Source organism: Marmota monax, unplaced genomic scaffold (assembly GCF_021218885.2).
Source record: "Marmota monax isolate L192 unplaced genomic scaffold, Marmota_monax_Labrador192_F-V1.1 WCK01_AAM20220418_F8-fsc00062, whole genome shotgun sequence".
NCBI classification, from domain to species: Eukaryota; Metazoa; Chordata; class Mammalia; order Rodentia; family Sciuridae; genus Marmota; species Marmota monax.
In genome coordinates, this window is record NW_026695221.1 from 5,260,945 (window position 1) to 5,405,123 (window position 144,179).

The 144,179-nt window shown below is 42.9% G+C and overlaps 2 protein-coding genes across 2 annotated transcripts; one reads left to right on the forward strand and one right to left on the reverse strand.

The window, feature by feature from the left end:
- Positions 1 to 46,072: 46,072 nt before the first annotated feature.
- On the reverse strand, positions 46,073 to 72,856 carry Adamts15 (ADAM metallopeptidase with thrombospondin type 1 motif 15). Its single transcript, XM_046432799.2, has 8 exons — positions 71,528 to 72,856; positions 59,682 to 59,814; positions 59,024 to 59,191; positions 58,502 to 58,785; positions 52,873 to 53,050; positions 51,819 to 52,000; positions 51,541 to 51,716; positions 46,073 to 49,623 (listed from the first exon to the last, which is right to left on the reverse strand). Exons 1-8 carry the CDS (start codon positions 72,482 to 72,484, stop codon positions 48,849 to 48,851), a joined length of 2,853 nt encoding a protein of 950 aa, XP_046288755.1. The 5' UTR covers positions 72,485 to 72,856; the 3' UTR covers positions 46,073 to 48,848.
- An 18,940-nt stretch (positions 72,857 to 91,796) lies between these two features.
- On the forward strand, positions 91,797 to 112,787 carry Adamts8 (ADAM metallopeptidase with thrombospondin type 1 motif 8). The gene is made up of 9 exons (XM_046432612.2): positions 91,797 to 92,910; positions 101,075 to 101,314; positions 102,616 to 102,751; positions 103,293 to 103,460; positions 104,445 to 104,746; positions 106,579 to 106,762; positions 109,105 to 109,277; positions 109,388 to 109,563; positions 111,580 to 112,787. Exons 1-9 carry the CDS (start codon positions 92,143 to 92,145, stop codon positions 112,148 to 112,150), a joined length of 2,718 nt encoding a protein of 905 aa, XP_046288568.1. The 5' UTR covers positions 91,797 to 92,142; the 3' UTR covers positions 112,151 to 112,787.
- The last annotated feature ends 31,392 nt before the right edge of the window (positions 112,788 to 144,179 follow it).

Sequence of the window (144,179 nt, forward strand, 5' to 3'; positions counted from 1 at the left end):
CAGATCCTCTCAATTAGTCGGGGCCTTGTCTGGTATGTTGCATACACAGTAAATATTTGTCGTTAGAATTAATTAACTGGACTAAAGAGGCCCCAGGCCAAGGATCATTACATCCAAGCCTTTTGGTTTCCCACAGAGAAAGAGTTTATTCTTAAACCACAAGCTTTGCCCCTGCCCACCACTAAGCACCTAAAAAGTCACGTGTGAATTATGATGAGATAGGCCACCCGAGAAAGCAGATGGCTCAGGGCACATGGGTGAGTTTGAAATAACATCTTATTAAGGCTGACATATTTCCAGGAGCACTAATCGTGCAGATGTGACCACTAAAAACCAGACGTATTCCAAGATTTCTCTAGAGTAAAAAGCCACATAAGGATTATCCACTAAGCCTCCATAAGTAATTTTAATTAAGAAAACCTTGCAGGGTATGGTAGTATACACCTGTAATCCCAGCTGCATGGAAGGCTGAGGCAGGAGGATTGCAAGTTTGAAATCATCCTGGCAATTTAGAAAGACCCTATCTCAAAATTAATTTTTTGGGGGGTACCCGAGATTGAACTCAGGAGTACTTGATCACTAAGCCACATCCCCAGCCCTATTTTGTATTTTATTTAGAGACAGGGTCTCACTGAGTTGCTTAGCACCTCGCCATTGCTGAGGTTGGCTTTAAACTCATGATCCTCCTGCCTCAGCCTCCAGAGCCACTGGAATTGCAGGCATGTGCCACCACACCTGGCTCAAAATTATTTTTTTTAAACTTGCAAGGATGTAACTCAGTGACAGAGCACCCCTGAGTTCAATCCCCAGTACTGAATGAGAGAGAAAAAAAAATCTTAAGAGTTGATTATGATTATATTAAAAAAAATTAAAGCACTCAGTCCTTACTAGTCCCCAGCTAAAACCAAATGCTTTCTGCAACCTCTGCCTACAGAATGCCATCACTGTCTTGTGAATCTCTTTCCCACACCTGACCTCAGGTCACTCAGAGAATACTGATTTTCATATATGCATAGAATGGCCAAGCAGGACCAGAAGTCCAGCTCCCCAGGGTGGGCCTAGCAATTAGTCCATGGAGTGGAAGGATACAGGTAGGATGTGTGCAGAGTGAGAATAATGGAGGAGCCAGAGCAGTGGTTAAATGAGCAGGTCACTGGTCTTTGTGTTAGAAAATGGACTTTTCAGTGTTTTTCCAGTGAGGAGAAGTCTTTCCATGCCATGCACAAACCAAGACACCTTTCTGTGAGATTTCCTGGAGCTTGTGCCCAGGGAGTAACCACCTTGTCTTCTTTATCTTTTCATTGGCATAATGACATTCACAACAGACCATTTGCCATCATCTGATAGCCCTATGCAACCAGCTCATCTGCCCCCTTTGCTTCTAAAGGGGCTGAAGCCCTCCTTCTTGCTTAGAAATGTAACTTCACAGTCTCCCTAAGATACTTCTCATGTTCTCTATTTACAGTTGTTCTGCCAAAGGTAAACACACAGAAGATGCCCTTTCATAAATGAGATGTTAGTTCATCCACAAAGATCCACTTATGCACAACTTTTTATATATATATAAACCTGTTGTCTAGAGTAGTGGTTTCCATGCTATACCCCTGAAATCCTCAAGTTATGTGAAAGTATCTCAGAGGACCAAGAGAAGCTGTGTTAAACATTGTGACAAAATTAAGTGAGATAAATTAAGAAAGGAAAAGATTTAGTTTGGCTTGCAGTTTCAGAGATTTCAGCCCAAGGTCACTTGGCTATGTGCCTTTGGACCTGTGGCAGCACAGTACATCATGGCAAAAGCATGTGGGGGAAGCTGCCCATCTCACGATGGCCAGGAAGCAAAGAGAGAGAGGGAGTACAGGCCGGGGTTGCAATGTCCCCCTCAAGGACGTACCCCCAATGACGTAACTTCCTTCCACAGACCCCACCTCCTAAAGGTTTCTTGACCTCCCAGTAACATCACACGTTGGTGACCAACCCTTCAACATATTGGCCTTTGGGGACATTCAAGATCCAAACTATAACAGAAGCCTAGGTGGGACACACATGCACATGCACGCGCACACACATGCATATATCCTTTATTCTATCAGATCCGTTCAGGTTTAATCTATTTTCTATAGTTTATTATCTCATATATATTTATCATATATAACATAAAATGCACAAAAGTATGTATAATACAAAGGTGTTGTGGGGAAAAAAATAATTCTGTTGCTAAACAAAAAGCTGGAAAACCATGGCTTAACCATAGTAAGATATATTTATAACAGTGACTGTGGTTTATAAAGCTCTACCAGGTGATTGTGAGATAGACATTCAGCCACATAGGAGCTTCTCCAGTTGAAGCAAGGCCAGGGGGCTAATGACTGCACCTAGCACCACTGCCTTCCCGTCTCTTACCTTCACTCACTTGCATATTTTCCCTCCCCGCTGCCCCCCACCTTCCTCTCCAGGGAAAGTAATTTGCAGCTATTGAAATGGATGATCTGTACATCTCCTCCAAATTCTGATCAAAATATTCCTCTATTCTAAAATTTTTGAACAAGCAAAGGAATGTGCTTGTTTGTCCCCTCCAAAACACATGTCACTATTGTAACAGTATTTAAGGTGGGGCTGTTAAGAGGTGATTAGGCCATGAATGGATTAATGCCATTTTTGTGAGAGTATATTCCTTCTAAAAGGGAGCACTCAGTGCTGTGTGTGTGTGTGTGTGTGTGTGTGTACTGTGAAATTTCTGTTCATTACAAATTAGTCAGTTTGTGTAGTCTGTCATGACAACACAAACAGACTAAAAATTAACAAAAAGTAAGATAAAGAGATTGAGTAGACAAACAGAATGGCAATTTCACTCTTGGTATAAAATTTAAAGAATTCCAAAATATTGTTTCAGACCAACATTGAGAAATGGACTGTTTGGGTAAGACAAGATAATAGAATATGTTAAAATCAGATTTCAATGCAAAATTGCATAGATAAGCTTTAAATTGATTTTTCTGCTGGTTTTGTTTTGATCCATTGTGACTACCTAACCTCTTGGAAGCCAAGAGAGACTTTTCAACTTAGGATTTCAGTGAGCAGTGTTTCTAGCAAAAGAGCAGTGATGATGGAGACCCATCACCAGGGAATGGCCCAGCCTGCTCACCAGCTTGTCTTCCTAGACTCTGCCACTTTCAACACCCAAAGAAAATTCCTTGCCTCCAGCAAAAAAAAAAAAAAATTAATCAACAGCCTTAACTTTAATATCCAACATTTGAACCTTGTCTCCTATACCTGTGACCATCATTTATGCTCTTAAGATATATAAATGAAGCTTTTCCCTTGCTCTGCTCATTGACAGTGATAACAATCTTCTCTCATACTGCCCCCGATAAAAGCATTTTTAATAGAAACTTCAGATGGTTTCCTCCCAAGATTATGTAAAGTATTTCCAATTCTTGTCTTGATAAAGGCACCAAAATATCAAAATACTGAGGCTTCAAGTGGCTTTGGGGAGGAGTATGCTGAGGATTGAACGTAGGGCCTCCTGCATGCTAGGTAAGCACTCTACTACTAAGCCACATCCCCAGCCCTTGAGTGACTTTTTTAAAGTAATGGACATAAGTGGAGCTCTTGATTAAAGACTTTTTTTCTTTTCCCTTTATTGCTTGGCTCATTTTCCTCATCTATTAAACACTGCACTGTGTGAAAGACACCAGAGGGGTTCCCAGCTTGTCAAAGCTCTAGATATGAAATAAGTAAGCATGGAGCCAGCCCAATTGAAGTAGAATGGACTACTGAGAGCACTATTTGGAGACCGCTATCTGGCAATATTCTTCAGCTGTAAATTCTATGATTCAGTTGTCCCATTCAGGAACTAAAATTGGGTAAGAAAAGGAAATAAGGGTTTAAAGAACTACATGAGAAATCAAAAAGCCACACTCATTATTGGCTTTTCAAAGTACCATGCAGTTTACTTTCTCTCCCCATAGCTCAGTGTTCCATGTCTGAAAAGTATGAGGATCTGCATGATTTTTTTTGTGGCGCTTGGGGATCAAACCCAGGGCCTTGTGCATGTGAGGCAAGCACTCTACCAACTGTGCTATATCCCCAGCCCAAGTATGGGGATCTGAACAGCTAATGATATTGGTAAAAATGTGTTCCTTCTTCTCAATAGTTTTGCTGTACCTCTCACAAAGTTCTCCCCACCCCTAGTACCAAAATATATGGGGCAGAGTTACATACACAGTGAAAAAATGATAAAGTGTGATGGCAATAGAGGCAGGGTGAGTTGGGGACAGAAGACAGAATGAGATAGGAAGCAGAAATCCCAGAATTCAGTGGACAGAAGTAATGCAATGGCTCCAACCCTCTTCCCAAGCCTCAGATGTGCCAATATGATTGGACACAGTTAAGAGGGAAGAAAGAAAATGCTGTTAAAAAACCAAAGCAAAAAAAAAAAAATGAAGATAAAGAGCAGCTTTTCCAAACCAGTGGGCAAGGATCTGGGCCTACTGGCAGGGGCGGAAGCCAGCATGTCCCAGAACCACCCATGCCCACTGTGGTGGCCCTTTCCACAGAACTCAGCTGTGCTTTTTCTTCTTGATTCTACTTGAGGAAGTTTTTTTTTTTTTTTGGGGGGGGGGGGTGGAAAAATGATCATATAAATGAAAGAGAAGGGAAAAAATAAAATTATTTCTTCGGCACTGAAAAAATGTTTTCATCTTTTTAATTTATCCAGACAAAGAATTTTCAAACTCCATTCAGCCATAAAATCAGTTCCCATGCCACCCACATTTCACATGCTTCCCTTGCTCTTGTTGCAGAAATTCCACTCCTTCAGCTTCCACCCACCCTTCCCTTCCCCTAGCACTTCCCCCATTGGCCAACCCCCTGACCTCCAACCCAAGCACCTACAGGAAGCAAACACACTCCTCTCACATAAATCCCTGCGTATATGTGCACACATAACCATGTCCCTTTCTCTCTTACTAAACATTCTAACATCTCAGAGATGGCAGCCTTGACACCTGGCTTGTCCCACACCCTATTCCAGTGGAATACCCCTATGCATGGCCCTTGTTTATGGGAGGTCTTTGTAGATGACCACAATTCTGGTAAATAATTTATACCTAGTAAATCCAGCCCAATCTCAGCTGATTCCACTGTAACAAATGACCCTGAGTTTGACTGGTTGGAAGGTCAGTTGGATATGTTCATGTATCTCTAACAAATTGTAGATGAGGGCCTTGGGCAACACTTATTTCATCTTCCCTGTGGGTTGTCAGTCTTCATATAACTGGAACCATCTCACCCACACTCGGGTTGACTCTTTTATACTCCTGCCTAAACTTTTTTCTTTGAAAGAGCAAGTGCCAGAAGATAAGCTTTTGAAACAAGTCAGATTCTTTCTGGGAGCAGTGTTCCCACCAGCCTGGAGAGCTTTCACACAAATAGGTGTCCTGGACGGGGCCTGGCCTGGCTGTGGAAGGAAGTGTGATAATGAAGGAATGTGGCTCTGAGTCAGTGTCCCCCAGAGAAGAGGAGAGGGGAGGAGAAAGGAGGGGAAGCAGAACTTCAGTTCATGAATAATTACTCCTTGGTAATACCATCTGTCTGTGTTACAGTTTATTTTTTTTTTTTTAATTTTTTTTATTGGTTGTTCAAAACATTATAAAGCTCTTGACATATCATATTTCATACATTAGATTCAAGTTGGTTATGAACTCCCAATTTTACCCCAAATACAGATTGCAGAATCACATCGGTTACACATCCACATTTTTACATAATGCACATTATGTGTTACAGTTTAGATAAGAGGTTTCTTCAAAAGCTCCTGTGTCGATACAGAAATAATCAGATGTAAAATCATTGGATTATGATGACTGTAACCTACTACTCCATCCTACTTTGAATGGAGTTGATGGTAACTGTAGGCAAGTGGGGCACAGCTGGAGGAGGTGGATGACTCGGCGCGTGTTCTGGAAGGGCTCCTCTTCCCTGAGGCCCCTTCTTCTCTATCTCTGATTCCCAGCCACTGCTAGGTGAGTAGCTTTCCTCCACTGCTGCCTTTCCACCATGATGCTCTGCCTCACCCAAGGCCCAGAGCAAGGGAGTCAGCCAACCACGGACTAAACTCAAAATAAACTTTCCTACTCTAAGTTGTTCTTGTTGGGTATTTTGGTCACAGTGATAAAAAGCTAACACAGCCTGTGACACTGAAGCTACACATGGCAATAGGGATGTGAACAATGGTTTCTCCAGAACCTAACAAGTCTTGGATAGAAGATTAGCTACAGTTCTGGCTTTCCATGACCAGGAATGTCTCCTCTAATGCCACCCTGGTGATTAAGGAAGCAAATTTTACTTCTTCTATTCAATTAGCCTAGGGACTAGGGTTTGTTAAAATTTACTCTTCTCCCATCACCTATGAGGCAAGTTTGAGTCCATAAAAACCTTGGGAGCAATTTGAGACATTTAAGAAATTATTTTTTTTTTGTTGCTGAAAACAGCCATAGTTACTGCTGATGAAATCTCAGGTCCACGGGGTTTCCTGAAGACCCCATGGTCAGTCAGCCTTTGGCAAGTTTCCTGGACCTTAATGAAGAGATTACATGAAGAGGAAGAAAACTTGGAGGGCAACAGAAAAGCATGGATGATAAACTGTGCTGATTTCATTTTAACTTAGCACAGCTTTAGCCAGCTCCATGAAAAATTTTTTCTGGAGAGCTCATAAGATGTAAAGGCAATGGAACAAATTTTACCTCTTCCTTCTTTCATCTTCTAGTGGCAAAATTAGGAAGCAACGTATTGGCCAAAAATCAGGGAGAAAGAATGAGAATGAAACAAAACAAATGATCTCAGTTATGCCCTCTCAGCATCATCCCAGGACTCTAACTCATTGAGAACTCGCCCTTTTCTCAGCTTGAATTGTGGCCAGAGCCAAATTTTCTTGTTCTAGAAAATCAGTACAAGTTTCACTTTGTTTGAATTCCAAAGAGGTTCAAAGCCCACATCTCAATCCGGGTCCCCCTCCCATTGTCTCTGATTCTACAAGGTAAATCCACCAACTGGTAAGTTTCTAGGCAAGCCAAATTAGGTGCAACATAGTTTCAGGAAAGAATGGTCTATGGTATTCCTGTTTTTCAATTTGCAATTCTGGGTATATATAAAAAGTTAAATTTTCAAGATACTGTTTTATCTTGAAAAGGCAACTTCATTTTCACATTTATTGAAGCAATATTAATAATAGCCAAGGTATGGAAATAAATGTCCATTAATAGAAAAACAGATAAAGAAAATGCATTTTACACCTACAGTGGAATGATATTTAGCCTTAATAACAAAGGAAATCCAGAAATGTTTTCAAAGTATGGATGAATATAAAGGATATTATGCTAAGTGAAATATGCCAGCCACAGAGAACAAATACCACATGATCCCAATGACATAAAGTATCTAAAGAGTCAAAATCACAGAAGCAAAGAAAGAAACAGAAGTTGCCAGGGGTAAGGGGAAGGGTAAATGGGCACTTGTTGCCCAAAGTCTATGAAGTTACCATCATATAAGATTAATTAGTTCTAAGGATCTGCTGTACAGCACAGCACTTAATGTCAACAGTGCTGTATTAGGCACTTTAAAAAGGAAAGGGACACCAAAGGAGTCTGATTAAGGATCCTGGGGCTTAATCCCACATGATAGAGATTAGGGCATACTTTTTCTCTATTAGACACAGGGTTCTATTCCTAAGTCCTTGATCCATTTGAGTTGAATTTTGTGTATGGTGAGAGATAGGGGGTTTAATTTCATTTTGTTGCATATGAATTTCTGTTTTTCCAGTACCATTTGTTGAAGAAACTATCTTTTCTCCAATGCATGTTTTTGGCAACTTTGTCTAATATAAGATAATTGTAATTTTGTGGATTAATCTCTGTGTCCTCTATTCTGTACCATTTGTCTACCAGTCTGTTTTGGTGCCAATACCATGCTGTTTTTATTACTATTGCTCTGTAATATAGTTTAAGTTCTGATATAGCAATACCACCTGCTTTACTCTTCTTGCTAAGGATTGCTTTAGCTATTCTGGGTCTCTTATTTTTCCAGATGAATTTCATGATTGCTTTTTCTATTCCTAGGGAGGAATGAAATTGGGATTTTGATTGGAATTGTATTAAATCTGTATAGTGCTTTTGGTAGTATGGTCATTTTGATAATATTAATTCTGCTTATCCAAGAGCAAGGTAGATCTTTCCATCTTCTAAGGTCTTCTTTGATTTCTTTCATTAGGGTTCTGTAATTTTCATTATATCAATCTTTCACCTCTTTTATTGATTCCCAAATATTTTTTTGGGGGGGAGGGGGGCGCTAAATGGTGTAGTTTTCTCATTTCCCAATAAATGGGATGGACTCAAACTAAAAAGTTTCTTCTCAGCAAAAGAATCAATCTGTGAGGTGAATAGAGAGCCTACATCTTGGGAGCAAATCTTTACCCCTCACACATCAGATAGAGCACTAATCTCTAGGGTATATAAAGAATTCAAAAAGCTAAATAACTCAATCAATAAATGGGCCAAGGACCTGAACAGACACTTCTCAGAAGATGATATACAATCAATCAACAAATATATGAAAAAATTTTCATCATCTCTAGCAATTACAGAAATGCAAATCAAAACTAAGATTTCATCTCACTCCAGTCAGAATGGCAGCTATTATGAAGACAAACAACAATTTTTTGGTGAGGATGTGGGGGAAAAGGTACATTCTTACACTGCTGGTGGGACTGCAAACTGGTGCAGCCAATATGGAAAGCAGGATGGAGATTTCTTGGAAAATTGGAAATGTAACCAACATTTGACCCAGCTATCCCTCTCCTCAGTCTAAACCCAAAGGACTTAAAAACAGCATACTACAGGGACACAGCCACATCAATCTTTATAGTAGCACAATTTACAATAGCTAAACTGTGGAACCAACCTAGATGCCCTTCAATAGATGAATGGATAAAAAAAATGTGGCATATATACACAATAGAATATTATTCAGCAATAAAAGAGAATAAAATTATGGCATTTGCAGGTAAATGGATAGAGTTAGAGAAGATAATGCTAAGTGAAGTTAGCCAATCCCAAACAGCAAAATGACCAATGTTTTCAATGATACAAGGAGGTTGACTCATAATGAGGTAGGGAGGGGGAGCATGGAAGGAATAGATGAACTCTAGATAGGGCAGAGGGGTTGGAGGGGCATGGGGTTAGAAGTGATGGTGAAATGTGATGGACATTATTATCCAAAGAACATGTATGAATACATGTATGAAATTGTGTGAATATACTTTGTATACAACCAGGAATATGAAAAACTGTGCTCTATGTGTGTAATGAGAATTTTAATGCATTCCGCTGTCATATATAAATTTTAAAAAATATTGAAAAAAGTAAAATTTACATTTTAATTTTTTAAAAAGGAGGAGAATGCAGAAAAAAGTTTGTGAGCAATGAATTTGACTTGATTGTGGTGCTGTGTGCTCATGCCCTAACATTTGCATCAAATTGTATACATTAAATATGTGCAGCTCTAACACACCATTTATATTTTAATAAAGCTATTTTAAATACAAAAAGCAAAGAAAAAGAGAAAAGGATGGTCTAGGAGACACTGAATATTTGAACTTAAACCTTCATCAATGAAAGAGTATGACTTATGCAATTTAACAAAGCAGAGGAAAGCCAAAAAAAAATCACAGTTGAGTAGCCCCTCTTCCTCCTGCTTAACTCATTGCCTCCAATCTATGCAACATAGTACATGAAGAAGTTATGGACAGAAAGGTCAGAAAGGAATTAGGGAATCCATTTACAGTTACATAGTTATAGTTCTTTTCACTCAAAAAGAAATGATATTCAGCTGTCAGGAAAGGTCTAGAAAAGATCAAGAATTTTATTATGGTTGCTCCAAAGAGTGGTCAAGAAAGTTCCTTAGTCCCTCCAGCCTCATAATTGCTATAAAACCCAAGGCAGACAGCTTGGACAGCAAATGTCTTTGAGAGCCAGGGGTGGAAGGTCAAAGAACATAACATGGAAGTTATTTGCCATTTGGGCTACTCAGCTCTCAAACACTTGTCTACTGAGGGAAGAAATCCCCAAGTAGTTGGAAGACAGGGTGTTCTTGTTAAGAAAGCCAAAGGGGGCACATAGTTCTTCCCTTCCTCCTCGGCAGCTAAGAGGGCATGTGGCCTGACTGTAGCCACCCAGAAGCTTTCATATAGCATTAATTCTGAGTCCAGGCAGCCAAGCCAAGGATTAGTAAGCAAATACCAGGAGGCCATTCTTGTGAAGGCAAGTTTACAGGGGCAGTATTGTTTAAGGGTGTGATACCAGAAGCCACATCTGAAGCCTATAGCTCCCAGGATAGGATGTTGGATGAGCCTTGCATCCCTTGGTTTATGCCCAAGACTGGCGTACTAATTTTCCCAGATTGCAGGAGCTATCAAATACCCTTCCAATCAATTTATTTTCTGCTTCTTAGTTCAGTTTCTTTCTTTTGTTTAAGAATCAGGAACTGAATTACAATAGGAAATATATCAGAAAAGGATCCTCTGAGGGGACAATTGAACTCCTGAAGTGCCAGAAGCCCTTATCTCAGATGACACTTGCCACGTCCTCAGATAACTAAGAAAATTGTGACATCATTTTGACTATATAGGCCACATAAGACTCTGCTCCCAGCATACAACTCATCACTCTGCCCTCACTCACACACTCACACTCAACCACACAAGGCACTAGATGACCTAGTTCCACTTGGTGTCCTGCTTCCTTCTTCCCTCATCCTAATGCTTCTGCAGCAAATATGTGTTTGGGAGACCTAAGTGCTCTTCTGTAATCCACAGGAAAGGATCTGAAAAAGGAGGCAGATCTTGAAGCCTTTTACCCATTTATACCCCAACCATCTGACCAGGATCTTGCCAGTGTGATCCATTTTCTGTGCCCCATATTCAATTGTGTTGCTCTGCCTTGGAGGCTTCATGGAGTATGGGGGGTATTTCACTCTACCAATTACCTTTTCTTGCTTTTATAAACTCCTTCTCAAGATCTACTTCTTCTGTGGCATCTGTTCAGCCACCATGGAATCTAGGTGCAGATATCAGGAAGCTGTTTAGTTCTCTGAACATACCATTTTGTTTGTCTCCTTCACCAGAAATAACCAACTCACCCGCCATGGCCCCACACCCAACAACCTCCACTTACCCTGATTAGCTTCTATGCCTTTTAAAATTGATCTCAGGCACTGCTAACTCCAAGAAATATTTACTAACCCTTCAATAATGTATTAAGATTCCTCCTCTACACTCACCAAATGCCCATGCATACTTCCGTCACTGCACTTACCCCAGGGTCCTGCACCCTACTTGTGTGACTGTCTCCCCATGTAGATCCTGAGCTCCTTTATGGCTGGACTGTGTCTCACTCATCTTCATTTACTACCTCTTGACACATGGTAAGTGCTCCTAATCAATGTGTGTGAAGTCAATGAATGAATTGCTTGGTCCTGGGATCTGCTACCAGGTCCAAACTTACTCTGCTAATGAGGCCTCATCTCCCAGAAAAGAAAATAGAGAAGAATGATCACAAAGGTGATCATTTAAGTCTCCCTTCAACAGACATTATTATTACTGTGTGTATATATGTGACTGCATGACCAATGTGATTCTGCAACCTGTACACTCAGAAAAATGAGAAATTATGTCCCATCTGATTCAAATGTATGATATGTCAAGATCATTGTACTGTCATGTGTAACTAAATAAAACAAATTTTAAAAAAAGAATTCCTCTCAACAACAGTCATGGCTAACATTTATTGAATGGATTAGCAAACCAGCCACTCTGCAGAGCTGAGCATAGGAGTTATCTCTCCCAAGCCTCTCGAGCCCTACCTACTTGTTTGGTGGATGCTGGACAATAGTCAAGTGCTCAGGCTCCCAAGTGACTATGGGGTTAAAAGTGCAGAGTGACTGGAAAGGAGACAGACAAGTACAGAAGTAAGAAAGGGGCCAAGCAATTGGACATGGTTTTCCTTCGAGAAAAAAAATGAGCCAAAGAAAAAATGGGAAGTAAGGTGGCCACTGTTGATTCACCCTGAGAATCCTCACAAAACCCCAAAAGCTATTAGGTACATTATCCCCACTTTACCAATAGGAAAAATAGGGCTCAGAAAAATTAAAGAACTCATTCAAGGACCTAGTAAGTGGAGAAGTGTTCACAAACCCAGGTCTGTTTTATTCCTTTCTCTAACCCAGGAATGTAAATGTCTGACTATAGGGAAAGTCCCCCTCCCAACTCCTCAGATCATAGTGCTCAGAAGCAGGTCCAAAAGATTCCATCAAGTTTGTTCTCTTGGAGGAGGTAAGGGATCTGTAATCAATAAAATCACAGAATGAGTCAAATCTCAGCTTGCAATTTTAGAGGGTACTTCTAATGTGATCTTCTACCATGGTTGTGATCCCCCATAGGTGGGGAAAAGGGTCATATTTGGAGTCCAGAAACTTGAAGGCAAGATCCCAGTTAACACCTCATTGGCTGGTAATCTCAGGGTTTTAACAACAGTAAAGCATTAAACAAATAGTAGATACTGTCATAATGGATGAGCTGAGAATCCTGGCCTTAATATATAGCCAGATAGGATCTGGCTCCAGATGTTGATCTCTTTAAGCACATCAACAGCTTTCAAAAAGGACAGCATGTCTCAACTAAGCCTGACACAACCTCTCTAAGACTTGCCGGATTGTTTATTTGTTCTTAGCATCTGTTTGGCTAGAGAAACTCAGCCAGACCTGGGAGATCGGCATCTCCCTGCCTGAAAACCTCCCCATCAGTCGGACAGATGGGCCAGATAGCAGGGCTCCCAGGAGGAGGGATGTTAAACAAGACCCGGATAGCAGCTGACCCAAGCCATCGGACTCCACGTGCCGGGAGGTTGAGCAACATCACAGACAGCTCCTCCACCTCCCTCTCACCATGCGTGTGCTGACCCTGCTGGCAATGAGTTGATGACTGGGATGGTATCACTGCTGGGAAATAGACTGGCTCCAATCCCCCCACCTTCCTCTCCTCCTGCTTTCCTTCCCTCCCCACACTGGCTGGATTCATCACATTGTCATCATCAGGAGGGACTGGAGCCCAGATTACGGTCAGCTTTAGGAGCTTCACACGTGTCCAGGGCCATGGTCCTGCCTTCTATGATGCAATGAAAAGGTTGAAGCTGGATGGACCTGCTCTGGGATGACCTGCAATGCAGTGCCTTGTCCCCTCACATCCATGCCCTGGACAGTTCTGACACCTGCCACCCCACCCCCACACAGCTGCAGCACAATCTGGAAATGTTAGACTTTCCAAGACAACTCCTCTCTGGAGTCTTTCCTTGCTCCCTGGAACACAGTTAAATATTCTTATTTCTAACCTCCCCTTGCATTCTGTATCCACCTCTACTGAGAAACTCCATCAGGGTAATTAAGAGGCTAGGCCTAGAAGAAGACTTCCTGGCTTCAAGTCTAGTGATGCCATTTCCAATCAGAGGTTGTCACAGGAATAGATGAGTTAGTAGAGGTAAAGGACATTGGTAAGGTACTTTAAGACATCAACAGCTTCAAGTACTTGGAGATATAGTCATGCGCCACATAACAACACTTCAGTCAATGATGCACTGCATATGTGCTCCCAGAAAGCTGTAATGGAACAAAAAATTTACTATCCTCTAGGGACACTGAAGCCATCAGAATATTGTAGTACAACACATTATCCTCATGTTTGTGGTGATGCTGCTATAAGCAAACCTACTGTACTGTTAGTAGTATAAAAGTATAAAACATACAATTATGTACAATTCACAATACTTAATAAAATAAACAACTGTTACTGGTGATGTATTTACTATATTGCATTTTTTATTGTTTTACAGTGTACTCCTACTAGAACAAAATTGTTTACTGTAAAACCATATGTGGTGTGATGCCAAAAGCAGCCTCATGCATCTTGTGTTTATTGTGTCTCTTGATTGCATCAGGAGGCCACTTGGAGTGAGTGATTAATCAATATCACCAAGGTTTGTGTAAGTGCACTCTCTGATGTTTGCACAATGTCAAAATCATTTAACCATTCAATTCTTAGAATGTAGTTCTGATACATCTTAAGTGATGCATGGCTGTGTATGTGTATGAATACACACACACACACACACACATACACACACATATGTATTACAATAGATGGTTGGTAAATATACTATCTTGGTGGAAATTTTATAACATATATATGTGTTCATATATATACACACACAAATATATATATCCCAGAATAACATCAACAATTCATATGTATATATACATGCTGTTGACATTTTCTAGCATGAATTATCTCAAGACGCTATCACATTCATATCATATTCATATCCTCCACTAGACTAGGAGCTCTTTAAGAGCAGGGACCATGGCTTTTATTCTACTGGGCCTTGTGTTGCACACTATAATCCCAGAGACTCAGGAGGCTGAAGCAGGAGGATCTCAAGTTCCAGGCAAGCCTATGCAATTTAGCAAGACTCTGTCTCAAAACAAAATATATATATAAAAAATATATAAATATAAAGAACTGAAGATGTAGTTCAGTGATAGTATTGGTAGAGACCACCCCTGGTTTAATCCTCAATACCACAAAGAAAAGGAAAAAAAAAAGCCCTTAAACTAGGGCCTGGTGAGTACTCAGTAACTAACTGATGAATAAATAAATGCCAAAATGTTAGTCTTCCCAACCCAACATATACACAACCCAACATATACTGCATAACAGTCCAGCACACCACCCACTCCTCCTGACCTTTTTAATTTCTCAGCAGAATCTCAAGTGCAATGTTCCAGGAGAGGCCTGGCTTTAATTTTAAGAGATAAAGAGAGCCAAATGCTGGAGAAATGTCTTATCCCGGTTTTCAAACCCTTTTCTCCTTATTCTCCCAAGACTCCCACATCTGCCTCTCTCCCAGCCCCTCCCAGGCTACACCCGTGCAGTCCAGATCCCACCCCAGGCGGCCCTCCTTTCCCACACAGCCTGTGACACCACTGCCCACTCCCAGGGACACAGAGGAAACCAGGCACCTCAGAGGCCAGGCAGCCTGGTGCCATTCCCACAGCCATCAGCATGTCCCTTCAACACCAACCAGCTCTCCTGGAAGCTGCCCAAGAGTCTCCAATGCTGAGAGCTACTCCAAACCAGAGCCTCCATGGGCTGTGAGGCCAGAAAGACCACACACAGTAGGTTCAAACCCCCACCCAGGACCCTCCTCCCCACGCAGGCCCCCCACACACCCACATGGCCACATCTCACTCATCATGCTACACACAACAGCCCCTCTCAGAGTGTATCCTGCTGCATCCAGCTCTAAGCTAAAAACAATGCTGCTAAGTACACAGAGCCTCTTATCTGTCCCACAGTACTTCAAATGCTTTGTACTGTAGCAGAAAAATGAGCAGGCGCCTCAAGCATGAATCCAGCCTTTAGATTGCATAACCTCATAGAAAGATGTGCACTAATGTCGGCCCCATCCATGGGAGGCATTTTCTAATAGTAAAAGAGATAGTTGTATTCCTCCATTAGGGCAAGAAGAATGAGGTTTGGGGTACCAGTGTTCAGACTGTGGGCATGGTGGAGATTCCCCAGGCCTCTCCCAGCCCAGGTTCACCCAGAGCACCTGTACCTGGATTTCTTTTACATAGCGTACAAACTTCTAAGTAAACTTCACCTGGAAAGAAAGATGACACAGCTCAAAACCCATGTTCATGCAGGTCCTAGATCCCACTTCTCTCACATATTCAAACTTACAGGATAACATTTGGGACCCAGTGTCTTCCCCTCCCCTTCATTCCTAACTACACACTGTCCCTCACCCACTCGCAAATACTATTCCTCCCTAGTCCCAGCTTGCTATTCTTGGTCAGTTTGGGGCCACTTGTAAATATCAAACAAAGATAAATGACAAAGAAGGCCAGAGTAGCCACCAATCTTTGCTCTTAGACAATAATTATACTTCCAGCATCAGGCTCCCAAATGCTAAAATGCAGCTTCCTGCTGCCTCCTCAAGACCTTGGGGGCATCTCAGACTATGGGTATGTGCCACTCCGGAACTCCATGTTGGAAAACAAGGGTGGCAGGCAGCTCACATTCATTCTTGAGGATATTGTTGAGAAATAAGGGAATCTTTGGAATGAACACTCAGCTTCTCTCAAATTTGTCTTCCTACAAAACCTCAGTACTAGGGAGGAAGCTGCAGTGACATTCTGTAAGATGTCCCTAGATACCACTGCATGCCTGAACAGGCATTGGGCACCAGGAGGGGATCAAAAAGAAAGATCTCCTGTTTACAAGGTTCCAATCAGGTCCTGGAGAAAGAAGGCAATGTCTGCCCTCGGGAAGCAAACATCTGTGAGCAGCATCTGTCAGTGCCAAGTGAAGACAGGAACTCAGAGAAGCACTCGGGAAGTCTTCATGGGGAGATGGGACTCCAGTAGGATCTTAAAGTGTTTGGGCAGTGGGTGGAAAGCATGCCAGGAGACCAAAACAACTTAAAGGAAACCAGAAGTGGAAATAAGCAGGAAGTGCTTCAAGGATGCTTAGTAAAACACAGATCTACACCTAGGGTAATGAAACACACACCAGTGTACCAGGAGTAGCCATTGACCTGTTGCTCAGATCAGGCACCTTGTCATTGATTTAAATAAATAAAATCTCACTGTTTATAATCACCGTAGGAGGTAGATAGTATCCTGCCAATTGTACTAAGGAGGAAGAGAAGGCTCTGAAAGGTTAAGTCACTTGGTTCCTTCCCCCAAAGCCTTAGTTTTCTCATCTCTGAACTTTGAGCTTATTTGGGCCCAACATTTGTAATTAAAGGAATCATTTCTCCTCTATATCTGGGAAGTTCCTGAGGTCAAGCTATTCTAGATTGTTTTCCCATAGCATGAAATGCCTTTGACAAACGTTAGTGATTTCTTCATTCATTCATTCAATTAGTAAACTTGTAACCTGAAGGAAATAGATGCTAATAGCCTTGAATTTCAATTAACCACTGACATCATCAAACCATGATTTTCTAAGAAAGGGAATTAAGCCAATGGTCTTGAGCTGCAGGAATGAGAAGGTGAATAAAGGTCTCCCATGCACTATGCAAGGACTTTATTTAATTTAATCCAAATACCAGACTGCAGGGTGATTATTATCCTCCCTTTTTTAAGAAGAGCCTCTCTGGCTCACAGAAGTTACGCAACTGATATAAAATCATATAACTAGTGAAAGAGAGATCAGCTGCAAACCTGGGATTCTGTCTGACTTCAAAACCTGGGCTGCTACCACTACAGAATGTCATACTCTGTGTGAAGCCTATGTGCCTGAGCTGCCAAAGAAGCAAAGAAACCTGCTATCCAACAGTTAGCTCGTTCCCTGCCAGAGAAACCAGGGGCCGTGCTCTGCCTCCTCCAAAGGACCTACCAAAATATCTACACTCTATGGGCCTGGAGTGCTGCATATGGGAACCCCTCCTTCCTGAGGACACACACCTTTCCTCCAATGACCCCCTTGGGCCTTCTTTTCCCCCACAGTGGCCACACTCTGAAATTGGCCAAGGGAAGCAAGTGTAGCTCCTGTCATTGGGGGGGCTAAGCCTGTAAACCTTGGGAACAGTTAACATTTCTGGCAGGTGCAGGGCTCTGTGGGCCTTGGCCAGTGCCTCCCCTTAGTAGGTCAAACCCCAAAACTGGGCTCTGGGTGCTAGGGGGCATTAGAAGAGCATGAATGCAAGACAAGAATTTTCTGAAATTCCTGGGAAGCAGAGGAGTGCTGGGACAGAAGGAGTGATTTGGTTTCCCCTCCTCATTCTGGCCTCATCCTCATGGTGTGAGAGACACTGGGTGTTAGGAAAGAGATGGGGAATCCCAGAAGCCCCAGTTCCTCTGCCCTCAGCTCCCTCACTCTCCTCATCTACCCTTAAGTTCAAGTTCAGTGTTGAGCTCCTGCTTAACAAGTGGGACTGTGAAATTTGTCATCCAAACCAGCAGATTCTTGAGATTGCAAGGAGACATTGTTAATAATTATGCTAAGACAACAGATGTAATTGGAACTTGGGCAAACTAGGGCATTTGATCCTCCTGGTAGTAGGTTCAGGGCAAAGTCTTTTCAGGGTTAGCTATGAGGATTTCTCCTTTTAAGGAAAAAATCAGTTTGTTTTAGTTACAGGGAGAGATTTTCTTCCAGAGTCTTTTTTGTACCCCCTAGTGTTTTCTCACTTTGTCCTCTCTGGTTGACAGGTTTGTAGCCAATATAAGTAGGTAGGAGAGAATAAAAGACTGACTACTAACCTAGAAACTCACAAATATATTTTGGTTGTTTCGTTAATAGCTTGGCTTTGCTGAAGATGTTTCCCAGAATTTCTTTCCCTGCATGGTTCTGAATTAGAGTTGGCCAAAAGTGGGAATTGAATAGCTTTGGAGGTAGAAGCAGGGCAGAAGCCATGGCTCTGTCAAGGCTACCAAGGTACCAGGAAGGGACAGGCAGATGTAGGGGTGCCCAGGAGCTCCTGGCTTATCCTCATCCTCTTGCAGTCCTTGTCTAGCTCTTCTGAATACTGATCCAGCCCTCAAATGGGGGAGGGGGCGTCCAGGACATTACCATATGCTTGGCTTCCTGTCTACTTCCCCAGCAGCTCCCTTTCATGAGACTGCTTTGGTGAGTCAGCTTCTAAAGTTAATTACTGTCCCCACTCCACCCAGCCCCTCCCATATTGATTAAGGGTTCATTCCTACAAGAAACCTCTTATCCCATAACTCAGAGTAGATCTGCTTTCCCTCTATAAATCCCAACTATGTGCAAAGAACCAGTCTTGTAAACATCTGCACAGATATAGGCAAATTGTATGCAAAGGCATAGAGGTTCCCTGGTCCCCCTGCACGTACCAGAGACTCTAAGAAAGCCTCAGAGGACAGCACAGATGAGTCTGATAGTAGAACAAATGGAGTCCAGACTCCAGAACCCTGAATTCCTGGAATCAAATCCCAATTCAGCCAACTAATAGCTATCTTGTCTCAGTTTTCTCCCCAGTCTTTCCTCTTGCTCTGTAATGCCAAGTTTTGCCAAAGGGAAACATGCAGAACTGCATTTTAACTGATTCCCTTCTCCCCTATCTCATCCCACGAATGTCTATTCTGTCCACAAATTCCAAATCCAAGCTGGTGAAGGAAGAATCATCAGGTCAACATGCCAGGGCTAGATGGGGAGAAACAGCATTTGAAAAAGCAAAGAAGGAAGGCCAAGATAGCTGCTGAGAGGAATGGAGTGTCCTCACATGGCCTCCCCAGGCTACTTGGCCAGGAAGCTTTCAAGGATGCATTTCAGAGCACAGTGTCACTTTTCAAGATGGCCATCTCTCTCAGGGCCAACCTTCTGTGTGTGCTGTCACAATGTCAGTGAGCTGACTCACAGTCCCTGACCAAGCCTGAGCCCGCTCTGTTCCTTTAGCTCTGCTGAAAGATAAGTAACCCGCTCAGCCCAGATTTCATCTTCCCTTTGCACGAATACCAACTTCCAAATCACTGCATCATTTCTTCTGCCTCAGCCTATACTGCCTCCTACACTTTGCTAAACAGATTCTAAGACCACACCAGTTCCCCCCAGAGCTCATGATCTGAATGAGAGCCCATGCAGTTCATGCAGCAGACCCAGACACCTTTTTAAGCCCTTCGAAAGCTTGCAGATTGGATCCTGGAGCAGATAGTTTGAACCTGGGTCTTCATCACAGGTAATGATGGAGCAGCAGTGCTTCCACTCATTCTGAGGGGTGTGGTGGTGGGAGGAGATGGGAAGAAGTTGTCCAAATGCAGAGGGCTCCCCAGGAAAAGTTGGGCTGCCAACATTGGGCTCCTCAACCTCTCTAGAAAACAATCCTTCTATCAGATGGTTCAACATCTGCCATGTGGACTGTTTCTCTGAAGCTCATAGAACAGGTCACACTCATCTAAAGAAACCCAGATACATCAGGCAGGGCCATCTGCCTACAAAATCAAGTTTAGTGGTCTCTCCATTCCCCTCCCTCCATTGTAACCAGAATAGGAAGTCAGGTTTTGTAGGCAAGAGGGTCAGCCGGGCCCTGGAGGTCCTGCCACACTGTAAGCAACAGTTGAAGGTAAAGAGAAGGGCTGTTTGTGCTTGTATATGTTTGGAGGGAGCCTGACCTTCCCCAGGCAGCTGAAGTCCAGGCATCTGTCCCTCCATGAGCCTTATCTGTCTTCAGAAGAGTCTGACCACATGACCTTACAAACATCACAGTTTGCCCTACCGCAGAACAGATGTTCCTGAGAGCTGGGCCATTTTAATAGAGTTAATGGGCAGCCATAAATCCTCAGCTGGAGGCATGCGGAAGCTGCAGGGGAGACAAGGCCACTTGGCCTGAGCCCCAGCATGAGAACTAGGTGTGTGCTCCATCTGAGCCAGCATGCAGGCACCAGCCCAGATGAGGAAGGATGGGCAGGGCTCATCCCTGGGCCAGCTCCGTACTCAGGCTACAGCCAACTGTCACAACTGGAGACATCCTGAGTTAGGAGTGAGGGGACTCTTCATGGTTCCATCCAGCTGCTTTGGTGGGTAGTCTGGGGAAAAGGTGTCATGCCCACTCCTTTCTACCTCTGTCCTCTTCCCTCATAATCCACAACAAGAATCTTCTCCAGGTGAGCTCCAGTCAGTAAGAGGTGAGCAAAAAGGGAAGTCCAGACAGAAAATGGGAATGAAAACCTCAGGACCCTTGCAGGTAGCCAGCAGTCTGGAGAAGATCCTTCTCCAACATCACACCCTTGACGACCAGTTGGCAGCCTCCTCTAGTTCTGACCTGGGCCAGACACTGGGTATCTTGCCATCCTCTGTGCTAAAACCCTGCCAGGGCTTGTCACTGCCACTGCCACTGGCTACTGTTATGCTCCAAGTGCAAAGTGTTCCAACTCACCAGCTTGGCGCCACCTTGCTTCCTGCCCTCATGCCTCCTCTCATGCCAACCCAGGCTCATGGAGGGTGTCCCTTCGAGTCCAAGTCTCCATCTCTGAGCACTCCCTATGGAATCTGGAGGTCAGCACTGAAGGCCAGTGCCGTTCATTTGGGGCCAGTTCTCCAAAGTTTTTGAGAACAAGCCTCATAGAGGAATAGGTGGAATAAATACACCCAGACTTTTGTCAAGAAGGCAAAGAAGGAAGAAATTAGTCAGTAATTGGCAGTGAGGGGAGATATAACTAATAAGTAAAAGAGTTTAAATTCTTGGGCCTATTTAATATATAAAAGGATACTCAAAGTTTCAGAAGAGGAACCTGCATAAGAAAAATTAGTGCCACCTCAAATATGGAACCAATACCTATGGGTAGACCTCACACAGTGAATATTCTAGAACAAATCGCACCTCTCTGGGACCCTCCAGTTGATGAGTGTTATAGGAGGTGACAGAGGTGCAAGGAAACATTCAGGAAGAGATTTCTGTGGAGGGAGAAGTGGCTGAGATGCAAGTGCCCCTGCCAACACATGCACAAACGAAGTCTAGTGATAAGGGGTTTCTAGAGGCTTCCTAGGAAAATGTGAACAGGGTTTCTGCTGCTGGAAGACAAAGACAAGGCGTATGAGTCACTTCTGAGAAGGTAAAGTTACATGTGGCACTGAAGAGGTGACTGCATGGAAATCAAGCAAGGGGAGCATAGAACCCTCCAGGTATTGCAGCATTCGTCCTGAAGAGAAGGACAAAGCAGGACTTTTATGCAGACCATCAATATGGTTCACCTAAGGGACTGAGGGGCTACAGCCACAAGAGGACAGAGGGGATTCAGAACTACCTGGGGCTGTGCCAGCAGCTGCAAAACAACCACCCACCTGGGATAATGAGCCTGTGGACATAGCAAAGAGACACGACAAATCTTACCTACGACACACAGCATATTCAGAGACATTACACCATAACTTCCATGGACTTCCCCTCATTTTTAATGCACAGGTCAGAGTGCTGTGACAAATTTTAATAATTTGTGGTTTATGATCACAGCATTTTCCACTTTCATCTGTCACCTCTTGGTGTTTTGACTAGGAGAATTTGAGTTTTTTTTATTTTCACTGACAAACCTACATTCTGAAAGAAATAATCAGAAAGATGCAATATTTAAAACAAACAAACAAAAAAGTAGTATTGTCTGAGTTTCCTTTATAATGATATAGCCACCAGCTCAAGGGATCTACAAAAGAGAAGGTAATGGGAACCTCTAAGAACTCACCACAGAAGGAAGTGTTCTACACACACACACATACACACAGCATAAAGCCATTAGGGACCTTTCCTCTCCCTCTCCCTGTTTCTCCTTATTCCCCACCACCACCACCTCTTTCTCACTGCTGGTTCCAGGAAAATTCTACCTAAAGCTCACCTGAGCCAAGGGAGAGGAAGAGACTTAACATTGAATCTAGTTAATAATTTTTACTAGTATCTCTCACTGGTTATTGCAGTTTCTGAAATGAGGATGTTAAAATCTTGTTCTTAACACCTGCACCTGATGGGAGGATTACGGCACCCACTGAATAATTTTAAGGGTGGGAAGTTGCATTTTGATTTTGCCGTGCACTCACAGGACCTAATACAGGGGCTGTGATGATTAATTTTATATGTCAACTTGACTAGTCTAAGTGATGCCCAGATATAGCTAGTAAACCATTATTGCTGGGTGTGTTGGTGAGGGAGTACCTGGAAGAGATTAGCAATTGAGTCAGAAGAATGAGTAAAGAACATGTACCCATAATAACATGGGTGGGCATCATCCAATCCAGCAAGTACTATGGAAGAGCAGATTTGCTCTCTTTTCCAGAGCTGGAACAGACTCTCTAAACAAGAAAATATAGTCATCATATATCCAAGAGTCTCTATGTGTGCCCAGGAATACCTGTAAACAGAGGTTTCCCCTGGCTGAGTTTTCCACTCGGGAGGCCTGGCTTAAAAACAAACATCAAACATTTGTCTTGGATAGCCTATTGGTTCTATTGCCCTGATGAGTCCTAACACAAGAACTGTTTATTGGGTGCTTACTACGTACCAGGAATTTCTTCTGCATTGTCTAATGCTATCCTTAGAACAGCAATCCTGACAGCCAACTATTATTATTCTCACTTCACAACTGAGGGATCTTACACTCAAATAGGTTAAGGAACCTTCCAAATACACAATGACAAGTGGAGAAGCTGAAACTGAACTACTATATCTCTAATTCCAAAGCCTTTGCTTCCATCATGTCGAAGTCAGTGAAAGTCTTTCTGCCTGTGAGGATCCTAAAACATGAGAACTAGGGAGTATCCCATGCTTATTTGTATATGGCTAAATTTCTAAAGGACCTATCAATTCTGAACTCTATGTCTGTGGTACTAGTAGAGGGCTAAGGTATTGTGCAGGGAGAAGACTCATCCCTCAGTATCTCCTATGCCCAATCTGCCTCCAAGAAGGAAAAGGGCCCACACAGGCAACAGCACAACAGGGCATTCTCAGTTCCAGGAGGGAGAGAGAGTGAAGCATGAAAGGTACTCACTTTTTTTTTCTTTTCTTTTTTTTTTTTTGTTTGTTTTCTTTACCACATACTTAGAGTCACAACTGTACTTTCAAGAGTGTCAGATTGGTGAAGTTGGTCAATATCCAAGACAAATGTTTGATGTTTGTTTTTAAGCCAGACCTCCTGAGTGGAAAACTCAGCCAGGGGGAACCTCCTTTTACAGGTATTCCTGGGCACAGCTACAGAGACCCTTGGATATATGATATATGAAGATTATAATTTCTTGTTTAGAGAGTCCTCTAGAACTAATCTAGTTCAAATAATGGTCAAAATATTTAAATGAGTCCAGTTCCTGTGAGGCAGACAGATGGGACAGAACCCTTCTAAGGAAAATGGCTGGATTGGTTTAGCAACTGGAAAAGGGGGAGAGCTGACCCTGAGATCCTGGGTGCAACTCTAACTCGCTCAGAATTGTCCCCAAGTACTTTCTTGGGCCAGTGGGATCCTGATATGTACCCAAGCAAGTAAGCAAGTAAGATCACACCAAGTTAAGATTCTGGCCAAACCACATAACTCCATCAGTCAACAACCTACCAGTGAGCCAGCCGCCTGCCAGGCCTCCCAGACAGAAGAGCATGGTGTTTGGAATCCCAATCTTTGAATCAGGTGCAGGCTCCAAGCCCAGACCTGGCCTCACCCTCTGTATGACCCTTAGTAAACCATTCACCAAGCCCAAGTTTCCCAATATGTACATTCAGAGCAATAGCAATGTCCACACCAAGAGAGATAGTGAGGATTCAATGAGAGGACACTGGCAAAGCAGTTCACAACTTCTGCCTATTATACTGTAATATTATGTTTTAAACACATACATGTACTTAACAAAGTAAAATTTGTTAAAAAAAAAGCTTCCCTTACCCAGAATCCCAAGCTCCAATTTAAATCATTTGATGACTTTTATGAGAATTCAAGAAGAGTGCTGAGTTTCCACACTGGGAAGATGGAGTAGACATAGTTTCCCTATTCCTTCCATTAGGTTCAACTAAAACTCCTGAACATTATACACATGTTATAGTTTAGATCTAAGAATGTCCCCTGAAAAGCTCCTGTATTAGGCAACATAGCAGTGTTCAGAAGTAAAAAAGATGGGGTTATGAGAGCTGTGACCTCATCAATGGATTAATCTATTTAATGGGTTAAATTTTTTTAAAGAGAAAGAGAGAGAGAATTTTAATATTTATTTTTTAGTTTGTATGTATGTGGTGCTGAGGATCGAACCCGGGCCGCATGCATGCCAGGAGAGCGCGCTACCACTTGAGCCACATCCCCAGCCCAATGGATTAAAATTTTGAGTGGACTACTCGGTGATAACAAGACAGCTGGGTATGGCTGGAGGAAACAGGTCACTGGGGGTATGGCCTTGGACCATATCTCTCCCTGGCCCCTTCCTCCCTCTCCCCGTCTGCTTTCCAACTGCCATGAGCTGAGCAGCTTTCCTCTGTCCCACCCTCGTGCTGTGATGTTTCTGCCTCTCTCCAGGCCCAGAGCAATGGAGCCCACAGAGCATGTACTTCTAAAACTGTGAACCCACAATGAACTTATCCTCCTCTAAGTTTTTCTGTCGGTCATTTATGTCACAATGATGCAAAATTGACTAACAAAGCATAAAATAAACATAAGATGACCGAAAGATGGAGAGAAGAAGGCAGACCAGGTAGGGGACTTGGGACCCACAGATGACACAGTGGTGCAATTTCTATGCTTCTTTTTTGCCATGACTAGGCCTCTCTGGTAGCTGAAGAACACAACCAACAAGAAGACTGACCGACTCCAACAAAGGCCTACTCTCTCTAGCCAAGGAGAGGAGCAGCTGAATAAGACAGAATGCTTTTAGACAAACACTATTCAACTCCAGTCAAACATCAAAGAAAAGTGTGACCTCACCCACAAGCACAGCAGCAAAAGCCAGTGGAAGGCTTTTCTTCATCACCATCTCCAGGCTGAACCGGGGCACCACTAATACTTCCACATAGTGCTATGACAGAAGGCCAAGATGGACTCTCATCCTCAAAATGCAGTTTCAAGACACTCTTCCTGGTAATGTAGGTGGAAACCAAGGAAGACCTAGAATTCATGTCCATGTGGCAATAATAAGGTATTCTTCCTCCATTCTACAGAATTATCAGGGAGGCCATGTAGAAGGCAGTAACAAGTACCTCTCTTCAGACAAGATAAGTTGGAAATCCAACCCCAGCAATAATGAGGTTCCCCTCTTGGGTGTTTGGATGTTGAGTGGGGAGCCTGCACTTCTACTTCTACCTGGCAATAACCAGTTCCACTTCCCTTGTTGAAATGGTGGTTAAGGGGAGAAAGCTGAAACACAAGGCATAAGTAAGCCTTGTGTCTCATAACACAATGCTAACACAATACCCCACAGTGTACATTCTCAATTGAAAATCACTCATCACTCCAAAATCCATGAAAGCAATTTGAATGAAAAAAAAAAAAACTTTAAAAAAGGAAAATTTAGTGAGCATGCTTGAGACAAATGAAAAAATAGAAATTCTAAGTAAAGAAATAGAAAGTCTAAGCAAATAAATAGAAGATATAAAGAATGAACTTGAGATTTTAAAACTTAAAAATTCAGTAACTCAATAGATGGGCTCTACAGCAGAATAGAGAGGATAGAGAAAAGAACCAGTAAACCTGAAGATAAAAAAATAAAAGATACCAAATATTAACAGAGAAAATAGACTAAAAAAAGAATAAATGTTCATAAATATGTGAAATCGTAACAAAAATACTAATACTCAAGCCATCAGAATCCTGAAGGCACAAGAGAATGAAGGCAAGGTTGAAAAAGAATTGAAGAAACAATGACTAAAAACTTCCTAAATTCAGAAAAGGTATAAATATACAGAATCAAGAACCTGAGTAAACCCAAAAGGATAACCACACAGCACTCTACACCAATGCTTATCATAGAAAACCTTCTGAAAACTTAAGGAAGGAAAGGTCCCACAAGAGAGAAATGACACATTGTTCAGAGGGAGAATTTGAACAACAGTGGCTTGCTCATCAGAAACCAACAAGTCCATAAGTAAATGGAATAATATTTTTCAAGTTTTGAGAGAAAACTATTTTCAACCCAGAATGACAGATCCAACAAAAAATATCCTCATGATATGAGGGGATAATCAAGACTTCCTCTAATGAGCACTGAGTTTATCACCATAAGGCCTACCACAGAAGAACAACGAAAGAAAGTACTCTAAGCAGAAAGGAGAGCAGATGGAATAATATAAAATGCTCAATTAAAACCACAAAAGGTAGAAAAAGAGAAGATTAAAAATAGGATCAAATAAGAAAGGCAATGAATAGAAAATTGTTTCATATATGATAGATATTAATTCAACTATCTTAACAACTATTTTATTTTATTTAAAAAAAATCTTCTGTACATAGACCAATCCTATTTCTTTTTTAAAAAAGATTTATTTTTTAGGTGTAGATGGACACAGCACAATCCCTTTATTTGTATGTAGTGCTGAGGATCGAATCCGGGTCCCGCCCGTGCTAGGCCAGCACTCTACTGCTGAGCCACAATCCCAGCCCTTAACAACTGTTTTAAACAATAATGATCAAAATATACCAATCAAAAGGCAGAGGTGTCAGAGTGGAAAAACAAAAAGAAAAAACAAGACCCAGCTATATATTGTCCACAAGAAACCCATTTTAGAGACACATATAGATAAAATGTAAAAGGATGGAGAAAATTTGCATTAGTCAGCTTTTCATTGTCGTGACCAAAATACCTGACAAGAATAACTTAGAGGAGGGAAAGTTTATTTTGACCAAGTTCCAAGGGTTTAGTCTATGGTCAGCTAAGTACGCTGTTCTGGTTCTGGGTCCAAGGTGAGTCAGAACATCATGACAAAAGGGTGTGGTGTTGGAGCACTGCTCCATTCGTGGCAACCAGGAAGCAGAGAGAGGGAGGGGCAAAGGGCCACAGGAAAGATGCACCATTCCAGGGCTCACCCCCTGTGACCCACACTTCCTCCACATGCCCCACCTGCTTACAGTTGCCACCCATTCTGTCCATTTAAACCAGGATGGACTGATTAGGTTACAGCTCTCATAATCTAATCCTTTCACCTCTGAATAGTCCTACATTAACACAGGAGCTTTAGTGGAAAACCTTATATCCAAACCATAAAAAAAGATAGGTTATGCTAACACTGATCAAAAGGAAGCAGGGTAGCTATATTAATTTCAGACAAAAAACACTTCAGAGCAAAAAAAAAAAAAAAAAAAAAAAAAAAAAAAAAAAAAAAAAAATATATATATATATATATATATATATATATATATCAAGGATAAAGAAGAGTTTTACGTAGTGGAAAAGGGTCAATTCTCCAAGAAGACATTCTAATACTCACACCTAACAATTATCAAAATGTGTGAGCAAAAATCTGATAGAGCACAAGAAGAAATAGGCAGATCCACAATTATCAGAAGATTTCAATACTCCTCTATTAAAAATGGATGGATCCAGAAGACAGATAATCAGTAAGGACAGAGTTGAACTCAAAAGCACCATCAGTCAACTGGATATAACTGGTATCAAATATATATACATTCTTTTCAAGTTTGTATGAAGCTTTCATTAGATAGATTACATAAAACAAACCTTAATGATTTAAAAGAATGGAAATTATATGCTGTGAGACCACAGTGGTATTAAACTAGAAATTATCATGAGTCTGAAGAAGATCAACCAGTTCTAACTTTTTATTGTATAAAAAAATGAATATTTCTACATAGCAATATACACATGTATTTTCTTGCATATATATTCTGAATGCTTGAAGGGCATACTAATGTTGGAGGTTAATGATACTAAAATACTTTATTTCATAATTAAAAAAAATAAACTAGATATTAAAAACATAAAGAAAGCTGGAAATTTTCAAAATATTTGAAAATTAAACAACACACTTCTAAACAATACATGGGTCAAAGAAAAAACTCTCAAGAGAATTTTTTAATATTTTGAAAACTGAAAATGAAAACACAACTTATCAAAATTGTTAAATACAGTTAAAGCAATGCTTAGATGGAAATTTATAGTATTTAATGTATTTTTAAAGAAAAAAACAGTAAAAATCAATAATCTAAACTTTCACCTTAAGAAACTAGAAAGACAAAATCAAATTAAATCCAAAGTAAGCAGGAAAAAATAATAAAAATTAGAGTCAAATCAGTGAAACAGAAAACATAAAATCAATAAGCCAAAAACTGGCTCTTTGAAAAGATCAATAAAATCAATAACCTTCTAGCCATCCTAAGCTTAAGTGTGGGGGGAAATATAATTTATTTGTAACAAAAATTAAAGAGTCATCACTACATATCCCATGAACCTTAAAAAAATAATAAAAATAAAGAAATACTATGAACAACTGCATGCCCACAAATTCTCTAGATGAAATGGACAATTCCCTTAAAAACTATAATCTGCCACAACTAAAATAAGAAGAAACAGACAATTTTAATACACTACATTATAGAAATTTCAGTAACAGTGAATAGCCTTCCAAAACAGAAAGCACTTAGGTCCATCTTGAGTCAGTGGCGAATTCTACCAAAAATTTAAGAAATTATGCCACTTCTCTACAACTTCCTTCAGAAAATAGAAGCAGAAAGAATAGTCTCTAATTCTGAATTCATTCTATGAGGCCAGGTTTACCCTAACACCAAAACAGACAGACACTGAAAGAATAGTGCAGACCAACCGATCTCTTGTAAACATATAATCCAAAAATTCTCAACAAAATATTAGCAAATCCAATCCAACAAGGAAAGGGTTTGCCGTGAAGAGCTAGTCCCCAGTGCAATCATACACCATAACCAAGTGGAGTTTATTCTAGTTATGTAAGGATGGTTCAAATATTTTCAGTTCACAACTGGTTGAATCCATAGATGCAGAACCTGCAGATGCAGAAGGCCAATGGTAGTTGTCACCAAGAATAAAAATCATCCAGCCTTTAGTTACCAGAAATCCACAGAATCAACCTTCAACATGGTGAGGCAGATGGGATAATTATATTTTTATTGATTTTTTTATTTTTTTATTTTTTTTATTTTTATTGATTTTTTCCTCTGTAAAATGAGGATAATAACAGCTATATAAGATCCAGCTGTCTATACCTTCCCTCTCTTTTAAGCATCAGCTTAAATGCTAACCATCTATACAAAAATCTGTCTTCATAGCTCATTTCCAAATACTGTAATTTCTTCCTCTTTTCGGCCCCAATAAACTTTATCTAATACACTCCCACACTTTTTATCTTGTGTTACAATTAGATATGCCCTAGTAAACTATAAATTCTCTAAAGATAAGTATTTTTTTATCTTTATTGGTCTACCCATAGTGCCTAGGATGATACAAATAAAGTAGGAAATTAGTATATGTTGAAAGAATAAGTCAAGCACAAATTGACACAAAAGCCTCTTAAAAGTATAAACTATAGATTATAAAGCATAAATGTTCTGCATATATGTAAGATCTGATTATCTCCACCGTTTGCTGAGCACAGGACCATGGGCTACTACTTTAACCCCTTTAGGTCTCTACAAACAGAGCTCTATGAACGAGGTTCACATATAAGGTGCAGCTGAATTCTGTTTGCTTTTGTTTTTCATTTTCTACCACTCCTAATTTTAAAGAAATGAAAACGAGGCTTGGATACAATAAAAGCTCTGTGCCCTAGGCATATAAAGATAAAAAGGAGAAATCGGAAATCATATAGAGGAAATGTGAACAGATAAGTTAACTGAAATCATAGGTGAAATAGTCACCCTAATTGAGCTCTAAACTTAGTGCTAAGCTTCCTGGTAGCCAAGGCAAAAAGCAAAACACAATAGTGTTATAAAAAAGATCATATCAGTTATCAGGAAAGACAGACCCTTTCCCTGAGCTGCCTTCTAGAAGGAATTATGGTGTCATTTCTTTAAAAAAAAAAAAAAAACTTGGTGAATAACACTGTGGGCCACATCCTTGACTGTCTGATTACTAAATCAGCAAAGCTGCTGAAGAACCCTTAATCTACAGACACACTGCTTTTGGTGGAGGATTGGAAAGGGTTTGCCATAAAGAGCTAGTCCCCAGCTGCCATCCAATGCCAAGCAGCTGTATAAACTGGCCAGCCACATCATTATCGAATGTTGTCTGGTTGGATGTAGTAAAAGTCCTGCCTAAAACAACTATTTTCTATCTGGCATTAGGTGGGGCTGTTCTTTCTGACAATGATTTGCCATTGGATTAAGCTCTTTAGTACAACAGAACATGACTCCCGAGTATAAACCTTAAGCCTTCATAATAAGCCATGAACATAGCATTGGTTTCCTGTTTCCTGTGGCAGAGGAGCATGTGCCAAATTCATCTAAACAGTCATCAATTGTTTGTAAGTTAAAGAGAAGAGTATTGACAGAGTTGGATTGGGGGAGGAGAGCTGGGTAACTGTAGCAGCAGAAAGTTCAGGTTCTTTGGATCTGGGTAATGAGTACCTGATCAACATGACATGAGATTCCATCTCACCCCAGTTAGAAAGACTGTTATCAAACAAAACCAAAAATGACAAATGCTGCAAGAATATAGAGAAAAAGAAATTCTTATTCACTGTTTTGGGAATGTACAGCCACTATGAAGAAAAGTATAGAGATTCCTCAATAAAAACAAAAATAGACTTACTGTATGATCCAGACATCCACTTTGGGGTATATACCCAAAGAAATTGAAATCAGTACAGATACTTGACTGCCCATGTTTATTGGAACACCAATCAGAGTGGCTAAGAGACAGAATCAGCCTAGGTGTCCATCAATGGATGAATAGATAAACAAAATACAGTATATACATACACAGTGGAATATTAGCCATAAAGAATGAAATGTCATCACTTGCAGCAAAATGAATGGAACTAGAAGACATCATGGCAAATGAAATAAGCCAGATACAGAAAGATGAGTACTGTATGTTCTCAGGTATGGAAGCTAAAATATAAAGTCTACCTGAAAGTAAACAGTGATTACTAGACACTTGAAAGGCAGGGGACAAAGGGAGGGAAAGTTGGCTTTTATCAGGGCACACTCAGTGTATGGTATGAAAATACCACACTGAACCCCATGAATACTTATAATTAACACGTTAATAAAAAATAAATTAAATTAATAAAAATGTTTTTTAAGCATTTGCCGTGCAAGATTCTGGGTATGAAAAGTGATTTGAGTTCTGTAAAGCACTAGCCAGGGGCTATTGATTACTCATGGCTGCTGTGACTCAACAGCTCCGTAAGGCTCCAACTGGCTTTCCAGAGTTCACACATAGGCCTTGTCCTGCTGGTACTGGCTGAGGACACCCAGTGACCCAGAAGACTGTGAATGCTCCTAGAAGCATCTCCAACAATGAGTCAATTGTTCACATCCCAGTTCTGGGCTCAACCCTCTCAATGCCTGCCACAAGAAACTTAGACCCTCAGTAGAGGTAGGGGGAGGACAGCGGCTCTGGACCCTCCCTGGAGTGGGGGAGGGAGAATGTGGTGCTGGCCTCCTGGACTGGGAGGTGTGGGATGGGAAAAGAGAAAGAGAAGGAACAGGAATGTGGGGAGAGGAGGGATAACATGCCGGGGGCGTCAAGTCCTTTTATGTTCAGACAAGTGAGTTAGTTTTGCAGCTTGGGCTGCAGACACTACAGAATGAAAAGGGGTGGCCCAGCCAGGAGGGGCCTGAGCTGCCAGCCCAGAATGTGGGAAGGGCTGGAGGTGAAAGGTCTTGATGTGGGAGTGAGGGGAACCAAGCAAGTGGGAGAACCCAGGGCAGGTTCCCCTCCCAGAGCCAAGTTCAGAGAGACTTGCCTTATGCAGATCCCTGAGTTTGAGCCCACTGGTATAATCTAATTCCACGAGTTGGGCCGGAGAAAGGGATATTCCCAGACCAGAGGCAAAGGAGCTAAGAAGGAAACTCTGATCCGACCCCGAACTGGGCAGCCACTTCTCCCCAAGAAGCAGCCAGCCTTGTTCTTTCCCTCCCTTTGAAGAAAGCAGAAAAAGAACATGCTTTGATTTTTCTAAAACAAACACTGTACTGAGTAGAGATAAGTCCAGCGTAGGGTTGGCTCAGGCTTCCCTAGGCAGGGGAAGTCACACTTCATATTTCCAACATGAAAGTCCAAGAAGGGGCAGGCCTTGTCCACCGCAGAAACCCGGAGAGGCTGCTGGCCCGTTTTCTGCTCCAGGGAGAGGCCTGCCCAGCAAAGGGTAATCTGCTGTGGCCCAGGGACAGATGCAGTTGTGGCACATTTCTCCACCAGCTGGGCCAAGAAGACTGACATAGAAAAAGCCAGATCCCCCAGGAAAGGGACCTTGGTAACTAATGGTCAATGAGGTGCCACCTCCCATTGCTGAGGACCAGGACAAGTAACCTTGTTGAGAAAGGGACAGCCTGGTACCCAGTGTTCTGAGCACTTTTCCTAGGTTATCTCACTTAATCCCCCCAGCAAACCTATCAAGCATGTACTACCATTAACTCTGTTCACAGATAAGGAAGCCAAACACAGAGAGGAGCAAGGATCACCCAAGGTCAAATCCAGTTCACAAGGAGCCAACCTGAGCTGAGTCCCTGTGCCTCAGCCCTCTCTCACCACAGGCCAGCCCTCACTCCCTCTGCCTCTGATTACCTATTGCTTATTTGCATGCATGAGTGCTGTTCTACCTACAGGCAATGCTCCTGAGCCCCCTCTTTTCAGCTCATGCCTTGGGGTCTCCTTTTGTAACCCTTTCACCATGTTTCCCAACTCCCACAAAACCCTTAGGACAACTATTTGTGGAAGAACAAGGATTGGGTCAACTTCAGACCTCATATACAACAGTGGTCCTGTAAGATTGTAATGAAGGTGAAAATTCCCTGCGGCAGAGTAAGGTCATAGCTGTCCTAATGTCACAGTACAACACATGACTCACGTGTTGATGGTGATGCTAGTGTAAATAAAGCTACTGCAATGCCAGTTGTACAAAAGTACAGCACATACAATTGTGTACAGTACATTATGCTTGATAAAGAACTATATTACTGCTTTATGTTTTTATTATTCTATACTTTTATCATTATTCTAGAGGGTACTCCTTCTAATTATTTAACAAAAGAAAGTTCATATAAAACTGTATGCCATGCTATGCCAGCAGCAACCTCAAGCAACTGTTTACCACATCTCTTAAGTGTATCATTTTCTCCCATGATTGACTTAAAGTCATGTTCACCTTGGTCCGAGGGGAGCAATAGGCGTGTGTGTGTGTGTGTGTGTGTGTGTGTGTGTGTGACATATAACCCAAGTATGTAGAAGGCTATACTATCTAGGTCTGTGTAAGTATACTCTATGATGTGTGCAAAATGATGAAATTTCTCAATACTTTCCTCAAAGCATATGCCCATTGTTAAAGGACCCATGACTGTATATATTCCTCTTTCCTCATCTTCCTCAAGGAAAAAAATATATATATAAATCAGTTCCATATGACTTCTCCCAAAGGGAAGAATGAGAAAAAGAAAGAGGGAGTTATCCCCTATGTCTGACCCAATTACTCTTCTTACTTTTTTGTCTTGATGTCTCACAAAGCAGTCTCTTAGGATTAAGCAGTGGAGTCAGACACCAGCCACAGCACACAGTGAGCAGATGTGGTCAGGATGGATATGCACCCCAGTCACGAAGATGGAGAACCTAGGCCAGCACAGGAACCCAGGAGGCAAAACTTCAGGGACAGAACAGCATCATCTCTACTGACAAATAATGGTCACAGTGTATTTAACCAAGGATTGACTAACCAGGGCCTACAAAGCAACTATATTTCAAGACATGGGGACAAGGGACAAGAATATGCTGAAATCTTTGAGAAACAATCCACAGGACAGGAAAGGAAATGCCAAAAAGAAGGCAAATTTTTAGGTAAAGACAAGACCCTGAGAAGCTATTAATTTGTCTCTGTTGTAAAGCTGTATTTAAAGAAGTTCTTGGTCATCTGAAAGAAATATTGAAGAGGAAAGTTGTCAGATTCCATCCCTGGTATTGGGAAACAACATCCTAACCATTACATCTCAGTTACTGACTTCCCTCTGTATCTGCAGGTCCCATATCCATGGATTCAACCAACCACAGATTTTAAAAATTCAGAAAAGAAGTACATCTGAACTGAACATTTGCAGATTTTTTCCTTGTTATTATTCCCTAAACAATATTGTAAAACAACTATTTGCATAGCATTTACATCATAACTAGTTATTATAAGTAATCTAGAGATGACTTGAAATATACCAGAGGGTGTACATAAATTGTATGCAAATACCCCATTTTATAAAAGAGACTTGAGCATCATGGATTTTGGTAACTACAGTGGGTCATGGGATCAATTCCCCTCAGACACCTGGTGACGGTATTCCTTTCTGCTTCTAAAGATGTCTGGATTAAGCCAGTCTACATGGTTTAGTGATACTTCTTCTAATTTTTACTGAATTTAAACTTCCTGGGCTTCCTTATAAATTTACTTTTCCAGATAGATTTTGCTACTGAAGAGAGGAAAAATAAAAAACAACAATCATTTCCATACTTTAAATTTCTTACTAAGTGCCTTATAGATATTAAATGGTCACAATAACCCTTTGAGTTAGAGTTATTTTACAGATGAAGCTGTAGCTGCCTATTGTTAAGTTACTTACAGGCAGACCTAACTACTTCTGTTCCTCTGCAGATTTTAGCACAGTGACTGCATAGATGGAACACTCTCAATTATTTGTTCAATTAAATGGAACAGGATTTCATTGGCAACACTAGGGATTAAGAACACCATGCCTCTTGATTCAACAAATAAGGGCTTTTTTCCTTTCATCACCATGGTAATAAAAATAGCTAATATTCACTGGTCTCACTGGGTGCCAAGCTCTGTGCCTAATGTGTCCCATTCATCATCTAATCTGGCAGTCACAAAAATTTTATATCCCAATTACAAATGTGGCTCAAAGGTTTAGAGAAACCATTACCAAGGGGAGTGTGCATATGTATGGGTGTCTCTCTTACTTCTTTTAAAGCCACTAGTATTCAGTAATAAGGGCTCCACCCTGATGACCTTATCTAATACTAATCACCTCTCAAAGCCCCACCTCTAAATACCATTGTCCTATAGTCAACATGAGTTTCAGAGGGGAAAAAAAACCATAGTCAAACCATAGCTGCATTCATCTGCCCTAATATTTTTGGTATATGTTTATATGTGCTTATAAATATATATGTTACATATGTACTAATTTTTTCAAAAATGGTATCATATTGATACTGATCTGCAACATATTGACTGCTGACGATTTCAGACACCTTTCCATATGAGTATATCTACCAAAATTCATGTGTTGAAGTCTCAACCCCCATTACCTCAGAATGTGACTATATTTGGAGACAGAGTAAAGGGGATAGTTAAGTTAAAAGGGTTGGTCCTCATCCAGCATGTCTTGTATCCTTATAAAAGGATACATGGATACATGGAAGAAAGACCATGTGAAGACACAGGGAGAAAATGTGTCTTCACATCTACAAGACAAGGAGAAAGGTCTCAGGAAAAATCAACCCTGCTAACACCTCAATCTTTGACTTCTAGCCTCCAGAAATAAAAGGAAACTAATTTCTGTTGTTTCAATCACATGGTTCATGGTATTTGTTATGGCAGCTGTAACACACTAATACATAGCTTTACTGCTACACCACATTTCTTTTTAACTATCACATAGAATATTATTTTTAAAATGAAATATATATATATATATATATCTCCTTCCTTTTTTAATTTACAAACATCACTAAAATGAATATTCCTGTGGATACACTCTTGTGTATTTGTGAATGAGTGTTTCTGTTTGTAGATTCATCAGGAAGGAGCACTCATATCAAATAAGAAGCATTTTTTTTTATAAGTCAGGACATATCACCTTTGCATTTTGCGTGCACATGGTTTGTTAAAGAATTCATCCCTGTTTTTTCCCAGTACTAACTTGGCTTCCCACTTTCCCTTCTATGTTGCCTGTTTCATTTTTTGCATTGCATTTGACCTTTTTCATAGAGAGGTAGTTAAAAATAGAAAGAGGAAAAATAGTCATTCACATGTTTAAGTCCAAAAAATGACAGAACCCTCAGATCCATGGAAGTCAAAGAACATGTTCTGTCTTCAGCTTCAGTTTAGGGTTCATCATCTCTTGAATTCCCCAAGCAATGCCTTAAATTCATAGAGATCATACTAAACGAAATGGGAAACATTGCAGCCCTAGCAGTCAATATGGTTGTCATTGCTAAATATGTCATTGTTGTCATTGCTAAATCTCTCCAAGAATAGATTTGGGTGGAGACAGCCTGTGGCATGGCAAAGTTGGACTTCTCCATAGTTGGTTTCAAAGAGCTCAACACATTAACACAGACGTTCGTTTCTGGCACAAAGCATATTCCCCTCTTCTCACTTTATTTCTCTTACCTAAAAAAGTCAATACCATGTGGTTTCAGAATGCTATTCCCTTGTTTAGAAACCACACTCTCCATGACTATGGCTCAGCACAAAGCACCAACTTTCTGGGCAGAATTGAAGCTCCCCACAATCTGGTCCTGCTCTCCTCTCACCCCTCAGCTGTCAGGCACAGGGCTCTGCTCCCAGAGTCTTCCACACCACCTCCAAGGAAGCTGCAGTTGCCCCACCTCATGCCTTTGCTCAGGTCAGTTATGCGCATGTTCTCACCATTAGACTGAGCTCTTAGAGTGCAGATCCTATGCCTCAGTTCCATTCTCCAGGAACATAGTGAGACAATATTAAATATTAAAAAGAGAAAGGAGAGGGGAAAGAATAGGGAAGAACACAGCATCTGCCTCAAGGATATTACTCTCCCAAGTCACTTGCCAAATCTCTTTCTCTTCTCCAGCTATTGAGCTGAAATGGCAATACTGTACACCAGCAAATCTATTTGTCTCTGATGCCTGAGACGGAAGTTGAGACAGAAACTAGACTGTTGAGGACCTCTATGAGATAAGAGGATCAGGAAAATCATTCCCACTGTTTCTAGCCCTAAGTCCAACCAAATGTGTTCCCCCTTACCAATAAAGTCAGTTTTCTCAGCTACAAAATGGGGATAATAGAATGTACTTTATAGAGTTGCTATGAGGACAAACAACATGTTTAATTTTAAAAAAAGCTTACAGCTTATAAATATATACAACATATGGCTGCAGAAAACCCCCCTTAGCAGCAGCAGCAGTCTTATTATCCCACCTTTCAGGAGTCCAGGTTTCTCTCCCCAAAGACTCAGTACAAAGAAAATGCAGTGATGAGAGCTACCCACTGGGCGGCAGTGTAGAGTTCAAAATGGATTTTGTTTGGTAGGTATATTCATGATAAATAAGTCCAGGGAAGAAACAGAAATATTTAAGTATCATTTTCCTGGCCACTGACATATAAAATTACTTTTGAAGCTAAGAGGAACTAAGGAAATCCCAGAGGCAGTAACAAACCTATCTACTAAGATTTTTCAACTATTTATTCACCTTCAGAGGACTTCCCACAGTTGGAAAAGCTGGTAGACATGCTTTGGGCAAGGAATTTCCACATAGGAGTGGAGAAATATGGGAATTTCCAAAATTTAAAACCAAAAAGACACATCTCCTTTTGTTTCAGAAAAAGTGGTAGATAATAGCTTTTATAAATCCCTGAGAGATGAGATTTTCTATTTATGGAGTCAGTGAATCTTCACAGTTGAAAAGAAGGATCCAGTCCAAGGCCTCATCCAACAAATGAAGAAATGGGCCCCCAAAAGGACAAGTCATTTGCACAAAGTCACTTGGCTCGGTGATAACATTGCCCAGCAGAAGCCTGGGTCTCTGTCTCCCAGGGCTGTGATTGTCCAGGCCACTAGAGTCATGTCTAAATAGGTGGCTTTTGAAGCAATAAAAACAAAGTGGCTTACCAAGACATAGAGTCCTGGACTCGTGGGAACTAGGAAAACCTTTTCCATTCAGCAATTAGGTATTTATCTAATGATCTCAAAGGCAATTTATATGTGTCAAACTTTCCCAGGATGGTAGAGACAAAAAAAAGGAGCCGTCTAACCATAGGAAATCTCCGTTTTAGATAGAAACGGGACAGCAAGGAGGTTTGGCTTCAGGAAGGTTTTCTAGCACAGATATAATACATAAAATTCTCATTCAGAAAATCTTCATTTTTTTTTTCAGTCTAACTCCAATCCACTTGCCAATCTAATGCAGAGTGTGTTACACATTAAAGCCCCAGGATCCCTTATGGGTAACATATGTTGCTGAAACATGTGGAGCCATAACATCTTGTAAGCCAGTGGAATCGTCCCTAGAGTTAATAGAACTCAGTTAACATATGTTTCTGCTATTCTCATTCTGAGATATATTGAAATATATCATGCACAATGTATGGTTAATTGAAAGATACAGGGGGTATATTAAAAAATAAATCTGTTTATGTGACCTATGCTGAAATACATTTGAAATACCATCGAGTTATCTTCATACTGATGTATGTAGACTCTCTCTGTCATTTCCTCTGATCTCTCTATCCTCTTTCCTTTCAATCTCCCGTGACTTCTTGTATGTTTTGTTGGTGCCAAGCTAACCACAGAATACTAAGATTAGAGATAGGGAGGTGCAATGCCAGGAACTGAGGCAGCAAGGAAGAAGGTGTGGTAGGAAATGAGGAGCAACAGGAGAAAAGAATCAGTCGTCCCCACCCTCTGAAGCCTGGCAGAACCATATTTTAGAAACTTAATCCCAAGAGGAAATCAAGTACATCTGCTTTACCCCCTCCCCTTGTTGCATGGTCATATCCATGTGTCAAAGAATGGCCTAATTTTAACTTCTTTTGTACAGCAAGAAAGTCATTGAGATGGGAAATATTTTAGCCTGCAGTTTTCTTTGCTATTCCTCTCACTGTCAGATGCCATGCACAGCTAGCTCTCAAAACCCATCATCACCTCCTGTATTTTCCTACGATTATTGTCATTCTCTTCCATCCACTTACAATGCCCTGGTCCAGTCTACCTGTGATTTTTAAGTCTGGCTCATTGCCAGAGCCTCCTACTTAGTCTTGCTGCCAGCAGTCTTTTCCTACCCTGATCCATGGTTATAACCAGCTCACCAGAGTTGTGAGCTTCTTAAAATCCAATCTAATTTGAAAAATATGATTTTCCCATGGTTCTTTGTTGCCTACCAAACAAAGGACAAACCCCTTAACAGCATGGAAGGCCCTTCAGGATCAAACCCCAGCCCAGCCCAGCCTACAAGCCCATCACTGTATCCCAACTAGCTGGAGAAAAGGCACCCAGCACAGCAGCAGCCTAGGAATCGAGAAGAAGAACATTCTGGGTGTTCTTAGTATCTGATACTTGGTAGATGATATTTGTGGAATAAATGAAAAAAAAAAAAGAATTTAAATGGCCCATGTGAAACCCAAGACCTGAAAAGCCTTTTATAGGGATAGGAACATACCTTCCATTTCACCCTGAAATAGTCTTCAGGCTATTGAACATTCCAGAGAGAGAAATCTTGGAGTTCCGGATCCTAAATACCTTGTTATCAGGAAATGCATGCCAAAGTATTTAGGGATGCAGTGTCAGGACACAGTTTTCAAGTTGCCATCTCCTAGAAAAAATAGTTTCTCTATGCAAGAGAGGAAGCAAATACATTAAAATAACAATTTTGGACTCTAAGTGGAAGATACATGATTGTTATTCTTTCAAGACAATTCTTTCAAGTTTTGATGTCTGATATTTTTTTCATAATAAACATTTGGGAAAAGAATAAAAATTTCATTTTTTATTTTATTTTTATTTCTCCCAAAAATAGGTTAGCAACATCTAGGAAGCAGGGACCATACTGACTCCTAAAGAGCCATCTAAAAGGGAGCAGGAAGAGCCCCGGAAAAGTACAAAAAATAGGGATACCACATTTCCTATTTTTCAAAATGTCATGAAACAACCATGAGAAGAAGAACCTTAGCCCATTTACATTTTAACACAGACCCAGAAATAACAACTATGAAAATTCTTTGAGAATTCTTCAGCCCATGTAACTTACTCTTGGTCTAGAGTAATATCAAACTGGTGTTTACAGAACACTTACTACATGCCAAGCACGGTGCAAATTCAATAGTAGCCCATTGAACCCACGCAATAGCTGCATGACTTAACTACTATTATTTCCCCCTCTTATAGGCAGAATCACTAAAGCTGTGTCTCCCTACCAACAGTTTCCGGTCTGCTATGGTTTAGATATGGTTTGAGTACATTCCCCAAAGGTTTGTGTGGTGGAAGCTCGGTCCTCATGTTAGCTCTTCATCACTGTGACCAAAACACCTGAAATGAACAACTTAGAAAAGGAAAGGTTTGTTTTGGCTCATGGTTTCAGAGGTTTGGTCCATTGTTGGCTGACTCTATTGATCTGGGCCTGAGGTGAAGCAGGGCATCATGATGGAAGGACATGGTGGAGAAGCTCTGTTCTGCTTATGGCAGCCAGGAAGCAGAGAGAGAGGGAGGAAGGGGCCATCGGGAAGGTGAACCCTTCCGGGGAACACCTCTGGTGATCCACCTTGTCCAGTGACAGACACCCCTCCTTACTACACTTGCCACCCAGGCAGTCCATTCAAATTAGGATGGATTGCATTATAGTTCTCATAATCCAGTCGTTTTACTTCTGAATATTCCTGCATTAATACAGGAGCTTTGGAGGAATACCTAATATCCAAACCACAACAGTCCCCAATGTGGTGATAAGACCTTTAGAAGGTAAGGCCTAATGGGAGGTCTTTGGAGGCACTGCCCTTGGAAGAAATTAGCGTAGTTCCCATGGAACTGTGGTTAGTTTTCAAGGGAAGGTTTTTATAAAAATGTAAAACTGACAACCCTTCCCAGTTTTTTGGCTTTCTGTCCTGTCTTACCATATGATCCCTCTTGCATGTATCCTGCCATTATACCATCTTCTGTGATGTGATGTAGCCATTGGAGCCCACACTACAACCAGTGCATGCTGTTTAGAATTTCAGCCTCTAAAACTATGAGCTAAAGAAACCTCTTTTCTTTTTAAATTATTCAACCTCTAGTATTTGTTACAGCAGTGGAAAATAGACTAATGTGCTCTTGTCAAGGAGCCCTAACTATGTAGACCTTTCTAACACTGTCCTCTTAGCCATTTCTCCTCTTACCCTTCAGGTCTCTTGCCATACTAGGTACTTCTCTGTCTCATGGGGTGTTTCTAACATCTGCCTACACATTTGTAAATTGATCTTACTCCACTCTTACCTCAAGTTATCCTAAGTTAACCATGTCGTCTATTTTCTGCTAGAATTCTAGCTAGTAACAGGAGAGACAGAGACAGAGACAGAAACAGAGACTGGACAAAGTGAATCCTACCCAACAGTAAGATGCATCGGGAAGTAGAAAGGAAGCTCCTGAAAAAAAGAAAAGCATTGTGTGCAAACCCCCAGTCATAATAAAAACCAATTCAAAGGCCAATTTGGAAATAGCTAATAATAATGCTGAAAGTGCACAAACTCCATTGCCCAGAAATAGTAAATACTCTTATAAACTCTCATAGCATCCACACTAGAAAACATGTGCAAGAATTTTCAAAGCAAAATTGTGTAGCAAAATCCCAGAAAAAAAATTCCTTAATGTCCACCATTCATACCACATAGTGAAACAATATACCAGGCCACAAAACAAATCAGTTAGAACTACCTGTATCCATATAAATGACTCCCACAGACATAATTGAAGCTAAGAAAGTAATTTTTCAAAGAGTACATATAAAGTGCTACCCTGTGTAGACAGTTAAAAAACATGCCAAGCAAATTATGCACTGTTTATCAATACAAACATAGTAAAAGACTGAAGGAATGTCTCAGAATGACAAACACCAAACTGGAGATAATGATTACCTCCATAGAGAGAGAGAGGCAGAACAGGGGATGTGTCACAGGGGCCCTTAACTTTGTTGGGGTCTGATTTCTTACAGTGGTTGTTTAATACCTAAGCTTTTTTTATTATTCTTTAAACCTTCTATATGTTCTCATATTATTGTATCTTTTCATAATTATTTTAAGGAAAGGAAAAGGAAAAAAAAACACTTGTGGAAGTTTTCAAGGAAAACAAAGATCTCCAGGGTAGCAACTCCATTACCGGCATTTGACTCACTTCCCACCCTTTCTGCCCCTTTGACATTCAGAGTCACTCAAACAATTCAAGGTATCTGGGCTTCTCTGAACTTGAGGTTCATTTGGTGGCAGGGTAGTTCCAGGTGCCAAATTCCAACTCTGAAAATGTCAAAAGGAGCTTCACTGGGAAACATGCCAAGAAACCAATTAGGAGAGTACATTTCTTATTAGGAGAGATTATAGGAATTTTAGGCAAGTTCAGGTTGTGTTAATTGGTCCTTTAGGAGCTACAGAACATTGCCTCAAGAACATGCTTCTAAATTGTTATAAGAAATCTTTCCGGGGAAAAGAAAGGAACAGGTAATTGTCTCCCTGTGTCACCAAAAAACTAACAAGAACTCCTAAAGTACAGCAGAGGACAGCTGGAGGAGACCCCACAGGCCCAGCCCAAAGAAGGTGCTTGAAGAGGTCATGTCATACTGCTTGTCATGGTTTGGATCTTGAATGTCCCTCAAAGTCTCATGTGTGGAGGACTGTGTCCCCAAAGCAGCAAGACATAGGGCTTGGGTGAAGTGATTGAATCGTGACAGCTCTGACCTCCCCAGTGAATTAATCCATTAATTAAGCTGAATGGACTAATGGGCAGTGCTGAAAACTGTAGGCAGTGGGACATTATTGGAGGAAATTGGTTACTGGGGGCAAGTCCTGCAAGGTATTTCTTGTCCCTGTCTGCTCTCTTCACCTCTCTTTCCATGAGCTAAGCAGGTTTCTTCCACCACACTCTTCTGCCCTGATGCTCGGCCTCACCAATCTACCATGGATTGAAACCTTTAAAATCATGAGCGAAATAAATCTTTCCTCCTTTAAGTTATGTCAGGTATTTTGGTCACAGTGATGCAAAGCTGACTAACACACTCCTGAAAACATTTCTCCATGAACTCTCAAAGGCTCTGTTCTCAAAACATCTAGCAACAGCAAAACTACATAAGGAGCATCTTCTCCCTCATCATGGTAGAGGTGAGGCAGCCCCACCATGAGACTAGATCCCAGTGCCGTGAGGCCTGGGATTCAGATGTCTGCAGCCCATGCCCCTGTAAGCTGTCTGGGACCATGGCCTGTTTGGGGAGGGCAAGTGGGGAAGCAGGAAGAATGGGATTGTTTGTAACTACTCAGGGGTGCAGCTAATATCATCACATCAGCCTCCAACCATTCACCCTGACAGTATTTTCACCACTTTTCCAAATCTATTTTTTCATGAAGGGATCCCTTCTCTCTTCATTCCTTCTCTCTCATCTTTTCTGACAAAATTGCTCTTCTTTGGAAACAAACATTCCTGTTTCTTCATTGGAATGCCTCCTATCTCCTCCTTAACAACATTCTGGTCAGTTCTTGGAATGTGGTTTACATTACCACAGGAGAACAAAATAACACAAGGGCTTCCCAGTTGAGCACCACTGGTGGGGTTGGGCAGAATCCTCCCAGTGCCTGGAGAGGGAGGTTAGGGGTGAGCCCACAGTTTCTGGAGTGACTGTCCTCTTCTTTGGCAGAGTCTACTTGGGTGCCTTGGGCATCTCATTGCAAGTCTCTCACAGCTGCTGTGAGCTGGAGCGGGTGGGGGTGACACGGTGGCATCTGAAGAGCCTGAAGGGAGATGATTTGCTCTTGTGGGATTTGTTGCTGGGATTGAAGGCTTCGGGGCTGACTCACCCAATGAGGATTGGGCACAAGCCAAGGAGCAACTGAAAGACTCTGGGGTCACACACACTACTCTTAGCAGTGCCAGCTCAGCCTGCTGGGGGCCAGCTAGGTCTCGCCAGGCAGGCTGAGCCCCAGCCAGGGAGTCAAGACCTTTTTGCAATTATCAAGGTTTTTTCCTCTACTAGAGCAAATATGCATTCCTCTCCTGAGAATGGATTACAAAGCAAATTGTTCCTGCCTCTCTTCAAAGGCCAGTGGAGTTAGAAAACTGCTTCTTCTCCCTCCAGAAAGTTTAAAATTAAGTACAGGCAGGTTTGTGTGCTCCAGACAGCAGCTTTGGTGGAAGGTAACATACTCATCACCTTCTCCTGAGCCTTGGGGCTAGGCTTCCAGGTGGAACCCCACCTCCTCTGCTTCCTCTTTTATTTGCTAACCCCCAAACCAGTCCAAGAGTCCAAGGGAACTTTTAATTAGAAAGGTTTGAGAGGCAATTGCTACAATGGAAACCAGAAGGACAACAAAAATAAGTGCCCCAGGAATGTGACCCCATTGGGGCAATTTCACAAAGATCTTATCGCTGAGATTCAATCTAGGTATCTTCCTGAACCCCTCCAGGTCCCTTCCAGGCCTCCAGCTAGTTCATAGGGTCATACAAGCTCTTCTGGCTGGTTCCTTCTTTTCTAGAAACTTCTATCAAGTGAAGTTTGCCCAAGGCCCCCTCTCTGTTTTCCTCACACACATGCCTCCAGCAGTGTCTCTCCCATCTCATGAGAAAGTCATTCCCCATGGCCTTGCTCTGCCAGAGAGCCAAAGGGAGAAAACTCTTGAAATGGTTCTGAAACCAGATCATCAGCTGCCAAGTTCCAAACCATAAGTGTACCAAACCACTGGACAGACCCCTGAATCTACCTTTCTTATTTGCAGGTGGGAAATGAGGAGCTCGGATATGGGACCAACACAAGTTTCTGGAGTATCTTTGAAAACAAGTCTCATCTCTCCCATGCCCATGTATTCACTAAAATTGCCAGCCCAGAAAGGGGTGATTATTCTCCAAACAGAATGCTTTCCTTCAGGAAACTGGGGTTTTCGCCTCAGGCAGGCAACTAGAATTCTTGCATAATGGGCCCCCTCTGGCTTGTCCTCATGCCTTGTCCCCCACACCAAGGACAGCCACAGTGCCCTCTCTAAAGTCCCCAGCCTGGGCCCACTGCACCTCTGCTGAAAGGCTGCTACACCCTTTTAACCGAGTTTATGACTCATCCTTCAGCCTCAGGCTCATTGTCCCAGTCTTTAAGGGGCTCTGGTCACTCTACCACCTGTCCACAAACAGCCAGGCCAGATTCTCTTTCTTAGCCTCTGCTGGATTCTTCTTCCCACTTACCACAGTCTCTCGTGATTCTGTCTCTTTGCTTTTGATGTGAGCTCCCACATCCAGCTTACCAGCACAGGACCAGGATTGTGCCGGTCACAGTCACTGTTGTCTCCACAGCACCATGGCTGGCACAGGTGTGTGTTCCATAAACACAAGGAGTCAGCTCATGAATGAGATGCAGTCAGAGAGGCAGGACACGGGTTTTAAATACTATGACTTTATTAGGAGCAGGCTGTTGTCACCTCAGCAGCCAGCTCTCTTGTATACACAGTATACACGCCCAGCCAGTGCCCAGGTTCTCCCATCCTTCCTCAGTACAGGGAATGCGAAAGAACCCAGCGCGGTGGGGGCTCTATCAGTGACAGTATTTAGTGTCTTCAGGAGCTGACTCCCAGGCTTGGGGCACTCAGGACCCTCAAACTGTCCTCAGCTCCTTCCAGCCCCCCTCTCTAGAATGACAAGGTCCAGAAAAGGGTGTTTGGTTCAAACTCGTCCAATCAGTGCACATGATGGGCAAGGTAAGCTAGGGAATCCTGAGCCCAAAGTCCCACTGAGGAAGTTGCTGGAGCCCCCAGAATGTTCCTCTTCTTCCATAGGCATGAGAAAGCACCCTAATGTTTTATTCCATCACCAGAAACCTAATGCTTGAGTCTCGGCTCTACTCAGCCCTGGAGAACATGGTTGGAGTGAGGAAGTGTTCAAAGACAAAACAAATTCCCCAAGTTGTCTTGGTCATACTTCTTTGGAAAAAGAAAAGAAAAAACAAACAAACAGACACCATGACAGAAAAGATCATGGAGAGCTGGCTTGCGTCAGGAACAAGAGTGGTTATCCATCCTTGAAATGACTTGTAAAACAGCTAACGGCAAACACTGCTCTGCAAAGGGGCAGTCTCCCCCGTGACAGCACCTCCCTTCCCACCCTCCCTCTTTCTGCACAGCCCCCTGACCACCCTCTCCTCACAACAGAGAGAATGCCCTAAGCACAGGGTGCAGCGCTGTCGTCAGCTGGCAAAGCTCCCTTCTGACTAGGCCCTAGAGCCCCGGGGGGCCTTTTGCCTCTGCAACTTCACAGTGCTCACTGGTACAAGGAGGGGGATTCCTCCTCGCTCCATCCTCCCCCTCAGAGAGCTGCATGCCTTCCACCCCCTGCAGGAGTTCTATGCAATGTCTCCAATCTGGGACAGGATTAGACCATCATAAAGGTTAGGCTGGTCAGCTGATTGGTTTATGGATTTTTGACTATTTGGGAACACCACATAAAAGAACTGAACCTGTCTCCCCAAGAAGATGCAAGTTTTGATCTTACCTCATGAAGTTCTCCACTGAGGACCTAGACTAATTACCTATATTCCAAAGCAGAATATCTACCCCCTTTTCTCACTGAGGCATCTGCTTAGCCAAAAGATCTCTAACCTCAAAATATCTTCCCACATGGAGCTACAGAAAAACGCCTTGGTTTCTACACCTCTGACACATCTATAAGACAGACAGGTCTCTAGCAGTTCCCACTAGTGACTGCCAAGGGCCCCTGGGTCTCATGGATTCTTGGTGTCTCCTGAAACCAGCTCCCAAGGAATTTAAAGAGAGAGACACCACCACCACCCTGGTCTTCCTATCTGGAAGCCCAGCAGGTGGCCACTCATCACGCATTCATCTTTGTGACTGGGCAGATCAGTCTGTAAAGATGACAGCTGGGTGTGGTGGGAGCACCAATCACCTCTGTCCCTGGGGAGGGACAGGGTGGGTTCCCAGAGAGCATAATCTGAGGTAGCAAACAATGAATCCCATTTCCCAACTGGAGAGGCAAAGGCCTGGAGATGCAACATAATGTGCCCATGGCAGACAGCAGGCGCTATCAGGAAGAAGAGTAACTTGCAGGCATGTGAATGTTCAGGGCCTGGCCCTCCTGGTCATGTCCCACTAGTTGCTCAGTGGGCAAAGAACTGTGGTCACTTTGTAGTTTCTGAAACAATGTAGAACTATAGCGTCAACCATATTATATATCCACCTCATTAGGAAAAACTCATTAGACCTGGAGCCTCCTTCACCATTCTAAGGTAATATCCCCCCAAAGCCAGGCCAGCGCTCAGCACTCACCCACCTCGGCTCCAATGACAGTAAAACCCTCTAGATCTCTCCTCACATTCCCTACTTCAGCTACAGAATCTATCACCCCTTTAAAGTGTCAGCCTCTTTTTGCAATGGTCACTTTCCTCTTGACAAAAATGGCAGGCTTCCTGTGGACTTCCTCCCCGTGCCTGCAGAGTCTCAGAGGGCACCTTGGTGGCAGCCCTTCTGTTAGTCTAATGTCCTGGACATCTGGGGGAGAGGAGGCTGACTCTTTCAGGGAGGGCCAAAACGAAGATTTAAGAAACCTCCAGACTCCCTATATACATCTGTCTCTTTTCAAATGCAGGGGCTCAGGCTCCAGTTATTCCCAATCTCACTCTCCCTTCAACTACCACCCAACCCAGGCAGTGTTTATTGTTCAATCCATGTCAGTTAGAAAAGGAAAAAGGGCCATAAGCACCGTGAAAACCCTGCCTTTTTCAGAGATGGCTCAGAGTCCCTGGGGCCACCTGAGGGTGCCAAGCTGCTGGGCCACGGCTCTTCCAGCAGCCTGTGGCCTCCCTTATGGAGGCCAAGGTCCCTGAAGTTCTGCCTGGGAGGTGCCCATCCTCCAGGTCCCTTGGAAACTGGGCCTCAGCACCTTCTGCCCAGTACCTACACCCCACAGCCTCTCCCAGCAACCAGGTCCCCGAGGAGCGGAACATGAGGTAGACTGTGCATTAGTTGGCTACCCCCTGCCCAGTCCAGGGAGGAGGGAACCGCTCACCCCAACCCATGGTCCTTGTCCTGGATGCGAGTGACATCTTGGCACAGGTCCCTGGCTGCCGTCCTCTACTCCAGCCAGCCAGAACACCAGCACCACAGTGGGGCAGAGAATGGAGGGGAGAAAAGAACAGTCTCTCAGCAGGGCCTCAAGATGCAGAAATCCAGTTCCTGGGGCTTGCGTCGCAGATTGCACTGGTCCCGGGCCAGCAACTGGCCTCCATGGCCCACACACTTGAGTGGACGTCTCTTAAATCCACTCCCACAGCTCTTGGAACAGGGTGACCAAGTCCCAAGCTCCCAGGTTGGGCAAGGCTCCCCACAGGCTCGTGTCTCCACTGGCCGATGGGCTGCATCACAGGCAGATGCCCCACGCTGCCCTGGGGAGCTCCGACAGTCCACAGCCCGCTTCTGCAGGCCACTTCCACAGCTCACAGAGCAAGCCCCCCAGCTGCCTGCCACCCAGCGTGCCAGGGACCGATCTTCTGGCTGTTCCACTTGATTGGAAAGGCTAAGGACGCTGTTGTGTAGCACCGAAGGGCTCCGGGGGTCCTTGGAGTGGGAAGACTTGTCCTCCCGAGGTTCTTTGGGCAGATAGAAGGAGTAGCGAACTCGAGGTGGTGTCATCTTCCCCACAGAGAGGACCTCCACAATCAGGGGCTCCAGGATAGGCCGGGAAGCCTGCAGGCTCTCCACCGCAGTGCCCGTGCCACTGTACCGCAACAGGCTGCCCTTCACCACCAGGTCCCGCTCCACAGCCGTTACCACAAAGTTCCCATTGAGCAGGTACTTGCCTTGGCTATTCTTCAGGGCCAGGTAGTTGTCATCCCCAATCAACCCCTTGTAACCACGCTGGCGGATGTCAATGCTTGAAGCACCGGCAGGGATGGCCACTACAAAATTGTAGCCATGCCTAGGGTTAAAAAAGGGGATTGTGCATTAGACAGATGCCTGGACCTAAGGACCTCATACCCCTTTAAAGTCATAATTGATCACCATTCACAAACCCCAGAGCAGGTCACAAAGATGTTGGTAGCAGATTGCAAAGGTGAGGCTGCTCAAGCACCATCCAGGTCATGATGGAAACACACCAAGTTAAAAGGTGGTACACAGATTTCTTGATTATCTGAAACTGAATAGCTGCCCATAGAGCCTCATGATCATTTTTCTTCAGTAAATTTATCTTGTGGTGAATTCTAGAGTGGGAGTGAAAGCAGAAGTTGTAGAGGTAGAGAGAACCTCATCCTTTGCTTTGCTATTGGTCTTGAATAAGTTTTTCTCAGTTTGTCTAAACCTCTGTGTCCTCACCAGTAAAATGGAGTTCATAATCTCACATACCTCATTCAACTGTAAGGAGGGATAAAGAAGCCAAAGCATGTGAAGCATGTCACACAGTGTGTGGCACAGTGAGAACCCCATAGGTATAATCTGTGATAATGAGGAGGGGGAAAAAGGAAATAAATCTGTGGTTCTCAAGTCCAAAGCTGGGAGCTCAATGCAGTGAGACTGTACTGGCCTTGGACTTGGGTATGGAAATCCAGCTGGCTCAGATACCAATTCCCTGGTAACTTTAAACAGTTCCTCAATGTTCTGATATTCACATCTATATAATAAGTGGGTTAACCTAGATGATTTCTACAGCCCCTTCTAGCTCCAGTCATCTGTGAAAGAACACTTGTCATTTAACCAAAGTACCTCTAACTCCCCATGTGGCCCCACTGCAGGTCCCTGTGAAGGACAGCCTGGATCACCTCCACCTGCAGCACCAGTGCTCCAGAGAAGGGGCTCGGTACCCTCCCTGTCATCTCCCACCTAGAAACTCAGCAGAAGATGTCATGTCCAGAGGGTCCAATCAGACTCCAGGACAGCCATCTCATCTCTCCATCATCAGTACTTGGCCTCCCAAGTTTTCAAGGGCATTTATTCTCCCTACTCTAAACTGAGATCTCAAGTGTCCTGTTCTTCCAGAACATGGGTCAGGACCTTGGAGAAATGGGAATGAAAGGAGAAAAGAGAATGTGTTTGACCTCAGAAGGCTGGGGAGCTACAGACACTAGAGTTGGGACTAGAAGAGGCCCAGAGATGATTCTTCAGCAGATCCTAGTGCACTTTTCCTAGGAAGCAGAGGTCCCTTCAGTCCCAGCCACTTGTTCACTGTCCCTTGGCAATTTATTGCCATTCTCTCCCTCATCTGACCACCAGGGCCTGGGCCTCAGGCTCAGGGAGAGGGTAGCAGCTGTCACGCTCTGTCACCTTATTATCTTTTTGAACATGTATTGAGCATTTATTCTACACCAGGTAGTACACTAACCATTTTATTTGGACTAACTCCCTTACTCCTCACAAGAGCTCATGTGAAGTACATTAGTATTATATCCACTTTACAAATAAGAACATCTAGAACTCACTGGAGTCACTTGTCTAAGATCAGGCAGAAGAGAAATGAGATTAGAATGCAGATCATAGAATGCTAGACAGAACCTAACAAAACTGACATTTCCTTAAATATCATCTGCTTTGGTGTGTTCTTGAAGATTCATCTTCCTTTGCTAAATAAATGGATGGATTGATGGATGGATGGGTAGGTGGATGCATGGATGGATGGATGGATGGATGGATGGATGGATGGATAGATGGATGGATGGATGGATGGATGGATGGTTCAGATGATTATCAGCCCTAGAAGAGAATGAGTGGCCTCCACAGTAAGAGTATGGCCAGAATCTAATATTCACCCCAACCTAAACCAAGCTTCCAATGACTGGGACAATTCCACTCACCCTCCTCCCAACTTGCTCCCTGGATACACCTTCCAGGACCCAGAACTCACATGGGCTTGGTGAAGATTCCTGTCACCCTCTTGCAACTTTTGTTGTCTCCCCCACACACTCCACATTTGTCAAACTTCTTCTTGGAGCCCAGGTTCCCATCACAGCCAGCCTTGATGCACTTGCCTTGGACACAGACTGAGGTGGAGTCAGGAGAACACAGCGTGCCATCCACCACCTGCAGCATTCCCAGAAGGGAAAGAAGAGGAAGAGGGACAGCTCAGCCTGATGTTCCCCCAAAGCCTAATCCCTGCTCTGTCTCCTGCCCCATCTTGCTCACCTTGGGTGCCAGCACATAGAAGTAGCCAGTGCCATTCGCTCGGCAGATGAGTTTGCACTTGTCCCTGGGAGACACGCCTGAGTATTTGGGCACCCATGCAATGGCCAGGGTGAGCCGGTTGGTGCTGTGGTTGTAGCCATTGAAAGCCTCACATTGCTCTTCCCGGAAGCTCTTGCCAGAGGCTGGAGAGGGAGAAATCACATGCAGGAATTTTCAGGGAAGTACCATGGGAAGTGTAAAAGAGAATATCCCTCCCTGGGATGGCTAGCATCAAGAATCTAAACAGCCCTTTCCTACCCTCAAGAGTGTGATGCTCATCACTAGAGCCACAAGCTCCCCAACTCAAAGGATAATACAGGGCACGGATAATAATGCATCCTCAAAGGAATGTGCCACCCTCTCCAGCAATCTTGCCTTGAACTCCCTTTATAACAGGTATCTTAAATATTTTTTGGATTATGAAAGCCGTCAATAGTTTATTGAAACTATCTTCACAATAATGTTATTAAGTGCATAAATTATATAAATTTACCAAGAACACCAATTATAATAATATACAACTATCAGCATATTTTGAAACATATTTGTGATATGTATGCTTCTTTGATAATGCATTAAATAACATGATTCAATAACGAATCTAATAACTGCTGTAATTTTAAAGTAGGGATGGATAAGCATAAATGGCATTTTGAGAATTCTTCAACTGAAATATCATATAAAAATAGCAATGATTTCTATTGGTGACAGTCACAGGTATTTCTATTACTTTTCAATTTGTTGCCTAAGTGAAGGAAATATCAGAATTTAGATGAAACAATTAAAAAAGAAAAGAAAAAGAAATACTCAATTTATAATTGAAGGGAATACTAAGTTTTAGATAGAAACTTCAGTAAAAATAGAGATGCAATTTTTTCCCACCAAGTTCATGGGCCCCGAATTCCTACTTGAAAGAGAGTCTTGTCAGTACTTAATTAAGAAGACATCTAGTGCCTCATTCTCTTGAGCCATTTAGCCTCCCAGTCGAAGCAGAACACTGTTGCTTCCCCCTCACCTGAGCTGGGACAGGGCTGCAGATTGCAGGATCGGTATTTCACCCTCACTCCTTCGCAGTACTTGCCCCCGTTGGCAGGGGTGGGGTTGCTGCACTGCCTCCGAGCCAGCTGCACACCCCCACCACAGGTGCGTGAGCACGATCCATATGGTTCCCATTTGGCCCAGGAGCCATCCACCTGCGAGGAAAAGCCACTTATACTCTTGCGGAGGTCCAGGTGCCACACGCAGCCCTTTAGCCTACAGAAAAGCCACCAGTGCAATCCTCAAGTTCCCATCTGGCCCCACTGAAATGAAATTCACTTTATACCATGAGGAAAAAAAACAATATGCACATGATCTGTATGCATAGCACCCACATAACACTTCAACTGATTAATTAGCAAACACCAGCTGCTCCCAGTTATGAGACATCTTGGGCCACCGAGTGAGGCAGACAAGTTTTATCATCACCTCTGCTCTCACCACAGAGTGGGCTTGAGCCACTGGCCAATATCCTTAGGTTGTACATGCTTTACCTGCAAAAATGGAGCCAATAATACTTGGGTCTGAGGTCTGACGGAAGATTTAAAGGAGGTGACAGGTATAAAAATTCCTAGCACTGGTCCTGCCTCCATGCAAGAGTTCAAAGTTTCCCCTTGTCTGTTGTTAGTGTATTTACAAGAATCTCAGCAGTTCCAGCTAACAGCCTTGCCAATAAACAACGTTGTCATAGATACTTAAATATTTTTATTCATAAATGTTCAGAGTCTTTGCCAAACCAAATTGATCTCAACCTCAATCAGGAGCTGCATTTGAGAAAGCCTCAGTATCAGCGATGCTAATATTTACATTAAGAGGACATGTAGATAAGACACTATTAAGCAATTCTAAAACTCTATTTGGCTTTGGAGTGAATTATGCATTGGGCTTTATTTGTTTGTTTGTTTGTTGTTTAGCAGGGTAGAGAGGATAGAAAATGTATAATCTTCATTCTGTTTTTCTTAGGATGATAGTAAAATGAATTTTCACCCCTGAACACACCTTTGTTGGGCAATAAAAGAAGCAGCCCAGTTGTACATCCTGGTATTAAAACTGCCACAGTTCATCCATAAGGTAACTAACCCACATAGGCCCAATCAGAATTGCTTCCATGAAACATGAGTACTTTAACTTATGTACATATTCAGTATATTTTTTGGACTATCCTCCTCTCAGATAGTTATTGGCTCATTGTTTTAATATGTCTGGGTTTTTTATTTTTTAAAAAAAAAAAAGATAAAATACTTTCTTGTACCCCTGCTTTCTCTCAAACTAGTGCTCCATTCCAATTCCCTCCTTTCACTTCCTGAGAAAGTCATTCACCTCTTTTCCTTTCCCATCTTCACTCCTCAGAGCTTTGCTTTATGGTTTTTTCCCCCATCACACCACAGAAGTTGCTCCTTCAAAAGTGAGCAATGACCATCTGAAGAATTAATAATCTGAGCCTAGACTTTATTCTCTCCAATTTTTCTTCAATACTTAACACTGTTCCTGCAACTTCTGAGCCAACGCTCTTTGTTTTTATCTGGTGTCATTTCTTCCCAGCCACTTGTACAAAAACATGTATTGTACTCCTATCATGCACCATTCATTCATTCATTGGCCAAATATTTGCCGTGTTCCTACTATATGCCTGACACCATGCACAGCAAGTCCCAACCCTCCAGGTCATCACATCCTAGTTAAGGAAACACAGATAATTAAAATAAGCCAGTACATGTAGATTGTTGGATAGGGTTAAAAGCAGGTGTGGGTTAGGGTGAGAATGATGGGGAGGACCCTGGCAAGGTGGGCTGCTCTTTATTATGAGGAGTCAGGGAAGCCTCACTCATAGAAATTTAAGGGAAATACAGGCATGAGCCATGCATATATTTCAGGCAAAGGAAACAATGCAAAGGCCTTGAGGAAAGATGTGCCTGGAGCAGAGCAATCAAGAGAAGAGAAGCCGGAGATGAAGGCAGAAATGCATGGCCATTCTGAGTCAGGTATGGAAACCCTGAGGCTTCCAAGAAGAGAAAGGGCATAACCTAACTCACATTTTTAATGGATCCCTCTGGGCACATGTTGGGGATGGTCTCTAAGGAGTAAGATCAGAAGCAGAGAGACCAGTTGGGGAGTGACTGCTATAATCCAGGCAAGAAGAGTTGATGGCTTAGACCAGGGTGGTAGCAGGGAAAGCAGTGAGAAATAGGATTCTAGATCTCTTTCAAAGACAGGGTCAATAGAAATTTCTGAGATACAGAATGTGAAGGATGCAGGAGAAAAAGGGTTTATGTGGAGCTGACAAAGCAGGTTTAGGAGATACGATCAGGAGCTCAGTTTTACAGATGCTATGTTCAAGATGCTTATCTGGTATTCAAATGGAGATGTCATGATTCAGTTATACAAGTCTGTGACTTGGGAAAGAGACATGTGCTGGAGATACAAATATAGGAGTCTCTAACCTGTGAATGGTATTTAAAGCCACAGCCTCGATTAATCACTTAAGAAACTGAGTGTGTACAGTGAAGAAGGTAAGGACTGAGCCCTGGAGCACTCCGACATTTAGAAAATGAGAATGAGGAAGAGCCAGTGAAGGAGACAGAGGAGAAAGCCAGTTAAGGGAAGAGAAGAACCCACAAGAAGCAGAGACTGCCTCACAATAAGTGGAAACTGGGTTCTCAGGGGATAAAGTGATGGGTCATGTCAGAATCTGCATCAAATCAGGGCAAGTGAGGGATGGTGAACAACACAGATGGCTATTTGGTGACCTAAGCAAGCATTATTTTAGAGGCATGGTGGGAGTGGAAGCCTGATTGAAGTGAATTCCTGAGAAATCCAGGGAGTAAAGAAGCACATTTATACAACACTTTTAAGGAAAGTTGATGTCAAGGGAGTCAGATAAACAGATTGTGATATTTGGAGAGGATGAATGGTCATAAGAAGTGTGGTTTAAGATGGAAAAGAAAAAAAAAAGGTTTGTAGCATAATAGGAATGATTCAACCCAAGAGACAGAAGAAGTGATACTGTAGGAGAGAATGGAGAAATGACAAGTGATGCCCTTGAGTACACAAGAGGGACAGTACAAAGCACAAAGGTTGGCCTTGGGTTCAGCTTGGACAGTCCCTCCACTGGAAGTGGGGAAAGATGGGAGTATGTACAGAAGCAGTCAGACAATGGATGTAGTGCCTTGGAAATTGTCTTCTGATTGCTTGATTGCTTCTTTTCCCTTAGTAAAATAGGGGAGGAAAGGTCACTGGTTGCTATGGTTTAGATGTGGTTTATCTCCCATTAATTCATGTGTTGGAATCTTGGTCCCCAGAGTGGCAGTATTAAGGAGGGGTAGGACAACTGGGAATTAATTAGGTCATTGAGGACACTACCTTCAGAAGGAATTAAGTAGCTCTTTTGGATCCTAATTAGTCCATGAGAGTAAGGTGTTATGAAAGAGTAAGCCTGCACCTCCCACACTCTGGCTTCTCTTATCTCCATGTGATCCCTCCCTCTTGCAAGCACTCCCACCATAATGCTATGTGCCATGAGGTGAAGCAACCAGGGAGGCCCCTCACCAAAACTTACATCATGTTATTGGACTTTCAGTCTCCAAAACTGTGAACTTAATAAACTTCTTCTCATTATAAATTACCCACCGTTGGGTATTTCATTATAGTAATGGGAAATGGACTACTACACCAGTACAAGTAAAAATGAGGAAGAAGTTGGTGATGGAAGGACGGACGGAAGTGTAAAGAGTGAGAGGGCGCATAAACTATAGAAATGAAATATATATATCACTCCTGGCCAGAATTATGGGAGTTTCCAGGTTGTTAATCTAAGCTGATACCAGTGAGCATAATTGTGCATCTTTTTCCAGCCATATTCACCTATGCAGGCACATCTGAGTAGGTGAGTGAGTTGGGTTCAACCAAGGTGGTGGCTAATCCAAGTAAGCATGACAGAGAGGGATGAGATAAGGGAACCAAGAGTGTATCTAAAGGAGTCGCTTTAACAATGGACCACAGAATCTCAGCTCAATAAAGAGGAGGTAAGGGCATGTGACGGAAAGATGGAAATAATGTTGTATCCATGGACAATAGGCCCATATGGAATTGAAGAATTGTTAGAGTACAAAAAAAAAGAAGTGAGTTGGGAAGATGGCTTCAATCAAATCAGGCAGTAAGAGGACTGGAGGATGATGAGATGACATGGAGATGACATGGAGGATATAGTGGATTTTGCTGATAGAAAATTCCAGAAATCATATGGAAAGATTGTGCTTACCAAACCACATTTCCTATGTCCAATATCTTCTTGACTAGTCTATTCCTCCTTTAGATTCCTCTTCCCAAGAGAAGGAGCTGGCTATGACTCACCTGTCCTCAGAATCTTCTAGTCTGAACCCTCAGCTACCCACCCACTAGCTCACTCAGTCCCAACTCCCTGCCTTGCTGCACCTCCACCTATTGGGCACTTACTCAACCCTCAAGGCTCTCTTCAAATGTCTCCTCCTCCTCAAAGTTTTTTCAGTGCCTTCTGCTTAATCTCTCACCCCTGCTTCTCCCATAACACATTTTTATACCTCTGTTGTAACTCAGAATACTTGCTTCTCCATGTCTGTATTCTAATGACATTTCTAGGTTCCTCACAAGACTATGAGCTTTCTGGGATATGGCCTACATTTTATTTCTTTTTCTGACCAGCACAGTACCTTATTCAGTTCCCTGAAGCCAGTGCATTGCTGCCTAATAAATTATTAAAGATTTAGTTAAATACATATTCCCAGGTCACAGAACAAGATTTTAAATAATGCTCTCCCACATCCATCTGAGGTGCTTGGTGAAAATATTTCCTCTTTTCACATAAAACCCTATCCCAAGTCTTTCTCCAGCTGGGAATAGGGTAGGTAAGGGACAGTCATGTTTAGGATCTGGGAGAAGGATGGACTTCTTATTCCTGCCAGGAAAAGTACAAATCCCTTTACTACACTAACTCAAGACCTAAAGAATATACAGTTTGTATTATATTCAGAGAATCTTTAGGGTTCTGTTGTTCTGATTTGATTGCTAGTCCTATTTATTATTTATCTAGGGCAGGGGGACTTTTGTTCAATTGTATTTCAGCTAAAAAAAAAATCACAACAGACCAAAGCAGAGTTCAGGATGTGTCAAGTTACTGAAGCTTGCCCAGGGCTCTGCTTCATTGCATCTCTAATCCTTGTTCATCTGTGTGGTCCCTGGCTCCCTCGCTATAGTTGATGAGGAAAGAAAGTATGGAGCCAGCGGTAAGCCACTCCTAATGTCAACTACTCAGCTCTGGGTCCAGAGCTCCTCCCACATAGGACAAGGCACAGAACACAGGGCTGACCTCAGTCCTGTCGAAGGCTGTTTCCCACGTATCTGTAAGGCTTCACCAAGTCCTCTGACCTACCATAGCTTTTTCTCTACTCTCAGAGTCAAAAAGAGGTTACAACCATAGACAGAAATGGAGACACAGTGCAGCAACGTGAGTCAGCTGTGGTCACACAGCCAATCTGTGACAGGGCAACTTCCCAGTGGAAACCAGGTAGCAGAGGTCACAGACCTCCTCCTCTCCTTTCAGGAGTTCCCAACTCATCAGCTCCAGTACTCACCCTGTATTTGTTGAGGTTGTGCCTCTCCACACAGGCCCCCTTGAGGCAGAACTTGCCGTCACCACAGCTGGTACCATCTGCCCAGGGGAAGTGGCGGGTCTGGCACACCATCTGCCCCTTGGCCTTGCCAGTGCACCACAGCTTGCTGCAGTACTGCATGTATGGACAGGGTTTTGAGCCCACGCCAAAGGCCAGCTCACACTGCTGGCTCAGGGTATAGCTGGTGCCTGGCAGGTCCTCAGGCAGGGAGATGGGCTTGCTGGGCTGGTCCAGCAGGCAGTCACCTACAGAGAGCCAAGGACATTTATCAGGACAAGCTGGGGACAGTGGGTCTTAGCTGGCCTAAGATGTAGGGAAGGAAAGAATCAAGGGGCAACTAGGATGGACCCACATCAGGGCCCAACTTCTTGGGGCTACATGACTTGGGTACAGAGGACAGTCCAGAAAGGTAGCAAGAACCACCACATGACAGCAAAGACATCCTTGCCAAGCCACCCACTCCTCTCTGCCACCTCAGCTTACCATAGCCACTGTCCAGGAAATCGGTAATGATAGCAGCACTGCAGGCTGACCAGGGGTTGGCACGGTCAATCTGGATGAGGGTCGGGGACATCATGTGGTTGGCTTGGAGCTTCCCAAACACCTCCTCACACACTTTCACATTGTCATGAGGCATATTAAACACATGACCTATGGAATGAAATGAGGATTCAGGAGGAGAGGGCTACACAGGATAGGCATGAGGGGTTGAGGGAGGAATCAGGGCAGGGGGCAGGAGAAAGCCTGTGAAATGGTTTCCAGGCTGTTCATTTGCACCTGTCAATGAATTGTTTTGCCAATGTCCTCAAGATCATAGGCTCCTGTTTTCTGTCCCCCTCTACTAGGCTGTGAGCTTGCTGAGAACAGAAGCAGGTCTCCTGGCCTTTAATATATTCTCCCCATAGTGCCTAAACGTCAGATATTCTGCAGAGGTACTCTGACTGTATAACTGGCCAACTGGGACAATAAGAAAAAAGTGAAATAAAGCCACAGCCAAGGAGATGCTAACCCTAAGAAAGGATTCCCTGAGATTTCAGAATATGAGACCAAAGACAAATGTCTGCCCACTTCACCCACACAAAGCACCCAACACAAACCCAGTACAGTCCCAGGGGGTAACTCTCCTCCCTTCCAGTCTTACCCAGCTCATGGGCAGTGGTGAAGGCTGACGGAAGCCCATCATCCTCGATGACGGAGCAACTTCTCTTGGGATCACACATGGTGCCCACATCAGCCATGCCCAGGGTGTCACAGGTAGTGGCCCCACACAGGTCCTGCCAGGTGGAAGAGAAGCAGAACCAGCCCAAAGTTAACAGTGCCAGAAGGGATATGAAGGGGGGAAAGGGCATATCCGATGAGACATTCCAACTCACCCCACCCCAGTGCTAGTCAGGCCCAGACCTTACAGCCAGGCCCTCTGTGCTAAGGAGTGGTAGGCTATTCATGGAATCAGCCCAGACTGAGGGAGGAGGCCTCAGGAAGAAAGCTCTGTGGCTCACTGAGAAGACTGTGCTCAACCACATCCACAGGGAGGTCCTACATAAGGAAATTAGGAGGTACAAAATTAAACTACAAGGGCCACTGCTTTATATAGAGATAGCTTTCCAGACCAGAAAAAAAAAAAAAAAAAATATATATATATATATATATATATATATATATATATATATATATATATATATATATATATATTGCAACTCCAACAGTCAAGTGAGGCTCTGGTCATGACTCCCTGAAGCAGGTAGGGGTGGAAGGCAACCACATGCCCCATCCAGAGCCAGCTTTGGTCCTTGCTGAGTGACTCCTTTGGACAACTATGAATTAAGCTCATATTCTCAAACTGTTACCAGTGAAGGAGCTGCTCATGCCAGAGATTTATCTTCCCTGGACTGGGAGGAAGCAGGGTAAGGTGGGAAAGAGCTACCACCTACATACAGAATGTCTACCGAAGCTAAAGGAACCATGGGATTAAGGGCTGTTGGGAAGAAAAGACAAATAAATCATCACCTAAGCAGGAAGTTCCCTCTTTTTATACTGAAGCTTAACTTGCTGCAGAAACTAGGGCTTTCCCCACTTTTATGTATAATTATAATGTACCAACTTTAAAAAAAAATAAACAGAAGAAAAACCAATAGAGTAGAGGAAGGGGATCAGGAGGAGGGAGGAGAGAAGAGAAAGAGGAAGTACTGGGGAATTAAATGGAGCAAATTATGTTATATGCATATTTGGATATGTCACAATAAACCCTGCTAGAATATATAGAATATATAACTATAGTGCACTAACAAAAATATAATTTATTAAAAAAAGAAAAGAAACTAGGGCTTCCAGCAGCACATCTTGGTAGGAAGTATTTCCCGGGGGGATGCTGAAGGGCAAAATGGGGCTCCTGGAGTGGATAATTCAAGGAACACACCGAGCACTATAGGTCAGTGATGCAATCTAGAGGCCTTAAGAACCCAGGAGTTGGAAATAGGGTAAGACCCTCATGTCCATTCTGTTCCCCTTGAAAAGACATGTATTGAATCCGTGACATGGGCATACTCTTTATCACATGGCTGCCTGGAATATGTAGGGCATTCTATCATGTGAAGGAAAAATAACATGCATTCAATCCTCACAACAGTGCCAGGAGGCAAAGAGGTTATTATACTTCTTTGGCAAAGTAGGAATTGAGGCTCGTGATCATAGCTAATCATGTCCATGATTTACTAACTGATGACACCATGCATGCAATTTATATGCATGACCTGGTCTAATCCTCACAACATTCCACTGAAATAATGACTGATTATCACAGACCAAGAAACTGAAGCTCAGAGAGGCTCATGTCACAGAGCAGAAACATGCACTGAGTACAGAAGTTCCTCAAAAGACTGGGAATGGAAGTACCAAATGATCCAGCTATTCCACCCCTCAATATTTATTCTAAAGAATTAAAGTCAGCATACTACAATGATAAAAGCATACCCATGTTTATAGTAGCACAAGTCACAATAGCCAAATTATGGGATCTGCCTAGGTATCCAGCAACAGATGAATGGATAAGAAAAATGTGGCATTTTATATATAATGAAGTTCTATTGAGCCATAAAGAAGAACAAACTTATGTCATTTACAGGATGTGGATGCAACTTGAGAGTGTTAAGTGAAATAACCAAACTCAAGAAGTCAATGGGCTTTCCTCTTATAATTTACAAGCTAAAAAGAAAAATAAAAAAAGGAAAAAGGGGGAAGCTCATGAAAATACAAGGGAAACCAATAGGGTAGAGGCAGAGGGCCAGGGAAAGAGAGGAAGGGAAAGAAAGGGGGGATTATTGAGGAATAAAATTGACCAAATTATGTTTGTGCATGTAGGAATATGGAACAATGAATCCCACTATTGTGTATAATTACAATGCAATAATAAAAAAAGAAATAAAATTAAAAGGTCACATTTAATTCATTTTTTAAAATGCACTGAAGGTCCAGATGACTGGGAACTCATTAGCCTTTCCACCACATCACAGTTAATTGCTCAGCACTCCCGAGCATTAGCATTAGCTCAGGAGAAAGAGCTGTGTCATTCTCCTTTGGGAGCCAAGCGGGTTGGTTACATGAGCACACACACACAGTGTGGTTCTCAATTTTGTTCCTCTTGGGGGCTGTGTGTCTGTATGAGTGTGTATGTATGTGTGTGTATGCGCATGCCAGCTTGCACTCCTGCATATATATGCTGACCTGGGGGAGGTGGGGCAGCTGCAGAGTTAGCAGGGCATGGGAGGAAAAGTGGTCATAGTACAGAAAATCAGCAAAATTTAATCCAAAGCACTCAGAAGTTTATCACCTGAGCAGTCAAACTTGGCTTCCCACCGTCAGGTGATAGTCACACCTCCTAATGAGTTAACAGTTCTTCTGGCCAAAGCTCCACGAGGGTGACCAGCCTGAACCCAGTGTGTGCCAGAGTCAGCGACGGGCACCGTGCATGCCCTACCTTTGTTCAACTGCCCTTGTTTGCACAGTGCACTTCTTCCACTTCCAGGAACCCCACAGTGGACCTCAAATTCCCTTCCTTTCCTAATCCCCTTCTTCTCTTCAAAGATCCACTCTCCCAAAAGTTCTTTCCCCCCAGCGCTCTAATCCTGGAATACAATCAATGTCAAACTTGAGAAGTTTACCAGAGTAGCAGATTATGGAATGTGCTCAGGATCACAGACCAGCTGTGAAGGAAGGGAACAAGGAAAATGAGGAAGGAAAGGATGAAGACTTCACATGCCATGGCATAGTGAAGAAGGAAGAGAGTAGAAACAGGGCCATATGTCCCCACATACTAGAGCACGGGATCCCATTGTGCAAAGGTGGTCATCTCTGGATATTCTAGTGTGGTCATTTGAGCCTATAGCAGAGTTTATGACAGGTGCATCTGTGGCTTCTGGGCCACACTGCACACTCACCACTGGCTTCATGCAAGACAGAGAGCACAGGAATAAGAGCCAAGAAGCCTGGATTCCAGTCCTAGCTCCATAATTAAGTAGACTTTGGCCAAGTCTCCTCAGGGCCTCAGTTTCCAACTCTGAAGAAGGGTCAGTCTTCCATTAGAACTCACAGTGATCGGTGCCTTAGGTCTCTTCTCCTTCTCCCATTCTACAGTACTAGGTCCCTTTTGACCAGGTAGGCTATAAAAGGAACACACAGAATGATGTACTTTTACAATGGAAAGAACAATAAGGAGCCTCTTGTCTTCTGACCCATGTCAGAGTGGAAATCACTAACTCACAGAAAAGTGACAGTCGCTCCTGTCCCTGCTAGCAAGAAGAGTGCTAGCCCCTCATCCTGCTCCTCAGAAATAGCAGGCCAGAGAGAGAGAGTCCACACGGCCCTGCAGCCTGCCTCCACTGGTAGGAAGTCCTTAAAGCCAAAGTGTCCTCGCTCTCATGGAGGGCGGATTCTCTCTGAAGCAAAAACATGCAGCTGCAGGCCCTTCCCAGCCAGGAGCAACCTGTTCTTTCCATCAAGAAATCTGGGTTTTGCTGGATCAAACAAGAGTAACAGGAAAAGAGCCAAAAAAGTTCCTGTGGGTAAGAACATAGCAGAGAGCAGCTGTCAGGTAGTAATGGGTGTTTTCATGGTGGGAAGATGCACTGTTGGGGTCAGAAGATCTGCCTGTCCCTCTTTCCCCAGTCAGGGATGCAAATGAAGAACTGCTCAGCCCTAGTTCTTTGAACGCCCACAGGCTCTTGTACAGGGGCCCAGTTGTGCCTCATTTATGGCAATGAATGCCTCCACCCTTCTGGAATGAACTCTGAGGCACTCAAATTGCCTCAGCCTCTTCAGCTAGAGAACTGGTCTCCAAAAAATAGAAACTCTTCTGGTTCCTCCTGCCTGGAGGGTATAGGATATAGGCATTTCCCAGTCCAGCCCCTGTAATTTTTCTTATAGTCACAGCTCTTTTCCAAAAGACCCAAAAATCAACTTGGGCAAAAACCTAAACCTCCTGAACTATTCTTTCCTAACTGAATAATTTAGATTAGAGTCACAACTTAAATAAATAAGGATAACAATTTGCAGCAGGGTCAATCCCTATTTACCAATGTTGCTCTCTATACACCCCCTCTACAACTCCTCCCAACTCCCTTCAGGCCTCCTTCTCACATCCACTGTTTCCCATGTGTGTCCTGAGATGTTCAAAGTTTTCAGAGACATGGAGAGACACATTATAAAATCAAGCACATTAATTTTTTTAATGTGGCAGAAAATATATACATTCCATGTAATCTACTTCCTGCTGGATACAGGAAGTCAGGGCCACATTACAGCATCTAAGTATTATACTCACAGAACTTCAGAACTACATTCTCATTTTGCAGATGAAGAAACTGAGTCTCAAAGAGTTGATATCACAGGCCCAAGGCCTCGAAGCTATTAAGTGAAGAATGGGGTCTTGAATCCACACCTAAGCCAAACTAGCAACGGTTATTTGCTCTAAGTCTTACTTCACTTGTCAGGATACCATAATTACTGGTGAAAGAACCCTTGCTAGTATTAACAGTGACCCTTTAACTTGTTTCACATATGAATTTCTGCTACTTTTTGCTGTGTTTTCTTGTTCAGCCCAAGACCCATTTGTTTATAATCCCCAAGGTTGGAAAGGTTTCACTTTTCTAGAAAAATTAAATCTAGGAATTCAGTTCCTGGGCAATGTAACTCAGGCCGCCCGGTGTAGAAGAAGAAGATAGTATAGTCTAGAAGGTCATTTGCTTCTATTAGCAGAATAGGTTTCACTGGCACACAAAACCCTCCAGATGTACAAAATGGTATTATTGCAAGAGCCTGAAGTAAATAAAACAACAAGAATTACCTCAATGAGTAAGAAGAAGCAGCCAAAGCTTGCAGGAAGAATAAATTTTCTCTGGAAAGTACCACTTAAAGAAAAAGTACTTACCCCAAGTGAAGTAAACCAATCCCAAAAAAAACAAAGGCCAAATGTCCTCTCTGATAAATGGATGCTGATCCATAATGGGGGGACCTGGGGAAAATGGAGGATGGGGTGGGGAAGGGGGATGGAGTGTAGGAAAGACTTTGGAATGAGATGGACATCATTACCCTAGGTACATGTATAACTGCACATGGTGCAACACTACATTGTATACAACCATAGAAATGGAAAGTTGTGCTGCAATTGTGTACAATGAATCAAAATTCATTCTGCTGTCATATATATCTAATTAAAATAAATTTTTAAAAAATAAAAGAAAGAGTACCTACCAAATGTAAGGATGTTGGCTAACATTTATTGAGTTGCTACTTTGTGCTAGGCAGTGCTCCAAACATTTTACCTGAATTAGCTCATTTAATCTGCATAATAGCATTAGGGGGAGGTGCCATTATTAGGTCCCATTTTATAAAAAAGACAGATAAGGTAATTAGCTCTGTATACAGGGAGTCTCAGTTTAGACAGAGAAGATGGAGGCTCAGTGAGGGTTGAAATCTGGGCAATATAGCCTAGGGGCTGAGCTCTAGCCAGGACTCCTGCTTCTTCTGGTGTGCATTGATCCAAGAATGAAGGGGCTAAGGAATCTCAAGACAGAAAGACTGCCCATCTCATAGTGCCCCTCCCCAGAGCTCAAGCTTGTGCTGGAACAAGACAGGGGAGTCCTGGGTAGAGAAAAGCAGCAGGATTAAGGGCAAGCGCACTCTGCCACTGCTGCTATGGTGCTGGTTGAGCAAGCTCCTGGCTCCTTGCCCCATATCTGCATTAACACACTGACCGCATCCGTGCTGTGCACCCTGTCTGCTGACTCCAGGGTAGATTCAACATGTTCCTCTCTGGGGCCCTGCCTTTCCCCAAGACAAAACCCAATGGCTAGGAGCCAAGAAGAAATGCCAGAAGAACCAAAGACTCCTTCTCCCAACCCTGCAGCCTGACAGCCTGAAAGCTGGATTAATGAGCCCCAGGCAGGGACACAAACCACCTAGGCACCCACAACCATAGGCAGGTCCTTGCACTCTTGCCTACATAATTCTTCCATGTACACTTACTGCTCCATGAGATACAGGGATCTGTGTAAGGTCTACAGAAACATAAAAAGGTCCCTGCCTTAAATCAGCAGATTGGCAAATGCTGGCAGTCATAGTTTAGACACAGAGGAATATGCAATCAGATAAGTGTGGTGTATACTTGCAAGGGCAATGAGACAGAATGCTTTAAATCAGGGCTATCCCAAAATTACATTCTGGCAAGAGACCTGAAGGTAATAATTCAACAACAAGAAACATATCCTGAGCAACTAGCAGTGATAATAATAGCTGCCATCATTGGGTGTCTATTCTGGACTACTCAGTAATTCATCCTCGAAAGAGCCCCATGAGTTAGGTGGCGTGTCATCATCGTCTGCCTCATTCTAAGGACAAGGAAAGTGAAGTTCAAACAGCTGACTCATTCAATGTCCATTGCTAGGAAGTTCAAATGCAGAGACTCAAAAAGCTCTCCCTGACTCCAAGCCTGAGATCTTCCCACTGCACCAATGACCAAATCAAGGTGACAAGACAAGACAGGGGGGGGAGTGCCAAGAAAGGGAGGGAAAGACAAACAAACAACCACAGAGAAGTTCAAAGGAAGGTGGAGAACAAGACCTAAGAAGAAAATCTCACTTGACTTTTTAATTGAACCAGCAGTTTACAAAGAAAGAAAGAAGCCAGGCAAGGTGGCATGTTCTTGTAGTCCCTGCTACTCAGGTGGCTGAGGAAGGATAACCCTCGAGTCTAGGGACTTGAGTCTGATCTGGACAACTCCAAAAAAAAAAAGATTCCCTCCAACTCTTCTTATCTTCTGCTGTTAATATAAGGCTTACTTATTTGGTGTAGGGAAAGGATGAAGACAGTACTCACCCTACAAGACGGGAATAATCATATTCTACTCATTCCTCTCTTTTTCCCTTTCTCTCTCCCTCCCAGGAGTGATGGTGCATTTCCATGAATGCCCAAGAATGACAAATTATTAAATACCAAATCTTCAGAGGGACCTCTCTTCTAATATCTTCCAAGGCCTGACTTTTAAAAAATCCTGATGAAATCATGATTTTTTTTTCCATTTCAATTCCCAGTACTTCTTCTTTACCTCCCCTCCTTCCTCTACTGACTCCCTTCCTCCACTCTACTGGTCTTCATTCTACTTATTTGTTTATTTTTAATCGGTTTATTATAGTTATACATGAAAATGAAATTCGTTGTGATGTATCCAAACATGAACATAGCATAATTTGGTCAACTTCATTCCCCAGTTGTTCCCCTCTCCTTAACACCTTCTTCTCCCTTGGTCCCTGATTCTTCTCTACTGATCTTTTATTTCCACATGATCCCCTTTTTTACTCCTTTTTTCTCTCTAGCTTTCATGTATGAGGGAAATTTGGGCCTTGACTTTCTGAGTCTGGCTTGATTCACTAATCATGATGTTCTCCAGTTCCATACATTTACCAACAACACAATCCACAAAAGCCAAGTTTTGGAAGCAGCCTAGGTACCCATCAACAGAATGGATAAAGAAAATGAGTTATATATACACAATGGTTTTCTATTCAACCATAAAGAAAAATTAAATGTGTCATTTGCTGGATTCTTCTTTATCATCCTGCAAACCATCATTTTAGTACTCGTATTTTTTAATCTGAATTTTAAATGCCCCACCCTATTGCATGTGCCTTATTTTAAAAAGCACTGTTGGGCTGGGGTTGTGGCTCAGTGGTAGAGTTCTTATAGCACATGTGAGGCACTATGTTCAAATCTCAGCACTGTATATAAATAAATGAATAAAATAAAGGTCCATCAACAGCTGAAAAATTTTTTTTTAAAAAAAAGAAAGCTCTGACCTCTATTTTATATGAGGTTTCAGAATGCTATTCTGCTCTGCACCGTATAGAACATCCCTCTATAACACATTGGGATTTCTCAAGGCCAACACAAGATCCGTTCCAAGCTTGAGATTGTGAGGGGACTAGTCAGAGTATGAATGAAGAAACTCAGAGGAAAAGCCCTCATGATAATCTCAAAAGAGAAAGAAGGAAAGGTAAGCATAACAGAAAAAAAAAGAAATGACTGTAAGCAGGCAGAAAAACCATAAATTGCAAATCATTTTCAAAAATAAATGAAAATGACAGCCATAAAGATGAATGAAATTATGTCATTTGCAGGAAAACGGATGGAACTTGAGAGCATTATGTTAAGCAAAATAAGCCAAAATCAGAAGGCCAAAGTTCATTTGTTTTCTTTCTTATGTGGAAGCTGAAAAGGAAAAGAAGGGATGGGTGGCTCTCATGAAAATCAAAGAGGAGATCAGTAGAATAGAGAAAAGAGAATGGGGGAAAAGGAAGGGAAAGGAGAAATACTGAGAAATTATACTGGCTAAATTATATGGTTATATTGTATATGTACAAATATGCAACAACAAATCTCACTATATGTTTAATTTTAACATACCAATATAATTTTTAAAAAGAAAAAGTATTTTAAAATTTTAAATGGAAATGAAATCATCTCAAAAAAGGAAATGTCACAAATTATAGTAAAATGGATATAGAAGAGATTAGAGGGTATCCTACAACATAGAAAACAAGCTTCCTCCCAATTCCCACAACCTCCCAGTTTTGTTGCTTTTCCTGCAGCCTAGCCCCTTGAAGAGTATCCTTAGCTCATGGGTAGGAAAATGTCCCCCCATGCAGCTTCCCACAGGGAAGGCTCCATTCTCTGTCCTGGCACTTAGCACACCCTATTGTAATTAGCTGCCTCATGCCACACATTTAATTCCTGGGGGTCCTAGGCCACACCTTATTAATATGCGTGGCTCCACAACCCAGGGTAGTATCTGCTATTTGCAGATGCTCAATCAGTACTAAGAGAATGCACAAATAAATGAATGGAAACCATTATACCACAAAGGATTACCAAAATAGCAGAGCAATTGAACCTAAAGATAGAGAAGTCTCAATAGTAAATACCTGGCACCTGCTGCAGGGTATAACAAGAAGCCAAAGAAACTTCTCCTCACAGAAACAAATGAGAAAGACTCTGGCTCTAATTCTCGGCAGATCCTCGTCCCAGTCCTGGGCTGACCTCATCCCGTTGTTATGAGCCTGGAAGCTGACTGCTTTGCAAAATCAGAAGTGAGGCCTTTCTCCATGAACTTTCTCTGAATCTTTACTCCTCAAATTGTCAAAATGCTTGTTGAATGATCAGTGTACTCTCCCTTCCAGACAGTTAAGGATCCTGGAAGGAACCACATCTGCCTTAGTCTAGAAAGAGCAGCTGTATGCTCATGTTCTCATCCAATACTGTACCTATCCCTGGGGAATTCAAGAATGAGAAGTTGCTAAGACTCTGAGAATGCAGCAGGCCCTAAAGTCTGTGCTGGAGAGGAGGTGGGGAAAGATGTTTACCCAAAGCATAACACACATACCTTGATAATGGACCTGCCAACACAGTCTCCCTGCTCTCTGGCTTTGCCCTCTAGACGCCTAAGGGGAAAACAGCTTCCAAAAGTCACATGTTGCACATCACTGCTTCTGACCCAAGTGGTCATGCATCTTGTACCCATTATGCACAGACAACATAGCCCCCTGGGGGTCTGGCACACCACTGGAAAACAGAAGCTGTCATGCTGTTTGATAGCTTCTTCTTCAAAAGGCTCGATTCTTCTGATGGCATGGCCCAGATTCCCAGCAGGACTTCTCTTCCTGGGGCTGGTTCCAAAAGTCAGCTTTAATCACTAAGAGGAGATTGAGGTCTATTAATTTAGAGGCTGTGAGTGACCTCCACAGTGGCATCCTGGATAGTGGATGGGGCAACAGATGCTTTCCCCATTAAGATAGCCTGTTCTTGGCCTTTGCTTTATTTCCTCCCAAAAATCTGACTGCAGAACTGGTCTGTGTGCAGAAGCCAAAGCCATCTCCTTTGCAGTTTCCCCATGACTCAGGCAGTACTTGCAGGGGCTGGGCAGTGGCAGCTCAACAGACCTCAGTTGGAAGAATGAGCACAAGGAAACAAGACTCCAGGCCAAAGACCTCCCTAGAGAAACCAGGTGGTGGGAGGAGAAGAAGGCTGGGAAAGTAGGAAGTTCATCTCCAGGAAGGGCCTAGCTCTGCCAAATGGGTTACTGTGGAAGACTCCAGCTCCAGCCCGTGGGCGCCAGACCAGCTTTGAGTGGCCATTTGGAAACAGTAAAGAGCAAGAGCCCCAGAGGTAACCAAGGATTCTGTGCCATCGCCAGAATGCTGTGGTTATGACAATGACAAAACAAGAGCGAGGCACAGATTCAAGTTACAGCCCCCAAAATCAGAAGATGCAGGTCATTTGGTTGGCCCTTTTCCTCCCAGCCTCCTGTATTTAAGAAATTTCAATAATCCCAAAACTTTACAGTGCCCAAGCATGTCAACGCCTATGAATCTAAATGTTCACAGATTCATAGCTTCTTTGAGATAGAATATCAGGTAAAGACCTGAAAAAGGCAGAGCTGCTTTCCTGGTCTGGGTCCATATTTCTAATCCCAATACTCAGTATCTTTCCAACCCTACAGCTGGAGTCCCTTGACTAAGCTCATATCACTTCCACTGCAAAAAGGCAGAAGCTGTTAGAGTCCTGCACTCAAGTGCAGTCCTAGGAATTTTAGTGAGTTCTGAAGCTGAGTACCTGAGCGATCCTTTCTGCTCTGCTCCACAGCATCCAGCTGGGCAAATGGGTCACCCTCTGCTAATAAGCCGTTTTCCCAGCTCAGCTCCAAGTGAAACTCCAAGTGAAACACTCCCAGCCTCAAACAAGTGCCCTACTAAAATGCCTGCTCAGAATGAACTGCAAGCCCTCAACAAGGTCCAGCAGAGAAGGATATGGAAGAAGCAGCAATGAAGAAGGGATGCTCCTGGCACTACCTACTTGAGTCAGACCTTTTTCTGCAACCCATAAAATAAGCCAGTGATGCCCTTCGTCCCAATCCAGGTTTTCCTGGCCCAGGACAGAGACAGGATAACATGTTACCCGCGAGAAATGTAGCAGACGCTGACCTTGGATCATCTTCCAGTTCTACAGCCAGGGAAAGGAACCCTCTGAGGTGGTGTCGGAGAGAACTTAGATGCCCTATACAAGACTGGTGGGCTTTCCCGCCCTCTCCAGTGCCATCCTCAAAGCGCCTCCTATCGGCTTTGAAAACAAACTGCGGCTCCGGGGCGGCAACTTCCTGGGTTCCAGCCCCTCAGCGATTGATCCGGGAGACGCTGATTGGCCGCGTCAGGCCAACACCTTCGGAAAAAGCAGGCTTTCCTCCAACCGCCCTGAAGCACGAGAGGAGGACCTCTGCAGAGCCTAGGAGAGGGCTCTTCCTGGAAGTTTCAAAGTTGGAGTCGGAAGAGATAAACGGAATTCAAATTTGGGGGTACTGCACAGCACAAAGGGGATTTGGAGAGCTAAAGGCGGTAACCCTAAGAGAATAGGGCTAACTGGTTCCAAAGAGGTGACAGATTGACTCACCTGCCTGGTGAAGAGGATGGCGGTATCCCAGTACTCGGGGTGCTTGTCGCTTACTTTGTTCAGCTTCTTCTGCCAGGCGCAGAAGTTGCGCAGAGTCAGGGCTGCATTGCCGGTGACCTTGGGCCCGGTGTCACGGTCTCCAAGAAGCAGCACCTTGACTACAACGATGTTGATGGGGTTCAGAATGCTGGGATGGCGGTAGAGTCGCGCCGCGGTGGCCAGCAGCGTCATCAGATAATGCTCCAAGTCCGCGCCGTGGAACTTGACCATTGACTCGTCCGCCACAACCAGCGTCTCCACGTAGCGTGGGATAGACACGAAGCGCTTGGCGCGCCCGGACCTGCGCGGGCTGTGACTCTCCCCCAAGCCTGTCCACCGCGGCTTGTAAGGGTCCAAGGCCCGAAGGATGGCGGGGTTCCAGCCCGATGCCACCCCACAGCGAGAGGTGGGGTCTCCGGAAAGCCCGCCGGGGGCACTCCGACGCTGGAGAAGGTGTGCGCCCTGGCTGTTGCGCTGCGCCGCCGGCGCGCTGGCATTGGGCAGCGGGCTAATGACATACTCGGCCCCTCGGTAGCCGAAGGCTCCACGTAGCCCCCCGCACAGGCTAACAGCGGCAAACGAATCTGGTTCGGCGTTCACATTCCCGGAGTAGAAGCAGCGTCGCAGGTCTAGAGAGCTGCCGGTGAGCCCCTGGAGGGGGACGCCCAGATACTCAGTGGCGAACGAGGGAGCCAGAAACTGAGCATCCGGCGTCAGGTGTAGATAAAAGTCCTCCTGAAATGCTGTGATCTGAAAAATCAGTCCCTGCTCCCCGGAGTCCTCGGGGCCCGGCCGGTAGTAGTGGCGGCCGTTGATGTCCGGGTCCAGTCGGATGGGAACGACCACCTCCCGTTCTGGCTCGGAGCTGCCAGCAGGTCGCCCGGCGAAAACCAAGGTTAAGATGCCCAGCAAAAGCATGGCGCCTAGCAGCACACAGACGTACTCTAGAAAGGGGCTCGGCCCGACTTCCCCGCAGCCTGCACGGTCTCTTTGCAGCCTACACACCAAAACCACCAACGCTTCGGGACAGCCAGCAGCTCCCTGAAAGGAGAGCCAACCAAGGCAGGGAGACTCCTCCCAGAACAGCTAGGGTGCACCCGGCAGCCTGCGCCTCCTACCTGTGCCTTCCAGCAAAGAGCGCCCTGGGAGCTTAAGTACAATCGCTGTCAAGTGCAAGGACGAAAATTTGCAGCGGAGAACTGGCGGGAGGTGTCGGGCTGCTTCTCGCAACAGCAGCCACTCGCAGCGCAGCGAACCAGGCTTTGGGCGAGCCTATTAAAGGCCCCCTCCTCTCTGGACTGCCCAGTCAGCGCCCCTCCCCTCTCAACCCTCCCAGCCTCCCAGAGCTCGCAGCCCCGGGCCTCCAGGGGCCACCGAAGAACTCGGTCCCGCCTCCAGAGCCGAGAGCCATTTGGCGGGGAGGGAGTGGCGTTTAGCTGAGGCGGAGGCGTGGGCTGGCCAGGGAAACCAGTGCTGGTGTCTCGATTCGCATTTTGCCCTAGGTTATACCCCGTGCCAGTAACATCAGTTACTTCTGTCGCTGGTGGACATCTGTGCATCCTCCAATTTTAGCCTTTATAAACCTCAAGGCAGCTGGGTTTAGGAATTAAGAATGAAGACACCACTGACCTCTCTCCCAGACCCACCTCATTCCTTCTGTTTGCAAAGTCCCTGCTGTTTCTTAATTACAGAGTACCCTGAAAGACCCAGAATCCCCTTACCCGCTACACACACCCCTATAAATATCCTATTGTCAGAAGAGCAACTTCCAAGAAACAAGGAGAGCCCCTGTGGAACCCAGAGCTTCCCAGGCCCAAGGTCTGCCCTGGGGGCAGTGGTGTGCTGAATAGCTAGTACAGACCACTAAATGTTCAGGCATTTTTCTAGTCAGCTGTTAAACATGGTCATTATTAATAAAATACATAAACTTGCAATTAAATAATTTATATTTTAAAGCAAAATTGATAAATACCCCAAACCCATCACTTCCTAGTCATTTGATTATTGTCTATGGTCTTGAGCCACCCTTCCCCTAAGATTTCACAGCTCCCAGAAAAGATAACAGAGGGAGGTGGAAATAAATGGAGACACTAAATGGCCAGCTATTCTGCATCTCCCCATTCAGGAACATCACACTTGAAATTCATACTGTTGTGTAGCAAATGCTTCCAATCAAAATTGAAGAGGAGAGATTGAGGTCTTGGTAAACATTAATTAGCACCCCTGTTTGCAGAGAGGATATAGAGAGCAGTTGCTGGGGCTGCAGGGACAAGAGAAAGGGTGTCTTCCTGCCAGGGAAGGGCTCAGGGTTTGATGGACAGTAGAAAAACCAGGCAGTTCATCCTCCATAAGATTGTCCCATTTGATCCTTGACCAAGTGATAGGGCACCGGAGTGGGAAGTCAAGTATGTAACAGGTTGAGAATACACAACAGTGCCATAAATTCCCATCTAGTTTGTAGAAGACCATTAATGGCTCAAGAGCCCAAGTTTCTCCTTACCTCTCTCGTAGAATTCACTTAATTCTCTGACAAGAAAGGAAAGGAGAGGAAGGAGACTTTTCTAGTCTCTACTGATGCCTAGAAAATCTTTCAAGAACCTAATGGGGGAAACAGAAGAGGGGATGTGCAATGATTTTAAGCAAAAGAGGGGCAGATTGGAAGAATTTGGGAGTTGTTGTTTTTTTAAAGAAGTGTCTGCTCAAGTAGACCACTCTAGTGCTGAAGAAAAGAGAAAGCTGGGTCTAGTCCATTAATGAAGTGTACTTTCTGTCCATTATCTTCTCCCCATAAGGATTCACTCTTGGAAGAACCCCTTGGGCCTTGGAACAGGAAGACAGTACAGATGTACTGAACTCTACTAGGGCCCCTCCTTAATTGAGGCAGGAAGAATTGAAATTCATGATATGAATGAGTAAGAGTTGGGTGTTTATACTTTGTAAATGAAAAGGAGAGTACACATATGGGAGGATTGTGTGTGAGAGAGAGGGAGTTCTAGTTTATAAAGGCCCTGTATGTTTGAGTATTCAAAGAAGGACTGTAATTAAAGAACAACTCAAACAACCAAGAGCAATCATAAGTCACTTACTAAGGGCAAGCAATTGTTTCCTACACCCAGCAGTTTTAATGGCAGGTTACAAATTTTCCAAACACATTTTACTTTCACTCTGATGAATGGATTCAGGGAAGGCCTCCAGGGTGTCAATCAAGATCACAGGTCCAGGAAAAGGAAGCCCCATCTCCATCCAAGTACTTTGGTCTCACTGCCCCTGTCACAGCCCAACTGATCTCATCCCTGAACACAAAGACTGACCATCTGGACTTACTCAAAGGCTGTAGCATGTATTGCACACTTACTGTATGCTAAACATTGCACCAAGAGTTTTGTGCTCATTGTCTTATTTCACACTTGTCTTTCCCCTTGGGAACCTGTAGTTCCATCCAATTACTTTTACCAGAGATTCCTAGCCAGGAATTAGGATGGAAAGATATGCTGCTATAACGTACAGAAAGCCCTCAAGTCAAAGAATTCACGATCCACACTCCCATTTCCAGTTACTGCTCTGATTCTTGGACTCTGGATATCCTTATCAAAAGAGAAAGGATCACAGCTTGGAAGGCTGAAACAGGAGAATCGTGAGTTCAAAGCCAACCTCAGCAATGGTGAGGTACTAAGCAACTCAGTGAGACCCTGTCTCTAAATAAAATACAAAATAGGGCTGGGGATGTGGCTCAATGGTCAAGTGGCCCTGCTGAGTTCAATCCCCAATACCCACCCACCCACCCCCCAAAAAAAGAGAAGGGATCATCCTAGGTTGGAGGTCTTTAGTCAGAGAACAGTATCTGAATCCTCTGCCTCAATAACACCTAAGACCATTCCAGATCAGGAAGATGGCATGCTTTATTTAGCCCCTAGAATTTATCTTTATCTAAAACCATTTTTTGCTTGGATTTTTACTTTTTCATTGACTGATGCCTTCCCCAGTCCCTGCTAGAATGAGAGGGGGATTCTGTCTCAGTTATTCCTCTATTATACAGGGCCTGACCCAGTGCTGGGCACACAAGGGACTCCTATGAATATTGAATGAATAAATCAACCCACTTCTGTTTCGAAGCTTGGTCACTCACAGTTTGTAAAACCTTGGGCAAAATATTTCATCTCTAAAATGAATAAGGCTATCTCATGGAATTGAGGGCCTAACACACTACTCCCATAACAATTTATTACCTACACCTCTCTGACAGAAACCTTAGCCTAGCACCTACACCCGAAGCCCAGAAACCTCATTTCAGAACTGAGGCATCTGAGGTCCAGAGAGATAAAATGACTTGTCTAAGGCAATCCAATCAGCTCTTTACTCATTTCATGAACTCTTTTCTCTTTGTTCTTTGCCTGAACACCTGGTCCTAACTAAGTTAACTTATCTTGGTGGCTTCATGCTGCTATTTCTAGATGCATATCTCTATGTAAGACATTTCTCTTGCATAGGAGGCCCACTCAACCTTGTCTATATCTGTCTGTAGATGACACTTGATTGAACTCATACAGTTCTGGTTGTTCCTTCTTTTCCTAATTCCTTTTGGCTTGTATGTATTCCATTTCCAGTATGGGCATGTTCACTTTAAACTTGCTTGCCCTTTGCTAATAATTTAACATTGAACCCTTTCCCTTAAGCTCAGCTACAGCCACTCTGGCCAGGAAACTCATCAAAAGTAGGTCTCCATCCCCTTTTATGTTGGTTTTCATGACTGTTCTCAAAACAGGTATTGAGTACTCAGCTGATCTTGTTAGGTTCAAGAGGTTCCAGGCAGAAGATCAACCCCCAAAGGCCACTGAGGCCAGAGGGAGGGAGATTTTACTTCTTTCAGATCCTGATGATTCACCATTATTGAAGCCAAATGCCCTCTGCCAATCTGTAACATCAGCATTCAGGAGGATCTCCCAAATGAAAGAAAAAAATCAAGGAGAAAGAAGTAGGGGTTACAGGGGCAGGCATTATAATCTAGGCAAGATTGTAATGGAAAGGAAAGTGGTTGGAAGAAGTCTCCCAACTCCTCACATCAGATATTAAAAATCATTGACTTACCATGTTGGGATTTAAATCAGGTTTTATACAGCAACATGAAAACAGGTTTATGAATTTATCAATTTATCAATTTTTTGCTTTATGTTTTCTTTATCATTATATGTGAAAGATCCTGAAAAGTCCCAGATATGTTTCATCCACTCTTTATGGAACCGATACTACAAAGATGGTCAAAGCAGACAACACCTAGCAGGCACAGGCCTTGGGGAGCCTCTTGGAATGCTTAGCAAATGTTAACCTACAGAGCCGCCATCATCCACTGGCAACCACAACTGCTAGAGCCCTTGGCCAATCTTTTTCTAGATGTGGAGACAGCTGAAGCATCTGGAGATTCATCTAAGCACCCATGAATTATAGTCCTGGGCCCGAGTCCATTATTCATTTCTCAGAGAAAATATTTAACTCTGTTTTTTCCCCTTCAGCCTCCCACTCTGTTTTTCCCCCACTCTGGGGCTAGAATTCAGGTAGAAGTCCCTCTGATATTTAACTTCTGTGCTTATTCCCTTGAACACTAGAGGGTCAGAATAAAGGGTCCTTATTTGACTTTGGCAAACTCAATAAATAATTCCAAGCTATCTCCTCCTTCCACCCTGAATCCCCCTTATACAGTTTTAAATAATAGCCCCTACTCTCATATCTCAGATTCCCCAATTCAGTCATTTATTTTATAACTTTTCACAAACACACCCTTCAGGGCTCTTGGCCATTCAGTATATAGATGCACCTTTGATCTTAGTGCTAGTTGAGAGTGAAATGCCTAGAACTGAGACAACATTAATGCTAAATCCTCCACTCCTATCTAAGGATTTAGAAAACCACTAGTTTTTTTCTGCCAAACAAACTTCTATATCCTCTACTCATCTCAAATGCCCCTTTCCCCTTCCTCATCAGCATCCTAATAATACTTTCAAGATCAAACTTGACCTTGAGCCTCAGGCTCCACTCCAGACAATGATAAAGGATCACTTCTAGATTCCTCCACATTAGATGAGGCTCCAAGACAGAATTCATCATTCCCCCTAATTATCATTCCCCCTAAATATCCATTCTTCTTCTTAATAAGCACTTGACACATACATATTATATGATTTATTAATGAGATAATTTATCCTCTCACTTTGTCCTCACAAATACACTTGGGGAGAGGAATAGTGGGACAGGAACTCACATCTCCACTTTGACCAAGAAAACCTAAGGTCCAGGCTGGGGTTGCAGCTCAGTGGAAGAGTACTTGCCTAGCACATATGAGGCACTGGATTCAATCCTCAGCACTACATAAAAATAAAAATAAAATAAAGGTATCTTGTCCATCTACAACTAAAACAAAAAGAAAGGAAAAAACCTAAGGCCCAAAGAGTTTGAATGACTGAAAAGAAATCAGTTTGATTGTAAGAAGCAGGATTCAAACTGAAAATCTCAACTTGTATTAAGTTCCAGCCCTGGAGACTTCCCAGACCTCAGCTGTCTTTCTTCTGGCACGGACCACCCCATTTCCACCTTCATTTGCTCGTCCTCACTCACCTATCCATGCTGTTACATCCTCCCAGCCATACAATGCTCTTCCCAGTCTTCTACATATTCCCTTCTCATCCTTCTTGAACACATACTCCAGAGCTAACTTTAGGGCTGGGGTTGTGGTTCAGTGGTGAAGCACTTGTCTTGCACATGTGAGGTACTAGGTGTGATCCTCAGCACCACAGAAATAAATAAAGGTAAAAAATAAATAAAATAAAGATACTGTGTCCATATACAACTAAAAAGATGTATATAAAATTCTTTTAAAAAAGATCTAGTTTTAATGTGATTTATAAGAATCCAGTGAATTGCCTTTAAGCTGTACTTTCTTTGGATCAACAATTAACATGATGGTCCTAAGTGACTTGGTCTACTGCGAATTCATAAAGAAAACTCATAATAAAGGGACAGTATTTAATGGGTATCATAAGAGCATATTTTTCTTTTTTTTTAATTTTTTATTGTTGGCTGTTCAAAACATTACATAGTTCTTGATATATCATATTTCACACTTTGATTCAAGTGGGTTATGAACTCCCATTTTTACCCCATATACAGATTGCAGAATCACATCAGTTACACATCCATTGATTTACATATTGCCATACTAGTGTCTGTTGTGTTCTGCTGCCTTTCCTATCCTCTACTATCACCCCTCCCCTCCCCTCCCCTCCCCTCTTCTCTCTCTGCCCCCTCTACTGACATTCATTTGTCCCCCTTGTATTATTTTCCCCTTCCCCTCACTTCCTCTTGTATGTACTTTTGTATAACTCTGAGGGTCTCCTTCCATTTCCATGCAATTTCCCTTCTCTCTCCCTTTCCCTCCCACCTCTCATCCCTGTTTAATGTTAATCTTCTTCTCATGATCTTTGACCCTACTCTGTTCTTAGTTACTCTCCTTATATCAAAGAAGACATTTGGCATTTGTTTTTTAGGGATTGGCTAGCTTCACTTAGCATAATCTGCTCTAATGCCATCCATTTCCCTGTAAATTCTATGATTTTGTCATTTTTTAATGCAGAGTAATACTCCATTGTGTATAAATGCCACATTTTTTTTATCCATTCATCTACTGAAGGGCATCTAGGTTGGTTCCACAGTCTTGCTATTGTGAATTGTGCTGCTATGAACATCGATGTAGCAGTGTCCCTGTAGCATGCTCTTTTTAGGTCTTTAGGGAATAGACCGAGAAGGGGAATAGCTGGGTCAAATGGTGGCTCCATTCCCAGCTTTCCAAGAAATCTCCATACTGCTTTCCAAATTGGCTGCACCAATTTGCAGTCCCACCAGCAATGTACAAGTGTACCCTTTTCCCCACATCCTCGCCAGCACTTGTTGTTGTTTGACTTCATAATGGCTGACAATCTAACTGGAGTGAGATGGTATCTTAGGGTGGTTTTGATTTGCATTTCTCTGACTGCTAGAGATGGTGAGCATTTTTTCATGTACTTGTTGATTGATTGTATGTCCTCCTCTGAGAAGTGTCTGTTCAGGTCCTTGGCCCATTTGTTGATTGGGTTGTTTGTTCTCTTATTGTCTAATTTTTTGAGTTCTTTGTATACTCTGGATATTAGGGCTCTATCTGAAGTGTGAGGAGTAAAGATTTGTTCCCAGGATGTAGGCTCCCTATTTACCTCTCTTATTGTTTCTTTAGCTGAGAAAAAACTTTTTAGTTTGAGTAAGTCCCATTTGTTGATTCTAGTTATTAACTTTTGTGCTATGGGTGTCCTATTGAGGAATTTGGAGCCCGACCCCACAGTATGTAGATCGTAGCCAACTTTTTCTTCTACCGGATGCCGTGTCTCTGATTTGATATCAAGCTCCTTGATCCATTTTGAATTCACTTTTGTGCATGGCGAGAGAAAGGGATTCAGTTTCATTTTGTTGCATATGGAATTCCAGTTTTCCCAGCACCATTTGTTGAAGATGCTATCCTTCCTCCATTGCATGCTTCAAGAGCATATTTTTCTATTGTATTCATTTTCACTTCTGTGTACTGTGACACTTAAGGGGACCCAACTCACTGAGATCAGCATGGATCACCTGGGCTCCAATGCAATGATTCTTAAATCATTTGGGGATCTTGGAGAATGTCATAAACACTGTGGAACTTCATGCCTGAAGAAACATCCAGATACATACACACAAAAAAAATTTTACATAATTTTGGAAGATTTGTAGCTTCTCAGAAACCCATTCTTCTAGAAGTTTAGCCAGACCTGCCTGTGCCCAAAAAGGAGGAAAAGTCTCCTCTCCCACAGAGGGCAAGTTATTAGTACTTGAAAATCAGAAAAGCTGTTCCAGACCCAAGTTCTTTTATGATGGAGAGATTAGGAGAAGCAAATATCCTAGCTCAATGCCCAAACTGCAGGTCAGCAAGCCAGGACCCAGCCTCAACTCTAATTTGATGTTGTTTTATTTGGGGGTGTTAGCTAAACAACCCAGCCTCCTGGGATTTTGAATTCCTGATTCATGAAAGAGGAAGAATGTTCTTATTATCATGAGTAACAACATATTGAGCTCAAAGAGTGAATAGCATTGTTTGGGACTCTTGTAATTAGAAAGTATAATGCAGTTTCCACTTTAATCTGGAGTTTGCAATTTATTTGATTTGTTCTGCCAAGAAAGAAAAATTAGGTGAGTTGCAGGTTCTTGCTCTCTTCATTCAGGTAAAATTAGCAGGTAGGCATGTTGCCTGTGCAAACCCATAGTGAGCAAGCCCTGTCTGCACCTGGCTCCTCCATTCTAATCTACCCAACATGCTCTCCTGACCTCCACACCCCATGCTTGGCCCCATCACCACCATGTTTTCTAGTTCTTCTAGTTGTTCTAGTTCTTCTCACGCATCTTCACTCTCTTTTCTCAAAATTTCTGCCAGCATCTCATTTACACTAAGGTGAAAATAACTGATAACCGTTCTAAAATTTATCCCATTCATATATGTTTATACCTTAAAAGCTTCCAAGTCATTTTCAAAGTTCTGATGGTAGAATTCCAGACAGCAGTCAAGCAAGAACAGTCTTCAAAAGGGGAGGAGGCAGAAAGGGGATGGTAAAAAGACCTTTCCAGGCAAGATGGCCATTAACAGTTATACAGGTTGTGCACAGCACAGCACTAAGGGGCATATTCTCATCTACAAGGACCCCAGGAAATAAAACACATAATCAGCAACTGATTCCATCTACTAACCCTGATCTCATTCATCTGGTGCTTTTTTTTTTTTTACCCCAACAAGACCATGATGGACGGGCTTTCACTTAGTGAGCTACTGCCCTCATTTTTTTGCCTAGTGTCTCATTTAGAAATGTTGGGTTGAACACTTTACCTCTCTAACCCTCTCTTTTACTAACCTAGTCAATGCTCATTGCTTCACTTAAGTGTTCATGCCTTCTGGAAGTGGGGAAGCAAGCAGGCATGAGAATGAACTTCATGGATGCCTGAGGTGAGATCATGAATCCAAAGTGGCAGATAAAATTTACAACTGAGCACCAATAACCCAATGTGCATAAGTCTTACAGATGTGAGTTCTCTCTAATCCTCAAGGACATTGGAAATTAAAGGGGCAACAACTCTGCAATAAAGAAGAACGTAAAATGTAACACATATACACAATGGAGTTCTACTCAGCCATAAATAAGAATGAAATTATGTCATTAGCTGGTAAATGGATGGAACTTGATGGAGAACATCACACTAAATGAAATAAACCATACTCAAAAAGTCAAGGGTCAACTGTTTTCTGTCCTATATGAAAGACAGAGAGAAAAGAATAAATCAGAAAGAGATCACTAGAGGAAAAAGACCAAGAGGGGTAAGAGGGAGGGAGAAAGGGAGTGCTGGGGAGTGATATTGGCCAAATTATATTGTTATGTTGTGTGCACATACAGAAACGTAACAACAAATCTCATCATTATGTACAACTGTAATACACAATTAAAAATGTGGGGGAGAAAGGATCTCACGAAAATAGAAGAAAGACCAGTGGAGTAGAGTAATTTGATTGAGAGGGGAGGAAGGAGGGGAAGGCATGGGGAAGTATTGCAGAACAAAGTCTAACAAATTACACTGTATCCATGTCCAAATATACCACAGTGTAAATGAATCCCGTTTTTATGTATAATTACAATGCACTAATTAAAATAGTATAATAGAAGGGAGTAGAGTAGAGCAAGCAGAACAGGGGGAGAGAAGAGAAGAGGAAACAGGAAGGTCCTGGAAAATAAGATTGATCAAGTTATATTATGTACATGTACAAGTATGGCACATCTAATTCCACTATTATGTATAATTATAATGCATTGATTTTTTAAAAGTATAATATATAATATAAAACTAGCATTTGCACCAGGCCGATCATGGAAGAAGAGCTGCTCTGACTGTGCTGGCTGCAGGTCACCCTCTCTCTGCATGTGGGTCCCAGAGCAGAGACCTAGGTAGTCATCATATCCTGCTGCTTTCCTACCTTGGGTTCCCCCATGTTCTGCTGAAGTCAGATGTCATCTCCTCCTATGATCGTTCTGACATTCTGCCTTCCCTCACTTCCTCCTCCCTGTCCCTCCATGCAGCCACTTTTGTCCCTGTGGAGAGCCAAATGGTGACAGGATATAGTAATGTCACTTCTTAGCCAATCTGGCAGGAGCATCCCAATAATTTGTCCAATGCTTCCAAACTGTGGTTGGTGAGGATCCAAAAGTCAAGTCACTCTGAAGAAAGATTCCTCCTTTCCTCCCCTTTTCTCCCTGAACTAATCAGGAATCTCTTCCTTCATCATATCAGGACATCCCATCCTGATATTTTGAATCTGCTAGTAGACAAACTGGAGGACACATGTAGATCACAGAACCCATCTGGGTAAAAGTCAAAGTATTCCATAAGGGAAGGGTAAGGGTACCTACTGCATCTGGAAGGAGTCCAGGTGTGAGGAGACAGGGGACAGAAAGGATGGTGATTGGATGAGCAGATGTCACCTCTCTTCTTAAAAATGTGAAAAGAGGTAGGAGGAATAGGGAAAGCTGAAAACATGGGTAGAATTTTAAAAAGAAGATCTAATTGCACTTCAACTATTCTCGTGTCCACATTTGATTCCCAAATATGTACCTCTAGCCCCCATCACTGCCTGAGTTTCATTCCACGTACCTGTGTCCACCTAGACATCCTAGATGGTCCTTAAGAAACCTAAAACCAAACTTTTTTCCTCCCACTATGCACACATGCAAAACAACACAGAGGCATGATACATCTCTCTTCACCTCATCCCTCATCTCTCTTCCTTGACCCTCTGAGTCCATCACCAGGTCCTAACAGTGCTAACTCAAAGGGACTCCCAAATCCTCCCATCCTCATTGCTATCTCCAAGCCCAGCCTAGCACTACCTCCTGCAACCTATCCTAACAGGTCTCCATTCAAACTCTGCCTTCCTGAAATTTGTAGAAGACAAATACAGTCATGTCCCTTCCCTGCTTAAAAATCTTGATTGTATCACATTGACATCTGGAAAGAAGTTCATAGTCCCCAACACAATGAATATACCCTTTTGCACGCCGGCCCCAACTGGCTTTTCCAGCTTGGTCACCTGCCACTCCTCTGCTGTCCCTTCCACGGCAGATCTGCAAGACTCGTTGAATTCCTTCTTGTTCTCAGACATGTCGGGCCCCTTTCATGTCTCTGTTTTCTTGAACCTGCACATGTGTCCACCTTTGTGAATTTTCTCCCTCCAGTGCCTAGCAAACTCCTACTCATTCATTAAAGTCCAACAAAAATACCACTGGAATGAAATCTTTCCCAACCAGCCATCTGCCTGTCAAATCACAGCCATCACTACTCTCTCTGGGCACTCATAACTTATTAACTAGTTCCAACAACAATCCACATACCAGTCTTTTGCATACAGCTTTATTCTTGTACTTGTGACCTTAGATGATAGTTAGCTATTTCACTTTCTCTTTCACCAGACGACAAGGTACCTTGATGAAAGAGTTGATCAGAATACAGGAATTATCTTTTGCATTTCTTTACCCCTGGTGCGTGGGACCATTTCTGGCACATAGTAGGTTTATGTAATGACTAAAAGTGAAGATGCAAGAGATAGGGAACTGAGAAAGGAAGGCAAGAAAAAAATCAGAAAAAGAAGAAAATTGAATTAGGTTCAAGAAAACAATGGACAGGTGGGAGCCAAAAATATGGGAGTAGGACAAGAAAAATGAGAAAGAGGAAAGTAGAAAGATGTATATAACCTCATCTATCACCACCAAAATGTGTGTGTGTGTGTGTGTGTAGTTGAATAGGTAGTTTTATGTATCCTCACACATACATAAGGCAAAGAATCAAAACGTGCCTTCAATATTTGAAGCTTCAATACTAATGAAAATGCTTTCCCAGGCAAGCACACCAGGCCACATCCGTCCCTCCTCCTTCCTTCCTCTCCTGCCACTTGGCCCCTGTCTTCCTAAGTTCTGATGTATTCTTTCTCCATCACTTTGTGAGGCAACTAGAAAACAGCTTCACATTTCTTAGATAAGTTTACATAAGGTGAAACCCTCCTATGCAAGTCACTAAACAGGACTAAATTCTAAATATTTGAATTCTTCCATAATGGAAGGTTCTTTTGCTGAAGAAAATTAAACACTAAAAGAAAAAGGTCAGAATGAAGATAATATGATCCATGGACTAATGAGGAAGCTGAACTACATCAGCATATCCCACTGCACTACGGAGACCCAGATTCTACTATTAGCCCTGCCTCCAGACAGTTCTGGTCCTTGATCATGTCATTCTTAGATCCCACTCTTCAGGAGACAGTGGAATTAGACATGATGTCAAGAAAACCGTGGACTGAGAACCCCCATGCTATCCCTGAATCTCATGCCAACCAGCTGTGTGATTCTGTTTAAATGATGTCCTCACAGGTCTCAATTCCCCATCTGTAAAGTGAAGGGTCTCAAAAAGGCATCTCTTAGCTCCCATCCCCTTCTAATATCTGTGTTCCTTTTTAAAATTCTCTAATACCAACAAGCAGGATGAGACTCCAGGTAGAGTGGACTGCCAGGAAGACTGTTCTGAAAAAAAAAAAGAAAGAAAGAACCCCTATGATCTAAGGAAGTGAAATCAATGGACAGTTGAACAATTTGCACTAAGTATAGATGCCTAAATGCAAAAACAAAAAATTAGGTTTCTTAGCCAGAACCAAAAATAATCCTCCACTACTCCAGAATACATGAAAATTAAAATAAATGGGACCTTTCAAGTCTTACAATATCATCTCCCACTCAATCCAAGAATCTTCCTTTTGAACACTGCTGCAGCTGTTCCCTGTCATTGCTTGATTACTTCCAAGACAGAGGTGCAAGCAGAGGTAGGTAATACAATTACTGAGGAAACCTGGTATGTGTCCCTGGTGTCCCGCATGCTAGGCTCACAGAATTTGAAATTCTACTCTTAGTTGTCTATTTCTCTTGGTTCTCCTTCCTTGGGTCTCTCAAAATTCAAACATTCCTAGTAGGTAGTACTTACAATCAAACTATTCTGTTCATGAGAGCAGAAAGTTAGATTTAAAGAGCCTTGGGCAGCTCTAAAAGAAGGGAACTTTTGAGGATGAGAGGAAAGGCAACAAGATTAACTCCAGGTATATGTGATGATGATGATGGTGGTGATGGTGGTAGTAGTGGTGATGATGGTGATGGTGGCGGTAATGATGGTGGTGGTGACGTGGTAGTAGTGGTGATGTTATGCTGGTGGTGGTGATAATGATGATGGTGGTGACATGGTAGTGGTCGTGATGATTATAGTGGTATGGTGATTATGCTGTGGTGGTGGGGGTGGTGATAATAATGATGGTGGTGGTGATATTGATGATAGAAAACAACATCTATCTATGCTTTCATTGCCAATAATTCTTCTTAGCACTTCACATTCTAATTCATTGTAAATACTTTTCTAAAACTGCGTAGTTTTTACAGCAAGTCCCTTGACCTTGAGTAAACACTCTCCATCCTTAAGATTTCAGCTTCTTTCTTTCATCTCTCTTTTCTTTCCTTCTAAACAGGATAAATAAGTGCAATTTTGTAAGTTGGTTGCAATAGCTATACACATGTGTGTGTGTTTGTGTGTGCATGTGGTTAAGTGGATATATATATATATATATATATATCCACTTATATGGATATATATATATATATCCACTTATATGGATATATATATATATCCACTTATATGGATATATATATATATCCACTTATATGGATATATATATATATATCCACTTAACCACTTTTACATAGAACCAGAAATGATTCAGCAGTTAATGAGACCCATTGTTCAAGGAGATTTTCAATGTCTCATAGCAGCTATAAAAGGAAAATGTGACAAGGTTCCCATCTAGTGGTTAAAGTCGTTAGTGAATTGGGGAAAACACTGCTCCTACCAATGATTAACCAGGTATACGGAAACAAAGCCCTTCTCACGAAGGAGCAGATCCCAGCTGCTGCTGGAGGTGTCTCAATTTGGCCAGCTTTCCTAGTCTGCCTGATAATTTGAATTGAGAGGCACTGACCTGATAAAGACTAGAAATCAAGGTGAAGAAAGGGATAGTAGGACAGAGTGCAAGTTACTTTAAATCACTCAGCTTTTTATTTGTACATTTTTTTTCACACTGTGGTGCTTAACCCCTGAGCCACATCCCCAACCCTTTTTATTTCTTATTTTGAGACAGGTTCTCATTAAGTTGCTTAGGGCCTTTCTGAGTTGATGAAGCTGTCTTTGAACTTGTGATCCTCCTGCCTCACCTCCCAAGTGGCTGGAATTACAGGTGTGCATTACCACACCCAGCTTATTTGTACAATTTTGAAGGACTGCATTCTTAGTCTTCAATGATGCTATAGAAAAGGCTACTTTTTGAGAAAGTTGCTGAGATAAGGAAGGGGAAAGGAGGAGAAATACCAAATTCCAATAGTGCCATCTTCTGGCCATATGTAGTGAGGCACACATGACCTTTGCTCTCAAATGTGGTCATTTTTACTGCATATAACACCCAAATGTGCAAGTAACTCTTACTGGCCAGTTACAGTAATAATCACAGATTATAATCACAGCAGTGTTCTACATGGAATCCTAGGCAGAATTCAGACTGTAACTTGAGCAGGGACCACCACATGCAAATTTGGGTATGCAATAGTTGACAGTCACCAAAAATACAAGTGACAAGAACAAAAGGGTTTTTTGTGCCTGTGGTTCTCAGTATATTAAAATCAAAAGTCTTGTTAGCAAGCAAGTCAATGTCAATATTGCAGTAAAGTCTATACCAGATTTGCTTCTCAGTGATACGGATAACAGAATTGGGGGTGTGCCCATTGAGGATACTTGTACAAACAGCAGCCAAATGAAGGTTTAAAAAAAAATGAATCGGTAGCTGGCATCTTGCAGGGGTTTGCACTGAAAATTGCCTAAGGATATGAATTAATGGGATGATATTGGAAAAATTATATCGTTATATTGTGTGCATGTACAAATATGTAACAATAAATCCCACCTTTATGTATAACAATAATGCACCTAATTTTAAAATGGTGGGGAAAATATGAATTATTGTTTTTCCAAATAGTCATGAAGTTCCAGAAGATAGAATGTTTAGAACTAAGAAAGAATCTAGTAACTAAGATGCACTGGAAAGTTTGCATACACACAGGTGGTTATAACAAAAACCTGCATGCCAAACAGAATACAAGATAAATGTCAACACAAAGGTGATGTCCAAAATCAGACTTTGCCTGTCCAGGGTATATGATATCTTAATAAGACCAAGAAATCATTTTTCTATTGTAGTCAATGCAGAGCTTTGATCATGGCAAAACAGCAAAAATTATAGAAAATGGACATAAATCATGACACAAAAGCATATGACTTTGTTTAGAAAGAGTTCTGTTTATATTTCAGTGCTATAACAGACTTCTGAGAGAAGTTATCTATTTCCTTCCTTGAGACCTTTAAAAAATGGACAGTGAAAGAGATTGCCCCAATGAATTTCTAGGGTCCAGGTCTATAATACTGTGATTTAATCCTTGGTTTTACTCAAAGAGCACTAATTCTGTGTAGGATATTCTCTCCAGAAAAAAAAAATCATCTGTTTAATTAGCAATGGTTAAACAACCTATCACTCACTAGCTAGGTTATTCTAAATAAGTTACCTAACCTCTCTAAACCTAATTATTTATCTGCAAGATGCTTTTTTCAAAGAATTTCATCATAATTAAATGAGAAACATTTGTGATCTATGTAGTATGATGGCCAGTCCACAGCAAGTACTCAAAAGATGGATATTATTACTGATGAGTAAATGAAAATTAAATTAAATTAAAATGTCTAGTCCACAATTAGCATTCAGTTCTAATGTAGAGGTAAGAATTGCAAAGGATACTTTAAAGCAAAACAGTTTCTTTATCCTTACATGGGTGGTGCCATAGCATTTTAGAAAAAAAAAAAAACATTTGTTACATGACTTCAGGTAAGTTGCTGAAACCCTGCTTTTCTTATCTGTATAATGCAAGTAGAAATGAATTAGATAACCAATTATGTTGCCTCCTTAGAGTTTTTAATTCTAGAGAATACCAGAATTTAGTACATACTAAAAATGTATGCACTATATAAAACTCCAGCTATGAACTAAGAAATAATAAGTTAGCAATGGTATACATTTATTAAAAGCTTAAAATTCACAATGGATCTACAGTATAAGCATCACAAACATAAAAGTTCTTTAATTATTTAAGTATTAATCAAAGAACAAATAACTACTAGATAATAAATTCAAAATGAAATGAAGATATTTTATTTCTTATATGGATTCTGTTTTGTATTCAGAACAAGAAATTATTTGAGTTTCTTATTCTATGAGAATCACACATACTGAGTCTAAATAATCTCATATTCCAAATTTGAGGAATACAAAGTAATGCTGTTTTACCTTGACGATTCAACAAACTTTTTTGAGCCAGCCAAATAGCAAATATTTTAGGCTTATTCAGCTCTACCCTTATAGCTAAAAGCAACCAAAGAATCAATGAATGACTCCACATTCCAATAATTTTTCTTTACATACAGTGAAATTTGGGTTTCATGCCATTTTAAAGTGTCATTAAATACTAATATTCTTTCTATTTTTTTTAAATTTACCACTTTAAAATGTAAAAACCATTTTTCACTTGTGGACTATACAAAAACAGGCAGTTTGTGCAGAATTTAGCCCATGGGCCATAGTTTGCCAACACTTGCTGTAGTTATATTTTATAAAAGAGAGTGGTAATGTAGGAAATCCGGAATGCCCAACTGGGGTTTTTGCTAGTCAATGTGTTGGTGTTTGTTTTGCTGTATGAGCTTCATCTGCCACTCTTCTAAGGGCTTCCACTACAAACCACCCACCTTCTCCCTGACCCTGCAGCAAGGTCTGGGGTTAAGCATAGCTAAGGTAAGCCTGACACCTTGTGGTTACATTGCAAATGGCAGGCACCAACCTGGAAGTTACCAGCATGACAAGTTTTGGGAAAGGATAAATCTAGGGAGGGAGAGTCCTGCAGGTTAATGGGACAGTGAGCCAGCGAGCAGCTCACTATGTGATAATGTGGTGGTAGTGATAGTGGTAGTTGATCGTGGATAGTTGTTGACTAAAAGAAGCAAAATCAAGCCTAAAGTTCATTATCTGTCTTCTCCCTCCAAAAACAATTTCCAAATGGGGGCATTTCGATCTAAAATAAAAAAATATAAAAAAAATAAAGGACCAACAACTTCCAAAGCCTCTTTCCAACTGGAGGTTCCAAAGACACTCGAGACTTTCGCTGGTATGGTTAAGTCTCCCACTTCCAACCATTACTATACATCCAGGAGGACAAATGGGAAAACTGGCCCCAAGTCTCCATTCCTCTCTTCTCTGATGCTCAAAAAAAAGAGAACTTTCAAGGAGCTAATTACTGTTGGAAATAAGTTTTACTCGGGGAAATGGTGAATAAGGGGTTTCAAGGAAACAAAAACCTGTGATTGAAATGTCACAATAGTCCTGAGGGAAAATGGATTACTCATTGTCTATGCAGGTCAGATTGTCCCAGGGTTATCACACTGTTGTGTTGGAATGAAGTGTTTTGCTCATTTTAAAAAAATGATTGAAGAGGTGACTCTTTCCATCCCCTTGTCTCTAGGAGTGTTTCCTCCAAAACATCTTAGACTCAGCTTAATCCTATCCTATAAGCTGTGCAAGGTTAGGAGATTCTGCACTACGCTACACAGGATGCATAGTAGATTCACCCTTTTGTCTAATTCATAGCCATTTCTTTGTGTTGATGAGAAAGCAGAGTGGGGACACTTAGGGAGGGCATATTTGGCAGGGCTTCTCCCCAGATACTATAGTCACAAAAGTATTTTTGTTGCTGTAAGGGACTATCCTTTGGAGGTAAGAAGCCTGAGAGTTCATGTGTGCTGGGCTTTCACAACTACAGAAAGGGATTAGGTGGGCTAAAAGAAGCAGGAATGACCTCAACTGTCAGTATCCTCAGCATAAGCAGAGAGCTGGGTAGCCGGGGTAGGTGACCTGGCAATAGACTTAAAGGACCGGATTTTGGGGATCCCAATTAATCCTCCATGCTGTCAACTCAGAGAAAGGACATAGAGGGGCTAAGTCTAGAGCCAGTATTTAGAGAATAGGTTTCTGAACCCAATCTAAACCTGCACAATTAGAATTGGAGCGGGACACCAATGCTGAATTTTGTTGTCTTGAGACCATATCATCCCTTTTTTCCTGGGTTTCACTCTCTTCTCTAGGAAGAAGTGATGAGACAGAATGAATCAACCTCACACTGGTAACTGACCCTATGGGCAAGGCAGTAAAAGGGGACCTGTCACTTTTCCTGAAGTCCCTCAGATAATCAGCAGGACTGTATGGCAGAAGAAAAGCTGTAGTAGTGGTTGGAGTCCTGCTTCCTTTCTAGGGATGTGCTAACTTTCCCTCTGGGGTGATTCCACTTTGCTGCTGACTTCGCTCTGGGTAACTTCCACTGTGCTGGATATCTGCCCCAGAACCCAGGGAACACAGCTGTAAAGATTCATAGATAACTTAAACAGATAGGGTTCTCTTAGGTTACGCGGTGGTTTTAGTGGAGGGAACGATTTAAATATGACCTTTCCACCTCCGACTTGTGCTTTACAATTAAAAAGCTCTGAAATCTTCTCCTAAGACTTCTCTTTGGACAAAGGGGGATCTTCTCCGGAGTGATTGCAGGGACCTGAACACCTTCTCTCCGGCAGATCTTCCAAGGCTCTATCCTGGACACCTGGCCCCACAGGATGGAGAGGCTATAGGGTCTCTCCAAGGGCTTTGCCTGAAAGGCCTGTCCAGCATTGTAGGAGTTAATGTGGGTCCGCACGTGAATGGAAGGGGAAGAAGTTGGAATTGATGCTTCTCGGGGGCGAGAGGGGCGGGTCTCGCTGACTCCTGATTGGTTTTACATTTTGTCCAATTTTTTCCCCTCCTCTCTCATTCTCTCACTCCCTCTTTTCAGCTTCCCTCTCTGACCCCAGGGGAGGGGAAACGGGAATAGTGAGAGATCAAAAATAAACCTCTTATGTCAAAGCCGGGAAGGAAGTATAAATACGAAGGGCTCAGCAGCCCACTCGGTGCTTCCCGGAGAGTGGAGGAGGCAGGAGGCGGCTGCGCGGGGCGGACGCGGGGCTGGGGCGGAAGACCAGCGCACGCGGGTCGGGGCGCCAGCTGCTAGCGCTCAGCTCAGCGCGGGAGGAGCGGGCTGCGCAAGCCAGAGGGGCCGCCAGGGGACCGCGGCAGCCGCGCGCTGGGGCCGCCTGCTGCCACTGGCCGAGTGGGCCTTGCATCTGATTGATCTTTTTCCTGGAGAGAGCGGCTGGGCCACGCTCCGGCTACCAACACCTGCCCGCATCGGGCGGACTTCTTGCAAACTCTACGGTGCGCCGCAGCCAAAGCCCCCATGCTCCCCGATTCTGCCGCCGCCCGGTGGCAGGCGCTCCTGCTGCTGCTACTGCTGCTGCTGCCGTTGCCGCCGCTTGCCCGCGGCGCTCCAGCCGGGAGGGCGACCCCGGGGCCGACTTCGGAAGTGGTAGTGCCCAAGCTGTTGTCGCGCAGCACCGGCGAACTCACGTTCCACCTGTCCGCCTTCGGCAAAGACTTCGTGCTGAACCTGACGCCCGACCCCAGCTTCCTGGCGCCGGAGTTTAAGATCGAGCGTATCGGGGGCTCCGGCGGGTCGGCCGGGGGAGAGCGGGAACTACACGGCTGCTTCTTCTCCGGCACGGTGAATGGGGTGCCTGAGTCGCTGGCGGCCTTCAGCCTGTGTCGCGGGCTGAGCGGCTCCTTCCTCCTGGCCAACGAGGAGTTCACCATCCAACCGCAGGGCACTAGGGACTCTCTGAACCGGCCGCACCTCCTACAGCGCTGGAAACTTGGGGAGCGCAGCGGGGAACCGGGGCTAACTGCAGCCGAAGCCCGCCCCCTCCCTCGAGGACCCGAATGGGAGGTGGAGACCAAAAAGGGTGAGGAGCAGGAAAGAGAGGATGATGAGCAGGAGGACGACGAGGAGGAGGAGGAGCGCAAAGAAGAGGCAGAAGGCACCAGTGAACTGACACCACCCTTGGGGGCCAAGAGTAGGACCAAGCGGTTTGTATCTGAGGCTCGCTTCGTGGAAACACTGCTGGTGGCCGATGCGTCCATGGCTACCTTCTATGGGGCCGATCTGCAGGTAGGACTCCGAGAGCTTTCCCCAGTTGCTCTGCCTGGATGCCCCCAACACATCTCCCAGCACCTGTCAATTTTTCCCTTCCCAAGCCCTCTTCACCCTCCCAAACCCGACCCCAAACCAGGAAGAGTAATAACTCAAAATGTTTAACTTCTTCCATCCTGACTTCTCCACTCCAACCCCCAGTTTAGAGTGGAGGTCCTGATCCTGGAGGTCTTCCCGCTCACAACCCTCTCAGTCTTAGTCTCCAGCAGCACGTGGTGATAGGAACAGAAAGTGGGTTTGAACGCATCCCCCAGGCACCTGCTTCTCCCAAAAGAGATGAAATTTGAACATTTTGGAAGAACACCCACCCCTACCCTTATGTCCTCAGCTCTCTACTGTTGCTAGAGAGGTTCCCAGTGAAAGGCAGCTAGACTGGAAAGAGGTAGCTATTTGGCTCCCCTTGGGTAAGGAACTTTGGTTGCCATAAGTAAAAGACATTGTCTGGAGGGAGTTGAACCTGGAAAGGGGCTCCCAACTTCTGTGTGCCCAGCTGGTTGTAATCAAGGGGCATGGACTACCTTGCCAACCTGGCGCTGAGCCCCAGCAGAACTTGGCAGTGCCAGCATCCAGCACAAAGAGGGAGGGGAACAAAATTTCTGCCTGGGGGTTCAGCCTAGGCAACTGACATTTCAGTGAAAAAAGGAGGGGAGTGGGGAGTGGGAATGAAACTCTTGCAATTAATGTCTTTGGAGGAGCCAGAGCTGTGCTTGGTCCATCCAGCTGTCCTCTGCCCAGATGTAACTAACTTTCAAATGACTGGGACAGAAATACTGAGTACAGGGGATGACTGCTGTAGCCAGACCATCTCTAACTAGATATAAAGATGGTGCTGATTTAGCAAGAGATGTCTGTATCACCCTAAGCCCTGATACCTACCTCCCAAAGACTGGGCAGAGGTCTTTCCAGGAGAAAAAAATATGTCTTTTCAGTGAAAAAAGAAGAGAGCTATCTTTCTCTTCAACTAGGGAGCATAGGACCAGACATTCGCCAGTTAGAGAAGAACTGATTTGCCCAGAGGTCACAGGTCCCTGAAATAGGGATCCTGACACCACAGCAGCTCAGTTAACACTTTTGTAGTGATGGCATTCTTGGCTGGAAACCCAATTCTAGTTCAGCCTGTGCCTGACTGTTGAGGGCACCACAGGCATTGGCATCACCTATGCAGAATAGTCCAGAAAAGAAGGCAGTTAGCCCTCTATTTCTCACCTGATCTTACCCACTCTCCTATCACCAGGAAGTGCAGAGTGAGAAAGATCCAGTGAAAAATGGATGGGACAGCAAGTACTGCTGGTGAGAGATCCATGTGGCTGCTCTTCTGGCTACTGCCATCTTTTGTGGTATTGGCTTCTCCCAGAGCACTGCAAGGTGGCTCTGAGCCCTCAGGGACTCTAACTCATGAGCTCTTGGTTAATACTGATTAAACATTTGCTTCTCTGCTGACCCTGAGAGCAGGGGAGAGGCACTAGCCTCCTCTGACTCCTTTTCCCAAGCAAGTAGTGAAGAGGGTATCAGAAGAAGATAAGAGGGCCTCTCCTATCTCACTAACATCACAATGCTCAGCTTCAGGGAGCTCCACTAAGAAAGAAGCTGAGATATATTTATTGCCAACCTAGAAGAGAGAGTCTGGGCCTGTCCTCCTGAGCAGACCAGTTTCTGACATGTACCTGAAAACCAACATACAGAAAAGCCAAACAAGAACATGGGGAAGTAGCAAAAAAAAAAAAGTCTTTTTTTTTTCAGTCTTTCATGCTAAAATGTCCTCCCCAACACCTTCCTTGGTCTCACTCTCTCAGCTCCTCTCCTAGACAGGGAAGATGCCAAGTATTTCCCTCAAAGACATATTTGGCATCTCCAGACATCACAGCTGTCCAGAGGCAGCCACACTTTGGCACTGGGATTCAGGATTCTCCAGCCACTGTAACAGAAGGCTCAACTGGGTTCTGCACCAGGTTTTATTCACTCTGCTTGAGATCCAGTTCTGCTACCCCAGAAATGTTGCTCTCTCTGTCACAGAGCCATCAGGGCATAACTATTCTCATGGGACACCTACTGGATTGACCTGGGTGATGGTTGCTCCGTTCCCTCCTCCTCCACATATGCAAGTTTTCTGGACCTTTGACAGCTACACACAGGCACCTCTGCACCCATCCAGCACCAAGTAGAGAGCATCAGAATAGGGTCACCACCTGTGAAGGCTGCATTCTTCTCCCTGGGGAGTGTACTTCTGAGTCTCATGCAGAAAAGAAGTTTTTACTGAGCTGGACCAGCCCTGCCCCCTCCACCTTGGTCTCATCAAGTGGCAACCCACCTGCACTCCTGCTCCCACCTGTTAGGGTGAGAGAGGGGCTGGGGCACATCTGTCTCTATGACAACCACTGGCTCCTCTGTAGCCACTGAAATTTTCAGCTTAATGCCTTGGGCTTTCTAAAACAGGTCCATATGCTCAGCTGAGAGAAGAGTGAAAATCAAGGCTTGGCACCCCAGGGCCTGGCCTACTCAAACCCTTTACCCCCAGATGGAAGCTAGTGGGTGTTTTTTTTTTCATATTTTTATTGGTTCATTATAGTTGTACATAATGCTGGGATTTGTTGTTACGTATTCATACATGCTTTCAATACAGCAATATAATTTAGCCAATATTACTCCCTAGCACTTGCTCCCTCCTTTCCCTACTCCTACCCCCTGGTCCCTTTCTTCTACTGATCTCCCTTTGATTATCATGAGATCCCTGCCCCCTCAACCTTTTCCTTTAGCCTTTTTAGCTGAAAGCCAGTTCTTTAAACATAACTCTCCAAGGAGTTTCCTATAGACTTCATTCACATGAATGGAAGGCACTTTGGGGTATCTTAGAGTAATTGGGGAAAGATGTTGAAAAGAGCATCTCTGCCCTTTAGGGAGTAGAAGACACCTGTACATAATCAATTCTAGTCTGAGTGCCTATGAGGGTGCTCCATGATGAGCCCATCTCCTGGAAGGTTCCACCATTTTCTGAGTATGTTCAATTTTCAGAGTGGTTTTACATGCATGACCTCATGGAAATACCTGTGAGGTAACAGAGAGCTCACAGAAGCCATAGACTTTTCCAAGGTCACAACACTGATGAGTAATGGGATAGATTTGCAAACCAAGTCTCCCAAACCTGGGTCCAGCACTCTTTGTGATTGCACCATGGTACCTCTTTAGCATAAGAAAGTCTGTAACTCCGTTCACCCTATGGCACTTGTCTATGTTGTGGGGTGGATCCTTAAATTGAGCAATCCAAAGATATCCAGCTGAAGTGTGAAGCCCTATCCTGAGAAGAAACCACCTTCACCTTCAAAGCTGTGAGAGCTATGCTCCAGTCTGGTCTCACTGCTAAGCGACAATGAAGTTTTCCAGAACTCTGTACCATTGCGTTCACTTAATCCCTTGACAAAAGAGGCCCCTGCCTCCCACCTTCTTATCTGGTTTCAGAGTTAGAGAGCTCAGACAAAGAAGGCTTGCTGAAAGGAAGGACCACCTTGAAAGAGACCATTAACAATGTCTGCATCCAGCCTTTGCTCATTGCCCCCTGGATGAACCTGACCAGACAGAGTGAGTAGTGGGCTGAGCAGTGCCCCAGGCTCTGTCTGGGAAGTCTCTGCCAGTGTTTGGGCAGAAAGCTGAGCTTCTGAATTCTCTTTTTAACAGAAAGAGGCTGGGAGAAGTGTTGATCTTCCCCCAAAGCCAACCAGAGCATCCCTAGACGTCAGGCTCCTGTCACAGCTATCTATCTCATCTCCTTACTCCTATCCTCTGGGGCCAATGTCTCCCACAGGCTCTCACACTGATCATATAGCCTAGTTCACCCAGCACAGTCCAAGTTTATGCCTGTTGTGGCATAATTATTAATAACATCATCTTTCAATGTCAAGAGTGTCCTCGTTTAGAAGATAACAGAAACAGAGGCCCCACCTGTTCTGTAGCTATCCCAGTTTTCATGGGTGAAAGACAAGTGTTGTTTGTGCCTGAATTATGTTCTTCCCACCGGCAAAAGAAAGAGTCTTCTCCCCTTGTGTCTGCTGCAGTCAGAACTACTAAAAATATGAAGTATTTCCCAAAGAAAATATCTTAATATCCAAAGGCTAGGTGTGCATGGACAATGACAGGGACAGCCTTGCTTGCTGGCATGCTTTGGGTTTGTTTTGGCAAGACTATAGTTTTCCTTGCAGTAGCGATGATGGGTGGTAGTGTGGCCACCAGGAGCATAGAATTTAGGGAGAATTAGAAATAACTGTGTCCTTGAACAAGTTACCTATTTCTGCATACCCTGATTTCTTCACCAGAAAAAAATAGAAGCAGTTACCTAAGTCCTAGCATTGTCTTGAAGATAGAACTAAATATGGAAAGTACTTGATCCAATGCCTGTACATAGTAGGTGCTCAGCAAAGCATAGCGATTACTAGAGTTGCCTTCAGTGAAGGAAACCATTTGTCACAGTGGGATGATGGTGTAGCCACACAACACTGGAGTGCCAGCCACTGCTTTTCAGCTTTGCTCTCCCAGAGGGCAGAGAGGCCTTCTTTTTCAGCTTGCCCAAACTCCCGAGTGTTTAAAGCTGACAACTTGTAGTCCTGCCTAAGTGTAAGCTTTAGAGAGGTGACATTGCTCTTTGCTATTTGGAGAATAAGGCAAGATAAAGGATACCCATGCAGATACCTCTCTTTCCTCCTCTCACTTCTTTTCTCTTTCTTTGCTTCTCCTCCATCTACTCACCAGTACTATCTTGAGCCCTAGAGAAATGCCAGGAAGAATAATGGCCCCTGGTTGTGAAAACTGGCTTTTCCGTATTGCTACTCTTCTGATCTCTGCCAGTGTGTCACAAGGGAAGCTTTAGGGCCTGCTATGTGATGACCAAATGGGCAAAGAATAAAAGGTGATGTTCTGACCAGGAAAAGGACTGCTGGATTCATTTGGCCCAGGTTCATTCTCCCCTAGACTCCCACCCAGCTTTGGCTGCCACAGGAGCCCCCCTGCTGGGAGGGGGAATCTCCTTGTTTGTATCTGAAAGAATCAGAGGTCTATGTCCCAGCCAGCTGACTGGACCATATTTTTCTATTCCTGTGGATACCAATGGAGAAGACTCCCCCCACACCCCCGCAAAAAAAAAAAAAAAAAAAAAATGCTTTCTTTCCCTAACAGGAGTTAAGGGCATGAGATCCCCAGGTCACTCAAGAGTAGGTTTGTTTGACCATTCTTGGCCAGACTGATCATGGGTTCCTACCAATTTGTTGGGGGTTTTTGGAGGTTTTGTGTAAACCATGGACCCAATAGTCCTGGGTGTGAGGTGGGGAAGGATCTTGTTCACATTCTTGGGCATACTTCCTGCATTTACATGGTGAGTAAGGAGGTGTGAGAGGTATAAATAGACTCCAGGTGGTAGAACAAGCCATCTGACCTTTCCCTTGATCAGCTCCCAGGCCTACTCCCTGTACAACTAGAAGTCAGGCTTTCCCTTTGGACCCAGAGGATTGGGGAATCAGAGGTTCACAGACCCAAGGTGACACACCTGGCCCAGGCTCAATGGTCTTTCCCAGATACCCTGAAAATGCAAAAACTCCTGCCAGTGTTTCTCTGAGGTTGCCAACTGGGAGCAGGAGATGATAGAGATGACAGAGCTGCTCAGGGACACAATAGACACGGAGAGATCAACAGGACCAGGGCTTAGGATTCTGAAAGGGACATTGGACCACACAATCCTAGCAATAAAAATGAGATGGTGAGTGATCAGGAGGAATTTCAGATGTCTTCAAGTCTAACCTATCACCTTGAAGCAAAATGGCTCCCTGGCCAAGCTTCCTGGCCCAACAGCTGTGCAGTGTCTGGAGAAGAGAATCATATGAGTTCCCTAAATTACAGAGAAGAAGGTCCCTGCAAATCTTAATTCTGGGAAACTTCTCTTGTCTTACCCCAACTTTCATAGAATGATTTACACCCATTTTCTTTTTAGTTGTAGCTAAACACAATACCTTTATTTTATTTTATTTTTATTTGGTGCTGAGGATTGAACTCAGGGCCTCACATGTGCCACGTGAGCGCTCTACCACTGAGTCACAACCCCAGCCCAATTTACACCTTTTCCTTTATCTTCACTGAGGACATGACCAATGCATCATCTCTCACTCAGTCTCATTTGATCAGCTTGGAGCATACAGACTCTTCTTAGACCTCAAGTCTAAGTTTCTTGTGCTGACCTGCCATGGCCCGATGCTTAGCAACTGGCATCTCATGGCTTCACACCGTATTTGAAAGATCTCCTCTTCCCCAATTTTCAGAATGTGAAATGGGTACTCCATGAAAAGAAATCTTGTAAAGACAAATCTTGAAGAAGGCAACCTGTGGTCCCTGCCTGTCAGACCCTGCTCCTTCCTTGAGAGACTAGGAGACTCTTTCTGAACCCCAGAAGCAGTAAAGACCTGGCTAGGAATCAGCCTCAGCAAGCTATCATTCCTCAGTGCTCACCCCCAGTTGCATAATATGTGATTGCTTTTTTTCTTTTAGGAATATAATTCCAGGAGCAAATGCCAAGTTTCAGCTTTGCTGATATTTACATCAGCCTAAACCCAACTAGAGTACTTGACATGCCAAATAACCTGCACTTAGTAACCTGCCTTTTTCTGTAGAACTAACAAAATACCTGGCTTCTTGCCTTCGAAGTGAACAGACAGGTCCCATTCACAAAAAAAAAAAAAAAAATGAGACTCATCTGGAACTCCCACACACAGTCTGCCTCATTGGAATGTCCCTCTCTAGTCTTTCCCCCTCCTTCAATTCCCATCTTCCAGACCACAGAAGAACAGAAAGAGAGGCTGATAGGAGGTGGTGCTCCAGGGAACAGAGAAGCAGAACACATGAACAGCAGCCCAGCTAACCATACTGCAAACTAAAGGCATGCCTGCCTCTGTCCCTTTGTCTCTGCCTCTGCAAAATAATCCAAGAGGGCAACTTCAAGAAGCCCCTGTGGCAGGAGAATCAGCTCCCATCTGGCCTCCTCTCAAAGCCTTGGAATTCATCAGGGGAGCTGTTGGCAGCCCAAGGACAGGATAGAGGCCAAGCAATGATGTAGGTTCCTTCATCTGGCTTGGGTGGAACTGAGAGCAGGTGGGATCCTAAGCACATGGGTCTCATTAGGCCTTCTGGATTCTCTCAAGTCCCAAGCAGAATGGAATAAATCCTTCAGGGCTGTCCAAGCAAACATCAACAAGCCAAACCCTGGGAAACTAAATGAGAAAAGTAGGAATGTCAGAGACAGACATACCTGGGCTGGCATCCTGGCTTTAGGAGTGGTGTGACCTTCAACAAGTTATTGAACTTGTGTGACTCTCCACTTCCTCTGTGTCTGCTTCATAGAGTTATTGTGAGAATTTGATGAGGTGATGTGTGTCTAGTGTGGCCAGTGGCTGGTGCAGAGTAGCTATTGCTAGGAGTATTTATTATAATGAGCAAAGTTTGAGGTTAACAATTCCCATTCTGAGGAGTAGAAATTACCCCAACAGACGTTAGGAAAATGCTTGGCTGAATTCCAAAAGAGAAACTCTAACCTTCAGCACTCAGATCTTTGCTTCCAGGCTGAGGCCAGGGAAGGGGAGGAGGTTGGCAGGAAGACAGTTGGTATCCAGATTAAGGCAGAATAAACCATGCAGCCCAGAAGAACTATCTATCTGCAGCTCCAACACAATAGCCAGGAGCTATATATGGCTATTTATGTGCTTAAAATATAGCTGTGTGATGGAAGAACTGTCTTCTAATTTTATGAAATTTTAATTACCTAGGATTTAGATAGCCATGTGTGGCTTGTCTGGATGTTAAATGCACAAGCTTTGGGGCCAGCATTTGGGTTTAAATTCAGATCATCCACTCATTCACCCTATGATTTTTGGACCAATTACTGAGCCTCAGTTTACTACCGTGGCAAATGAAGGGAAATAACACCAAGCCCACAAGGGTTTTGTGAGTCACGGCAAGATATTATATACCCAATGCTCAACCCAGAGCCTGGAAGGAACAAGGTAAATGCCCTGTCACAAGCCATGATGGCAGAGGGCAGGCCAAGGGCCATGAGATTGAATACTTCCCCCTTCCCATTGTTCTTCCTTCCTGACAGAACCACATGCTGACCCTGATGTCAGTGGCAGCCCGCATCTACAAGCACCCCAGCATCAGGAACTCCATCAATCTCATGGTGGTCAAAGTGTTAATAGTGGAAGATGAAAAATGGGGCCCAGAGGTGTCAGACAATGGTGGGCTTACACTGCGCAACTTCTGCAACTGGCAGCGGCGTTTCAACCATCCCAGTGACCGCCACCCGGAGCACTATGACACGGCCATCCTGCTCACCAGACAGGTGTGTGGGCTGGCTCCAGAAATCCTGGACCTGAAGGGGGACAGGCTGGGTGGATCAAAAGGAGGGCCACTAGGCCTGCCCAAACATGGGAACTGTCTCCCTGCTGGCCTCAGCTGGACGCCAGAAGCCTAATGCTTGGAATGATGAGGAGGAGGTCATGAGGACAAGTGTGAGGTATTTGCAAGGGAAGGAGAAGAATCTTGTAAGGGCTCTTTTCCAAAAGTTCATGACCAGCTGTCTGCTGAGGTCATAACAAGAGGAAACAAGCTCAAGCCACTCAGTGAGAGAGCTGGAGTTGGAAGTGGGACAAGGGTTCTGTCTTCAGGGGTTGTTAAACATAGAAGCAGGTAACCAGGCAGTCCTTCAAGATTTCCCATGGCAGGAGGGCTGCTTACCCATCAGGTTTGATTTAAACAGCTTTCTGAAGACAAGGGAGTGTGGTATTGTGTGCCAGGCCCTGTCAGGTCCTTCAGGACTCACAACAGTCCCAGGGTCAAGGATGGTGCTATCCCCATTTTATAATTGAGGAAACTGTGGCACAGAGAGGCTACACAGCTCTCTTGCCACACAGTGGCAATTCCCATAGTTGAGCCCAGTCAGGCTTTCTGTGGGGTCTTTCTCTGAACCACTGTGCTGTTCTGCCTCTCAAAATGAGCCTATGAAGTCCTAGTAGCCCTAGGATGCTGCCGTCATAAAACAGGGAACAGGCTTTCTTATGTGAGTGGCCCATGGGAGGACACGGGGCCCTTCAGATAGCTTTGTGTGTGTTGTTGATGTTGTTGATGTTTGCAGTACTGAGAATGGAACCCACGGCCTCACACATGCTAAGCAAGCACCACTGGGCTACATCCCCAACCCTTTTATTTTTCATTTTTGGGATAAGATCTTGCTAAGTTGCCCAGCCTGGCTTCAAACGTGGGATCCTCTTGCCTCAGCCTTTTGAGTAGCTAGCATTAATAGGCATGCACCACTATACCCTGCTTCGTTTTTTAACAAAAGTGATTTTCATGGGTCGATCTCCAAGTTCGAAAGACAAGGATAGGTGAACTAATTTGACCATAACTAAGATAGAAAAAAAACAATAATGAAGGGCCACAAGGTTGGATATCAAGACACATAGAACCCTACTGCTGCTACCTAGACCTTTACAAAACTCAGTTAACACAGGTGATGCTTAAGCCAGCAGTTGAGTATCCCATGTAATGGCTGGTGGGGAGATTCGCGTGTACCTGGTGCCTTCCTGTGATCCTATACCTGCTGTACACATGCCACAATCACTGATGGCTCTCTTCACCAAGCAGAACTTCTGTGGGAAGGAGGGGTTGTGTGACACCCTGGGTGTGGCGGACATCGGCACAATCTGTGACCCCAACAAGAGCTGCTCCGTGATCGAGGATGAAGGGCTCCAGGCGGCCTACACCCTGGCCCATGAGCTAGGTAAGATTTGCCGTGTCAAAGCCACATTACCACATATAGGAGGGAACTACTTCTTCCGGGTTCAATAGTCAGCTATCGCAATTGGCCATCATATCTCATTCTGATAGAGTGGGTTATGTACAATAGACATTGTGCATGCTATTGTAAACTCCATTCCCATCCTGAGCATAAGAACAAAACACCACAACAGTGTCCTGAGGCATCATCAAAGTCACCTGAAGAGTGCCAAAACATGAAACAAATGTCCAGGTAGAGCCATGATGCCATACATAACTGAGCAGTAGGATGTGGGGTACCATGTTGGACAGCAATTAGAAGAGGTAAATGTGAAAATCAGACAGGTAGAGACAAAAAAATAAAGGGGTACTAGTGTTCCTCAGTCATCTGAGAACACTTTCTGGAATAGATAAGGCTAAAAACAAAAATCTTTAGGTAGTCAAGGTGTGGCTTGACTCACAAGGAGCTGGTGATTGGTAGCACTGCCAAAACCATCACCACAGCTGGCCACGTGGAATAGACCACGGTCTCTCTGCTCCCTCAGGGCACGTTCTCAGCATGCCCCATGATGACTCTAAGACCTGTGCACGGCTGTTTGGGCCTATGGGCAAGCACCACATGATGGCACCGCTCTTCGTCCACTTGAACAAGACGCTGCCCTGGTCTCCATGCAGTGCCATGTACCTCACGGAGCTCCTGGACGATGGCCACGGTAGGCCCCACTTGGCTTCCTCTCTGCTTCTCTCGGTCCACCTGGCCAGAGGGCCTCTTTGACAGCTCTTGGCACCTACACTGACTTGGGGAATCCCAAGACCTGTGCTTTCTCAGAATGCTCTTAGGGTGGGGAGAGACGTCAGAGGTGTGTCATTCTTTGAAAGGCATTCTAAGAATTTCCCCAGAGGGCTCCTCCTTGCCCAACTTCCTGTAGCCTGAGCTCTGGGCTAATTTAGATTTATTCATCGAAGCAGGTGGAGTTAGTTTAAGAAGTTTGTCTGGAAGAAGTGAGTCTGAGCAGAGCTTAAAGGAATGGAAGAATGTTTATGGTAAAGAGGAGAGAAGATAATGTTCCAGGCTGGAGTGGTTTCTCCTATGATAGCTCAGAAAAGGCAAGGAGGCAGTAATCAGGTTGTGTGAGAGCAAGAAGTGGGGGATCAGGAATGCCTGGTTAAAACAGCTTGAATTGTTGGATAAAGCAGTGACACAATATATTCTTCTCTTTGAAAGAGGCAGGGAGACAAGTAGTACAAATATAGTATATTATCCAAACAGCAATACTTGGGTCGCTCTCCAAGTTTGAAAGACAAGGATGGGTGAACTAATTTGACCATAACTAAGATAGAATATCATGTCATGGTTTTTAAGAGGATATTCACATTCCCAATTATTGTGATGTAGGTTAAGGGTATGGCTAGATGGTTATCACTAAGTCCACACTGGGAGTCATGGGAAATGCATCCTAGATGTTCCGATAATAAAAGAGAAAGTCAGTCCTACAAAACTTCTTGCTATTGTTAGTCAAAAAAAATTAAAAACAGTCTTAGATGATTGGGTATTGATAGTGTTTAGATCAAGGTCAAGGAAACCATGATGTCTAGACTTTAAACTACATCATACGAAATTTGATTGTAATGTAGGGCCATGAAAACTGAGGAGACCCTGCCCCTTGTTCTTACTTCTCTGCTTCCTCTCTTCTCAGGCGACTGTCTCCTCGATGCCCCCACCTCAGCCCTGCCCCTGCCCACAGACCTCCCAGGCCGCAGAGCCCTCTATCAGCTGGACCAACAGTGCAAGCAGATCTTTGGACCTGGTTTCCGCCACTGCCCCAACACCTCTGTGCAGGACATCTGCACCCAGCTCTGGTGCCACACAGATGACTCTGAGCCCCTTTGTCATACAAAGAATGGGAGCCTGCCCTGGGCCGATGGCACCCCCTGTGGACCTGGGCACATCTGCTTGGATGGCAGCTGTCTGCCAGAGGAGGAAGTGGATAGGCCCAAGGTGAGGAAGGAGGAGAGGGAGTAAAAGAAGGTGAAGGCTGTTTTCAAAGGGGGAACCACACTTGAAAGTCAGGAACTATGAGACTTCAGGCTAGACTGCAACTTCTGACTTCTAAGTAAAATCACTCATAGCAAACAAACTGAAGCATATTTATGCATACAAGCAAGGAGCCCTTAGAGGCTGTACTCATGGTCTATGGGATGCTGCTGTTGCTCTGGGAATTTCAGCAACTCACCTTTCGAATTGCTTTGAGACTGAATAGAGAGCTTTTATACAGATTGATGAGAGGTGTGAAGGCCAAAGATGGGCACAAAATAAAAGACAGCCTTTCCAAATTCCATTATAAATGAAAAGAGTGACATGGATAGGAACATTTTATCAAGGATTGAGTGACAAGTGTTCATAGCCTCCCCATATTTAAGCTGAATTCCTAATTAGAGATGAGGGGAATGAGAGTCATTGTGGAATTCCATACTCAAAGAGGAGGAGGAGAGAAGGAATTGGAGCTGCCTCTGACCAGGCAGAGAAATCTTGGCCCAGTGCAGAGGAAACTTGCATGAAAAACCAAGGCAATGCCAGTGAGGGTTTTTTAAATGATTCACTTCTTTGTACTGCTCTTAATACATCCAAACTGCAAGGCCGATCACATTTCCCTTACTGCGAGTCACGGAGCCATCACTATGAAACAGCATCCACTTTGTTTCACAGCTTGATCCCCACCCAGCACAGAATCACCAGGGTGGCCCGAACTCACTCCATGGGGCCATCCTCCATGGCCCGTCTTTTGTACTAGGCTTCAGCAGCCTTTTGGGCCACATAAGCTACACACTCTCTTCCTAAGCCTGCATCAGTGCAGGATTCATGGATTCATCTCAGCAACCTCCCAGTCCCCTCATTCATTCTCTTTCCACGTTATTGAAGGGGAGAGAGGTCAGTCCACCCACCTCCAGAAGCAGAATCAAGCTAAATGCAGGGAAAGAGTGATATGATATTTCCCCTATTTTTATGGAGAAAGGGCAGATCATAAAATAATTTATATACACAGAATTGTCTGTAAAATGAAAATATCACATCTTTATGATTATATATTTGGAGCAAAAATATGAAAGGATATTGATGAAGATCATAACAATGGTTTTCTCTGGGTAGTAGTATTTTTAAAGGGTATTCCTTTCCTTTTTCACACTCTTCCATATTTTTTCATTTTTTATATGTACATGCATTTTATAACATTTTGAACCTAGGGACAAAGCTTTCTTCTCATAAATTAATTCACTTGGAAGCAATTGTGTATGTCCCATGTATTACCCTAGCATTGGAATCAGTAGCTGGTAGACTAGTGGCAGCACCCCTCAGAGACTCTTCCTTTAGACATGGGTTTTCCAACCTTGGTGCTAGTGACATTTGGTGCTGTGCACTCTTAGGGATTTAGCAGCATCCTTGGGCTCATCCTTCTAGATGCCAGTAGCATAAACCCTCCCCAGCTGGGACAACCACGGTATTTGCGCACATTGCTAAGTGTCCGGTGTAGAATAAAATGTGCTGCCATAGAGAACCATGGTGTCAAACCCAGCCACATCCCTATGAAAGGTTCTCTTTCATTTATTCAGCAGTTATTCTGTTGTGCACCTGAATAAGGCAGTCAACTGTGAATGAGCCCAGCACAGCTTCAGGGTTCACAAAGCTGCAGCTAGGCAGGCCACACAGTCAATTATCAAATAACTGAAGCAGATACAGAACTTTGTGCACCAAGATGAGAATAGCTAGATGACAAAGTCAGGCCCAGTCCCTCCACCTCTTTACTTCTGATCCAGTGGCACTGTATATTGCAGGTTGTGGTGGATGGAGGCTGGTCCTCATGGGGGCCCTGGGGAGAATGTTCCCGGACCTGCGGAGGAGGAGTACAGTTTTCACACCGTGAGTGTAAGGACCCAGAGCCTCAGAATGGAGGAAGATACTGCCTGGGTCGCAGATCCAAGTACCAGTCATGCCACACGGAGGAATGCCCATCTGATGGTAACAGCCATTTACCGCCACACCTGCTGGGGCAGCTGCTATTTCTGCTGCAACAGATTGCCAGGGGAGGACAAGGGTGGTTCTCCCAGGATGCAGAGTTGAACTGTAATCCATTGTAAATGGGCTCTGCAAACTTGGGGGTGGCTCTCGGGGACCCAGGACAGTTCTTACTATGTTGGGAAATGCTGGCAAAGTCAAGGAGAAATTTTGCCCTGATCTTCCAAGATGTGGAGACAGAGTGTGTCACTCCTAACCAAACTTATTGAGGAAGGGCTTTTGCAGAGGGGCTAGTGTCTAGGATAATAATCCTCCTGGAGGCATCTGAACCCTCATCTATGCACAGAATGGAAGTGTTTTCCAAAGCAAATGCAGAGCCAAACCTCCAAGGTCTCTCCAGCCAGCACTTGGCCTCGGGAGGAGGGAGGATTTCTGAATCTGATTCCTGTGTACATTCCTGCTGAGAAGAGTTGCCCGTCTTTCCCTGGGGCCATAACAACTGCCTGACAGAACAGTCCCAGGAAGCAACACTACCTACACCTTTCCCTGGCATATTCCTCTTCCTTGGAATGTGCTAGAAGCACACACAGTAACTTAGAGGCAGTAAGGGGCCACAGGAAACTTATGAAAGGGAATCATTAGAAGTTTTTCCCCCAACCAACCCATCCAACTCCCCTTTGGACAGCTCCAAGAAGGGTTGGCAGACATAAAGACAAGCAGAGGTTTAGGACCAGCTCATCCAAGTGCCAAGACACCCTGGCATTTGCTTGACATCTAATGGGAGAATCTGTAGGCGCTGCAGTTTTACAAGAATCAGCAATGGCATGAGGCTCTAGAAATTTTGTTCTGGAATTGTGAGAGTTTGCCTGGCATATGGGCTGAGATGTTCCTGAGAAACGAAGAGGATGAATATAAGGTACACAGTAAATAACAGGCAATAGGTAACATGATTTCAGATACACCAAGGTCAGCCATTTCAATCAAGAATTTTTTAGGACTCTTGTGTGTCTAGAAATATAATGGTTGTTATAAATGATATAAAAATGTACTCTGATTAAAGAACCAAAAACCCCTTCATCTAGCAATTACAATTTAACCTATGAGGCACAGACCCTAAGCATGGAAGGAGGTCAGAGAAAGGAGATGCTTTGAGGGGAGTCTGAACCAAGGAAGGCCCAGAGAATGGAGATGGCAGCAAGTTATGAGGGGACATTTCAAGATAAGGAAAAGGTGTGAGAAGTGCCATCATTTGCAGAATTTGCCAGTATATCAAGGCCAACTGAAGTCTGAATCAGAATGTAAAGGCTGTCCTATCAGGTCACCTGGAAGCTTCTCAAACACAGCCCAGACCCCCTCTACTGTAGTGACTCAGAACCTCAGGGTGGAGCACCACATCTGTGTCTGGAAGTTTCCATGGGTCATTCAGATTTACAGCTAGGGTGAAGAATTATGGTAGGAAGACCAGGTCTAATTTCAGGATGTGTTGGGGGAAACACCCAGAACTTATTTCATATGGATCAATCTGTAAGCAATGTGGAGCAAGAGTGAGTAGAGGCAGGTACCTGTAAGAGGCTGGTCACTGGGTCCCAGTGGAAGCCCTGAGGTCTGATGGGGATGGTGAAAGTAACATGAAGCCATTTTGGATCACAAATTTTCCTAAATATAGAGGAGTACTTCATGACAGATTGGAAATTGTGGATAGAGATGCTCAAATGTACAGGAGGGTCAAGGATGCTAGTCTCAAGACTGAAATATGGTAGTGTCATCAAGTGAAAATCAAACCAGTTAGTGGAAGGACCAAATGGTACTTGGCATTGCTGAGCTAGAGGAAAGAGTAGTACATGCAAATAGAGCTCCCCCATAAGCACCCAGAGTTACAGGAAGTGGGGTATATGGATGGGTAAGACTAAAACTAGATGTACAGTGGAAGAGCCATTGGCCACATGCCCAGTGTCACTGAGGAAATCAAGATAGAGTACTATTAGCAGAGTTCCAAAAATATAGCTTCATGCATCATTCTGTACCTTCCACATTTGCTAAATTTTTCCCTATTCCCATCTGTAAAATAAAATCAATGTCTTTCCAAAAGGAAAGGATATTTATCCCTGAAAGGCCAGCAGGAAGCTAGATGGTTCCTTTCCTCACCCCTTTGAGTAAGGATCACATGTGCATCTAGGTCAGGCTGTGTCTAGAAACATTGGGCCCAGATAACACTGGTCCTGCATCCTTGGGTTGAGTCCAAAACCTAGACCAAGAAATGGTCCTTGAGTCAAGGAATTTCTCCACCTACGTTCTCCTGACTTCAATAGGTATATTACAGTCACACCATTTTTTACTCTTTTTAGGGAAAAGCTTCAGAGAGCAGCAGTGTGAGAAATATAATGCTTACAATTACACTGATATCGACGGAAATCTCCTGCAGTGGGTCCCCAAATATTCGGGGGTGTCCCCCCGGGACCGCTGTAAGTTGTTCTGCAGAGCCCGGGGGAGGAGTGAGTTCAAAGTGTTTGAAGCCAAGGTGAGAATCCTACTGTACTCAGATCAGATGGGGAAGAAGGCACCTATGGCACACCCCTCCTGCAGGCTGTTTCTATGTACCATATACTCAATCATCCTTTCCTTTCCCAGGTAATCGATGGAACTCTATGTGGTCCAGAGACTCTGGCCATCTGCATCCGAGGCCAGTGCGTCAAGGCTGGCTGTGACCATGTGGTGGACTCACCTAGGAAGCTGGATAAATGTGGTGTGTGTGGGGGCAAAGGCAACTCATGCAGGAAGGTCTCCGGTTCCTTTACCCCTTCCAGGTGAGCTTCCCCAGAAATTGTACACTGGCAGAAGAGCATATCAGACTTTGGACTCTAATCAGCCCAAGTTTGAACTGCAGCTGCTCCTTAATGGCTCTGTAGACTGGGCAAGTTATTTAAACTCTCTGAGCTGCAGTTTCTCTGTAGAACGTCAGCCATCTGAGAGTCACTGTAAGGATTTCATGCGATAGAATGAGTGGAGCCCTTGGCACAGGGTCAAGCCATAGAAAGGATGGAACTCAGGGCAGCTGCTTTTTTTTATATATATTTTTATTAGAGGGAGGCCACCTGGATACAATGTATCAGCTCTGACTCAATCTGCTGGAGGGCTGGGCTGAGTAACCTGGCCCTTTGCCAGAAAACAGTTCCTCCAGGCCTCTGCTTTAGGAAGGACATCTCACCCTAAGCCTGGTGAACCTTGTGCTCTTCTAGATGAATCCTCAGAAAAGAGGGTACAAAAGAGTGGCTCAGCAGCCTCACAAATCTGAGAACTCAGAACAGTTTTCTAACATCCACGTGCCCCACATTCATGTAGCTCCTAGAATTTTTCAAAGTCCTTTACTTCAACAGCCTCACTTGATTCCTAAAACAAGTTATGAGGTAGACAAGGCAAATACTATTACTCTTTATGTTACAGACAAAGAAACTAAGGCAGAAAATGATTAAGTGACTCTTCTAAGATCACGCGGAGAGTTAATGATGACCAGAAAGAGAACCTGGATTCCTTAAGTCCTTAGGGATTATTTTTTCCTGCCATTCCATGCACTTCCTAAAGAATAAGGGCATGGTCACATGGTAGGGACTACACTCTGCTACTCTGGCACTAGTACATATATATTTTTCTGGCAGCTAGGTAATCATCCAAGCCTCTTCCCATTACTCCATCTGAAATTCCTCGGAGACTTTGAAAAGTGTTTACTTACCTAGTGATGCTTACTCTACCCTGCCTCATATTCATTTATTTTTCTCCCACCTCTCTCTCTCTCTCTCTCTCTCTCTCTCTCTCTCTATATATATATATATATATATATATATATATACATATATGCATATATTTGTGTCTCATAGTAGACAACTTGGTAGTATTCAATTTTAAGCTCAAAGGATATAGGGTGGAAAACCATAAGTTCTTCCGATTGTTGGTCTTTTAGCAACTTCCTCTTAGGCACTGGACATATGGGCCTTGGATACTGTTATAGCCTTAGACTAAACAGCTAGTCCTGGCTGGGCACATGACAAGAATAGCAAAGAACTGGACTGTCCTCCTCAATACTCTTCCCTTTCTCCCCAGCCTCTATAACCCAGATCCCCAGAGGAGGACAAAAGAACTAAATTTTCTTCATCCTACATAAACCCCCATGCCTATAATGGACAAACCATTTTTCCTAAATAGCTTCCTCTTACTGCTTGGTACTCATGGCTGGGCACACTCAAAAGGTGATTCCAAAGAAGTAAGCTTTAACTATCCACCATCCTGAAATCCTGCCCTAAGTCCATAATAACCATAGATGCTGACTGACTCAAAGAGGTGGTATGGGACTTCCACCCAGGTCAGTTCTGGAACAGGTGACAAGATCAGATTTTTCCACATGGGTTTGAAGTCTGGGTGTGGAGGTGGCCAAGCCTAGTTTTACACCAGCACAAGGAACTAGATATATTTGAGATCTCACTTGAGTCATGAAGTGCCAGATTTGTCTGCACCAGTGCAGCTTTTCAAACCCCTTTGGGCTCTCCCTCTATGTTGTTTTTAAGATCCATCCATCCCAACTCCTTAACCCAAACACCTACAATAGAGCTGACAGATGAAGCAAAACTCTTAAAAATCCTAAGTACAAGACATTTTTTTCTGCTTCAATAGCTAATTTATTTAGAACTATGGGGCAATTCCTTTATTATTGAGTAATTGTTTTTGTCTGCTCACTCCCAAACACCAGGGGTGTTCACTTCAGTCTCAAAGACACCCTAAGGACCTAGGCTGCCACCAGTCCTAACAGTGTCTCTCTGTTCCTATTGTAGTTATGGCTACAATGACATTGTCACCATCCCAGCTGGTGCCACAAACATTGATGTGAAACAACGGAGCCACCCAGGGGTCCAGAATGATGGCAGCTACCTAGCATTAAAGACCGCTGATGGGCGGTACCTGCTCAATGGCAACCTGTCCATCTCTGCCATAGAGCAGGACATCTTGGTGAAGGGGACCATCCTGAAGTACAGTGGTTCCATTGCCACCCTGGAGAGGCTACAGAGCTTCCGGCCCCTACCTGAGCCTCTGACAGTGCAGCTCCTGACTGTCCCTGGTGAGATCTTCCCACCAAAAGTCAAATACACCTTCTTTGTTCCAAATGATGTGGATTTCAGCATACAAAACAGCAAAGAGAGAGCAACCACCAACATCATCCAGCCACTGCTCCATGTGCAGTGGGTGCTAGGGGACTGGTCTGAGTGTTCCAGTACCTGTGGAGGTGGTTGGCAGCGGCGGACTGTGGAGTGCAGGGATCCCTCAGGCCAGGCCTCCACCACCTGTAGCAAGGCTCTGAAACCTGAGGATGCAAAGCCCTGCGGAAGTCAGCCGTGTCCCCTGTGATCATGTGGTGGGAAAGGGTCTTGTGCTCATGGACTTGGGGTGCTGGGGTGTGGACAAGGGTCCCCTCTGGTGACCCTGTATATCAAGGTGGCATGGCCTGCCCAGGCCTTCCCTTGCCGCAGCCCCTTGAGTACTGCCTGAATTCATAAGGGGGAGGAGAAGAAGGGATGGGGATGACAGATCCTAAGTCAGCTGTCTAGTGGACTGAACCTTGCTCAGGTTCAAATAGAGGGCATAGGTTAAAAGGCAAAAGTGCACTTATTGACTTCAATGGGAGACTCAGAGCCAGCCTATTTGCAAAGGACTAGCAAAGTTAGATTTAAAGTTTTTTTTTTTTTTTCTATTTGGTTTCCCCGATAAATAATCTACCTCAGAGGGGAAAATATATTAGTACAAGAGAGGCGTGGGGCAGGGAGTCAGTGACAAATGTCAAAGCAAACTCTGTAGCTGTGCCCCAAGCTGTCTTTGGAAATGACCATGACTATCTTCAGTGTTAAAATTCACCATCTAAAGGGCCACAGTGTTGGTCACAGGGTTGTGGTGAGCCACATGTTCTCAGGCTGCCACCTGCCAGGGTGGATCCATTTCAAGTATTTATGCAAATGTGTCTCTGAACTAAAGTGTGATCTTGTGCCAATGAAGTGGTATAGTCTGGTTCATTCTTTAGAAAGGGCAGGGGGCCCAAAGCCCCACGATGAAGGTAAAACTAGGTCAGCTCACCTCAAGCACACACAGAGCAGCTAGCATCTGGCTTGTCTCTTCTGACCTTTAATAAGAAGGAAACTGGGAGATCACCATGGTTATGTGGTACCTCTTGGGCTCATTATTCTTGAGAAAGAGTATCCCATTTTACTCTTCAAGCTGCCCCATCTTACATGCTATTCTGCTTCATTTTATTTAAGTGAAAAATACACAATCTTTCTAAGATCTCAGGAATTCTAAACCTGTACCTAGGTAACATCCCAGTGACTTCAGCATCTGTTTTCCAGATGATATGACAAATTTCATCCACATCTCATAATTCTTTTGGCCCAAGAAACTTATATCTCCCCCATAAGCCCTTTTATCCAGGATGGCATTCCCCACCAGGTACCCCATATCTACCTGAGAGCCTCCAATATCCCCTTTCCTGCCCATATTTTCTCTTCTCTCTCATGGCTCAGAAGCACTCTCTGGCTCAGTCTTCCATATAAGTAACTTAGTCCTTGGTTGTGAATGGGTGAGAAGAAATGGACAACATTAAGAAACGACAGTTCAGTGGCAGAGCGCTTGTCTAGCACAAGTGAGGCACTGCGTTTGATCCTCAGCACCACATAAAATAAATAAAATAAAGGTATTATGTCCATCTACAACTAAAAATTTAAAATAAAGAAAGAAAGTAATGACATTCTAAAAACAGAAGGAAGAGATCTTCTTTTGGCCCCTTTGTCCTTCCCTTTGGGTTTCTCTCAAGACATGGGGACACAGGCAGAAAGGATGCTGATGGAGCCACAGTGTGAATGAGTTCTCAGACCCTTGGGGCCCAAGACAAGGCCAATGCAGTTTCAGCCCCAACTGTCCCCCTTTAGCTGGTCTCTACATGGTGGCAGTTGACAGAGATATTGCTTTTCCCTCTCTGCCCAGTCTGTTTAGTGAGTGGGAGGCCGGGCTTACCTAAACATAAACAAGCACACACAGAGAGGCATGTTGTTGATGACTACTAAAAGCAGATTTTTCCTTGCTGTGAACCAGTTTTGTTGAGGCTGATAGATGTTTCTGTAAGTCTTTATCTCCTTCTGTTTATCATTCTTCCCCAAGTAATCAAGGGCAAGTGTGTCCCCCATTAACTGCCCTTGTCAAGCCAGCTGTGCCATCCTTACTGCCTGCATTATTACCAGGCACAGGTTTTGCCCTGAAGTTCAGCTGGCAGCAGAGCTGCTGATGTGCAAAGCAGAATGGAATCCAGCTTGGCTCTCCCTTGCTGTGTGGGCTCGGCAAGGCTCACAGAATACATACTTGTTTGTGTCTGGAAATTCAACAGCTGCAGCTCAGGGACTCAGAAAATAGAGCTGCAAAGGGAGACCACACCATTGTTTGCCCTGGCCAACCACAACCATCCTTTTAGCCCACAGAAGGAAAGACTATATTTCCTCTAGTATTTGCATTCTCCAACCATTGCTCCTGATAGAAACTGGTACTGATGCCTTCTAATGGAAGCCCCTAAGGCCCTGACTCAGCAGGTAACTTGGTCATTAATCTGGATCCTCCAAGCAGCTGCCAGAAATATTCCAAAGGTGATACATTAGCATCAAAATTCATTTCCAATTGTTCATCCTTAAGATAAGTAAATCCTTGTCTGGCATTTGTTCTCTGCCTTTTATCCCCCTATAGCTGACCAGAGGATTTTGAGAATTTGGGAAGAGAATTCCCCCAAGCAATGAGAAGCATATCTCTGCCCAGCAATCACCACCCCTTGCTCCAAGACTGTCAACTACCCCAAGTCCCTGAGGCACACACGGTCTAGGGTGCTAGGACAGTAATCAGAGGAAGCAAGAGACATCACTCCTATCCTTGAGAAATATAAACAGGGGTTTGCTCTCCTTTGGTGGCCTGTGGCTGGAGGACAGTATGTCTTTATGATGAAAGCTCTCCTCGAGCACAGCACGTTTCCCATCTGCGCTCCTCCAGCTGAGCCTGCAGCTTTGGGAAAGCAGCATGTGGGACATGAAAGAGAAAGAAGTCCCCCATTTAAGCTGACATTTTTTGCTGGTTCATTTTGGGTAAGCATTAAAGGAATAAATACCATGGTCATATTTACCTTACATAGGAAAATATTTTAGGGGACTGAGAGTGTAGCTCAGTGGTAGAGTGTGTGCCTACCATAAGCAAGGCCATGGGTCCATCCCCACCAGTACATGAGTAAGGAGGAGGAGGAGGAGGAAGAGTTGAAGAAGGAGTGAAGGGAAGGGGGCAGGGAGAAAGAAAGAAACTTCTAAACAATACAAAGAGAATTAGAAGTTGGAATGTTGAGTGAGCAAAGTGGTTGAGTTGGGACTCCATGTTTTGCCTGTACCATGTTGGTCCCTCCCAGGCATCTGTCCACTTTATAGGTTAACACTTCAGAATGGCCTGACCAAGTTTATCAAAATAGGTGTGCCCCATTGTAATATGCCATGTTTCCCAGGTTCTTCTTCTTCAGGTAGGGAGATTCACTAACATTCCACTTAAGAAGTAGCTGACCTTGCTCAAAATTGAATGCTGGCCAACCAACACTCCCCAGGAAAAAAAAAATTATAATAAAGGGACTTCTCATAGCCACTGCTCAACTATTGGGAAAAGAGGGACAATACCCAATGTACAATTACATTCCAAACTGCAACACTAAAGCAAGGAGAGAGAAATCCACCTGTCTGTTGTAGAACCGACTCATCAAGGACAGACAAGAAATTTCTGGCTGGTCTTTCATCCCCATGGGCTGCCCAGCCTACCCTGACAGATGAGCAATTGTCCCCACGAAAGAAGAAAGCAAAGAAGCCTTCCCCAGACCTCACTGTTCCTCATTCCAAATGTCTTGTAAGTCCTAGGGGCACTGAAAGAGTTTGTCCTCAGCCAAATACAACTTCCTGTTTCTAAGAAAGGGAAGAAAAAAAATAGTTGAAAGGATTTTTGGACAGTGGAGATTTCAAGTTTCTGTAAACGCAAATGAATCAGACACATGTGGAATAAATTTCTCCGGAAGTAAGAAAAGATGCTGTGAGTTTCTCTTGCTGGACCAGAAAGTGAGAAAAGGGGAGCTGGGAAGTGAGGTACATCAGATGCTGAAAGGAGAGAGAAAAGCCATGTGAATGTCGGATCAAAGAGAGGGTCTCAGTGATGACAAGGGTCAACAATGCCCCTCCCGAGACCACTTCCTGGCTTACTGATTACTCAGAACTTCTCCACCTCTGATGTCATAAATTCAAATAGCCTACTCCCCGACCACAACTTCCCATCTTTCCAGATCTTTCACTAGCTCCCACTAAACATCCTTCATCATCAGGTCCCTAGGTCCTTGACTACCCCGCATATGTACTTTTCCCCATTCACCTTTACTTCTCTTCTGTCTCTACTTTTTTCCCTGGGTTGCTTAGCCTCCAAGTTCCAGCAACCTGAATATTGCCAATACTCTTAGTGTCCTTGCTCTGTTGACTTTCTCCCCAAAACCTCAACCCCAACTTGACTGGTCCAGTCTTTAGAATTGATCCTTATCCCAAAGTTGCTGACTCCCCATACCTACAAGATTCCAACATGCCAAAGGCTGTTCTCCTTAGAGACCTGCTGCATATATGCACACAACCCAGCATAAGATTTACACCCTCTTCCCTGCATTTTCAAAGGCTAGGAAGAGCTATTCAGACGCCACTATTACCCCAACATTTTCCAAGGCATATGCCCCTCTCTTAGGACAAACCCATCCCAGGGCACCCATCCCATTGACTTTCTCTGCCACTCAACAGCAGAGCCCCACTTTGGGCACATTCCACTCTCTCCTCATACTCATTATTATTATGCTAATGAGAAGAATTCATACCACTGAAAAAATCATATCATAGAGCTCAGATATGTCACTATTAAGTTATGATGTCCAGTGGAAACTCTATGCAGCAACCCAAACAAGGAGCTCTCTCTCTAACTCTCACATAAACCATTTTCCATTTTCTCCACTCTCCTTAAGTTCATGATGCTGCCACATTTAACTGAGGATATATGACTTCACCTCTAATACTTAGTGGACCCAATAGCATATCTCTAATCATAGAAGACATAAGGGACACAGTCACTGTTAACACATCCAGTGTAGACACCAATTCAGAAGAACATAATTCTACCTTATTTTGGATTCAGGAAGCATATTCCAATCTCTGTCAAGTCCATAAAAGGGTGAAAGTCCAAAAGATTATTCCTCTACCCTGTTCAATTGATCCCTTAGGTCTGCTGATGGGCACAGTTCCTGGGGTCTCAACCTCCAGGTCTCCACCATGGCCCAGTTCCTCCAACCATGATCCTCCTTGACCACTCTATTCTCCACCATTTGCTCTGAGTCTGCACTTGGCTTCTGATATTATTTACCAGACATTCACTCCTATACAGATTCATTGCTAGATGGAGATGGCTATTCAGATCCTAGGGATGAAGGAGGAAATGCAGAAAGCCTTCACAGGGACAGGAGAAAGGACAACGTATCTTGAAGGATAGACTTTCTGCAGTGCTGACCTTTGCCTCCTGAGAGCTTATCTCTGTCACACTGCAGTTCTGAAAGGATATCTCCCTCTTCTCCATCTTGGGTTGTATTTCTAAAGACCCCCTTCTGTTTTCCTACCCTACAAATGTGCCAAATAGGAAAAAAAAAAAAGGATAAGGAGGAAAAAGAAAAACACCTGCCTCATGAGGTAATAAAAATCATCATGCAAGAACTCTGTCCATTTCTTGCCACCAAGTCTTACCTGTAGTCATATCCATCCTTTTAAAAAAGTCTACCCTTTTCCCTTCTCTTTCTGTTTTGTAGTGAGATATTTTTCCTACTATCAAAATATTGCCTTCTATACTGGGCACTGTGGTATACTCCTAAAATCCCAGCAGCTCAGGAGGCTGAGGTAGGAGGATAGAGAGTTCAAACCCAGCCAGCAAAAGCAAGGTGCTAAGGTACTCAGTGAGAAACTGTCTCTACCTAAAATATAACAGAGGGCTGGGGATGTGACTCAGTGGTCTTGTACCCCTGAGTTCAATACCCAGTACCCCACCCCCTGAAAAAAGCCTTTGCCTTCTAGGTACCACAGCCACATTTTCAAGGTGTTCAGACCACCAATGTCCCTAGCTTTCCTAAGGACTTAGTCTCTCCCTCTCCGCTGACTACTCCCATCAGCATTTGCAGGTGCTGCATTCTCTCTCCCATCTCCCTCCACTATCCCTCATTTTCCTCCTAACTAAGCACTCTTTTCTCTCCCCAAATACATAAATTCTTCCCTCCTCTCAAAATGTTCCTTTCCTCTTTCTCTTCTCCCCATTTCAACACACTCCTGCTTATACCTCAAGTTCCAAATTAAAGTTCACTATCATCCTCAAATAAACCTTCAGGTTAGGTTAAACACCACCCCCATGGGGCTGTGCGATTCACTTTTCAAACACTCAGTATGTTGGATTCCTTCCTGTCTTTGTTGTAGCACCATACACTCCATGAGTAACAGTCTACATCTCACATTCATTTGCATTACTGAGTCTAGCTTAGAGCCTGTCAAACAGCAGAGAAAACAAATGATCACCTTTTCTTCCATCTTAAAAAACATGTGTACACATCCCCCACATACCTCTGCACTTCTCTGCTCTCTCCACAATCAGACTTGAGAGAATCTCTCCCCTCTTCATGACTACTCATGAGCGAGCTCTCCCCACAACTGCCCAGGGGGACAATCTTGCCAACGGTAGCTAAATCCAGCAGATGTTCTTCAATCCTATGGCCTGAGTTTGGGCCCTCCTTTGTACATTGTGACCTTCTCATTATCCCTCAGTTGTGGTGTTCCTTGGGGTTCTATGTACCCTTCCTGGTTGATCTCATTTTCTCCTGTGGTTTCTGTTTTTTCTATATGCTGTTGACTCCCAAATTTCAAACCTGAGAGGCATCAGGGGCCCTTAAGAACATTCCATAACCTGGAGATTCTCCAGAAAGACTCAAGGAACTCATCATGTAGTTGTGCTCTAGATAAGATCTGTTACAGTGGTAGAGGCGGGATATTACAGCTGAATTATAAGAGGCAGAGAAACAAGCAGAGTCTGGAAGAATCTAAGTGCAGTCTTCCTTGTGCCACCTCCTTCCCATAAAGTGCCACACAGGCTCACTCTCCCCTTGCCACAAAAACACAGCAATATGTGATGTTTCTTACTGAGGAAGTCCTTCACTGACTCAGTGCCTAAGTTCTTACCCAGTGGCTGTCCACGTTGGCCTTTCTGCTTAGTACTATCAAAATTTTAGACTCTTAGAAGAAAAGCAGGCATTCAGCATATCATTTGCATAACACTACCATGGGGACCTCCATTTTATCATTAACCAGACAGCAGCCAATGGCCACCTGGCTGGCAGTTGATTCTGAGAACAGCAGAGCCAATTCTGCTGTGTTAACTCCTTTCCAACTTCCTACCAGATTCAATGAGCTCAGTCAAATTACCCTCCACCTCTGGATCTTTCCCCATTCTCTCTATCTAACTGGCCCTCCAATGTCACACTTTTTTCCATTCCCCTTACAGCCACCTTCATGGAATTTCTGGGTCTTCTTAATCCAGCCTGGCTTCAACAACCCCATTCTACTTCACTTGACACTGTATTAATCCCATCCTCACATTATTCAGAGTGATATTTTAAACACAAAAATTAGATCATTTCACTTCTCTACTTAAACCCTTTAATTGCTTGCCTAATACACCAAGAATAAAAATTCAATCTCTTAACAAGAACAAGTTCCTATGTGAACTGTTGCCTGCCAGCTACAAATCTTATTTTACATCACTCTCCTTCTGGTGATACTTTTCTCTTGTCAGCTTTTTGCCAAGCCATTTCTTACCTATGGGCTTCATACGTGCTATCCTAAGCCTGGGATCCTCTTTTCCCTGGCCATTTTCTGTCTTCCCCCAACTTACCCTTTTAGTCTTAGATTGATGGTCACAGCCTCAGGAATTCTTCCCCTGAGATGATTGGAAGTAGAGGAGGACATCTATAAGTTATATGCAAATACTTGACCATTTTATATGAGACTGAACATTCAGGAATTTCAGTATCTACAGGGGAGGAGAAGGTGCTGGATCCACACCCTGGCAGATATAAGGAGACAACTGTACCATGATACTGGGAGTTAGGCTTTCAACATATAAGCTAGATTTGGGGTGGGGGCACAATTTGGTTCATAGCATGGACTATCAGTATTCAGAGAGCAAATGAGTGAATTGAAGGTGAAAGGTATTTTTTTTTTTTTTTGCCATGCTGGGGATCCAAATGAGAAGTATTTCTAAAACTCATATGTAAACTTGTCACTCCTTTCCTCAAAGTTCCTCAGAAATTCCCATCACCTATAGAATACACCCCGAAGTCCTTAGCTTAACATTTGAACCCATGATAACTTGCTCCTGTGCCTCTCTCTCTGGGGTCTCCCTTGGACTTGCAAACATGGCTTTCTCCTTCAGGAACATGCCCAATGTTCTGTCTTCTTTAATACCACCAGCCTCCTTCAGGGCTTCTCTGCTCTCTGCAGCAGTTTGGAGCTACGCCTTGTTAGCAGCTTTCTCAAAGCACAAATGGCTGCAGCAGGGTTAGCGCATCGAAGGATGTGCAGTAAACAGATGTGGCAAAACTGCCAGAAACTTGTGCTCCAGTAGCTAAGAAGCTGCTGGAGAGAAACCCCATTCTGGGGGAGGAAAGAGCCACACACAGGGAAATTGACATGAGCCCTGGAAAGAAGAGGTCGTTCTGAAAAGAGCAGAAAATCTATCACTCAGTCCTGTGCATCACTACTTCCAAGGTCTTCTGTCTGCCCTTGGAAATTGCCCTTATCCACTAGGCAGAGCATCACAAGGCCTTCTGTGAACTAGCACAGTTTTGTCTTAGCTCTTAGCTAAGTGTCCTTCTCAAGTTCTGCAAGTGATTAATGAGTACATGTGGCAAGTAGCATATTCTCCATGTGTACGTTCTTTCCTTCTCCTCCTGATCCCCAACTCATGCCCTGCTTCCATATTAGACATGAGCTTTCAGGTCACAGGCTACCAGCCTGGCCCTCCTTCACCTTCTGCTTCCTGCCCTACTTATGCTGTACACTATTATGGATGAATTGGTCCATGATTCCTCTTGTCTGAGTAGCCTCATTCTATCTGTTGATACAAATGAAATCTGGGGAAGACTTTGCTAGAACTTCAGCCTCCCACTATATTCCAAATGGAAATATGATGTCACATACATGGCAAAAAGAAAAGCAGTAGATAGAGAGTTAAATGGTCTGATGTCGAGTTTGCTCTACTATTTATCAACTAGATGACAAACCAGACACTCAGACCCTCTGAGCCTCATTTGCTTCACCTAGAAAATGTCCCAATGTTACCTGCAGGAGTCGGGATTGGGTTCATATTCCAGAGTCACAGAATGAACACCACAAAGCCAAGGTAAGCAAGAGAGCAGGATTTTATTTTAAAAGAAAATGAAAAAAGAAAGAGAGAGCTCAGAGCTCCTGATGGTATCTGGGAGAGGCAAGAATGCCACCTGCTAGAGCCAACTGTACTGCTTTTATGGGACTTGTGTGTAGGGGTCTTGGCATTATGTGATTGGATCCTGGGGTTTGATGCTTGGTTCATGCCTTGGAACCTCAAGATGCTTGGACAATTTTAATTTCCTGGGTTGTTTGTCTCCTGTGGTCCTGAGCTCAGGGTCATCTGGAATTCCTGATAAGAAGAGGATGAGGGGACTACCTGCCTGGGCTGGTTTGTCCTTGCTTAATCTACCTAGCCCTTCCCCTTGTCTTACATCAAATGAAAGAATGTGGACTAGGAATATAGCTCAGTTAGTAGAGTGCTTGCCTTGCATAAGCAAGGCCCTGGGTTTAATCCCCAGCACCACACACACACACACACACACACACACACACAAATGGTATATAAAAAGTGCTTTGCAAAATACAGCATGCAACATGAATATAGGGAATTCAATACCATAGGTCCTAAGGAGACTGGGGGTACCACTTGTCAAAACAGTATTTTGATTACAGCCAAATCTCTGGGTTGGAGGAGGATGTAGATAAACAAGGATAAATAAAAGGATAAAATCACCTAACTCAGTGAATACAAGAATTGGTAGTATAATTCTGCACATGATAGCAAATTGGAGAGAATTAGGGGTATCAAAATGGCAGATCTACATATCTGCATCTTGTGTCTGACACAAGATGTACTCTTTGAATCCAGCACCAGGCTTGACAGAGATGTAAATTATACCCCACACTCCTTTCTCCTGGGTGTGCTGAGCCTTTGGGAAATAAACATGAAATCTTGGTATCAAAATGACACTTAATTTTTATAATAGCAAAAGACTAGAAATAACCTAATGCCCATCTTTATAGCACTAGTTAAACCATGGAAACTCATCCAGTGAAATGCTGTGCAGCCATTTAGAAATGTGAAAAACAAGGTACTGAATGAAATATATGTGTGCTACTGATGGTGGAAAAAATGTGTGAGCACTTGTATGCTTGTATTTCTTTGTGTATATAGAAAATAAGTCAAGGACAGTGAAGATACTTAAACACTGGTTGCCTCTAAAGAGAGCCACTAAGAAGATGGAGAACAACAGTGAGGGAAACTGATCTTTTGTACCTTTTGGATTGTGAATTGTGTGGCCATAAGACTGCATTATTCTGTATGTGCATGTGTATATATGTGTTCATGCTCACATTCATACATGTGCCTCTGTGTTAGTTTTATTATTGGATTGGATAACATCTTGGACCTAAAAACAATGGGCTTCCTGCTTATTAAGAATCAGGTCTTTCCCCAAAGTTCAGATTCTATGACCTGCTCAGGGGGCATAAAACCTAAACAGCAAAATGAAGGATCAGAGCAACAGAACACATGTTGCCAGTCCAGAGGAAAGAGAGCCAAAGGTTTGTGGACAGCAATGTCCCTTTCCACTCCCAACAGTGGGAAGAGAGGTGATGGCAGTTGCTCCAAGCAGATAGCCTCTTCCTACTGTAGCAATGGGAATAATGGGACAATGAGGATTTTCCCAAACAATACAAAGACAAGTTAGCATCAAGTAGAGGAGTAAAAGCTAGAGCATGTATGTGGAACAGGGGGGCTCGGGATATGTTTGCCAAGAGAGACTGCAAGTCAGAGCTGAAGGCTCATGAGAAGAAATAAGTGGTGTTGGGGTCTCCCGGATTACACACTTTCATGAGGACCAGAAAAGGAGAGGCTGGCACTGAGTAAGACCCAGATATTTTATATGGCATTCATTAGTGAGACTGGAGCATAAAGAGGAAGTAACCTTTGGATTTGCACAATTAGTGAGGATGCTGGGGGGACACAGACAAACCTTCACCAGTTCATGATTCAGTCCCATTCTAAGGAAGCTCCTCCCTTTCCTGATCCCTCACCATTCTCCACTGCATTCCCTCCCCCAACCTGAACCAGAAAATTCACTTCGTTCAGCTTTCCAATGTTCTGTTTTACATTTGGCTTTGTTCAGCAGCAACCTCCACTTAGCCAATTTCTGCTGAGGAGCCAAAGCGCCAAGAAACTACACAAGAAGACAGGGCCTGGACAGGATCAGAAATGCCAGAGATTTTGCCACCAAGCCTCATCCACCGAGACTGCCAGGAGAGCTTTGCAAATGGAATCAATCTGAATATGGCTGATGAGAAACATCTGAATGAAAGAAGCCAGGACAAACAGAAATCATCAAATTTCCCACTGCCATAGGCTGCAGTAGCTTCCCCAAAATTTCTACTTGTATGTCTTGATCTTTGTAACACAAGGAAGACACATGCTCCTTCCTGAAAACCTATCCAGACCATGCAATTGGATTCTTATCTCAAGAATCCCACTTTCCCTCCAGTCCCTGCCTCACTTCTGTGCCCCGGTCTGCCCAATGGTTATTGGGTCTCATTGGATATTTTTGATGGAAGACAGGTGGGAGATAGACTTTTGTCACAGTATTGTGCTTTATTTTCCCTGAAATTTAAAAAGATCAGAAAGCCTCATCCCCTAACCGTCTATGTCCTCACTGCCCCCAAATAAAAGACCACAATACCTCCCCAATGTACCTCCCCAATGTAGTCCTCACAATACCTCCCTCAAGGTCAACCAAGCAGTGGCACCATTCACTGTAACACATCTCAGCTATTATAATAAAGGAGTGTGATTATCTGCCTTAAACTGGGGGGAAAGAAAACCTGTGGTTGTCTAACAAATTCCACAGGAGAGAGCATATTCATTCTAATACCTGGAATTGGATCCTAGATCACAGTGACTTCAGAGTAGAAAACCAGAATATCCCCCCAAAAGATGATAACTTTACGTAAATAGCATTTTGGTGATACTCAGTTTCCTTTTTCTGACTGTATTTTCATCAGATGCGCTTCTCAATTTTAATTCAGAGCAGTTAGCCAGCTGTGATCACCTAAGAAAAGTGGGCAATCAGGTGCTCTAATTTTTTTTTTTTTTTTTTGCTATTGGACATAGCATTCAACCACTAAGCAACATCCCCAGACCTTTTTTTTTTTTGTGTGTGTGTGTGTGTGTGTGTATTTTATTGGAGACAGGGTCACACTGAGTTGCTTAGGGCCTTGCTAAGTTGCTAAGGCTGGCTTTGAACTCGCAATCCTTCTGCCTCAGCCTCCCAAGTCATTAGGATTACAGGTGCATGCCACTGCACCCAGCTAGGAGGTCTACATTTAACAGGCAAATGCTCTATGTTTAACCTTGGCAGTGCCAACAAAAGATCTGGCATCTGCAAAGCTTTGGTCCAGACCTGGGACCAATACTGATTGATGGTTCTGTGACTTGATAGTTAGGAACTGCCAAGCCACCAGTCCAGAAACAATTAAACAGTTGGTCAGGGAGTTGCCCTGCTTCTTAGTTTCTTTAAAGGATAACTCAGCTATGTGTTACTCTGAGCATAAACATTATGCTGACCTTGATCCAGGAATTTAAACAGTGTCATTTCATGTAAACGCTAACAAATACCTTCTTGCTGAAGTGGTCTGTTTTCAGGATTGGTTAGAGTTTCTTCTCTATGAAAGTACTTTGGGGAACTGGACTACTTTTAATTGACAGATAATGACTGTACAACTTTATGGGGTACAGTGTGATGTTTCAGTACTCTTTATGCATTGTGTAATGAACAGCTCAGGATATTTAGGTTACCCATCATCTCAAACATTTATCATTTCTTTGTGATGAGAACATTTAAAAATCCTCTCTTCTAGCCTTTTTGAATTACATGATACACTATTGTTGACTAGAGTCACCCTTCTGTGTAATGGAACATCAGAACTTATTCTTCCTATCTGGCTGTGACTTGCACTGTTAAGCAATCTCTCCCCAGTTCCCCACCCACACTCCTCTGTCTCTGGTAAGCACTACTCTGCTCTACACTTCTCTGAGCTCAGCTTTTTTAGATTCCACATATGAGTGAAATCATATGGTATGTGTCTTTCTGTGCCTGGCTTATTTCACTTAACAGTATGATCCCCAAGATCTAGAACAGGACAAGGATGCCCACTTTCATCACTTCTGTCCAACATAGCACTTGAAGTCCTAGCTAGGGCAAGAAAGAAAAATAAAAAATCTCCAGGCCGGACACAGTGGTATATACCTGTAATCCCAGGGGTTCAGGAGGCTGAGGCAGGAGGACTGCAAGTTCAAAGCCAGCCTCAGCAAAAGTGAGGTGCTAAGCAACTCAATGAAACCCTGTATCTAAATAAAATATTAAAAAGGGCTAGGGATGTGGCTCAGCAGTTAAGCACCTGTGGATTCAATACCCGGTACAAAAAAAAAAAGGAAAAGAGGTCAAATTGTCCTTATTTGCAAGTGATATGATTATATATATATATATATATATATATATATATATATATATATATATATATATATAATCCTAAAGTCTCTGCTAAAAAGAAACTATTAGAATGAATTCAGTAAAGTTGTAGGATACAAAATCAGCATACAAAAATCAGTAGCATGTCTACAGGCCAATAGCAAACTATCAAAAAAGAAATTTAAAAGGCAATACCACTTAAAATAGCTACTAAAAAGAAAACACTTAGTAATTTAACCTAGAAGGTAAAAGAGCCCTAGAATGAAAACTATAAAGCATTGATGAAAGAAATTAAAGGGGACACAACTAAATGGAAAAACATTCTGTATTCATGGGTTGGGAGAATTACTATTATTAAAATGTCCAGAGTACTCAAAGTGATCTACAGTTTTAATGCAATCCCTATCAAAATACTGATGTTATGGAGGGCACAGTGGTAAACACCTGTAATCCCAGAAATTTGGAAGGCTAAAGCACAACATTCACAAGCTTGAGACCAGAGTTAGCAACTTAACCAGACCCTGTCGCAAAACATAAAAAGAGTTGGGGGTGTAGTTCAGTGATGGGTACTCATGGTTCAATACCCAGTACCATGGGGAAAAAAAGTGATTTTTCACTGAAGTAGAAAAAAGTAATCCTAAGATTCATATGCTATGTTGGGTTTTAAATACACAATCATATCCACAATTCTTCCATTTACATTGGTTTGCCTTCCAAACATTGCTACCAGCTTCTAAGGTTGAGGGAGCCCTCTGCTGATGGCTTGGCTGTAACTTCACAGCACAGAGCAAGAAAAAGTGAATGAACTCTGAAGAATTCCTAAATTCGAGAACTATAACCTGTCTAGACCTGTGGTTGAATTTTGCTATGAAAAGCCAGGCACTAGAAATGTTCTTTGTTAGGTACAGGACAGGCTGAGTTGTCTACAGGGCAGTCTGAACAAACGTTAACTGCAGGATAACCCACGCACTCAAACCCCCCTTTGTCTGGTCCTTTATCACCTGTTTGCGTCAAGTCTGAACACTCAACCCCACTCAAGGCTGAACACTCGACCCCCACCGGTCTGGTGCAACAGAAACCCACATCTGACCCCTGCCCCATCTGCCTGAAGGCAGAAGATGACACCCTTAGCAACTACTGTATGATCCAATCACTGTACGCCAACAAGACAGCTTACGGACCCAGGGACCTCATTAGATGTGGGCTATAAAAACTCCCTCCTGCCAGGCCCCTCTCTCTAGTTCTTGCTCTGTCTCTCTCTCTTGCTCTTGCTCTTGCTTTCGCTCTCTCTTGCTCTCTCTTTCTTCTCTCGCCCCCTCCCCCCTTTTCTCCTCTTTTGCACTGCTGCAATAAAGATCTCTTGGTCACTTGGAGTGTTGTGGTCACTTTCCTTTCATTCTTGACATTATTTCAGATTTTATTTTTCCAGGTAATAGAAGTAAAAAGGTCTGGAAGAAGGCTGATGTCCTATGCATTAAAAGATCATACACTTCTGTGTGCATATGGAAAAGTATGCTCCAATACACACACACACACACACAAACACACACACACACACACTGCAATTGTGGCATGTTGGTCAACTACAGGAAGACTCTGCTCTACGTGTATATGTCCTTAGAATAAAGAAGTGGGAGGCACTAAGGTATATATAGAATCCCAGAATCATGGGACTAGATGGAACATTTACCTTTTGTGGCATGCCCAGATGAAGACTCCGATGAGCCACGGCTTGACAGAGAGGAATTCTCTACAGTGGCTATATCCTTGATGGTGGAGGTTAACAGCTTAACACCAGGGTGTCGTGCCCAATTCAAAACTCTGGAAATTAATGGTGATAAGGGTGGGCTGCCTGCCAAGGGCCCATAGTGTGAATCCCAAGAGAAGCACCTTCTATTTTGAGATCTCTCTCAATTCATGGTGTGCTATCCTGTGCTTTGACGCATGTCCCATCTCTCTGTATCTCTCTTTTTCTGATCCTAAACTTTCTTGGGTTTTCAACCCATGGACTACCTCACAACTTACTCTCTGACACTTGTGATACACCAAAAGGAATAGTTGTACGGTAGTATGAATCAAATACTTCACCCAGAGGTCAACAGGAAGAAGCAATGCTATCACATTTCCTTTCCTTGCCAAAATGTCTAAGGAAAGAGAGGAGGAATGACAGAACATCAGGTGAAGCCTAGGCAAATGGGGATAAAAGCACAGTAAGTTCCTTTTCCTGGAGAGAGATCCCCTGGAAAGGTCAAGTTAAAAGGTCAAATCACATAGTTTAGCCAATGCTGCCAAATATTTGCAAAAATAGCCAACTCTGAAAAAAATCAAAAAATCAGAAAATGCTACTCCCCTGCTCAAAAACCTCTGTGACTCTCCATTGTCAATATACAATCTGAAGTTTTTAAGAGGACATTCAAAATTCATCATCTCTCCTGCCACAATCCCTCCCTTCCTTCTTACCATCTCAATAACATGTAAGTATACACTCATCTTACCCATTAGACCACTTGCACCTCACATTTTTCCTGCTACTAGTCCTCACTTCTCCTTTGTCCGTACTTCAGGCATTAGCTTAAATGTCACCTCCTCCATCTAGCTCTCCCAGACAGAATTAATGCTTCTCTCCCCATGCACCTATACCCTCTCCTCACCCCCACTATTATAACACAAATGAGGTTTTTATTCTGTCTCCTCCAGTTTGTAAGTTGAGATCAAGCCCACATCTTACTTTTGCATCTGCCTTTTGAATTCCCACCTCCACTCTTCACCCCACTATTCTCCATAATTTCCTCCTGTCAAGGACTAATTATAGCATCTCTCATATAGTAAAGTCATTGTTTGTTACCTTAAACTAAATTAATACCTAAAATTAGAAGAAAATGCAATTCACTCCAAAAAAACAGAACATCAGAACCATGACAATAGCCAAGTGAGGCATCACATCTAGTCCTAAATCATATGGATTCTCAGTGCTTATCTAGAAACTTCTCAAGATTTTGAATTCCTCCAGTTTGGGGGCCCTACATTACGCATGTTATCATAGACTAATACCAATTGTTGAGCAATTGCAAATTACAAATCCCCTTTCCTCAAGATACCTTTCTGCCATCTGCTAGAAATATGTCATAATCCAAATATGAGTGACATATGAATGACACTCCCAGGGTTGTGCAAGGAACAACCCTAAGCAGCCTCAAACATATTAAGCAGAATGCATTGGGCTATTTATCCTGCAAGATGGGCTTCCTAACTGTGCAGTCCAAGAAATCTTGAGTTCAAATTCTGATTAACCATTATAACCTTTAGCTTTCATGCCTTTAAAATGGAGCTCATAAAATGTCTCTGCATGGAGTTGCTTTTAGAATTGAGATTTTTTTAATACTGAATATTTAATGTCTCACAACAAACATTAAGTTAGTGGAAATGATTGTTACAGGACTACTTCTAGAATTTAATACATATCTCAAAACTCTCTTTTGGATTTACCTTCAAAGCCCTTTCATAAACCATATGCAAAAATCACAGATTTTTTTGGTGTTTCTGTATTCTTTGTTTTATGCTAAAATGATAATGCCATATGTGAGTCTCCATTTTATTAATCTGATGTAGCTAAAAATGATATTAAGATATTTACAAGAGTCAAATCCATTGTTTAAAGAAAAATTTTGTTATTACTGACTATATGTTCTAAATATTTAGAGAATTCCAAAGACACTGTTCAAAAATTAAATCTGGTGGGCTGTGGGTATAACTCAGTGGTAGAGATGTTGCCTAGTATGCATGAGTCCCTGGGTTTGATCCCCGGCACTGAAAACTAAAAGAACTAAATCTTGTATAAAGAGCACTTACATTTTCAACAAATATCCTAGAAATTCTCTATAATATATAATAGAAAGTTAGACCATTGTTTCATTAAGTATGTATTTAATGTGAAGGCTATTGAGGGATGACAATTAGGTTCTGAATCCATAGAATAGAATCCCAAGAGACTTAAAACTTTGGAAGAAGCAATTGAACCTAGAAGCTCAGTTAACCTGACATTCTGGTTGGCTCCAGGAGATTTTAGTGGAGCAATATTCTCTGGGTTTCCTCCTGAACCTGAGAATAACTTTGATTATTGCTTCACATTCCAATTTTCTAACGCTTAGCCAAAGAATGTCCTTGAAAGTTCACTGGATTCACTAACAGAAACTATCAACTCTGGTTTTTCAAGAGTGGATCATTATTCATTTAATCCACAAGCACTTCCTGGCCCCTTATGCATAGAATACAATAATCATCGAAGCAGAAATTACAAAGGAAATAACACAGAGCCTTGACCTCATGGGATTTCCAGTTTAGGGGGAAATCTAGAATTTCAACCTAAAATCTGTCTATTGGAATCAGTATATAAGATGGATAAATAATATATGGGGAGGGTAGGCTGGGGTTGTGGTCAGCGGTAGAGCACTCACCTCGCATGCACAAGGCCCTGGGTTCGATCCTCAGCACCACATACAAATAATAAATAAATAAATAATAAAGTTTTTTTAAAAAATGTTAAAAAAAAGAATATATGGGAATGGTCATGGTAACCTAGAATTAAACTCAGCCTTAATGGATAGAAAGACTTTCACTGATCTAGGGAAGAGACCACTATAATGACATATGGCCTTGGACAACAAAAAAATAGATCAATCTATTTACATAGAAGTTAATGTACCGATACAGTAGATATAAAAATAAAAAAGGTAGTTTGGGACCAGATGATGGGAAATTTAAGTGACAGCATCAGGGATTCACACTTTATCCTACATAGACCAGAAAGTGATCTATACAGTGTGGCATATCAGGTGGCACAACATAGAAAGCTGGTCAAGAGATACAGAAATGCAGAACTTTCACAGGCCATTTGGACATTAGCTCTGTGGTCAAAGGGATCACATGGCAGTGAGTCTAAATCTTCTGCCTTAAAAAAAAAGAAAGACAATAACTTGGGGATTAGCTGTACATTTCAGTCTTCCATGTTCATGCTGCCCTCTTCCATATTCATGCTGGCCTCTTTGACCATGGGTCACCCACAATGGATAGATGAAGCAGTAAAGGCAAAAGAAACTCAGAGGTACTAGTGGCTGGAAAGAAGTTGTTCCTGGCAGTGAAACCTGCCCACTCCATGCCTGGGATTAGGTGGTTTGTTGGGCCCCATGGCATGGTCCGCAGGGCTGTCAGCAGCCTTTAATCAAAGCATGACAGTGTAGTGCACAGTGGTGGCTGGTTTATGTTCTGGATATTAAATGTACGCTTACGTGTTCCTCTATTTATACACGCACCCAGCCTGCTGGATGACTGCCATTCCATTCAAGGGAGGTAAAATAAAACCCTCCTGCGTAGCACGTTGATACACACGCCACACATTCCTGGAAGCAGCAGGCAAGAAAAGGTTTGACCTCCAACCACAAAAAGGAATCCAGTAGGGGAACCACACAGTAGCCTAAGAGACCACAAAAGAAATCCATCTCCACAGTGTGGAGAGCTGGTCTTGGTAGAGTAGGAGGTGGGATTTTTAATAAGCCATACCAGTTTCAAGAGATGGAATGGCAACATGAGGGCCCTGCCTTCATAACAACTTCATGGTCAAACTTGTCAAAATACCACCCTTGGAGACCATCTAGTTTTTACACTAACTTTATTCTCTCATTCATCAGCCATAGCCCTTCTCCAGAGACTAAGACAGTTTCAACCCAGAGGAAAGCATAAAGCACTGGTCAGTTATGTGGAACTTGCAAAACTGAGTTTGGAGGCCCATATAAGGAACACTGGTATCCTGCTTACTGACAAAACTCTTTTACCCATGCCTTTCATTCCACACCCACTAGATTCCCATTGCTCTATCCCTTGCCCTTGAGCATTTAGAAGCAGACCCATGTTTTATTTTCTTGGCCACTTCCTTCCTAATGCTTTCTCAGATTACTAGAACTGAGTGCTTCCTTTTAAACTTTTTCTAATCCCATGGCACTTTCTGAATATCCTGTTTTATCTAATTATTCACACATACAGCCTTCTCCCCACTAGTTATATCCCTCCTCTCCCCACATCACCTTAAACATCAGAGATATTCCAATAAACTGTTGAAAATAAACACAAATTGTAAAACCTCAGTGGTTTTTTAACAAATGTTGCTGACTCTTTCATCCACTTTTAGAGCAAGGTGATACACTTCAAAAACACAAATACCACCCAAAGTGAAAATCATGATATCAATATATTAGTCCCTTTATCCATAGGGGATATATGCCAAGACCCCAAGTAGATGCCTGAAACCTCAAATACTACCAAACTGTATATACTGTTTTTACATACATACCTATGATAAAGTTTAGTGTATAAATTAGGTACAGTAAGATATTAACAATAACTGTAATAAAACCAAACAATTTTAACAATACACTGTATTAAAGTTATATGAGTTCTCTCTCTCTCTATCTATCTATCTCACCTTTCTTCTTGTGATGATGTGACATGATACATGAATAGTACAGGGACTACAACATAGTGTTAGGCTACTACATAAGAACTACTTGGACACAAGCTCCATAATACCATAGCAGTCAATCTGATGACCAAGATGGCTACTGAGTGCTAATGGGTGTATACAGGGTGGACATGCTGGAAAAAGGGACAATTCATGTCCCAGGCAGGTCAGAGTATCAGAGTGGGACAGTGGAGATTTCATCATATTACTCAGAATCTGTGCAATTTTGAACTTATAAAGTGTATATTTCTGAAATTTTTTACTTAACATTTTTGGACAATAATTGACCATGGGTAACTAAAATTGCATAAAACAGAACAATAGATAAAGGGAAACTACCTTGTTTGGTCAACCACTGACATGCTCCGAACAGATCAATAGGTAGAAGATAAGACAAGCAGAAGAAACATGAAGTTAAAGGGACAGTTCTATAAACTGGGCCTACATGTTGGCCCTTATGTGTTTTCTTTTAAAAAGCAATCTACCCAAGGCCATTCTGGTCCTGCTCTGGCTTACTGCAATAGGATATGTTACATTCCTTGACAAACAACCTGTTATCTACAGGGCTGTTTTGAGGGCCAGGGAATTTATGTCCAAAGAATCCTCCCTACCAATAAGAAGACAAGTTACTCTGAAAGGAGACCTTTGTGACCTTTACACAGACCAAAGATTCCAAGACTCAGGAAGACAGGATAATTAAGAGAAAAGCCGATCAACCATAAAAACCTGTAAAAACAAGTTCCAATTAGAACGAGTCATTGTGGGCCAAAGTGACAGAGAGTTGCTTTTGGATCTTTAGTATGACATTTTAATCTCATTATAATAAAAAGATCCTCACCCCATGGGGATCATGCAGAGTAGGGACATAAAAATATGATGTGATACCAATGTCAGTCAAGAGTTAAGAGGAGGTACCTGGGCAGGACTCTCTAGAAACTTCCCTGAGATCCCAATAAAACTAGGAAATAAAGGGGGCATGGCATCACTATCCTCTTTGACGTGACTCATCCTCTCTCTCCCTTGAGGGTGTTTTCCTTTGTTTTCAAATAAAGTTTGCTATACTTTTACTATGTTCCATGCCTTGCTTGAAATTTTCTCTTGCAAGGATACAAGAGTTGAGAAACACAATGCCCTCTCCCCAACATTAACATGGCTCCTAATTCCCACAACAAGATATTAAAACCAGTGCTCTTCAAAACAGAGTAGAGAAGCAGTTAGGCCTTTGGGAAGCAGCCACCAATCTTACTGAAAAGAGGCAAATGTGAGGCATCTTCATCCACCTTCCTTCACCTCACCCCTTCCCGTTTACCCTACTTTCATACTTCCTGACCAGTTCTTACTTCCCCTCCTATTCCTGGCCCTCAAGTTCAGATGCTTACTATCTCTGAACTGTGGCAGTTGTCTCCTCATTGGTTGCCCACTCAAATATCTTCCACATTCCCCTGTTTTGTTTAGATGATTTACAGTTTTCCAAACATATCCACACATTCCCATCTTGAAGTCTCTGCTCATTCCTTTCCTATGTCTATGGAATGGAACATTTGCCCCTCATCTGTCTCTCTAAATTTTATTTAATTATTCGAACCTCAGTTCAACCTCTTCCTCCTTCATTGAGTCTTCCTCGAAACTTCCTCAGGGAAGCAATTTCTCTTTTTTCTGAATTCTCCTGGCACCTGGTACCTTTTTCGCTATAGCTAGAACACTCTGCATGTTAGCATTCTGTTTGTTTGTCTTCCTCTCCAAATAAAATAGAAATCCCTGAGAGTGGCAGGTTTTGCCTGAGCCCTCATGGTATCATACATTTTAACTTCATATAATATGTCTTTGATGAATATTTGTTATTTGTTGAGTGAACAAATGTATGAATGAATGAGTGTATAAAAAACTAGTAAGTGATTGAATGGATGATTAGATTGCCAATGTGGCCCAGATTTAAGAAAGAGGAAAGTCACACCAGACAGTTATCAGATTGAACCTTTGCCTTGATTTAGGCTAGTTATAATTATCCTCACTTTACAGATGAGGTAACTGAAGCCAAGGTAGACTAAATTTCTCCTAAGAGTCATGCTGCCAGCCTCCCAATTTAGAGCTCTCCATTTTAGACCATTCTACTCAAAACTGGCTTCTGTTTTCTTCAGTATTTGACAACATATACCATGGGATTGACATCAAGATTAGAAAAACTACCCTATTTCTTCTATTCATCCTCTTCTTATGAACCTCTTCTTAGTTCAATGCCTTCATAGAGGCTATGAATGAACATTTACTTATAATAGGAAGATGTCCTCTCATGATAAACAAGGCCTACATAGTCTAAATTAAGAGGGGATTTTATCAAAAGAAGCATCCACAGTGTGGGGTATGTAAGAAACAGATCCACCACAGGTGCTACTGTCAAGAAGCAGAGATAGAAAAATAGCTGCCTGTGAGTGTCCCTCTCCTTTCCAGTCTCAATGCCAGGACCTCTTTGGTAGAAGGATTCCCAGATTTAGTTCAGACCCTACAGATGGAAATTTTCAGGGCAAGCTTCATCCTTTTGCCACAGAAACATTGCCCACCCCTGCCCCTCAGCCTGCACTGAGAAGCAGGCACCAAATCAAAAGTGTAGAGGGTCAGCTTCTAGGGAAGAATTGACCTGGGCTTGAGAGTGGCCCCAGTCCCCGAGAAGTGCAACTGCTAAACATGCTAATGCTGATACGTCCAGGAAATCTAAGCCCATTGCAAGGAAATCTCTGGCAAATGTTCTCACAGTTTGATTTGTGAGAACATTAGTTCCTGATAAGAGTTCAGGAAGTAGAGAGTAGCTATTAACACCTCTTGGGCTGAGCCCTGCAACTCTTTTCATAGTCTTTCTGCATGTTAGAGGAAGAAAACTTTAGGGCTAGTGGTGGTTAGAGAGCAGCCTGAACAGAAGGTGGTTCTTGCCCAGCCTTTTTAAGGGGTTACAAGCTAAATGGTTTTGTGCTTTTGTCTCCCAAACTGTAAAATGAGGGGACCCAGGGTTAGGACTGTTGTGCTTGTCTGTAAAATTCCAAATCCACAGTATGAGTGTAGACCAAAATTCCTCAAGTCACATCACTCTGGGTGGGCACCATGACAAAGAAGCCATGTGGCTCAACCTTCACCAGTAGGAGCCTTTCTCATTCTCTGCCTTTCTGGTTCCAGGAGCCCCTGGGAATCCAGTGGTTAATCCCTTTCCCAAAGGCCCAAGGTACTATACCCTTTTCTAGGTTGCACCCACCCAGCTGATGACCCTACTTTGGGCCCCACAGACACTGATGTGGGGCTCCAGTGCTCTGTTCCGCACTGGCTTTACTGAAAGACAAGAAAATTGCTCCCTCCAGTTTTTACAGTCGACCCTTGGTATCCATGAGGGAATGGTTCCATGATTTCCCACAGATAGACAAATCCATGGATGCTCAAGACCCTTATATAAAATGGCATAGTGTTTGCCTATTACCTACGCACATCCTCCCTATACTTTAAATCATCTTTAAATTACTTATAATACTCGATATAATACAAATGTTATGTAAAAGTCATTGTACTATATTTTTTAGACAATAATAAGGAAAAAAAGTCTATACATGTTCTTTACAGACACAACTTTTTTTTTTTCAAAAATCTTTTATCTATGGTTAGTTGAATCCTTGGCCGTGGAACCTGCAGATATGGAGGGCCAACTATATTACATTCTCTTTCTGGGGCACCAAGCAGAATAAAATTAGATATTCATATTATATAGACCCTTGAGTGAATTATCTGGCTGGTTTCTGTAGTTCATTAATGTTTTAATTTGAATCTGGAGCTCATGTATTGAAGGTTTGGTCTCTAGCTGATGGTACTACTGGGAGGTATCAATAACTTTAGTGGGGCCTAGTTGGAGGAACTAAGTTATTGAGAGCATGCCTTTGAAGGGTATATTGGGACCCTGGCCCCTTCCCTCTCCTCTCTCCTTTCTCTGCTTCCTGGCTTCCATGAGGTAAGCAGCTTTCCTTTGTCATGTGCTTCTGCCACGATATATTGCCTCATCAAAGGACCAAAAGCAACTGGACCAAGAAACCACAGACTGAGACCTCTGAAATCATGAACCAAAATAAAGTTTTCCTCCTTTTAAATTCATTAAATCAGGCATTTTTTCACAGTGATGCAAAGCTAACATAGAAAATTGGTACTTAAAATAGGGTTATTGTTGTAACTATATTTGAAGATGTGGTTCAGAAGCCTTTAGAATTGGTTTGTTGAAAGACATTGGATAAGTTTAGTGAAATGGGCTAGAGAAAGCCTAGAATGCTCTCAGAAGGGCTTATGGGTGATTCTAATGGGAGCTCAAAAGACCAGAATGCTGATAGGAATGTGGAGAGTAAAGCACAGACAGGCTCATGAGATTTCAAATGGAAATGAGAACTCTACTGGGAATTGGACTAGAGGACATTCACATTATACTCTGGCAAAGATCTTATCTACATTTTCACTATTCCCTGTGACATTGTGGGGGATTGAGTTTAAAGAAAAGGACATTTCAAGGCAATACAGCATTCAAGCTGTAGCATGAATATTGCTGTATGCTTTTAGCCAGATTTACAGTGAGGTTTGGAAGCAAAAAACAGAATGGAAAGATCTGAAAAACTTGTAGTTTGTCCAGAAAAGAAGCATGTGTGAAGTTGAGGCCAAGGAGGGTGTGGCAGTTAAAGAGATTAGCACCATTGAAAATAAGCTAAATGCTTTGCACTGAAGCTCAAGGAAAGATGCCTTAAGGACATACCTGCAATCAGGAAGACCCCTGCCCATTGAAAGCTCAATGGAAACTTGGTTCAAAGACTTTGAGAGTCTTTGGAGTGCCTTGCTCCCACATAGCAACCTAGAGAATTATTTCCCAAGGATTCCTTTTTCCATATTCAGTTGTTCAGGCACTCAGAGATTGCTGCAGCTATGGTCCAACGGGGGCCCAGCTACTGCTCCTGCTGACAGCAGACCTTGGAGTCATCTACATAATGCTAATTTTTCAGGCATATAGAATGTAAGAGTTATGGGGTCACAGGGCTTTCATCAAGAATTAAAAGGAAAGCCTGGGAGGCCTGGCCCTGTATAACAAGGTCAAAGTCCCTCACAGCATCTCCTGAGAGGGTGATGTGTAAATCTGTAATAATGGGGCTGGGGTTATAGCTCTGTTGGTAACGTACTTGCCTCATATGCACAAGGCCCTGGGTTCAATCCTCAGCACCAAAAAAAAAAAAAAAAGCTGTAAGAATGAAGCAAAGGGGCTGAGGATGTAACCCAGTGGTAAAGTGCTTGCTAGCAGGTGTGAGGCCATGGATTTGATCCCCAGCACTGACAAAGCAAGAAAGAGAGAGAGAGAGTAAAAGAAAGAAAGGTAGATTACCAGTAATTAAGTATAATCTTTGCCTTACTCTTCTCCAAGAAAAAAGTAAAATAAACAACTATTTCTTTTTCAGAATAATAAAATTTAAACCCCTCTCCCCACTTCACTACCAAAAACAGTGGAGTCTAAGCTGCATTTGAGACCCCAGGAAATTAGCAATGCCAGATACATGAATCATCTGCCACAGAAAGTCACAGGCAGCAAGTACAGCCTCCCAAGAAAGAGGCCAAGTGGGCTGCAATCAGCAAGGCCATAGGGGCAGTGCTTCCCTTTGAGATTCACATCATGCAACTGTGTTTCAAATGCCAGACATACAGCTACAGGATTTAATATTTGCCTCACTGGGTTAAAGTCTTGGTTTGAACCAATCCTTCTTTTTCTGTTTCTCTATTCCTCTATTTTGGAATGGTAATGTTTACCCTGTACCATTGTGTGTTGGAAGTATGTAATTTGTTTTGTTGTTGCTGTTTATTTTTATAGGAGGTCACAGCTAAGAGTTTGCACCCTGAGTCTCAGAGAAGACTTTGAACTTGGACTTGTTAGCAATGCTGAAACAGTTCAGACTTTGGGGCCTCTTAGAGATGGACTGATGCATTTTTAATTAGATAGACATGAGCTTTAGGATTCAGAGTAGAATGCATGGATCTGGAATGTCCCTCAAAAGCTTAGGTGTTCAAGGTTTAATCACCAGTTCATGGTGCTATTAGGAGGTAGTAGAGATTTTAGGAGGTTTGGCCTAGTTGGAGGCAGTAAGTTATCAGGGGAATTAGAACCCTGGCCCTTTCTTTCTTCTTTTTTCTATTTCTCCTTCTCCTTCTCTTTCTCCTTCTCTCTCCTCTTTCTGTTTTTCTTAGTCACCATGAGCAACTTTCTCCACTATGTGCTTCTATCATGATATACTGCCTCACCACAGACCCAAAAGCAAATAAGCCAAGTAACCATAGACTGAAACTTGAGCCAAAAAATGTTTTCCTCCTTTTAAGTTATTTATCTCATGTATTTGTGTCACAGTGACACAAAGTTGACCAATACAATTAAAGTTCCCTGAAAGTTGGAGTAAAAGACTAATAGAAAGTCATTTTACCATGTTACATTCTATCCAAAGTGTCCTTATCTTGTCAGGAAAGACATACTTTAAACATAATTACCATGCACTCATCATGCTTAACAAAAGTGACATTAATTCCTTAATATCCTTCATTTGTATATCAATACTTGGTATGTTCCCTTGATTTTTTTCAAATATGTCTTTTTATTATTGATTTGTTCAAATCAGGATCCAGAATTTCAACATCACAGTGTTACCCCTTCTCAATATATTTTATCCTATAATAATTGACCCCCTCATTTTTCTCTAATGTTATTTTGACTAAGAATAAGGTATATTTGTTGAAGACACTGGGTTGTTTTTCCAATGCAAGGTCCCACATTGTGGATTTAGCTGATTCTATTCTTGTCATTAAAGTTGTTCTTTTATATATAAACTAACAGCAAATGTTAAAGATATGATGCAATCAGGTATAATTTCTGAGGCAAGAAAACAAGTGAAGTTTCTGTTGTATCATACCATGAGGTACACAGTGTTTGGTCTGTCCAACTTTTAAGGAGGCTGACTGAAAATGGGATGTGGGGGTCAGTCTGAATTTTTTATTGCAATGATTCTCATTGACATTCCAGTTAATAGTTTTAGATTCCTTAATGAATATTGCCTGAATCAAGAATTTCATTAGAGATTTAAAATGATGCATTTTTTTAAAAATTTACCATTTCCTTTGCATTTATAGTAACTGCAATTCTTCTATATAGGAGGAACTACTTTTATCAACTATTCAGTTATCCTAAAATATTGATGGCATAGGAAAGGTAAAAAAAATACTTTTTCAGTATTTATTCATTTTCAGAAAAAATAAATTATTACCCTACCAACCTTCAGTGGTAAGCCATTAGGTTGTTTAGGGGATTTTTTTTTTAAGTATCATTATGAAATCACAACTTTTATATATTTGATAGGTTTTAATCCATTGCTTTATTATTCTTTTTGATTCACAAATTGCCCCCACTTAAACCCCTGGAAGCCCCTTCAAAGAACTTCCTGTGTTGTTTTGACATGACCCTAAGTATTCTTAGAGTCTCCCTGATATTCCCCATTGACATTTCAGCTAACAGTTTTAGACTTCTTAAATGAATACTGCCTGAATCAATTATTTTATTAGAGGCTTAAAATCACGCATGTTAAAAGCAATTTTTACTTCCTTAAAAACAAGTTGTCCAAAAGCTAATTGTTATCATTTGAAGCTGAAATAGTCTCCAAAAGCCCATGTGTTTATAGGTTGGTCCCAAGCCAATGATGCTATTGGGAGGTGGTGTAACTTTTAAGAGATGAGGCTCAGTGGGAGGAAGTTAGGTCATGGCAGGCATGCCTTTAGAGGGAATATTGAGTTTCTCTAGAATATATTTCTAGATGGGAAACTGTTGACTCATTAGGTATGAGCGTCTTAAATTTACTAGATATTTCCAAATTACTCTCCAAATGGTCTTGCAAACATATGCTTCCAGTGTATAAAAATTCCCATATATCTATATCCTCACTTGAAAATGGTTCAACTCAGGGGTGTAGATGACTCTTTCTTGGTATTTTAATATGCACATCCCTGATTGCTAGTGAAGTTGAGATTTTTCTTATGTATGTGTTAGCTACTTGGGTTGATTTTTGTATTGAATTTGAGAGCAAACATATTGTTCAAGATCATAAGAACTGGGGTCAGACTCCTAGGTTTTAAACTCAGCTTCACGATTTACTAGCTGTGTAATCTTCAACAAGTTATCAAAACCTTTCTCTGCCTGTTTCTTCATCTGTAAAATAGGGATAATAAACACCTATCTCATAAGAATGTAGGAAATATTAAACGAGTTGATATATATATCAAGGGCTCAGAATAGTAGCACTGAACTACCACCATCATTGGTGTATAGGAGTTCTTTCTACATTTTATTTCTTTTTTCTATATTATTTCTTTGTTAGATTTTATACTTTATCTTTTTCCCAAATGTCTATAATTGGTCTTTTTTCTTTATTTATGATACATTTTGTTACTGTAATAAAATTTTATCTTTATTTTTCCTTCAGTTTGAGTTTTTTGGTATATGGTATAAAAACCCTTCTATATCTCAAGGTCATAAAGGCATTCTTTGTCATATATTTTCTTCTAACATTTCAAAGTTTTGCTTTTCACCTATAGGATTTCAGCCCACCTGTGATATAAGACAGGGATTCAATTTTGTGTTTTCCAATATGAGTAAACAATTTTCACTAGTCACCATTTATGAAAAATTGATTATTTTCCCACTGATTTATAATTCTACCTTTATCATATATCAAGTGTCCAGATAGGTGTGAATGTATTTCTGGCCTTCATGTCCTATTCCATAAATTATTTTCTAATCCTTACACCATTCCACTGAGTTCTAACTTCTGTAGTTTTAAAATAAATCTTTGTATTTCATAGAATAAGTCCTACCATCTTTTTTCAAATGGAATCAGTATTCTTCACCCTTTGCTCTTTCATGGCACCTCTTGGAGCTAGAACAGTGCAGACCCTGTCTAACATCTGAGATATAAAGGATGAAAACCCACTGGAGTTACTCTGAGGGCAGAAACTACTGCTCTAAAGAGTGGACTAAGCATGATCTGCAGCTAAAGTGATTCCCTCTGTGGGGAGGGGAAGAGGAAAGAAAGAGGATCTAGGTTTGGGTAGAGGCCATTTTGGGAGCTGTTAAACTGTGGGAATGTTATGGTTTGGATGTGAGATGTCCCCCAAAAGCTCCTATGCTCATGCAGGAATGTTTGGAGATGAAATGATTGGATTCTGAGATCTGTGACCTAATCAGTCCATACTAGTCTGAATGAACTAACTGGGTGGTAACTGTAGGCAGGTGGGACATGACTAAGGGAGGTGGGCCCCTGGGGGCATGTTTTAGAAGGGTACATCTTTCCAGTGGCCCTTCCCCCTGAATCCCTGCTGCCATGGGCTGAGCTGCTTTGTCTACCACCACTTCAGCCATGATGTTCTGTCTCACTTTGGTCCTAGAGCGATGAAGTTGGCTATCCATTGACTGAAGCTCTTGAAACCATGAGCCAAAATAAACTTTTCCTCCTCTAAGTTGGTCTTATTGGGTATTTCGCTCATAGCAACAACTAACTGACTAAGATAGCAAGGCAGCCTCTTGTCTGACCATAAGGATTACTGGGCACACTTGTTAACAAAAAAGATTCCCAGACTTTAGTCCATATTTATCAAATAAAAATCTCCCAGGAAGAGTGCCTGAGAATTTTTTTCTAATTATATATATACATAGTTTTGCAGGATTTTTGTTTATGTTTGTTGTTTTTTGCTTTTTGTGTATGTAGGGGTTTTTGTTAGTTTTTTGGTTTTGTTTTGGTTTGTTTGTTTCTTGATACTGGGGATTGAACTCAGGGGCATTTACCACTGAGCTACATAACCAGACCTTTTTTTTTTTTTTTTTTTTTTTTTTTTTGAGACATGGTCTTGCTAAGTTGCTGAGGGTCTTACTAAATTGCTGAACTTGCAATCCTACCTCAGACTCTGGAGTCACTGAGATTACAGGCATGCACCAACATGACAGGCAGACAACTTGTATTTTTAATAAACACCCCCAGAGAGTCTTGTAAATGGTCAAGTTTGGAAAACACAAGAAAAGAGAATAAACATGGGCTTTGGAGTAAGACTAGTTTTATAAAATGATTCACTCCTAACATTTGTATGGCTTTGAGCAAGTCACTTAACCTTACTGTGTCTCTTTCGTTTTTATTTAGAAAAGGAAGTTGATCATTCCTCCATGATAGGGTAATAATGAAGACTGAATGAGAAGATGTGTATAAAATCTTGCACTTAGTACAAGGCTGTCACTCAGTAAATGATCGACTTATTATGTCCGAGAGAAGACAAATTAGCAACCTACAAAGACATTTATTCCTAAAGTTAAGGGGGAGGCCCCTTTTTTGTTTTTCTTGTTTGTTCGGCATCTGCGTCCCATTTTTCTAGTCACAGTACCTGAATTATCTTAAGAGAATCACTACCACCGCGTTCACATGCTTCTCCTTAATCTATGTAAGTCTGTCTTCCAAGTTCTGGGTGAAAGTGACCCAGGCCTCACCAATCAGCAGTCTCAATTCTACGTGGCGCTCTGATTGGTTCAGAATGAGGAAGATGACCCAAATTGGTCCAATGAGATTAAATCTTGGGATTTCCACTGGTCTTGGAGCTGAACTGCTGCCAAGAGGGCAAGAAGGACTGTAAAATTCATGATTACGGAAGAAAGAAGAGCAGAGATATGAGAACAGAAGCGCAAGTCTTGAAAATATTTTGAAGTTCTGGAATCGAGACATGCTAAAGCAATTCTATCTCAGGATTTTTCGGTTATGTGAGCCAATAAAAATTTTTGATCAAGACAATTTAGATTAGATTTTTCTGTTACTTGCTCTCAAAAGGATCTTGACAATAATTTTTATAGCATTTCTTCTATTTCAGTGTCCAGCTTACTAGGGAGTCATGAGAGCCTTTTTCATGTCTAATATATTTCCTAACTTTTTTAGGAAGAAGCAATCCCATGGCCCAATATTTAGTTGATGAATAATGGAAATTGCTGAGGCATTACCACTTGGGGGCCTGGGGTGCAATAAGAAACTCAAAGCTTTTCCATCTAAATGGATCCTTTTCTCCCAGAGTGAGAAGGAGCTGACATTTAGGTAGGTCTCTGCCTTTGCTCCACAAACTCTGAGAAAGGTTGCCATTAAAGGGCAACACAACAATGAAAGCAGTTGGATAGGAGAATGACAGGCTTGACTTGTATGCAACACTGCAGCTGAGACAATTATGGGAAAACATTATGCAATCCTCTCTTTTAAGTTCAGCTTGCTAATATATAATACACAATTAGAGGGTATTGTCCATTGGAATATACAGTATCAATTCTTTTTATCTTTATTTTCTTCTTTTTTTAATTGTTGTTTATTTGTTTGGCCAGTGTTAATTTTTTACCCTCTCAAACTAAAATAGTCCATTGCCTGTGAAAGCTGCATTTATTTTGAGTCTCTTAAATATGCCACTATAGACAGGTAAGAATTCCAATTTTAATTTGGGAAGAATCCAAACAGAACTGGAGTTGGGAAGTCATGTTGAAATTCATTATTAAGGCAAAACCAGTGGTAAGTAGAATGAGGGGTTTAGTTGCCAAGGAAGTGGAAGGTGGAGTTCAACCTCCCATGCCTCTCACTAGGAGTCCCTGTCAAGGACCTTAGGCAAATCTGGCTGAGGCAGCTTCTGGGCCTAATGAGGGATGTCCCAGAATGGACATGTCCCTGTGTGACTGCCCAGTGAATACCAAAAGGATTGGGTCATTTTATTCAAACCTGGAGGACTTGGCTACCCAAGTACATGCTCTGTGGATGAACTCACTTTTGCTTTAGTCCCACATGGCTGCTGAAGTTTGAGCAGCTCAAACAGCAAGGGACAGAGGAGAACACAGGCGGGTG

What these genes read in the sequence shown, in the direction of transcription:
- Adamts15 (XM_046432799.2), bottom strand. Translation starts at nt 72,484, where the DNA reads ATGCTTTTGCTGGGCATCTTAACCTTGGTTTTCGCCGGGCGACCTGCT. An exon ending in CCATCCTCTTCACCAGGCAG is followed by an intron (nt 59,815 to 71,527) that starts GTGAGTCAATCT and finishes TCCACCTGGCAG; the next exon opens with GACCTGTGTGGGGCCACTAC. An exon ending in CACCACTGCCCATGAGCTGG is followed by an intron (nt 59,192 to 59,681) that starts GTAAGACTGGAA and finishes TTCATTCCATAG; the next exon opens with GTCATGTGTTTAATATGCCT.
- Adamts8 (XM_046432612.2), top strand. Translation starts at nt 92,143, where the DNA reads ATGCTCCCCGATTCTGCCGCCGCCCGGTGGCAGGCGCTCCTGCTGCTG. An exon ending in TCTATGGGGCCGATCTGCAG is followed by an intron (nt 92,911 to 101,074) that starts GTAGGACTCCGA and finishes CCTTCCTGACAG; the next exon opens with AACCACATGCTGACCCTGAT. An exon ending in CCATCCTGCTCACCAGACAG is followed by an intron (nt 101,315 to 102,615) that starts GTGTGTGGGCTG and finishes TTCACCAAGCAG; the next exon opens with AACTTCTGTGGGAAGGAGGG.